General features: G+C 41.8%; 2 protein-coding genes across 3 annotated transcripts; both read right to left on the reverse strand.

Annotated features, from left to right (window-relative positions):
* Positions 1-2,266: 2,266 nt before the first annotated feature.
* LOC120053301 (carbohydrate sulfotransferase 8-like) lies at positions 2,267-66,344 on the reverse strand. Its single transcript, XM_039000433.1, has 4 exons — positions 66,224-66,344; positions 3,992-3,999; positions 3,232-3,641; positions 2,267-2,975 (listed from the first exon to the last, which is right to left on the reverse strand). Exons 1-4 carry the CDS (start codon positions 66,342-66,344, stop codon positions 2,267-2,269), a joined length of 1,248 nt encoding a protein of 415 aa, XP_038856361.1.
* Positions 66,345-121,258: 54,914 nt separating this feature from the next.
* On the reverse strand, positions 121,259-137,077 carry LOC120054148 (TBC1 domain family member 15-like). 2 transcript variants are annotated; one of them, XM_039001570.1, is made up of 17 exons: positions 136,983-137,077; positions 136,261-136,356; positions 136,094-136,168; positions 135,543-135,699; positions 135,033-135,240; positions 132,062-132,164; positions 131,698-131,907; positions 130,233-130,361; positions 129,858-129,961; positions 129,537-129,631; positions 126,206-126,322; positions 125,930-126,030; positions 125,725-125,824; positions 122,677-122,774; positions 122,363-122,479; positions 122,147-122,233; positions 121,259-122,005 (listed from the first exon to the last, which is right to left on the reverse strand). In XM_039001570.1, exons 1-17 carry the CDS (start codon positions 137,004-137,006, stop codon positions 121,805-121,807), a joined length of 2,022 nt encoding a protein of 673 aa, XP_038857498.1. In that variant the 5' UTR covers positions 137,007-137,077; the 3' UTR covers positions 121,259-121,804. The 2 variants fall into 2 exon arrangements, with proteins under 2 accessions (XP_038857498.1, XP_038857499.1); XM_039001571.1 differs by lacking the exon at positions 130,233-130,361.
* Positions 137,078-144,179: the final 7,102 nt, after the last annotated feature.

Consider the following 144,179-nt stretch of genomic DNA (forward strand, 5'->3'; position numbering starts at 1 on the left):
CTAATTCATTTATTTCAATTCATTGATTTTCTTTATATGAACTGTAACAAAATCTTTGAAATTGTTGCTTGTTGCGTTCATATTTTTGTTCAGTATAAATATCTAATCTAATTTCCTATGCTCCGACCTAAGGCAGATTCGCAACATACCACCAACAGTTTTAGTGATAATTAAGTGAAATTATAACCCTGAACCTTATCTTAGTTGATAAACTTACACTGACTCAGACAAGGAATATTGAAAAACCTTCGATATGGTACATACTGTAGATCTATTACTGTTCAGAAGAGTGAAACCAATTCATTTGCATCCATGTGCCTATGTCGTAATGTTTGTCTCAATTGGCCAAACTGTGTCGATCTATGGTTCTGATGAGTCCTCTGAGCACCATGTATTTCCTGACCCTGCGCCTGGGGGCCCTGGCCTGATGAGAACAAAGAGAAAGGGGGAGGGTTGCTAAGAGTGGCCCACAGGACAGGCCAGGGGAATGAGACACGACACTTTAACTCAGATTAGATAAATAAAGTGTCAAATGTGTCATTTGAAGTGGGGGAAATGTTAACATTTGTCACTTTTCCTAAAACCAGAAGTGGAAAAACAATAGATACGTGTTTATGTTTAATTACTTAACATTTATTCATAGTAACGGCGCTTGAAAACCCAAACAAATGAAAATTGGCAGTGTTAAGGCTAGGGGATTGAAATCACGTTTGTAGATGGAATACTTCTGCACAGACATGTAGAACAATTGTACATTCACTTTTACAGTGTAATCATTTGTATTGTAACATTAGGCCCATATACAGTACCAGTCAAAAATTTGGACACACCTACTCATTCAAGGGTTTTTCTTAATTTTTTACTATTTTCTACATTGTAGAATAATAGTGAAGACATCAAAACAATGAAATAACACATATGGAATCATGTAGTAACCAAAAAGGTGTTAAACAAATCAAAATATATTTTATATTAGAAATTATTCAAAGTAGCCAACCCTTTGCCTTGATGACAGCTAAGCACATGTTTCCAGGTCAGTCAATCCGGATAATTTCAAGAACTTTGAAAGTTTCTTCAAGTGCAGTCGCAAAAACCATCAGTGCTATGATGAAACTGGCTCTCATGAGGACCGCCACAAGAAAGGAGGAATCTGAAATATATTTGAATGAGTAGGTGTGTCCAAACTTTTGAGTGGTACTGTAATTACCCAAAAACAAAATCATATGTTTCAATATAAATTGCCAACAGATTCAAAGATAATTTACCCTCAGATACATCTGGAAGGCTATATGCAATGAACCAACATACTATATAGTAATGCCACTATTTCCTCCTCTATTCACAGATTCTTAAACTTTTTCAGCTCGAGACCCAAATTATAGATTGACTGTCCCCCCGTGACCCAAATTAAGAAGAAATAGTGTGTGATTTATAGATGTATTCTCTCAACTCGTGACCCATATCTCACAGGCCCAAGGCCCACCTTGGGTCCCGATCCATAGTTTAAGACACCTGCGTTGATATATTTTTCCTGTCCCTTATTTCATGTGTTTCTGTATTTGAGTAATGTACTGTAACAAGTCTATTTCATGTACTGTATGTAAAATACAAAACAAATACCCCAAGACCTCTGGAGTGGCGCAGCGGTCTAAGGCATTGCAGTGCTAGAGGCGTCACTACAGACCCTGGTTCGTTCCCAGGCTGTGTCACAACCGGCCGTGATAGGGAGTCCCATAGGGCAGTGTACAATTGGCCCAGCATCGTCCGGGTTAGGGGAGGGTTTGGACGCCGTCATTGTAAATAAGAATTTGTTCTCAACTGACTTGCCTAGTTAAATACAAAATTAGTATATCTAGCCTCTCTCTTTCCCTTCTTTTCATGAACTTAGGCTGCAGCATAAGAATACACATTATTGAAGAGGACCAAAAAGTATACCTTCACATAACAAGGCTGAAAAACAATAACAATAACAGATCACTAATTCTTTACCCAAAGTACAGGTCACTTCACAGAAGTCACTGGTCTGCCAATCAATGCAAATGCATTTGACACACTATACAAAGCTTTATGACAAAAAGCTGTAGGCCTACAACCTATGTCCAAAGTAATTACATTAAATCATTATTTTAGCCATTTGTAAATAAGACCTGTAAAAAATAATATTTTACATGAATGTGCCTGTAGTGCTTGTTCAAGTCCCACAGGATAATAATCTCTTCCGTAGTGTTCATATTAATAACCTCAACCTGGCAATCCAGCCAGTACCTCAGTACAGGTCTTTAAAGGGCTTGGGGTAGTTAAACATCAGATAATCCATGTAATAAAAGTCATAGGCCCTCTGTCTTTCTGTGGAGTTCAATTGTTCAAAGTATCTCTGGGTGATGGAGGAGGAAGTCCTTTCTGCCTTTGGGTTCCTGTCTTTAAAGTCAGGGAAAGTTAGGTTTCTAGGTGCCCCGATGCTCCGTAGCAGGAAGTTGGCCTCCTCCTTCAGGTTCTCGAACTTCCCGATGAAGTCGTAGCGCAGCAGGCAGGGGCTGCAAAGCTGGCTGACCGGCTCCCAGTGGATGTCCATGCCCACGGGCCGCCTCACATCCAACAGGTACTGGACAAACTCTCTGAAGGTGACCCCGGCGCCGGTCCTCAGGGCGGAGCGTGAGGCGTTGGCCCGGTACCGGGAGATGATGGGCCGGCCGAACACCGGGTGGTAGTACGAGTTGGGGCTCTCAAACTTGTCACGGAAGGCCGACACAAGCCTCTCGAAGGGCTCCCGTACGAAGAGGACCTTGGTGTAGGAGCGGAGATGCTTGGCCACGCCCGCCTGGTCGAAGGCGTCCAGTCGGCGGAGCTGGTTGGCGTAGTGGGCGTCGTCGTGGGCGATGATGTGCGTGGAGGTGGCGCTGCCGCCCAGGACCATCAGCACCCGCTTCCAGTTGGAGCAGCCGGCTTTGGGCACCTCACAGTACAGCAGGCCTGACCTATTATTTATTCAACAGTATAACAGAAATATATTCATAGTTATCTGGGGCTGTGTCCTGTATGTATCTAGGAATCCTGATTTCGGATCAGTTCTGCCTTTTTAGATCACAATGACTTAAATTATATGGACGGGGGGACCTCAAGATCAGCCGGGAACATGAATTGCAATGAAATACAATTATACATATAAGTTATGTACTGTAAATAATATCTGTAGATAATTCTCAATGAAATTAACCACTAAAGTTACAACACCTGTCCTCCACGTAGACGCGGGACACCTGCCGGCGGGACACGGGGCGCTCGGTGACACCCGGCTGGTATTTGGCGCAGACCTCCCTGAGCAGGCGGCGGCGGGACGCCTGGGTTTGCGCCAGGCCCTGTAGCCGACTGTCCTCTTCACCAGAGCGGGCACCACCAAGGGTTACAGACCCGCTCTTTAACAGCAGCTTCCTGTGGCGTTTGGTGAGGGGTCGCCTGGTGCTCTCGGCCTGCTGGTCCCCAGAGGTTGGGGTGGCTAGGTGGGGCAGCCACTGGAAGGCTGGAGGTTGTCTGGGGCTAGGAGTAGGGAGGCTGGGGTAAGAGGACATCTCTACCCCTGGTGCTCCATGGAAACCTCCACCCAGGTTGATGCCTATAACGACTGCACTGTCAAAGGATTGCTCCTGTGGCACATGGAACAATTGTTAACAGAAGCTCAACTTTACGGATATAGTGTTTGTTTCTCAAGAATCCACAAGATGGTGCCATTACATTATTTTGAGTGAACTGAGCTAACAGTGATCTGATCTGATCCAATAATCGTACCTTTGGAATTGGCCACCTTGGAGCAACCATCAACTTTGCACCTAGAGAGAGAGAGAGAGAGAGGGAGGGGGGGGGGGGGGGAGTTTGAGAGAGATTGATAGAATCCTACATTAGTTATTACAAAAAGTCCTTTGCTGGTAACAAGTTTCTCCAGCTGAGCTGAAATAGTTATCAAGAGAGAGCCTGGAGGAGAGATGGTGTCTATTACCGATGGTACTATAGGAGGAGGGTCCATTTCATCACAAGATTAGGTTTTTGATAGAGAGGCAAGACGTGTGTGTCTGTGTTTGTGTGTGTGTGTGTGTGTGTGTGTGTGTGTGTGTGCCTTGCCAAGTGATATTCTTTAGACTGGGAAAAGTGACTATGCATAATAGGACAGGAATTGTTACAGGACTGGTGAGTAGGGATGCCAAAAACTGCTTTGTCATCAAAATATACAGTGCCTTTCCCGAAAGTATTCAGACCCCTTTTTCCACATTTTGTTACGTTACAGCCTTATTCGAAAATGGATTAAATAAAACAAATCTGAAATCTACACACAATACCCCATAGTGACAAAGTGAAGAGGTTTTTAGACATTTTTGAAAATGTATTAAAAATAAAAAGATGGCTTATTTACATAAGTATTCAGACCCTTTGCTATGAGACTAGAAATTTACCTCGGGTGCATCCTGTTTCCATTGATCATCCATGAGATGTTTCTACACAAAAAAGCTCAAAAACCAAGCCATGAGGTCGAAGGAATTGTCCGTAGAGCTCCGAGACAGGATTGTGTCAAAGCACAGATCTGGGGAACTCCAACATTCTTAAATGGAAGAAGTTTGGAACCACCAAGAATCTTCCTAGAGCTGGCCGCCCGGCCAAACTGAGCAATCATGGGAGAAGGGCCTTGGTCAGGGAGGTAACCAAGAACCCGATGGTCACTCTGACAGAGCTCTAGAGTTCCTCTGTGGGGATGGGAGAACCTTACAGAAGGACAACCATTTCTGCAGCACTCCACAAATCAGGCCTTGGTGGTAGAGTGGCCAGACAGAAGCCACTCCTTAGTACACACATGACAGCCTGCTTGGAGTTTGCCAAAAGGCACCTAAAGACTCTCAGACAATAAGAAACAAGATTCTCTGGTCTGATGAAACCAATATTGAACTCTTTTGCCTGAATGCCAAGTGTCACGTCTGGAGGAAACCTGGCACCATGAAGCATGGGGATGGCAGCATCATGCCGTTGGGGTGTTTTTCAGAGTCAGGGACTGGGAGACTTGGCAGGATCAAGGTAAAGATGAATGGAGCAAAGTACAGAGAGATCCTTGATGAAAACCTGCTCCAGAGTGCTCAGAAACTCAGACTGGGGCGAAGGTTCGCGTTCCAACAGGACAACGACCCTAAGCACATAGCCAAGACAATGCAGGAGTTGCTTCGGGACAAGTCTCAATGTCCTTCAGTGGCCCAGCCAGAGCCCGGACTTGAACCCTATCGAACATCCCTGGAGAGACCTGAAATTAACTGTACAGCAGCGCTCCCCATCCAACCTGACAGAGCTTGAGAGGATCTGCAGAGAAGAATGGGAGAAACTCCCCAAATACAGGTGTCCCAAGCTTGTAGTGTCACACCCAAGAAGACTCGAGTCTGTAATCGCTGCCAAAGGTGCTTAAACAAAGTACTGAGTAAAGGGTCTGAATACTTATGTGATCAGTTTTTTTTAAACAGTTTTTGCTTTGTCATTATGGGGTATTGTGTGTAGATTGATAAGGAAAAACAACTATTTAATCAATTTTAGAATAAGGCTGTAATGTAACAAAATGTGGAAAAAGTCAAGGGGTCTGAATACTTTCTGAAGGCACTGTATGTCTTTGTTACCCTCATTCATTTGCAATACGTTATTTTATAATGCTCAAAATACAGTATATCCCTTCATACAGTTGCTTGTTTTTTTGCTTTTCCTATATCGTGCCAAACTCAGTCAAATGTTGTCTCTTAGAAGTCAGGGTAAGAAGTGGTTGACCTCTTGAGAGGAGGAGAGATTCTTCATGGCTCTTCTGACACTGCAGCCGTCAGAAAGCAGTAACCTTCAGTATTAAGATGATCCCAGGTCAACTGCTATGAAGCCATCTGGATCCCCCATTACCCTTGGTACAAACACATTAGCAGGTGCTCTGTGTTTGTGTGTGTGCGTGTGTGCTCTAGTAAAGAGTGGCAAGGTTGTCATTGTTATGTAAAGTATCAGTCACCCCCTTGTGGAGCAGCCCAATAGCCCTGAATTTAATTTATTTAGTTTTCTTGTAGCTGCCTAGTGCTATAGAGAAGTAACACAATATTGAGTACTTGTTTTTGAAATGGTTCATGACAAATTTAGCACGGTGTCATTATACATTCTAGATGCAACATTACATGTATCATTACATGACTGTATTTAAAAGGTAGCCTGCACTGTAGTTACTGTAGTTACTGTAGTTACAATTGTTCTCAACAGCAACATCTCTAATGTCCACGTGATGTCTTGAACATCTGCCATGGTGACTAATGATGTTTTCTGTTGTATTCCTCCATCTCTTGGGTGTCTACTTCCCTCACGAAAAAAATATTATTTTATGATGGATTATCAACACAATGTGAAAGACATTGTCTAGTGACTCAGTCCCCAGTATTGAATCATGCTTTCTGTTTGGCTGGTTTTCTGTTCTGCGACATACTTTGCCTTCGGGAAGTATTCAGACCCCTTGACTTGTTCCGTATTTTGTTAGGTTACAGCCTTATCCTAAAATTTATTGACAATTCCCCCCCCCCCCCTCATCAATCTACACACAATACCCCATATTGACAAGCCAAAAACTGAAGAAAAAACCCAAGAAATATAACATAAGTATTCAGACCCTTTACTCAGTACTTTGTTTAAGCACATTTGGCAGCAATTACAGCCTCGAGTCTTCTTGGGTGTGACACTACAAGCATGGCACACCTGTATTTGGGGAGTTTCTCCCATTCTTCTCTGCAGATCCTCTCAATCTCTGTCAGGTTGGATGGGGAGCGTTGCTGCACAGCTATTTTCAGGTCTCTCCAGGGATGTTCGATAGGGTTCAAGTCCGGGCTCTGGCTGGACCACTGAAGGACATTCAGAGACTTGTCCCGAAGCCACTCCTGCATTGTCTTGGCTATGTGATTAGGGTCGTTGTCCTGTTAGACTGGGGCGAAGGTTCACCTTCCGAGGTCCTGAGAGCTCTGGAGCAGGTTTTCATCAAGGATCTCTCTGTACTTTGCTCCGTTCATCTTTGCCTCGATCCTGACTAGTCTCCTAGTCTCTGCCGCTGAAAAACACCCCCACAGCATGATGCTGCCACCACCATGCTTCACCGTAGGGATGGTGCCAGGTTTCCTCCAGTAGTGACGCTTGGCATTCAGTCCAAATAGTTCAATCTAGGTTTCATCAGATCAGAGAATCTTGTGGTCTGAGAGTCTTTAGGTGCCTTTTGGCAAACTCTAAGCAGGCTGTCATGTGCCTTTTACTGAGGAGTGGCTTCCGTCTGGCCACTCTAGCATAAAGGCCTGATTGGTGGAGTGCTGTGGAGATGGTTGTCCTTCTGGAAGGTTCTCCCATCTCCACAGAGGACCTATAGAGCTCTGTCAGAGTGACCATCGGGCTCTTGGCCACCTCCCTGACCAAGGCCTTTCTCCCCTGATTGCTCAGTTTGGCTAACCGGCCAGCTCTAGAAAGAGTCTTAGTGGTTCTACACTTCATCCATTTAATAATTATGAAGGCCACTACGTTCTTGGGACCTTCAATGCTGCAGACATTTTTTGGTAGCCTTCCCGAGATCTGTGCCTCTACACAATCCTGTCTCGGAGCTCTACGGACAATTCCTTCGTCCTCATGGCTTGGTTTTTGCTCTGACATGCACTGTCAACTGTGGGACCTTATATAGACAGGTGTGTGCCTTTCCAAATCATGTCCAATCAATTGAATTTTCCACAGGTGGACTCCAATCAGATTGTACAAACATCTCAAGGATGATCAATGGAAACAGGATGCACCTGAGCTCAATTTCGAGTCTCATGGCAAAAGGTCTGAATACTTATGTAAATAAGGTATTTCTGTTTTTATTTTTAATAAATGTTTAAACTGTGTTATTATAGGGTATTTGTGTCGACTGCTGTAGATATTTATTTATTTAATCAATTTTAGAATAAGGCTGTAACTCAACAAAATATGGATAAAGTCAAGGAGTGTGAATACTTTCCAAAGGCACTGTATATAAATGCTAATTACTGGTTATGTCAATTGCACTTGTGTTGGTTGTCGAAGTGATAGCCCTCAACGGCATGTGTTCAGTTTTCCTCTTCACATATCTGGAACACCTACTGGTCGTTAGGGCTATTACTGTAGTGTTTACATACTGTATTTATTTAGGGAAGATTGTAAAGCATGCACCTGCTGCCTGCCTAAAAACCACCCCCTACCCACACATACCACCACACACACCCATCAGTCCCCTTCCTTAATTTCAGGCTTGACTCTCATGGCTCTCTAGCAATCATAGACTCACAGCCGCAACTGTAAACCTAAACTTCACTTTTTCGTCTGGAATTAGCGCCACGTACGTACGCACACACTCTCAGACAGACAGACAGACAGTGGCCTAACGACCCTGGCCTGCCTACGATGGAGATTATGAGAGGGGCGCGACCTGACTAGGGTTGAGTATTTTACCAATGTTCCACCTGGAGAATAAATCACTTTTCTCCAGGTAACCCGGTATTTCTCACCAAAACCGGAAGTGTCATTCAAAAACATTATAAAGCATATAAATAGGCCTATGTCTGGATTTGATTAGAGCTTTGATCGAAAATTCAAGCCTGATGCTACCTGAGCCTGATGAGTCATACATTTTATGAGCCCTACATTAACAACATTTAAATGAGCCCAAGCCCAAAAAATACCAAATGATTGTGCTATTATCTAATACATATATGATACTGGCTACTGCACATTACGCACAACAGATAAACATAAAAGCCCAAAGATGTAGCTAGCTATATGCTCTCTTGGGTAAATAAAGGGAACTAGCTCCAGTAGGCTAATCTTTTTGAGTGTGAACTTTATTACTATACTTTATTATTATATGGACTGGAATTACGCACATCGTTCAAACCATGATTAAGCAGGGAGAGAACACGCGATACTGGTGCAGCACATGCAGCCTACAAAGTTACAAGTAGAGGCTAGAACATTAGATTTTCATTTTGAAATATAATAGGGCCTATTTTAGAATTAGTAGGCTGACGCATTTATACCTTTCATAATATTTCCCCTAATGTTATTAGCCGACCTTCTATTTCTATTTGTTGTTGCTTCATTCCTTCCTTGCTTTCAACAGTTAAATTAAATGCGTTTTGTTTACCTTCCCTTCATCATTCTAATGACATTCTTGAATAAGATAGGACTAGAATTCAATGACGAAGACTTTCACTTCTCTTGAGGAACTTTGAATGGTTATGGGTCTGAATAAATAACTGCTTTAGCCTATCGCCATTGTGCGTTCGCTCTTCTTTCAAACGACCCGATCTATTGGCTGCTGTATTTAACATTCAGAAAACAATTAATTTAAATAGTTTTTCCCTCATCAATCTACACACAATACCCCATAATTACAAATCAAAAACATGTTTTTAGAAATGTTTGCTAATTTATTAAAATGAAAAAACGCAATGATCACATTTACATAACTATTCAGACCCTTTAACTGGGTACTTTGTTGAAGCACCTTTGGCAGCGATTACAGCCTCGACTCTTCTTGGGTTTGACACTACAAGCTTGGCACACCTGTATTTGTGGAGTTTCTCCCATTCTTCTCTGCAGATCCTCTCAAGCTTTGTCAGGTTGGATGGGGAGCGTTGCTGCACAGCTATTTTCACGTCTCTCCAGAGATGCTCGATCAGGTTCAAGTCCGAGCTCTGGCTGAGCCACTCAAGGACATTCCGAGACTTGTCCCGAAGCCACTCCTGCATTGTCTTTGCTGTGTGCTTAAAGTCGTTGTCATGTTGGAAGGTGAACCTTCGCCCCAGTCCTGAGGTCCTGAGAGCTCTGGAACAGGTTTTCATTAAGGATCTCCCTGTACTTTGCTCCGTTCATTTTTGCCTTGATCCTGACTAGTCTCACAGCCGCTGCCGCTGAAAAACACCCCCACAGCATGATGCTACCACCACCATGCTTCACCGTAGGGATGATGCCAGGTTTCCTCCAGACGTGACACTTGGCATTCAGGCCAAAGAGTTCAATTGTGGTTTCATCAGACCAGAAAATCTTGTTTCTCATGGTCTGAGAGTCCATTATGTGTCACGTTCCTGACCTGTTTTCTGTTGTTTGGTATGTGTTTATTGGTCAGGGCGTGAGTTTTGGGTGGGCAGTCTATGTTTTCTCTTTCTATGTTGGTTTTGGGTTGCCTGGTATGGCTCTCAATTAGAGGCAGGTGTTTGACGTTTCCTCTGATTGAGAGTCATATTAAGGTAGGTTGTTCTCACTGTTTGTTTGTGGGTGATTGTTCCTGTGTCTGTGTAATCCACATGGGACTGTTTCGTTTGTTCGTTCGTTTTAGGTAGTCTGTTCCTGTTCTTGCGTCCTTCGTCTATATGTAAGTTCGTTTGTTTCAGGTCTGTTGCCTTCGTTTATTGTTTTGTAGTTTGTTCTAGTGTTTTGTCAGTGTTTCGTCTGTTTGTAATAAATAGTTATGTATTCATCACCCGCTGCGCCTTGGTCCATTCATACACCACCAGACGAACGTTACATTATGTGCCTTTCGGCAAACTCTAAGCAGGCTGTCATGTGCCTTTTACTGAGGAGTGGCTTCCGTCTGGTTACTCTACCATAAAGGCCAGATTAGTGGAGTGCTGCAGAGATGGTTGTCCTTCTGGAAGGTTCTCCCATCTTCACAGAGGAACTCTAGAGCTCTGTCAGATTGACCATCGGGTTCTCGGTCACCTCCCTGACCAAGACCCTTCTCCCCCGATTTCTCAGTTTGGCCGGGCGGCCAGCTCTAGGAAGAGTCTTGGTTGTTCCAAACTTCTTCCTTTTAAGAATGATGGAGGCCACTGTATTCTTGGGGACCTTCAATGCAGCAGACATTTTTTGGTACCCTTCCCCAGATCTGTGCCTCAACACAATCCTGTCTCGGAGCTGTACGGACAAGTCCTGTGACCTCATGGCTTGGTTTTTGCTCTGACATGCACTGTCAACTGTGGGACCTTTATATAGACAGGTGTGTGCCTTTCCAAATCATTCCAATCAATTGAATTTTCCACAGGTGGACTCCAATCAAATTGTAGAAACATCTCAAGGATGATCAATGTAAACAGGATGCACCTGAACTCAATTTCAAGTCTCATAGCAAAGGGTCTGAAGACATCTGTTTTTATGTTTAATAAGTTTTTAAAAATGTCTAAGAACTTCTTTTCACTTTGTCATTATGGGGTATTGTGTGTAGATTGCTGAGGATTTTAATTTATTTAATCCATTTTTAGAAAAAGTCAAGGGGGTCTGAATACTTTTCGAAGGCACTGTATAGGGCTATATATCAATCTAGAACAGGATGATCTATTTTGGATGCAATTTTAATGGAGTTGATGGAGAGATCGAAAGACTGCGAAAGAGTGCTCGCGCGCGCACTGATTTAAAGCGATGATATTCCAGTGATAGGCTGTTTTAAAACTTTGCAGCTGGAATAAATAAGTACAAATGTTTACATTAGAAAAATAAGGTGACCCCCAAAAGCCAGATGTAGATGGGTAAATTAGATGCGCATTCAGACTTTATATTACTGTAGCAGAGACTATGCTTCAGAAAATGCAGGCTTACCTGTCACAAGAAAAAAAGTGACTGTGATGAGATGAAGTATTTGTGAACTGCGTACCATACTGAGATGGGCTGTCTGTCCCCACCATGAGTGTTGATGATTCATCATGCAGAGGCCGTAGAGAAGACAGATTTAGACATTGCATATAATTTAACAGTTCCATTTCACGCCATGCTGTTCATATAAATAATTTACCGGTTTCTTGCAGTTAGTTATCCCGGGAAAAGGGAGTGGTTTTGGGCTGTAAATCCCAGTAAATCTTGGTAACCAGGCCATTCAATTCTAGACCTGACTGACAGCACGTGTCAACAGGGAGGACAGGAAGGTTGTGTCAATGCCATCACACTGACCTACACAGGGTCAGCACAGGATCGTTATATGCCAGACCTGTGGAGGCCTGCTACTGGTGACAGACTGAAAGAGAGGGGTGTGTGTGTGTGTGTGTGTGTGTGTACTGAGTGTGTGTACTGTGTGTGTGTGTGTTTTTGTACTCTGGCTCAGTTTGTAGAACATGGAGCTTGCAACGCCAGGATTGTGGGTTAGATTGGGGCGGCTAGCGTTGGGCCAGTAACCACGAAAGATTGCTAGATCGAATCCCCGAGCTGACAAGGTAAAAATCTTTCGTTCTGCCCCTGAACAAGGCAGTTAACCCACTGTTCCTAGGCTGTCATTGTAAATAAGAATTTGTTCTTAACTGACTTGCCTAGTTAAATAAAAAAGAAATATTCCCGAGGCCACCCATATGTAAAAATGTATACACGCATGTCTGTAAGTTGCTTTGGATAAAGGCATCTGCTAAATGTCATATGTTATATTATATTTACTTTGTGTGTGTGTGTGTGTGTGTGTCGTGGGGGGCTGAGCTGAAGGGCCAATTACTTACTTCCTAGGCAAGAAGCAGATTTAGACCACCTGTCTAAGGTCTCTCCACTGTCAGTCTACAGACAGACTCTATGAGTAACATCCATAACTCTGCACTCTGCTCTTTCGAATCCTCACCATGCTAACTACACTCTCGATTAAAATCTACTGTCAAACAGTGTAATTGTTTCAACTTGAAAAAGGTTGGTTACCCAGTTTCCTAACTAAATGTAATTCCATCAACTCATTAGTTGACTTGACTAACTGCATTCACGCTTCATCTTCTCTCTCAGCACTGAGCAAGAAAGGACAGCGCAACTCCATAGACTCAAACTTTGAGTGTATGGGAGGGATGTCTGTACAAGAGTAGTCACTTGTATAAACACACAAAGACACTCGTGCAGATCAGTGGCGGTCGGTGCTGTTTAAGATGAGGGAGGAGGATTTTTTTACATGAGCAAGGCCTTATTTCTATTACAGCATATTGGATGACTCTCATTCATAGTCCATTCACCCAGTTCAATGTAACAGCGATAGGTTTAGGCTACTGATACTCAAATGTCCCCTATACCCATCATGACGTTGCTACAACCTAGCCTATGAATGAAAGTTTACAACATAGGTGCACACAGGCCGGGAGACAAATTTGAGGTGACGGACGGTGACACATGGACAGACAGTGACACATTCGATACCGCCTTGCACACTCTTGCCTGCATCTAGCTGATCTAGGGTGTACTCATTAGTCCAACAGTTGAAAACAAGAGTTTTTATTGGACAAATTCAGGTATGTTTGTCCCCGTTTTGTTCTGTTTGCTTCTGTTTAAGAAATGTTTTTCAACAGAATCGGCGGAATGAATGAATACACCCTTGAACATGGGCAAACAGTTAACTTTCATAGCCATATACAAACAGCCTGTTGTATTCCTTTTCACATCTACACGTGACATTTTGAATATATTTTGTATAATTTGATCTAAAAAGGATGACGTTTATTTTGATATTTCTTTTAAAAAAAAAAAATGAAATTCACTGAGGAGGATGGTCCTCCTCTTCTTCCTCTGAGGAGCCTCCACTGGTGTACACACACACACACACACACACACATGTATACAAACAGATTCTCACAAACATGTATAAAAACACATGCAATATGCATAAAGGAAAGTACACACACATGCTCAGAAATGCATACAGTACACTGTAAATGTATCTGTATATCCTATCAATACACATTACACAGGCCTGTCCACTCTTTACATCACAATCACACATGTCATCTTCTAGAGGGATTACCAGTAGTTTATCACACCACTTCTTTACTGGTGTGTGATGTATGACTAGGGCTGGTGTGGTGCCAATATTACCACCACACCTGCAGCCATGAGTCAGGAACGCAGTAAAATTCTACGTGACCGTTGAGTCATGGTAATCTCCTTTTATGCACTCCGGACATGTATTCGTAGTACCCAACTTACTAACGATCATCAGGTGTCTAATGGCCTGGTACTCGGGGCTCTATTGTCCCTCTAACCACTCTGATATCAATGCAAATGCTATGGAAAATCACATCAAAACTCATCATCAAAACAGTATGTACTTTTAAAACTCACCTCACTGTGATTGATCAATTTGAAGAAAGAAGTTAAACAATAGGATGAAACTGAGTGAAAAATTTGGGCATTGTGGATGTTGTTTCAATGCCTAACACAAAGAAATGGACAGCACTTTATAGGCCTAAATATGAGCACCCCCCCCAATTTTTTTTTTTACAAATTTAAATAATGATTGTGCCGTTATACAATAAATAGCCTTCTGCATATTACACATGGCAGAAAAGCATTTTAAATAATACTGATTTAAGATCTCTTTGGTGTATGATTGGTCTAGCCTAAATTAAACAAATTCAGATTTAGCCTACAATTATAGTGAATTTGTTTTTGATTTTGAATAGCCTAGTAATAGGGCTTTTAAAAAAATAATGAATAGACTGACACATTACCTTTAACTACAGAATATCTCCCCACTGAGTTTAAATCTGCTCCTCTCTCTCCTTCATTCCTTTCTCCACCGCGCAGAGAGAGCTGTCAACAGTTTAATAAATATATTTCATTGTGAAAACATGTTACCATTTATGTTCCCGAACAGATTTCACTTGGTTTCCCAAATGAAGCACTGGGTAGCTACAGGAACAGGGTTGGAGAGCCTGTGGCATACAGAATAGCGCAGGGAAATTACCGGAGTAGCCTACCCAACATGAGTGAAAAACATTCAGGTGGGAAAATAGCCTCCATTCTCTATTCCAGTCCTTATGGATTACATGCATTTTTTTTGTCTTGTCCCTGTTCTTGCCTATTTGATAATGGGCCATTGTAAATCGAAAATAATTTTACATATTAGTAAAGACAAGATTCAATTGAGAATAGTCTGATGGGTGAAAATATGATAACTTGATGAGGGAACAGCGGCAAGAAACAGAGTGCAAGCTTTTTTTTTGCAACTTTTCAAATCCTCAATAGCCAATAGTCACATCATGCAGCCCATATATCTTTTGTTTTCTAAGGCATTCTAAGGTTTGTATCATTTACAACTAAAGTTTCCAAATAACTATAAATCTATCATATAGGACCTGTTTCACAATGTAGACGTTCCTTGTTGCGGCTTATGTGTGGAGCCTGGAGATGCTAAATGTGTTTCTGTTATTTAATGGTCAATTACCGTGAGACTGACAGTTTTTTTTTGCGTGGCAATAACCCGCTGACAAAATTCCATGACTGCCACAGCCCTATGTATGACTCACGGATGCAAAAACAAAAGATCTATAGACAAAATGAAAGCCAACAAAACATAAAAAGATGACAAAGCACAAAGGCAGATACAGAGATGTTTAATCTCGATGTGACAAGCACACCAACTCACTGCTGTACGAAATATGCATTCGGTGGATATTGTTTCTTGTGCTAAGGATGTACAGTGCCTTCGGGAACTATTCAGACCCCTTGACTTTTTCTAATTTTATTAGGTCACAGCCTTACTCTAAAATAGCTAAAATAGTCACCCCCCCCTCTTCAATGTACACACAATACCCCATAATGACAAAGCAAAAACAGGTTTTTAGAAAATGTTGCAATTTTATAAAAAAGTCAAAACAGAAATATTACATTTACATAAGTATTCAGACCCTTTACTCAGTACTACTCAGTACTGCAGAGATGGTTGTCCTTCTGGATGGTTCTCCCATCTCCACAGAGGAACTATAGAGCTCTGTCAGAGTGACCATCGGGTTCTTGATCACCTCCCTGACCAAGGCCTTTCTCCCCCGATTGCTCAGTTTGGCAGGGCGGCCAGCTCTAGGAAGAGTCTTGGTGGTTCCAAACTTCTTCCATTTAAGAATGTTGGAGTTCCCCAGATCTGTGTCTTGACACAATCCTGTCTCGGGGGTCTACGGACAATTCCTTCGAACTCATGGCTTGGTTTTTGCTCTGACATGCGCTGTCAACTGTGGGACCTTATATAGACAAGTGTGTGCCTTTCCAAATCATGTCCAATCAATTTAATTTACCAGAGGTGGACTCCAATCAAGTTGTAGAAACAGCTCAAGGATGATCATTGGAAAAGGGATGCACCTGAGCTCATTTTCGAGTCTCATAGCAAAGGGTCTGAATACTTATGTAAATGTGATATTTTAAGTTTTTTATTTTTAATCAGTAGCAAAAATGTCTGAAAAATGTGTTTTTTCTTTGTTATTAATGGGGTATTGATAGTAGATTTGAGGACTTTTTAAATTGTATTTAATCCATTTTAGAATAAGGCTGTAATGTAACAAAATGTGGAAAAAGTTGAGCGGTCTGAATACTTTCTGAATGCACTGTTTATAGCTACTTTCTGCATGAAAGCATGGAGTAATCAAAGAGAATCGACAATATATTAATGCATAATCTTCTATTTTATTAATGCGTCAGCCAGAGCAGAGCAGTGGTCGATTGAACTTAGTACTTTGCATAGTTGCTGTCATCCCACATTGGCCCACATAACCTATGACTTAAAGTAGAGCTGCAGCTCCAGCTCACCTGGTCTCAGTCAACTGTTGTGTGCACAGAAGAACAGTCATGTTAATGTCAGTCATGTGTCCATTCATCAGTTAAGAGAACAATGTATGAACATGGAGACTGGAGAATTTAGGCTACTATACGCTAATGGTGGTTTTTTGCTAGTGTGACATAGTGTTCCCATTTTTCCTCTACAATGGCAAATAACTTGAATGTGTATGTATGCATACTGTATCCACTGCATGCATACTGTATGTCAATGTGTTTAAGTGCACTTATGCAATGAAACCATTTCCATTTGGTTTCAAAATTCTACCCAGCCAGTCACACCATGTCAGGAAGATATTCTGATCTTCAGAGTAAGCATGTTAGCTTATGGTAACGCATCGATGTCAAATTACCAGGAAAGCCTTGCAGAGCTGCTGACTCTAATTTCACAGGGATTTATTTACCTGACTCCCTAACGACCTAAACTGAGATCTTTAATGATCCCAGTATTAATCCCACCAAACATCAATTCTGTACATGCTTGCCAGATCTTTTTAAGATATGAGTTCTCCCTGTCTCCATTAGACACTGTTACCCTTGCTAATAAGAACTGAGACTGAAATCTACACCAACAAACATTGACTCACTTTTTAATGTGCTCAACTTTGGTCCATTGGGTGCAATATTCCTGAAGTAGGCCTTATTGCTCAGATGCCTTTGCTTCAAGAACAACAAATAGTAAAGAAAACCTAAGGGCATGAGTTGGTCTTTTATTCAGATTTCTCACACAGCACTGCTTGTATCACAGTATCTTCTGACCAGTAGACACTCCTCAGAAGAGGAAGGGGAGGACCATCCTCCTCAGTGAATTTCATAAAAATGTAAAATGTAAAACATTAAAAAAGTTATCCTTTTTAGATAAAACTATACTAAATATGGGCCTATCGAGTGGCGCAGCGGTCTACGGCACTGCATCGCAGTGCTTGAGGCGTCACTACAGACCCGTGATCAGGAGTCCCATAGGGCGGCGCACAATTGGCCCAGCATCGTCCTGGTTAGGGGAGGGTTTGGCCGGGGGGGCTTTACTTGGCTCATCGCGCTCTAGCGACTCCTTGTGGTGGGCCCGGGCGCTTGCAGACTGACTACGGTTGTCAGTTGAGCAGTGTTTCCGCCGACACTGGTGCAGCTGGCTTCCAGGTTCAGCGGGCGGGTGTTAAGAGGCGCGGTTTGACGGGTCATGTTTCGGAGGACGCATGACTCGACCTTCGCCTCTCCCAAGCCCGTTGAGGAGTTGCAGTGCTAAGAAAAGATCGTAATTGGATCGCAATTGAATATCACGAAATTGGGGAGAAAAAGGGGGTAAAATACAAAAAAATACGATAAAAATAAAACTATACTAAATATAATCAAACGTCACCAAATAACTGATTAAAACACAATGAACATTAGACCGGTGGAAATCTGTCCTTTGGTCTGATGAGTCCAAATTTGAGATTTTTGGTTCCAACCGCCGTGTCTTTGTGAGACGCAGAGTAGGTGAACGGATTATCTCCGCATGTGTGGTTCCCACCGTATAGCATGGAGGAGAAGGTGTGATGGCGTGGGGGTGTTTTGCTGGTGAGACTGTCAGTGATTTATTTAGAATTCAAGGAACACTTAACCAGCATGGCTACCACAGCATTCTGCAGCGATACACCATCCCATCTGGTTTGCGCTTAGTGGGACTATCATTTGTTTTTCAACAGGACAATGACCCAACACACCAGGCTGTGTAAGGGCTATTTGACCAAGAAGGAGAGTGATGGAGTGCTGCATCAGATGACCTAGCCTCCACAATCACCCGCAACAACCCAATTGAGATGGTTTGGGATGAGTTGGACCACAGAGTGAAGGAAAAGCAGCCAACAAATGCTCAGAATATGTTGGAACTCCTTCAAGACTGTTGGAAAAGCATTCCAGGTGAAGCTGGTTGAGAGAATGCCAAGAGTGTGCAAAGCTGTCATCAAGGCAAAGGGTGGCTACTTTGAAGAATCAAAAGTATAATATCATATATTTTGATTTGTTTAAATGTGATTCCATAAGAGTGATATTTCATAGTGTTGATGTCGTCACTATTATTCTACAATGTAGAACATTTGTAAAAATAAAGAAAAACCCTTGAATGAGTAGGTGTGTCCGAGCTTTTGATTGGTACTGTATACAGTTGGTTTCTGTCCCTAACAGTGCACATGCCCATATGACTGGTCAGAACCCGTTATCCTCTCTCTGGACATTGAAGCTTCCATAGATTTCTAGTAATTCTACTTTATGAAAGCTCCTCAGGTGCTCTATTCCAACTCAGTGCCTCGACTCATTACCTCTGCACTGAGCAGGAGATACTGTGACAGAGATGGCTCTTTCAACAAACAGCACACAGTGCTGTGGTCCGGAAGCCTTTCAAGTCACGCTGAAATGCGCTCAAATATTTATAACCTTTCCATCAATAAAAGATACCCCTACAGCAGAGAGAGAGAGACCTGAGGAGCTGGAGGCTCTAGGAAAAGTCTTGGTGGTTTCAGACTTCATCCATTTAGGAATGATGGAGGCCACTGTGTTCTTGGGGACCTTCAATGCTGCAGATTTTTTTTTGTACCCTTCCCCAGATCTGTGCTTTGGCGCAATCTTGTCCCTGAGCTTTTTGGACAATTCCCTTGACCTCATGGCTTGGTTTTTGCTCTGACATGCATTGTCAACTGTGGGACCTTATATAGACAAGTGTGTGCCTTTCCAAATCATGTCCAATCATTTTAATTTAATGGACTCCAATCAAGTTGTAGAAACATCTCAAGGATGATCAATGGAAACAGGATGCACCTGTGCTCAATTTCGAGTCTCATAGCAAAGGGTCTGAACACTTAAATAAGGTATTTGTTTTTTATGTTTAATAAATGTGCAAACATTTCTAAAAACCTGTTTTCGCTTTGTCATTATGGGATATTGAGTGTAGATTGATGAGGAATTATTTTTATTTGATCCATTTTAGAATAAGGCTGTAACGTAACAAAATGTGGAAAAAGTCAATGGGTCTGAATACTTTCTGAATGCACTGTATAGTCTAGACTGTCCTTCCAGTGCAGCCATCTGTTCAGACAGAGTGTCTGTGTCATGACACTGTGTGGACAGGTCACAGTGCTGGAGGGTGTCCAGTCTACTGTGTCTCTGCCAGGTCTTTATAGAATTAATCAACACTTTGGACTCTCTTCCACATCGTAACACCCTGCCAAACGTACCCCCTCCATTTCTCCTTCCCTCCCTCGCCCTGTCTATCCTCCCCTCTTTCCCTCCCTCCCATCCTATAAAATGGGACTGGAGTGAGTTTGTGATCGCACAGAGCTGTTGGTGTGTTTAGGACTCAGATGTGTTTTGTGTTTGTCTCACTATCGTAGCTGAACCCCCCGCAGCCCTCGCAAGGAGGGGGGGGCAGACGAGCTCTGGAGGCCCATGCGCCCACCATCATCTCACACTTATGTCTACATTTTATTAATTTCTTTAATAAATCATTTTGATGGTGGACTGATTGGATTATTTGGCATTAAAGGGGAACTTCCTTCTAGAACCAACTGCACGGGTTATAAAAGGCCTATGTGGCATCGATATGAGTCAGAAACATGAATTCTAGTGTCAAAATTGACTACAAAGTGTAAATAGGATAATCCAATTGCCCAGAGACAACAAGATGTGGTCCGCCCCCTGCTGCCATGTGTTGTGGACATGTTGTCAAGTCTGAAATGCACACACACTTGCCCAGTATAGGAGTGAAAATGTGCTTCCATAAAGTTGGTGCAAACTTCTAATGGCAAGGAATGGATTATATACAACAAACATACGACATACGATGGCTGTGACTGGTGTGTCGTGAGTATAGTTAGCTAACGCAATTTTTTACATCACGCTGTAACGTACAATTGACCTTATTTTAGTGCCCAAAAAATTTAATTCTTCCAGGTCAACTGTAATATGAATACCATTGTAAAGCACAATTTCTCCCCTTTCTAGTAAAATCAATAACGAGACCTTCATGCTGCCCATCTTTGGGGTGGCAGGTAGCCTAGTAGTTAGAGTGTTGGGCCAGTAACCGAAAGGTTGCTGGATCGAATCCCGGAGCTGACAAGGTAAACATCTGTTGTTCTTCCCCCAAACAAGGCATCACCCACTGTTCCCTGGTAGGCCGTCATTGTAAATAAGAATTGCCTGGTTAAAAAAATGTAATAAAAATCTCTGCATGATTGAAGAAGCTCTGTTCAGTCTTTTTAAAAATGTTGGGTGGGGAAGCGAAACCTACTGCGTGATGGGGAACTGCTTTTTTCACCGATCTGTCCAACTTATCACCTCTAAAATGTAAATAAAATAGTTTATATAATGCTTATTTGAAGATTTGTGTCAAATTTGAATCGGGTTTTAGGGCGGCTGTTACGTTCCCCAGTTTCTGTGTTGTGGGTTTGTGTGTGTATTTCAGGAAATGGCTTCCTGGATTCTAAGCAGCTGATTGGTCGGCCCCATCGATGATTGGAGCTCTGAACCCTCCCTCTCGTCAGGGGAAACAGCTGTTTAATTACCACCTCCTTCTCCAGCTGGATAAAAGCCAGTGTTCCTTTGTCAGGAAGAGAGAGAGTGTCTTTGATGTTCTGTGTTGGTTGTTGAACAGTAACAGTTTTGTTGAAAGTATTTTCTAGCCGCTACTTCTGAGGTATGTGTATGCCAAAAGGATTGTGTTTGTGATTATTGAAATTGTTAACTTTATGTTAGTAATTATTCTGTTTTTGTTCCCAGGGGGGAAAGGGAAGGCACCTTGGGAGTGCTTAGGCAAGAGGCCTGCCGGCATACATAACCCATAGTATTTACTGTCTGCACACTAGGTAATACCTGGGCGGACCACCCCGTGTATATTGGTTAGCGCGCAGGAGATGCTAAAAGGTTAGGTGGGTAGGCAGGGAAGGTAGGAGAGGGGACTCTCTAACTTTTACTTTCTTTGGCTTGGTTCCGTCCAGCCCCTTTTCCCCACATTAACGTGTTAGGGAAATAAATTCCCTGAAAACGGTAATATTCTCTTTCATCCTTACCCACACCTACAATCACATACCTCTTTCACTCCATGGGGAGTTGAGTTGTAGCAGGGTGTTGCGTTCCCTCCAAGAGGCGTGTGTAACAGCTGTGCTAAAGTTGTCTTCAGAAGTAAACGGCAGCTGTCGCGGCTTTTGAGAGGCATGATGGCTTGCAGTGATGACGCAAAAAATGAATGCAGTCAGTTGTACAATTGACTAGGTATCCCCCCTTACCCTGTCCCTTTCTTGTTTCTAATCTGCAAGAGGAGTGCTACACCTGGTGGAGAGAGGCTGTACAATACAGAATGAGTTCCGTCATGCGTGCTGTACGTTACGTCATGACACGTCACAATTTAGCGTACAGCGTCAGAGTTAAACAATTTAAAGGCAATGCTACCAAATACTAATTGTTTTATTTTAAGAATGTGAAATGTCAGAATAATAGAGAATATTATTTATTTTCAGCTTTTTATTTCTTTCATCACATTCCCAGTGGGTCAGAAGTTTACATACACTCAATTAGTATTTGGTAGCATTGCCTTAATTGTATAACTTGGGTCAAACGTTTAGGGTAGCCTTCCACAAGCTTCCCACAATAAGTTGGTTGAATTTTGGCCCATTCCTCCTGACCGAGCTGGTGTAACTGAGTCAGGTTTGTAGGCCTCCTTGCTCGCACATGCTTTTTCAGTTCTGCCCACAAATTTTCTATAGGCTTGAGGTCAGTGCTTTGTGATGGCCACTCCAATACCTTGACTTTGTTGTCCTTAAGCCATTTTGCCACAACTTTGGAAGTATGCTTGGGGTCATTGTCTATTTGGAATACCCATTTGCGACCAAGCTTTAACTTCTTGACTGATGTCTTGATGTTGCTTCAATATATCCACAATTTTCCTGCCTCATGATGCCATCTATTTTGTGAAGAGCACCAGTTCCTCCTGCAGCAAAGCACCCCCACAACATGATGCTGCCACTCCCGTGCTTCACGGTTGGGATGGTGCAGCTAAGTTACTCACTACTTCCCTTGTTTGTTGTGATTAAATGGCAAAAACACACCCAAGAAACACCCACATTAATTAAACCAAGACCCAAAGACAACTCTCTGGCTTCGATAATGGCCGCTGCATTTGAGTGCAGTTCACCTTTTAATAAGACCGGTTTTACACAGCACAAACGTTCTATACTAGCTGCGAGAGCGTGCGATGATGGCTATCGGCCTACAGGACAGTTGTATATTCTAAAATAAGTTATTGGTTACTGATTTTTTTTTTACAATCTGAAATGTTAGAATTTTCCACTTTAATTACCGATTTTTGCAGGGGTCCAGAGAAACTGTGCTACGCCAGTGGTTTGTATGTTTACGTTTTTAAAGGGGTTGGGTGGGTTAACTGTCTGGGTTGTGTTTTAACCTATATAAAAAGGGGTGTGAACCTTTTTTAAAGCAAGCTCATGGTGTGTGTGGCTCTTTTCCACCCAGCCACACCCACACACAGTTATCTATACTGTATTATTCAGTGGGCTGTGCTTGAGCGCATGTCTTTTCAAGGCAACAACAAGCGATATGATTGGACGTGCTCTGAGACAAAACACCTTCTGAATAAAACAGCAGGGAGGAGGTCAAATGTTTAGGTAAATGACCGGATGATTGCTGCGAGAAATGCATTACACCGTATTTAAAGCTGGACACTTTACAAGCCTGCAGCTTGTACCTGAAATGCATCGGCAATAAATACGATTGAAAGGAATAAAGCTGCCATGCTGAACCTTTATGATTTTAGTAAAGTGACAAAGCATTGAGTTAGTTTCTAAAAACTACATCAAACATTTGATCATGATCCACAAAGTGAGGAAGAGAGTCAGTATTTTCGTACAGGCAGACGAGTTGCTAACTTGTTGACAATGCAGTGCGGATTACTTTCAAGAGGATTCTCTATGGACTATTTGAGAACAAAGGTATTATTTATGGCAGAGGACCCAAACAGGCACTCTGTACAATATAAATCCAAAAGCTTGCATAGTGTAGCACATTGATATACAGTAGAGAAGTACTACAATCAACTTGCCTGCTGCATAGATACACTACATCAAAGAAAGTATGTGGACACCTGCTCGTTGAACATCTCATTCTAAAATCATGGGCATTAATATGGAGTTGGTCCCACCCTTTGCTTCTATAACAGCCTCAATTCTTCTGGGAAGGCTTTCCACTAGATGTTGGAAGATTGCTGCAGGGACTTGCTTCCATTCAGCCACAAGAGCATTAGTGAGGTCGGGCACTGATGTTGGGTGATTAGGCCTGGCTCGCAGTCGGCGTTCCAATTCATCTCAAAGGTGTTTGATGGGATTGAGGTCAGGGCTCTGTGCAGTCCAGTTAAGCTCTTCCACACCAATCTCGACAAACCATTTCTGTATGGACCTCGCTTTGTGCACAGGGGCATTGTCATGCTGAAACAGGGAAAGGCCTTCCCCAAACAGTTGCCACAGAGTTGGAAGCACAGAATCATCAAGAATGTCATCGTATGCTGTAGCGTTAATATTTCCCTTCACTGGAACTATAGGGCCTTGCCCGAACCATGAAAAACAGCCCCAGATCATTATTCCTCCCCCACCAAACGTTACAGTTGGAACTATGCATTTGGGCTGGTAGTGTTCTCCTGGCCTCCGCCAAACCCAGATTCGTCTGTCGGACTGCCAGATGGTGAAGCGTGATTCATCACTCCATAGAGCGTGTTTTTACTGCTCCAGAGTCCAATGGCGGTGAGCCAGCTGACGCTTGGAATTGTGCATGGTGATCTTAGGTTTGTGTGCGGCTGCTCGGCCATGGAAACCCATTTCATGATGCTCCCGTCGAACAGTTTTTGTGCTAACTTTGCTTCCAGAGGCAGTTTGGAACTCGGTAGTGAGTGTTGCAACCGAGGACAGAGGATTTTTACAGGCTACGTGCTTCAGCACTCGGCGGTCCCGTTCGTTGAGCTTGTGTGGCCCACCACTTTGCGGGTGAGCCGTTGTTGCTCTTAGATGTTTCCACTTCACAATAACAGCACTTACAGTTGACCGGGGCAGTTCTAGCAGGGCTGAAATTTGACCAACTGATTTGTTGGAAAGGTGGCATCCTATGACGGTGCCACGTTGAAAGTCACTGAGCTTTTCAGTCAGGCCATTCTACTGCAAATGTTTGTCTATGGAGATTTGCGTGGCTGTCAGCAACAGGTGTGGCTGAATCCACTAATTTGAAGGGTGTCCACATACTTTTGTATATATTGTGTAGCACTTCATATCAACCCTGTCAGTCACATCTTCTATTCTAATCATCAGGGCCTCACAACAATGGAGTCTATTTTGATTTAGAGAAATTACAGTAAAGACGATTAATATAGCTTGAGTAAGCTTCACAGTAAAATATTTCAAAAGAACTGTGGAGATCTACTGTATGTTGGGTTAATGTTCTAAAAATACAGCTAGATATTAAATGAGAAATACATGTCATCATTAGCAGTCATCTATCTACACTCTTAGAAGAAGAAAAAAGGTAATTCTCCCCATAGGGGAACCCTTTTTGGCGCTAGGTAGAACCCTTGCAGTGTGTAATTCCTATTATACCGTAGCATTGTTGAATACTCCTTTCTGATTTCCTTGAAGGGCATTCTGGAGCGTGCATTACTTCCCTATAACGCACAGTATTTGCAGGGTAGAAGTCAATGGCTCTAGTTAATTTTTTACATGTTTTGTTTGAGCTGCTTTTGAAAGGAAAAGTTGAAAACAGTATTGGTATTGTTGAATTCGATTTTCATAATAGCAAACTAGGACAGATGGTTTGGTTAGCCAAGTCTGTTTGATTACCACGGCAACTACTGTAGCTATCTAGTAAACTTGCTAGCTGCTTCAGTGGATGTTGAGCACATTTCTAGTGGCAAATGTGTTAAATTATAGCCTTGGTATAAAAGGGATAATTAACTCGGACGCAATGCACTCGGACGCAACTACGTGGAAGGTCAGTTCCACTCTGCTAGCGCTTCCTGGAACACACCTTCCATGTCGTTTTTTCCAAAGAACGCATTCCTTTATTATTCCTTAATTGGAATCCAAACAGAGTGAAAATATCCAATAATTGGAACTTTTAATCAACCGCATTCAAAGTGACTGCCAGGGTAGGGAAGATTCAGTAATGAGACTACCTAAATCATCTAAACTGGAACAACCATCTCAGTAATGCATGCAATAAGTCCAACTACAAACACTTTGGATTAGTTTAGAAAAATGTATGTTATTTATCTTTGCGTAGCACAAGATTTAATCGACCAATCTATGTACATGCAAAAATACAGATATTGAAACAAACAATTCTGAAAATCAACCTGCAATATAACATGCTGGGAAATATGATAATCATGGCTGTGGTTTTCAATGTTTTACAGAGTCAAAATGACACAATCACACTCAACTCTGGTTATGAGTCCCACTGTATCACTGGCACATTCTGGACTTCTAACCCCTTTTAAACATTGTGTGCTTGAGATACAGACTGATACCAACCATTAGTCTGTGTGATAAACGGGGGCTGAGCTAGAGGGGTTTTTGTGAGACAAGGGTTGATCACGACAGGTTCCAGGGCCGGGTCTTCTCACAAAAACATCTGTAGAATCCGAATACAAAAATATACTTGCAACAATTACAAAGATTTTACTGTTACAGTTCATATAAGGAAATGAGTCAATAGAAATAAATAAATTGGGCCCTAATCTATAGATTTCACATGACTGGGCAGAGGTGCAGCCATGGGTTGGCCTGGGAGGGCATAGGCCTACCCACAGGGCCCAGCCAATAAGAATAATAAGAGTTTTTCCTCACAAAAGGAAAAACAGATGTATACAGACAGATGTAGTCCCATCTAGGAAAAGCTGAGACTCACTCAAACACGTACATTTGTAATCTATTTTGCTCTACGACGGTTATTTGTCGTATATTAATTTCCGACTTAGAAAACAATTTCTGTACTTACAGCATTTTGGGGGGGGGGAGGCTTGTCGGGACTTTTTTTTAATTGATATTTGTCAATAAAACTCATGAATGCAACTGTTTGTCAAATTTTTTTTGTGTTATACTTGTGGCCTTGGTTGTCCTAAAAATAAAATGTTAAAACACTTAATTGTGATGCTTAATATAAGGGTTGGACATTAAGATTTTAACCTTTTTATTTAACTAGGCAAGTCAGTTAAGAACAAATTCTCATTTACAATGACGGCCTACACCGGCCAAACCCGGACGACGCTGGGCCAATTGTGCGCCGCTCTATGGGACTCCCAATCCTGTCCGGTTGTAATACAGCCTGGATTCGAACCAGGGTGTCTGTAGTGATGCCTCTAGCACTGAGATGCAGAGCACCACTCAGGAGCCCTAAATGAAAAAAGTGAGAAAAAACACTGATTTTTGCTGTGGTCCTTGGGCCTGTTGAGGTTAAAACCAACAGTGGGGTTCTTGTACACACCTGAGTGTTAAGTTAATTTAAATCCTGAATCAACACTAGAAATGTTACACTGAAAAAGCAACACTAGGTAAAACTGGCCAATTTGCTGCGTACCATTCAATAAACTGTGGGTTCACTCATACTCACTTCTATTCTTCTACTCTCTGCTCAATAAAATCACTGAAAATACTAATTTGAAAGACAGAAATCATGGCAAAGATATCAACTATGTCAGTACTGTATATGTAAAATGATTAAGGGAATACCAGATATACAGTTGCTTCAGAAAGTATTCATACCTCTTGACTGATTCCATATTTTGTTGTTAGCCTGAATTCAACATTTATTAACTTCACTTTTTTTCTCACCCATCTACACACAATACCCCATATTGAAAACATGTTTTTAGAAATGTTTGCAAATGTATTGAAATATCTACTTTACATAAGTATTCACATCCCTGGGTCAATACAATCAACTTTGGCAGCGGTTACAGCTGAGTCTTTCTGGGGAAGTCTGTAAGAGCTTTGCACACCTGGATTGTAACTTTTTTAATTTATTATTCAAGCTCTGTCAAGTAGGCAGTTTTCAAGTCTTACCATAGATTGTCAAGGCGATTTAACTAGGCCATTCAATGTCATCTTGGTAAGCAACTCCAGTGTATATTTGAAAAATTAATGTCTCCCAGTGTCTGTTGGAAAGCAGTCTGAACCAGGTTTCCCTATAGGATTTTGCTTAGCTTTATTTTGTTTATTTTTATTCTAACAAACTCCCTAGTCCTTGCAGATGACAAGCATACCCATAACATGATGCAGCCACCACAATGCTTGAAAATATAAAAAGTGGTACAGTGATGGGTTGTGTTGGATTTCCCCAAACATAATGCTTTGTGTTCAGGACACAAAGTTAATTTATTTTCATATTTTTTTGCTGTTTTGCTTTAGTGTCTTATTGCAAACAGGACGCATGTTTTGGAATATTTTTATTCTGTATAGGCTTCCTTTTTTCACTTTGTCATTTAGGTTAGTATTGTGGAGTAACTACAATATTGTTGATCCATCCTCAGTTTTCTCCTATCATAGCCATTACTCTGTAACTGTTTTTAAAGTCACCATTGGCCTCATGGTGAAATCCCTGAGTGGTTTCCTTCCTCTCCAACAACTGAGGTAGGAAGGACACCTATATTGTTGTAGTGGCTGGGTGTATTGATATACCATCCAAAGTGTAATTAATAACATCACCATGCTCAAATATATATGCAATGTCTGTTTAAAAAATAAAATACCCATCTAGCACTATGTGCACCTCTTTGCGAGGCATTTGAAAACCTCCCTAGTCTTTGTGGTTGAATCTGTTTTGAAATTCACTGCTTGACTGAAGGACCTTACAGATAATTGTATGTGTGGGGTACAGAGATGAGGTAGTTATTTTAAAAATCATGTTAAACACTGTGATGGAAAATGTTATGTTTGTGCTTTTCTATGAACCAATTTCTGTGTTCATGCAAGACTGATTTGAACGAATCCTCACTATCAGTATCTGCAATTTGGCAGTACGCCCAGACCCTTGTTTTGAGAACAAAATATATTTCAAGCTCTCTGCTTAGAGAGAAGAAGGCATTTATAAATCTGTTCCCCTAGATTATGCACCAAATTGCACACAAGGACCAATTCAAATAGGCCAGGTCAAGAGGGGATGTTAATAATTTGATAATAATAATTCAGTGTGTTTTTTAAAATTTAATTACAGCTCTGTTATTTTTTGGTGTACAAACATTTTTTCATATCTATATTGAACATACACGTGATTGTAAAAGTTTTGTATATTTTGGTTTGGCCCATCGCGGGTTATCTGTATTTCCGTCCCCCCTTATTGTTCTCTTTTGCCTGACCTTCGGCTAGCGAGGTATGTTGTCCTTGGCTTCGCAATTGTTCAATATAAAACCGTGGTAATGTTACAATGTGATGTTATGCAACCATAAGTTTTGTTACAATGTGGACAATATAAAGATTTATGTTAACAGGTTTCACCGAGCTCGCTAACTAGGGTACCTATTGTAACTTGTGAGTACTTGGGACAGTGTTTGAGTGAGTTTCCATGTGCCCGCGCAGGTGCCTGAGAGCTGTGACTGCGCCAAGGGCTAAAGTATTTTGTGTTGCCTCTTCGTGTGTCGTATGTCTTTTTATTTTGTCCGAATTATGTTGTATGTCATTTTACTTGTATTGTATGGTGTGCTGTTGTGCACTGAATGTGTGCACGCAGGACCTGCTATTTCTTTTTGGAACTCTCTTTTGCCTGACCTTCGGCTAGCGAGGTGGCTGAGAGCTGTGACTGTGCCAAGGGCTAAAATATTGTGTGTTGCCTCTGTGTGCAGGGAAAATAAAAATAATCCAACCAGCAGACCTCCAGTTGTGGCAGTGTCCTAATTAAAAGTACACAACGCAGAATGAACCACGCTACATGTACAGTGGGGCAAAAAAGTATTTAGTCAGCCACCAATTGTGCAAGTTCTCCCACTTAAAAAGATGAGAGAGGCCTGTATAGGTACACTTCAACTATGACAGACAAAATGAGAAAGAAAAATCCAGAAAATCACATTGTAGGATTTTTAATGAATTTATTTGCAAATTATGGTGGAAAATAAGTATTTGGTCAATTACAAAAGTTTATCTCAATACTTTGTTATATACCCTTTGTTGGCAATGACAGAGGTCAAACGTTTTCTGTCAGTCTTCACAAGGTTTTCACACACTGTTGCTGGTATTTTGGCCCATTCCTCCATGCAGATCTCCTCTAGAGCAGTGATGTTTTGGGGATGTTGCTGGGCAACAAGGACTTTCAACTCCCTCCAAAGATTTTCTATGGGGTTGAGATCTGGAGACTGGCTAGGCCACTCCAGGACCTTGAAATGCTTCTTACGAAGCCACTCCTTCGTTGCCCGGGCAGTGTGTTTGGGATCATTGTCATGCTGAAAGACCCAGCCACGTTTCATCTTCAATGCCCTTGCTGATGGAAGGAGGTTTTCACTCAAAATCTCACGATAAATGGCCCCATTCATTCTTTCCTTTACACGGATCAGTCGTCCTGGTCCCTTTGCAGAAGAACAGCCCCAAAGCATGATGTTTCCACCCCCATGCTTCACAGTAGGTATGGTGTTCTTTGGATGCAACTCAGCATTCTTCTTTGAGTTTTTACCAAAAAGTTCTATTTTGGTTTCATCTGACCATATGACATTCTCCCAATCTTCTTCTGGATCATCCAAATGCTCTCTAGTTCAGACGGGACACGTCTGGCACTGCAGGATTTGAGTCCCTGGCGGCGTAGTGTGTTACTGATGGTAGGCTTTGTTACTTTGGTCCCAGCTCTCTGCAGGTCATTCACTAGGTCCCCCCGTGTGGTTCTGTGATTTTTGCTCACCGTTCTTGTGATCATTTTGACCCCACGGGGTGAGATCTTGCGTGGAGCCCCAGATCGAGGGAGATTATCAGTGGTCTTGTATGTCTTCCATTTCCTAATAATTGCTCCCACAGTTGATTTCTTCAAACCAAGCTGCTTACCTATTGCAGATTCAGTCTTCCCAGCCTGGTGCAGGTCTACAATTTTGTTTCTGGTGTCCTCTGACAGCTCTTTGGTCTTGGCCATAGTGGAGTTTGGAGTGTGACTGTTTGAGGTTGTGGACAGGTGTATTTTATACTGATAACAAGTTCAAAAAGGTGCCATTAATACAGGTAACGAGTGGAGGACAGAGGAGCCTCTTAAAGGAGAAGTTACAGGTCTGTGAGAGCCAGAAATCTTGCTTGTTTGTAGGTGACCAAATACTTATTTTCCACCATAATTTGCAAATAAATTCATTAAAAATCCTACAATGTGATTTTCTGGGAAAAAAAATCTCATTTTGTCTGTCATAGTTGAAGTGTACCTATGATGAAAATTACAGGCCTCTCTCATCTTTTTAAGTGGGAGAACTTGCACAATTGGTGGCTGACTAAATACTTTTTTGCCCCACTGTACTTGGTGCATTGAGATGGTTGGAACCTCTCCAGCGCGCTTATAATAAACAATGATTCATTTAAGATTGACTCTGTGTAGAATTATTTCCACAACATTTTGTCATCAATGAGCAGGATGATTGATTCTGCTTGCAGAGCTTTCCAGTGGGGGTCTGAGAGGAAAACCTCAGGCGCATTTTATGAAGCGGGAGGGAAATTCCCATCTGACCAAAAGACCACGAGACCCGCACAGACCAGGCCCTTACGGTGACCTGCCCAGGAGGAGACACATCATCCACAAACAACTGAAGGACACGGCAACTGAATTTCATTAAGTCAATTTAAATGAATTTGTATAAAAATAGAAATAATAATAAAACCAATATTACTAAACATAAAAATGGAGGAGGGTACCACTAGTCCTAAGTCAAGTAATAGCACAATGTGGATGGGAGTTGTGTGAGTGTAGTGAATATGGATGTGAGTTGTGTGAGTGTGGAAAGTATTAAGCTGAAATAGAGATGATAACAGGATTGAAATTAGGCTATTAAGCTGATTGAAATTTGGTTAATACAAAATGTGACATTTGGATATTAAGAAATGTTAATTAAGTGATTGAAATTTGGATAATAAGTACTGAGTGAAAGTGTGTGTATTAATCTATATGTATGCGACAAGACTATAGAATCTATAGGGACCATAGCATTTATGACTACATAAACTTCTGAGACTAGACACTGAGAGACTATAGATACGCAAGACTATCGATACTATAAAGAGTATAGATACTGTAGAGACTATGGCGACTGTAGAGACTATAGAGGAACCACGGCAGTGATACATATGACAGAAGAAGGCTATAGCGAGGGCAAGTAACGGAACCATGCCCCGCTGACAGCTCTCTGTATGCATTTATAAGAGAAGTGTCTACATGGTCTGCAACTACTGATAATAGCACAAGGTGCTATTCTATATGTATAGAAATATACATATAGTGTATAGGAATTAAAGACAGGAGAATCGTTGACGATGCACATGGGGTAATAAGAGAGATTACCGAGTGTGTTTGGGAATAGTACTAAGTGAATGTGGATATGAGTGTGTGAAAGAGGTGTGTGTCTGAATGGATACCCCAACCAGTTCTGTGAGCTGAGTTTTTTAATTTATAGAGTTATTAAATATGTATAGGAAGTAGCGGAAAGCTAGTCTTAGAGACTGCTAGAGTACGGCCAGGGAGGCACCACTGACAAATGTCTGTAGGCATTTATAAGAGAAGTGTTTACATATGAATCTTAAAAATATATACATTTAATAAGCAGAAAGTGAATATCCAACAGAGACTGGTAATAAAAAAATATAGTGTAACATTGGGTAGACAAAAATGAAAACAATGCCTTCCAATATGGAGAAAGTTATTTGTTTTGCTTTAAACCTTGCAATAGGGGGAAAAACAGAAAGTTGTTTGAAAGTGATCCGTGTGTATTAGTAGTAGATTGAGAAGGTCTTCCTATTGGGAAGAAGGGAGGCCTAGTTGAAGGATACAGATATGGAGACTAGTGAAAGTAACAAAGTGAATGGTAATTGGCTTTGAGATAGCACTCTAATAATGGAATATTTTTGTAATTTGAAGAAGTAAATGTTTCAATACAAAGTCACATGACGAACAGAGAAATTATGATGTTAAGATGTTAAAATGGCGCCGGAAGAAATGGCAGCAGTTTTACGGGCGCCCAACCAATTGTGTTATTATGTGGGGGGTTTTCGCGTTATTTGTAACTTATTTTGTACATAATGTTTCTGCAACAGTATCTTACGGCAAAAAAGAGCTTCTGGATATCAGGACATCGATCACTCACCTCGGATTAGACAAAGATTTTTTCTTCAACAAGCAAGATGCACAGGACATTCTCCAAACACCCGACAGGGCCAACATCCCCGTTATTTGCAAAAGGAAGTGATGCAGGTACAGAGGACAAAGAGCCGGATGCTTGGTCAGGACCCGGAAAAGGCGAGTGGGAAAGCTGCCTTTACCGTCAATTCTACTTGCCAATCATTGGACAATCATTGGACAATAAACGATCACGAATATCCTACCAACGGGACATCAAAAACTGTAATATCCTATGTTTCACGGAATCGTGGCTGAATGACGACATGGATATTCAGCTAGCGGGATATACGCTGCACCGGCAAGATAGAACAGCACAAGACGAGGGGGGGTGGTCTGTGCATATTTGTAAACAACAGCTGGTGCACGAAATCTAAGGAAGTCTCTAGATTTTGCTCGCCTGAAGTAGACTATATTGTGATAAATTGCAGGCCACTACTTGCCTAGAGAGTTTTCAGCTATACTTTTCGTGGCTGTTTATTTACCAGCACAGACAGATGCTGGCACTAAGACCGCACTCAGTTAGCTGTATAAGGAAATAAGCAATCAGGAAACCACTGCAGGGAAACTTAACTTCTTATGGCTGCAGGGGCAGTATTGAGTAGCTTGGATGAAAGGTGCACAGAGGTGCCCAGAGTAAACGGCCTGCTCCTCAGTCATAGTTGCTAATATATGCCTATTATTATTAGTATTGGATAGAAAACACTCTGAAGTTTCTAAAACTGTTTGAATTATGTCTGAGTATAACAGAACTCATGTGGCAGGCAAAAACCTGAGAACAAATCCAAACAGGAAGTGGAAATTCTGAGGCTGGTGGATTTTCAACCAAGATCCCATTGAAATCACAGCGAGATATGAATGAATATTCACTTCCTACGGCTTCCACTAGATGTCAACAGTCTGTAGAACTTTGTCTGATGACTCTACTGTGAAGGGGGGCCGAATGAGAGAAGAATTAGTCACCACTGCCATGAGGTGACCATTCTTTGACCATGCGCGTTCACATGAGTGAGCTCCGTTCCATCGCTCATCTGAAGCCAATGTAATTCTCCAGTTGGAACGTTATTCAAGATTTATGTTAACAACATTCTAAAGATTGATTCAATACATCGTTTGACATGTTTCTACTGACTGTTACGGAACTTTTGGACATTTCGTCACGTTTTAGTGAATGCGCTTCGTGACTTTGGAATTGTTTACCAAACGCGCTAACCAAAGTAGCTAATTGGACATAAATAACGGACATTATCGAACAAATCAAGCATTTATTGTGGACCTGGGATTCCTGGGAGTGCATTCTGATGATCATCAAAGGTAAGGGAATATTTATGTAATTTCTGTTTTTTGTTGACTCCAACATGGCGGCTAATTTGACTTGTTCTGAGCGCCGTCTCAGATTATTGCATGGTTTGCTTTTTCCGTAAAGTTTTTTTGAAATCTGACACAGCGGTTGCATTAAGGAGAGGTATATCTATAATTCCATGTGTATAACTTGTATTATCATCTACATTTATGATGAGTATTTCTGTTGAATAGATGTGGCTATGCAAAATCACTGGATGTTTTTGGAACTAGTGAACGTAGCACGCCAATGTAAACTCAGATGTTTTTATATAAATATGAACTTTATCAAACAAAGCATACATGTATTGTGTAACATGAAGTCCTATGAGTGTCATCTGATGAAGATCATCAAAGGTTAGTGATTCATTTTATCTCTATTTGTGCTTCTTGTGACTGCTAACTTTGGCTGGAAAAATGGCTGTGCTTATTCTGTGGGTTGGTGGTGACCTAACATAATCGTTTGTGGTGGTTTCGCTGAAAAGCATATTTGAAATCGGACACTTTGGTGGGATTAACAACAAGATTACCTTTTAAAATGGTATAAGACACATGTCTGAGGAATTTTAATTATGAGATTTCTGTTTTGAATTTGGCGCCCTGCACTTTCACTGGCTGTTGTCATATCCGTTAACGGGATTGCAGCCATAAGAAGTTAAATCACCTCTTGAGCCTATGGGGGGTGCTATTTCGATCTTGGAAAAATTGGTCCCCAAATTAAACTGCCTCGTACTCAATTCTTGCTCGTACAATATGCATATTATTATTACTATTGGATAGAAAACACTCTCTAGTTTCTAAAACCGTTTGAATTATGTCTCTGAGTGAAACAGAACTCATTCTGCAGCACATTTCCTGCCAGGGAGTGAGATTTCTGAAATCGAGGTCCCTGTTCCCAGGTCAGTTTATAAGTCCCTGTGAACGCTGTGGGGCTACAAACACTGCATACGCCTTCCTCTAGATGTCAGTAAGTGGTGACAATTTGAATGGAGTCGATTGCGCAATCTGGGACCTTATATAAGACCCTGGAGCGGAAGTACCTTTCTTTTCAACCGTGCGCCTGACGCAGAATGGACGTCGGACTGGCCTCCTTCCAAGCTTTGGTTTAGCCAGTTCTATATCTCCGGTCATGTTTTTATTCGTTATAGTTGTTAAAGACATCATAAGGTAGTTAATTTAAACCGACTTATAGCAATTTATATCAGTTTATTGCGATTTTCTGGCATTTCTTTGTGACGCACTTTCAAGAGTTGGACACTTTTCCGGTACATGCCGAACGTTAGTGGCCATTTCGACAGGACAAGAGGACATCTTTCGACCAAAAGACGATTGTTCTGGACAAAGGACACCTTTCCCAAGATTCTGATGGGAGTTCATCTAAAAGTAAGAACTATTTATGCTGATAAATCGTTGTTCTGTTGAAAAATGTTAAATGCATAAGCCGCCATTAATTTTTGGGTAGCTTCGCTTTAGCGCACCCTGTATTGCGCAGTAAGGTTAATTTTAAAAATGTAATTCAGCGATTGCATTAAGAACTAACTTGTCTTTCAATTGCTGTCCAACCTGTATTTTTTTAGTCAAGTTTATGAATAGTTTTCGATAAAAATAGGTGTCTTTCCAAGATGGCGCCGGACAGATTGCTTGAGTAGTTGGACACTATTTTCATTGTATAAGCACGATTTGTGCCGCTAAATATGCACATTTTCGAACAAACTCTATATGCATTGTGTAATATGATGTTACAGGACTGTCATCTGAAGAATTCTGAGAAGGTTAGTGAAAAAATTAATATATTTTGGTGGTGATAACGTTATCGCTCTTTTTGCCTTGAATCAATGCTGGGGTGATGTTTGCACATGTGGTATGCTAATATAACGATATATTGTGTTTTCGCTGTAAAACACTTAGAAAATCTGAAATATTGTCTGGATTCACAAGATCTGTGTCTTTCAATTGCTGTATGCTGTGTATTTTTAAGAAATGTTTTATGATGAGTAATTAGGTAATACACGTTGCTCTCTGTAGTTATTCTAGTCGAGTTGTGATGGTGGCTGCAATGGTAAACTATGATTTATACCTGAAATATGCACATTTTTCTAACAAAACATATGCTATACAATAAATATGTTATCAGACTGTCATCTGATGAAGTTTTTTCTTGGTTAGTGGCTATTTATATCTTTATTTGGTCGAATTGGTGATAGCTACTGATGGAGTGAAAAAATGGTGGAGTAAGAAAAACGGTGTCTTTTGCTAACGTGGTTAGCTAATAGATTTACATATTGTGTCTTCCCTGTAAAACATTTTAAAAATCAGAAATGGTGGCTGGATTCACAAGAAGTGTATCTTTCATCTGGTGTCTTGGACTTGTGATTTAATGATATTTAGATGCTAGTATTTACTTGTGACGCTATGCTAGGCTATGCTAGTCAGCTTTTTTACTGGTGGGGGTGCTCCCGGATCCGGGTTTGGGAGGAACTAGAAGTTAAATCAGTTCTACCTAATTTCTATCAACATGTTAAATGTGCAACCAGAGGAAAAACAATTATAGATCACCTGTACTCCACACACAGAGACGCATACAAAGCTCTCCCTCGCCCTCCATTTGGTAAATCCGACCACAACTCTATCCTCCTGATTCCTGCTTACAAGCAAAAATGAAAGCAGGAAGCACCAGTGACTCGGTCTATAAAAAAGTGGTCAGATGAAGCAGATGCTAAACTACAGTACTTTTTCTATCACAGACTGGAACATGTTCCGGGATTCTTCCGATGGCATTGATGAGTACACCACATCAGTCACTGGCTTTATCAATAAGTGCATCGAGGACGTCGTTCCCACAGTGACTGTACATACCCCAACCAGAAGCCTAGGATTACAGGCAACATTCACACTGAGCTAAAGGGTAGAGCTGCCACTTTCAAGGTGCGGGACTCTAACCCGGAAGCTTACAAGAAATCCTGCTATGCCCTGCGACGAACCATCAAACAGGCAAAGCGTCAATACAGGGCTATGATTGAATCATACTACACCGGCTCCAACGCTCGTCTTATGTGGCAGGGCTTGCAAACTATTACAGACTACAAAGGGAAGCACAGCCGCGAGCTGCCCAGTGACACGAGCCTACCAGACGAGCTAAATCAGTTCTATGCTCACTTCGAGGCAAGCCACACTGAGGCATGCATGAGAGCATCAGTTGTTCCCGGAAGACTGTGTGATCACGCTCGCCGTAGCCGATGTGAGTACGACCTTTAAACAGTTTAACATACACAAGGCTGCGGGGCCAGAAGGATCACCAGGACGTGTGCTCCAGGCATGTGCTGACCAACTGGCAGGTGTCTTCACTGACATTTTCAACATGTCCCTGATTGAGTCTGTAATACCAACATGTTTCAAGCAGACCACCATAGTCCCTGTGCCCAAGAACACAAAGGCAACCTGCCTAAATGACTACAGACCTGAAGCACTCATGTTCGTAGCCATTAAGTGCTTTGAAAGGTTGGTCATGGCTCACATCAACACCATTATCCCAGAAACTCTCCAGCCACTCCAATTTGCATACTGCCCAAACAGATCCACAGATGATGCAATCTCTATTGCACTCCACACTGCTCTTTCCCACCTGGACAAAAATAACACTTGTGAGAATGCTATTCATTGACTACAGCTCAGCGTAAAACACCATAGTACCCTCAAAGCTCATCACTAAGCTAAGGATCCTGGGACTAAACACCTCCCTCTGCAACTGGATCCTGGACTTCCTGACGGGCCGCCCCCAGGTGGTGAGGGTAGGTAGCAACACATCTGCCAGGCTGATCTTCAACACTGGAGCTCCCCAGGGGTGCGTGCTCAGTCCCCTCCTGTACTCCCTGTTCACCCATGACTGCATGGCCAGGCACGACTCCAACATCATTAAGTTTGCAGACGACACAGTGGTAGGCCTGATCACCGACAACGACGAGACAGCCTATAGGGAGGAGGTCAGAGACCTGGCCGGGTGGTGCCAGAATAAAAACCTATCCCTCAACGTAACCAAGACTAAGGAGATGATTGTGAACTACAGGAAAAGGAGGACCGAGCACGCCCCCATTCTCATCGATGGGGCTGTGTGGAGCAGGTTGAGAGTTCCTTGGTGTCCACATCAACAACAAACTAGAATGGTCCAAACACACCAAGACAGTCGTGAAGAGGACATGACAAAGCCTATTCCCCCTCAGGAAACTAAAAAGATTTGGCATGGGTCCTGAGATCCTCAAAAAGTTCTACAGCTGCAACATCGAGAGCATCCTGACTGGTTGCATCACTGCCTGGTACGGCAATTGCTCGGCCTCTGACCGCAAGGCACTACAGAGGGTAGTGCGTACGGCCCAGTACATCACTGGGGCTAAGCTGCCTGCCATTCAGGACCTCTACACCAGGTGGTGTCAGAGGAAGGCCCTAAAAATTGTCAAAGACCCCAGCCACCCCAGTCATAGACTGTTCTCTCTACTACTGCATGGCAAGCGGTACCGGAGTGCCAAGTCTAGGACAAAAGGCTTCTCAACAGTTTTTACCCCCAAGCCATAAGACTCCTGAACAGGTAATCAAATGGCTACCTGGACTATTTGCATTGTGTGTCCCCCCAACCCTCTTTTTACGCTGTTGCTACTCTCTTTTTATCATATGCATAGTCACTTTAACTACACATTCATGTACATACTACCTCAATTGGGCCGACCAACCAGTGTTCCTGGCACATTGGCTAGCCGGACTGTCTGCATTGTGTCCCACCACCCGCCAACTCCTCTTTTACGCTACTGCTACTCTCTGTTCATCATATGTGCATAGTCACTTTAACCATATCTACATGTACATACTACCTCAATCAGCCTGACTAACCGGTGTCTGTATGTAGCCTCGCTACTTTTGTAGCCTCGCGACTGTATATAGCCTGTCTTTTTACTGTTTTATTTTTTTACCTGCCTATTGTTCACCTAATACCCTTTTTGCACTATTGGTTAGAGCCTGTAAGTAAGCATTTCACTGTAAGGTCTACACCTGTTGTATTCTTTGACAAACTTTGATTTGATTTATGAGGCTGCCATCTGGTGTATGGGTTAGAGATAAACTTCCTGTTGAACAATTGATAGCCACCAGTACACACTGAACTCAAACAGGCTGTGGAGGGACACAGTGGGGAAATTTGGGACAGAGGTATGAATAAATGAATATGACTTTTTTTTTAAACTATTTCTCAATTCTATAGTTTGGGTAGCACTAAAACAATCATCTGTTTCAATTACGTGGAACTGTGTCCAGAATGAAGTAGATCCATGTAAATGTTTTTAGTCCCGAAATATTGAGCTGATAAGCCAGCACCAACGTTATGAAGGTCCTAGCTGATTTGTTAAACCACATGTTTCATATTTTGAATACTTTATGTCCCAGGGACAGTTTGTACAGAACTGTATGTCAATGCAACAGGTCAAAATAACAATGATAACAAGAGAGGGGCTCTGGGATTGTTTACTTTAGAAGGTGCCTATTCAGCTTGACGGGACACTATCATCTGATGTGTCTGAGGTATAATTCTGTATATGCATGGGTTTATCAAGACTTCCTGCCCAATTTTCTTAGGACTGATCCAGATGTTCATTTTCTTTCTTACAGGACTGATGGAATGTCTGCTACAAAGTTTTTTTGTTAAAAAAAAAATATGTTTGCCAATGGTTATTTGTCTTTCCCTTTGAGGGGCTTCCTGGGGCAGGTGCCATAGGAGAGCAGTTATTGAGACTGTGCAGTGTAAAGGTGCCTGGATCCAGCTGTTGAGGGAGCTCCCAAATGAAGTAAGGCCTGGCCATTTTGTTTGTTTTTACCACACACACGCCAGCACCCACACACAATCCACCTTGATAAGAAATGTACTGAAACACCCAATGTAAACCTGATACAATTTTTTTTGGAAATATCTTTTAAATAATGTCTGAGGTACAGGGAAACAAACAGACTTAATGGGGTTGAATGACCTCTGACCTCCGTTCTGACTTCCTGGTGAGGCCTGATCACCCTCATTAGAAAGACTAGAAACATTGGGTGAGATTTAAATGGGCTATGTTAAAAACTAGATAATTAGGAAGACGTTTATAATTTATCAACAGTCCTATGTGTGATTCAGAACAAGAGAAGGAGAGAGAGAGAGTGCGCTGCCCCTGAATGTTGTTCTTTTTTTGGGACGCATGACTCACGACGTGAGTCATGTGTCCAAAGGGGGAATTACTGGTCCAATGGGGCCCTTTGGTAAATATGCAAATAGTTTTTCTTCACATTCCTGCCAGTAAAAGGAAAAAAGATAAGTTGGTAATGTTTGACAGTTACTCCAAATGGATTGAAGTTTTCCCCACCTCTAGTTTATTATAAAGAAGTGTATTGCTGTTGTGGTGTTTTTGTCTTTATATATTTTTTTAATGTTTTACCTTTTTATTTATTTTTAGGGGATAGATCAGCATTAATATTGCACATAGATTGTAGCTTCCATCAATGTAATTGTCTGCATCACTTCCAATCCCCCATATATGTTTTTGCAAATATATATACATATACAGTTGAAGTCGGAGGTTTACATACACTTAGGTTGGAGTCATTAAAACTTGTTTATCAACCACTCCACAAATTTCTTGTTAACAAACTAAAGTTTTGGCAAGTCGGTTAGGACATCTACTTTGCATGACACAAGTCATTTTTCCAACAATTGTTTACAGACAGATTATTTCTGAGTTGTGGAGGTCTGCACACTGTGAATTTTATAGTAATTTAGATCAGAAATGCATTGAGATACCGATCTGTCATTAACATGCCACTCGCGACAAAAGCTCCAGCTGAAATGTCATTCCCAGAAACCATTACTGTGGATATATATAGTTTGTACCTGTTTCCTCCAGCATCTTCACAAGGTCCTTTGCTGTTGTTCTGGGATTGATTTGCACTTTTTGCACCAAAGTACGTTCATCTCTAGGGGACAGAACAACGTCTCCTTCCTGAGCGGTATGACGGCTGCGTGGTCCCATGGTGTTTATACTTGCTTACTATTGTTTGTACAGATGAACGTGGTACCTTCAGGCGTTTGGAAATTGCTCCCAACGATGAACCAGACTTGTGGAGGTCTACAATGTTTTTTCTGAGGTCTTGGTTGATTTCTTTTGATTTTTCCATGATGTCAAGCAAAGAGGCACTGAGTTTGAAGGTATGCCTTGAAATACATCCACAGATACACCTCCAATTGACTCAAATTATGTAAATTAGTCTATCAGAAGCTTCTAAAGCCATCACATCATTTTCTGGAATTTTCCAAGCTGTTTAAAGGCACAGTCAACTTAGTGTATGTAAACTTCTGACCCACTGGAATTGTGATACAGTGAATTATAAGTGAAATATTCTGTCTATAAACAATTGTTGGAAAAATGACTTCTGTCATGCACAAAGTAGATGTCCTAACCGACTCCCCAAAACTATAGTTTGTTAACAAGAAATGTGTGGAGTGGTTGAAAAACGAGTTTTAATGACTCCAACCTAACATGCTGACCAGACCGGACACATGGCGTGCACGAGCATCGCAAAATAAATGTAGAAATCCATGTTATTCAATTATTGCACCCACACTGCTCGCGCGCGCCAACCAGCGTCTGCGACGCCAAGGGCTAAAATAGAACTCATTCCTATTTCTGACGCAGATCGAGCTGCAAGTCCTGCCTCTCCCATCTCCTCATTGGTTTATAGAAGCAGGTACCCACGTGCCATCTCCTCCTTGGTTATACCCACGTGGGGGATTGAAAGACGAACTTTGTTGCCGGTTGTCGTGGTAATACAATGAAAGTTTAGATGCGATCACCATATAAGTTCAAAGATGAAAAAGCCTGGAAGGAGGAGAGATGACTAGAAACGATTCGGTTGGCCGTTTTGTGTGGATTAATTGTCGGAGCAGAGGTCCTTGTGCATTTCAGGTAAAATAAAAACTCAATGTTTATATCCCAGGACAAATTAGCTATCAACAGCAAGCTAGCTAAATAGGTACAAATTAACGTCCGCTAGCAAGTGCAAGCTAACTAGCTAAATTGCCATACATGTTTAATGCTTTTCGACCTGTCCCCAAATGAATGTCATTGGTTCAGTTTTGATATTTTAACCTGCGTGTCGTGATCGCGTTTGGTGTGGGGGGGAAAAATACATTTATGCACGATAGCACACTTTGGCGCACGCTCGCTGCCGGTTTGGGTTCATTGTTAGTGTATGTAAACTTCCGACTTCAACTGTATATCCCTCATCTGCACAAAATTGAAAGCGCTCTCTCTCATTCCCTGCTCACAGACACACATTGGGTAGGGTAGTGAGGTCTGCACAACGCATCACCGGGGGCAAACTACCTGCCCTCCAGGACACCTACACCACCCGATGTCACAGGAAGGCCATAAAGATCATCAAGGACAACAACCACCCGAGCCACTGCCTGTTCACCCGCTATCATCCAGAAGGCGAGGTGAGTACAGGTGCATCAAAGCAGGGACCGAGAGACTGAAAAACAGCTTCTATCTCAAGGCCATCAGACTGCTAAACAGCCACCACTAACATTGAGTGGCTGCTGCCAACATACTGACTCAACTCCAGCCACTTTAATAATGGAAAAATTGATGTTAAAAATGTATCACTAGCCACTTTAAACAATGCCACTTAACATAATGTTTACATACCCTACATTACTCATCTCATATGTATATACTGTACTCTATACCATCTACTGCATCTTGCCATCTTTATGTAATACATGTATCACTAGCCACTTTAAACAATGCCACTTTTATATGTTTACATACCCTACATTACTCATCTCATATGTATATACTGTACTCTATACCATCTATTGCATCTTGCCTATGCCGTTCTGTACCATCACTCATTCATATATTTTTATGTACATATTCTTCATCCCTTTACACTTGTGTGTATAAGGTAGTTGTTGTGAAATTGTTAGGTTAGATTACTCGTTGGTTATTACTGCATTGTCGGAACTAGAAGCACAAGCATTTCGCTACACTCGCATTAACATCTGCTAACCATGTGTATGTGACAAATAAAATTTGATTTGTTCTGGGATATGCAACCATTTCCTTTCTCACTCATTTAACGCCACAGTTTTCCAAACACCAAAAACACACACCACACTTTCCATCACAATACATCCACACATACCCACATACTGTGCCTTCTATGTCTTCTGTCTGCTGTGTTTTTATCTCTACCATGTTGAGTTAGTACTTTTGTGTTCCAATTAGTTATATTTGAAGATCATTTTTCTAGTTATCCTTTCTTCTAATGCCATCTTATCAATTTGTGAAATACTATAAAAGGACAATTGAATACTAATTATTCTACAACATTCCCTATCTTGAAAGGTACAGTGTAGTTGTACTTTATTTATTTAACAATTATTTTTATTGCTTTTCTATCTAATTTTTTTGTATTATTACAATCCCTACCATGGCTAGTATTGGGTGTTCCATTATTCGACTCCTTTATGAGAACGATGTAATTTTTAGAATACCCATGGTCTTTGTGTCTCGGAACATTTGGTTGTCAATATAAAATGAATCGACTACGAGAGCTACACGCTTCCCTTTTTAATCTATTCTCCTTGAAGATCGGATACAGAACTTTGTGCCGTTCTGCAATCTCCCTCAGGAACTGATCATTCATGCCTATTTTTGTGCCAGCGCGTCTTTTACTCAGGCTTTTAATCATTACTTTATCTTTAAAGAAAGCAAATTTGGCAATGATTGGACGCTCATATCTCTGTCCTCTTTGTCCGAAACAGTGTACACGTTTGAGTTGGATTTTATCGACAGCATCGAGTGGGATTTGAAGCGCTGTAAGAAATAATTCCTTTTACTACGTTTTCGGGAACTTCTCCTTGGATACCCGTAAATACTAGATTTTCTCTCATAGATCTAGTCCGAAAGGTGCCCAGTTTGTCATTTGTTGACTTTAACAGATCGCTTTCCACACTTACCAGCCCAGTGGTGAAAAGCATAAATAATTTGTATCCGTAGAGGAGTCACATTTTCGATATTGATTCTCCACGTCATGTTTGAGTGTTGCTTGTTTTCGGAATATTTGTCAATACATTTCTCTAGCCTTATGATTTGTTTTGTGTTATTATCCAGATTGAATGTACGTATCCCTGAGTATATGAAGTGCTAATATTTAGTCTAACTTACTAATATTGAATATTACAAATTTATCACCATCTTGCTGGTCTGTCTGCCTGTCTCCAATATGTCATTTTTTTTCAATACAAATCTCACCAGATTGGGTCTGCTGGATGGTTGGGATATCTCTCTAACGATTAGCCCTCTACCTCCCCGACCCTGTAACTCTGCAGTGAGATCGCCAAGATGATAGGAGAGTATAAGCCAAAATTCTACTGTTTAAAAAAAAAAAAAGTATTTTATTTCACCTTTATTTAACTAGGTAGGCTAGTTGAGAACAAGTTCTCATTTGCAACTGCAACCTGGCCAAGATAAAACAAAGCAGTTTGACACATACAACAACACAGAGTTACACATGGAATAAACAAACATACAGTCAATAATACAGTAGGAAAAAGTCTATATACAGTATGTGCAAATGAGGTAGGATAAGGGGAGGTAAGGCAATAAATAGGCCATGGTGGCAAAGTAATTACAATATAGCAATTGAACACTGGAATGGTAGATGTGCAGAAGATGAATGTGCAAGTAGAGATACTGGGGTGCAAAGGAGCAAGATAAATAAATACAGTATGGGAATGAGGTAGTTGGATAGGCTATTTACAGATGGGCTGTGTACAGGTGCAGTGATCTGTGAGCTGCTCTGACAGCTGGTGCCTAAAGCTAGAGAGGGAGATATGAGTCTCCAGCTTCAGTGATTTTTGCAGTTCATTCCAGTCATTGGCAGCAGAGAACTGGAAGGAAAGGCGGCCAAAGGAAGAATTGGCTTTGGGGGTGACCAGTGAGATATACCTGCTGGAGTGCGTGCTACGGGTGGGTGCTGCTGTGGTGACCTGTGTGTTATAATCTTTGACATTTGTCTTAGAAATCTGTATTAAGAATATTGGTACTAGTAATAATTTGTCATACAGTGAATAATTTGTAATTTGTTATAAAGTAAATAATTTGTCTGGATTTCCTGAATCAGAAATGCCCTAAACTAAACTGTTGTACTGATCTGTCCTCTCTCGAGGTTATGGCAAATGTGATCACAGATGGTATTTAGATGCATGGAAGAGATAATTCAGCCAAGAACAGAGTGAATCCTCACCCCCTTTAACCGGCTGAAGTAATGGCAACAATGGCTTCACTCTGGTCCTTCCCCACTTCTACCGTGAGACCTGAGTCCAAGCCAGCAACCTGTACACAGCATCCAGTCGAAGCTATCAACTGCCTTTTCTCTCAGGAGTGAGACATGTCCACGTGGAGTGAGCATGGAGAGAGATCCAGTTCAAACTTCTCTCATGCTGCTGGTGTACTGGTAGGAAATTGGACAAGACATACTGGACTGTAAAGGACAGTGGCAGCTCAGGTGAGGGACATTATCAAGGGCCATCCACTTTGAACATGTGCCATTGGGAGGACGAACTGAAATGCCAGAAGAATGAGTGCCAAGAGGGAGGGGGTGGTCAACCGAGCCCGTAATTAATTTAGGCTTAACCAAAATTGTTTATTTGGGGTACCAGGTTAATTGTGGGGGTCTGCACACTGTGAATTTTATAGTAATTTAGATCAGAAATGCATTGAGATACCGATCTGTCATTAACATGCCACTCGCAACAAAAGCTCCAGCTGAAATGTCATTCCCAGAAACCATAAATGAAATTGTGTAATGAAGCATATGTCTTAAGCCATGGTTTTACAATAAGGATTGTACAACCCAGAATGAAGGGTTTGAAATGCTGAAGTGTCTGGTTTTATGTGTTGATTTACCTTACTTTTAATAGAGGTATAGAACCTTTTGATAGAAGTATATAAGTATATAAGATAACTAATGGGACTGCCTCTCTGAGTCCATGCAACTTATTATGTGACTTAAGCCATTTTTTGCCGTAACTAAGCGGTGAAATACTTATTGACTCAAGACATTTAAGCTTTTAATTTTTAATTAATTTGTAAACATTTCTAAAAACATAATTCTACTTTGACATTATGAGGTATCGTGTGTTAGGCTATTGACACAATCTAAATTTAATATATTTTAAATTCAGGCTATAACACAACAAAATGTGGAAAAAGTCAAGGGGTGTAAATACTTTCTGAATGCACTGCAGGTATAGTTTAAAACATTCTCACACCTATCTTTTTAAACTTATCAGATTACTCCTGATGTTAAAGTTTAAACACTAATGCTCAGAGGGGGTTGATGCTGGCGAGTATTTTTCTCCACTCATACAGGAGTAATAAAGGCATAGTTCACAAATTTCGTGGATTTCTTATTTTTTTAAATAACATTTTGTATTATTACATTTTTAAAAAGTCGATTTATCAGGTGGTGCTGCAGCACCTCAGTATCCCTACTTCCTGAGGCTATGGCTAGCAGTCACATGAGTGAGTGCTAGCTAGGTACCGACCGGGAACATTAAGCTAGCCAAGACCAACAACACAATCAAACAGACTATACAGCAACAATTATTGAATGGAGTTACAAACTAACTATTCTAAAGAAGTTAAATGTCTCACCTGTGATGAAATGTTTTCCACACATAGCTACCTGTAGCGCACTTGGACACCGTGTACCCACATTTCCCACTCTCCCACAACAAATAGCCTGAAGCCATAGGGCTCTTCTCACAGGCTCTATTTCCCTACGTGGGAGCATTGAGAAATGTAGGTCAGGATTTTTGACCTGGTTACATGTAAATTGAACAACGCAGTAGCTTTCCAGCATGTTTTGTTTTCCCCAATGTGTGGGCGTGGTCGAGGGGAATTCCTTCGTATGAGGTGAATATCTACTCGGAGTATGTTAAAGGGTCTAGAACCCTTTCCCTTAGAAAGAACCCTTTAGAACAGTTTTTTGTAAGTGTAGTCTTTTTAAGGAATGCGGCCAGAGGAGGTGTGGTATATGGCCAATATACCACGGCTAAGGGCTGTTCTTAAGCACGACGCAACGCGGAATGCCTGGACACAGACCTTAGCCGTGGTATATTGGCCATATGCCACAAACCCCAGAGGTGCCTTATTGCTATTATAATCTGTCTACCAACGTAATTAGGAGCAGAAAAATAAAGGTTTTGTCATACCCGTGGTATACAGTCTACTATACCACGGCTGTCAGCCAATCAGCATTCAGGGCTCGAACCACCCAATTTATAATAGTCATTATAGTAGGCCTACAGTCAGCACTCTGATTTCGATGCACAAATGTCTCAGAAATAATGACTAAATCAAATTGTACACCACTACCAAAATGCAGACGTCTTCACTTCTTCGCTCATAAGGAAATGGACATAAATTGAATTGGAGTCCAGTGTCAGAAAAGTGAGAAAGACAATTAAGACAGCATGGCAGGAAGTCGTTTTATTGAGATTCACTAACAGCATGATATAATGTGTTGTGGTCCAGACTCTAGCTAAAAGCCAGACTAATGCATTTCACCCAATCAATCACTGTGTGACTGTATGATTCTATGAAGACTTCAGACCGCGCTCATCAATTTGATTACTGCCTATGCATTCCAAATGGCACCCTATTCCCAAGTTAGTGCAATACTTTTAACTAGGGTCCATATGGCTCTGGTCAACAGTTGTACACAATATAGGGAATAGGGTGCCATTTGGGACGAAACCAAGGATGTGTCTAGACACTAGATTGAATACGAAAATTCCATTCACACTCTTTGTTCATGTCCGTCATTTTGTCCTCTGTTCAAAACCATCTTAGTGAATCGACTGCAGGTACGTGAAAAAATCATGTTAATTTGTATTTCGAGGAAACTAAGGAAACCCATAGATGACTTTAGTGATGACTAACCGAAAGATGACTACAGAGCTCTAGTTGTTCAGTGCAGAGCATCACAGGTACATCTTTATGAGCTGGTGCAATGTGGTCGATTTGGAGAGGAGACATCATAAATGAAGAAGCACTTAGGGAGGCCCCTCTCATAAAAGTGGGTCCATCCTGCTCCAGAGGTGAACTAGATGATGGAGGAAAGGCCCGGTCACACTGGAGATGTGTCCGCTTACATAGGACCTTTAGTGGGTTAATGCAGCTTATCCACAATAGTGTGTCATGACAAACTTATTTTAGGGGAGTTGTCAAGTCTACACAATCTTATCGAGGAGTCCAGATGACAACAATCTTGGAAGAATGAGGGCAGGGGAGGGGCTTAGCAAGGAGGGAAGAGTCGGTAACTAGCTCTCTCTTACTCTCTCTCTCTTCCTCACACAAGACCACAAGTACAGAAGCACGCACACACCAGACACATTTCCCATACAACCCAAGATTCTTACGACACAACTCTTGAGAGGTTTACAGTATGTCTTGAACCGAAAAAGAGAACTACTTCATTGAGGGGAAATGTACTTGCTACGGCTGTGATATGTGGTTGTCTCGCCCAGCTATCGTTAAAACACTAATTGTAAGTTGCTCTGGATAAGAGTGTCTACTAAATTACTCAAATGTAACGTAAATGTAGAAGACAATCCGGTGCTAATGAGCTATTACAATGCAACACACGCTTCTTGGGACGCAGACTGTCTGTATGACTGCAGTTTCTCTCTCTATATGGTGCCTTATCTCATATTTTGCAGAAGTGGCACAAAAATAAACAAGGCAACAGTTAACATGTCGTTGCCCACAAATGATGCATTGGCTTTTGAGGAACTCAACCACCAATGTTCAACCTTAACATGTGATGACAATACAGAACAGGTGAACAGGAATGACATTTACTGTAATGGGTGGCCCAAAAAAATATGTATCTTAAAGCCACCACCATACTAAGCCACACCTCCACTCCAGGATTCCCTCAGGAACCAGTTGCTATATTGATCAATAAAAGCATGGGTAAGCAACCCTGGTCCTGGAGTGCCTGCAGGCAATTCATGTTTTTAATGTAACCGACCTGGAAGACCAGGTGTGTTGAATTTAATCAATCACTGAACTGATCAATTAGTTCAGTTGGCCAGGTGTGGTGCCTAGTTGGAACTAGGCACCACCTTTGCGGCACACCAGGAACATGGTTGCCTACCCCTGCATTGAAGGTTCCTCCAAGAACCCCTCAACTAACCAAATGTGCAAATATGAACCATTGACTAGCAATGGTTCCTTGAGGAACTCGAGGGGTTCCTCGAGGTTCCTCGAGGATCTCCAAGGTTCCTCGAGTCACCACTAATTGTGTAGACTGGCTGTAATTAAGAGTCCTGCTCAGTAAACCCTGTTCCTGTGTCTGTAAGATAATGTCGGTAGTCTTCCAAATGTAGATGGGTGTTTTCCTTCTTTATAAGCAAAGTGCTGTAGTTAGCTACATGTAACATGTATCTGTAAAATAGTATAAGGTAGTCTCTCACACCCATAAGGCTTTATGTGAAATCCGGCCAGATTTTCAACCACACACTCAGTGCCTGCAAACACTCTACTCACATCAAATGCACATTTTGATTTACGGTACTGTGAAGCGCTACGCATATATAAAAAAAAATCCGTTATGACAATGAGGGAGAGAAATAGATGCTTTAGTTGACACTAATCGTTTCCTCTCTGACTGTAGTATGGAGTGAAGAACGCCCTGCCTGGACGGGGAAGCAATTCCTTCGATAGCACTGCTGCCGTGGCTCATCAGTCCGACTATAAGGAACAACTCTTTATTTGAAGTTCAGTAGCGGGGCACGCTTCGGGGAGATGAGCGCCCTGACCGTCCTCACCTCCTGAATTGTGGATGAACTTGTCATTTGGAGCTGAGGAAGGCTTGAGAAATTCTCTCTGGAGGAGATGGAAATGAGGAGCCTGGCTCTGGCTGGCTTTCCTCCATGACCCTGAACCGATCTAAGCCGATCCTCACAGGTTACCACAGTCCAATACCCCTCCATTCACACTCTATTCAGTCAGCTTGGTCTGTACTCTATTAACTTCCACTTTAGTCCAAATTTACTTTAGTCTCCCATTGGTTATTAGGCCTGTAATTTCCCTTCAGTTGGTATAGCCTACATTATCACTTCATTTAATTACATTGTTTTGTTTATCTTCATTTGCTTCCTCTGTAAATGCAGCCAGGGCCGTACGGTTGTTGCTGAGGATCATCAGTAACAGTTGATAATATTTTTTTTAAAATGACATGCAGGCAAATTAAATCGTTATGGAGCGGAGTGCAGACCAAGCCATAACAGTTTGTGGCAGATGCTTAATGCAGGCAAGTGCGGGCAATACTACTGTACACTGATTCATCCTGAAAGTTGCCGTATTCAGTTCTTCAACCCATGGTAATGTTGGAAGATTAGCATATAAAATTATAATAGGGAGAATAAACATGTGTAAAGGCTCTCCAAACCTGTTGTTTCCTAAGCCTAAATCATTTACAAGATCAGAGTATTTTTAAATCTACCAATTGGTGCTGAAACGGCGACGAATACGCATGTATTTATATGGCCCACTGGGCACACACTGGTTGAATCAACATTGTTTCCACGTCATTTCAATTAAATTACACTGAACCAACATGGAATAGACGTTGAATTGATGTCTGTGTCTAGTGGGGGCTTCTTTCATTGATCCCTAATATTCTGAACCTGTCAACAAAATTCTTGAGCCTGAGTCTGTCAACAAAATTCTAACTAAAAGGTACATGTACTGAAAACCCTATTGAATGAAAACGGCACAAGAAAATCTGTTGGCCAGCAAGTGGGAGGGTTTTCAGTGGTTTACATAAATGTATTTCGAGCGAGCAAGGTAGCCACATCTGCAGCGCGCAAGGTAGACGAGCAGTGTAGTATTACAATCTCACACACACCTATACAAACTGAGCTAATAATTCTGTACATGCAGCATAACAGTTATCGTAGGTTGGTTGAATGGACATTTTGACTAGGAGGCTGGCATATATCCAACTGATTTGTTTGCGCTCAGTGTAGTGGAGGTGGTAAGGGCTGCCTGCTGTCAGAGCTACCTTCCAGAACTCAGCCAGTGAACTGGAGTGGGCAGGAGGGGCGAGGAGAGTGGAGATGAGAGGAGAGAGAAGGGGAGAGGAGAGGAGAGGGGAGGGGAGGGGAGGGGAGGGGAGGGGAGGGGGGGGGGGAGGGGAGAGGAGACTCTTGTGCTCAGACTGTGTTTGCATGCTGGCATCCTGATGTTCTATTCTCTCTCTGTGGGTGGCTTGTCCCAGACATCGCTGGTAACACTATGTGGCTAATAATAAGTCAGATCAGATGTCATGATCAAACTTGTCTCAAGGAGAGGCAGCATAAAGCATGTAGCCGGTGCATCTTTCTGTAAGCTACATTAAAAATGATACATTCCTAGTGACAGGGTGAAAGACGACATATTTAGCAATTCCTGCACAGCACTTTAGAAAAAATAATTATACTAGACAGGACACTTTTCTACTCGAGCATGTCAACAGAGCCATCAAACTGGCATCTTGACGTAACCATGCCAACTATTCCTGTGTAGCCTGGAGATTTTCTGAATGTCTAAATTATGAAATTAATAACTGAGATATGAAAAATGTTGAAGGACTTTTATAATCTCCCGGAGTGAGTTGGCAACACAACCCTGACCTTGTAATTATTTGAAACTAGTGATTTAAACATCTCAAGTTCATGATTACCCATGAGCTATTTTGATAGGACATGCATATGCGACGTAAGGGAATCACTCTTGTCTCTTGAGGACCAATACCTTGAAGCTTTGACCTTCCTAGAAGTATGCGCTGACTCACTCAATGCCCAGGGGTAGGAATATGTGTATGTCTCCTCTATCTGTCTCCTGTCAGCGTATTCAACACAAGTCTAGGTGTATGAAGTCGTATACCAGTGTATATGTGTACGTGACCTGGGATCTAAAAAATGTGAGATCCATCCTATGGCCTTAAAAGCCCAGCGCAGTCAAAAATGTGATTTCCCTGTGTTTTATATACATTTCCACATTATGAGGTTGGAATAATACTGTGAAATTGTGAAAATGAGGACAATGCCATTTTAGTGTGAGAGCTGTTGAAACAGACCGCCTGAAATTACAGTTTGTTTTAGTGGGATGGAGTTTTGGCCTGCCTGTTGACATCACCAGGCAGCAAATTTAACATTTTAGATAAGCACTAAACCTTCCGTAGTTTGCGTTGTTTTAATAGTACGTGCCCACAGGAAAGAATGATGGTGCCTTTAAGTGTATTTAGACATAGCCTATTTAAAACTTAGAATTATTCCTTCTCTTTTTAGGCCTTTTCAATAAGTTATTTAATCTAGCTTATTGACAACATTTGGTATGTCCATGCTCAGCCATAATGCAATTTACAGTAGGCCCCTATATCAGTGTGAATGTTATGTATAAATTTCAACATTGAAGCCATGCAATTACATAGAATAATGTGGACCGCAAACAGGTTCAAGTTAACATATTTAGCAAAGATAGGATAGGTCTATATTTTTGTTATTTTGTTTCTGTAAGCAATTTAACTAACTATAACGGACTAACCTTGGAATTGGAGTTGATTCCAAGGCAGTACAGAAAAGCAACCACATATTTAGAAATGGATTACGTTCTGATTGGCCAGTGAGGGGCCAAACCTCGACACACCCACAACTTGTTTATTCATCAAAACCCAGCTCTTTGTTGCCAACCCCAGCAACTGCGCCATTAATTGTGCCTGTGAAAATAGCTAAAATATCTTTGACACACCCCCCGAACCTATAGTGCTACCGCCCAGCCCTTAAATTGACCGTTGCGTTAGGTTTGTTAAAATTGAGCCTTAGGTGAAATGATTGGTGTTGCATGGTTACTGCCAAGCAACCGATAGCCTCAGTCTTGAACTGTGTGGATTGAAAAGACTCCCGCCTTTGTGTGGGCTCACAAATCCCTAGATTGAAGTGGGCTGCAGTTCTAAACAACACTGAGTTTATTCTCAATGTATTGTTACAGAAACGTTTTCTATCATACTCACTAACACAAGTATTCCCAAACTGGGGTACGCGCAATGCCGTCGGGGGAACGCCAAATAAAAATGTGATTCACATTTTTATTTTTTTATATATTTTTTTAACGTTTTTTTTTTCCTTCACATTTTCAAACAGTCCATTTATATTTTCCAACGAGGCTATACATTTGGGTGAGGTTTTTTCTCGCCTAAGTAGCCTTGTTTCACTGCCAAAAATAAAATTAAACCTTCTAGTGTTCAGCAAAATAACAACACAATGTCAAGTACAGGTAGCCTAGTCCAATAGTTAACATCCAATCACATTACTCTCTCACGCGAATTCCACTAACGGTTCGTATGTAGCCAAACGTAGGTGCTGCTCATGTTGGTATCTGTACTGATGGCGCAAAAGCCAAGACAGGGAGACATAGTGGAGTGGTAACGCGCATGCAAGCAGTTGCTCCCGACGCCATTTCGGTACACTCCAGCATCCACCAAGAGGCTCTTGCTGCCAAGGGAATGCTGGATAGCTTGAAAGACGTTTTGGATACAAGAGTGAAAATGGTTAACTTTGTTAAAGCAAAGCCCCTAAACATTTGTGTATTTTCTGCACTATGCAATGATATGGGCAACGACCATGTAACGCTTTTACAACATACAGAAGTGCGCTGGTTATCAAGGTGGCAAAGTATTGACACGTTTTTTTAAATTGAGAGGCGAGCTTAAAGTTTTCTTTACTGACCATAATTTTCACTTGTCTGACCTCTTGCATGATGACGAGTTTCTCACATGACTGGCCTGATGTGATGTTTTTTTCTTGCCTGAATGATCTAAATCTAGAATTACAGGAACTCTCCGCAACTATATTCAATGTGCGGGACAAAATTGAGGCTATGATTAAGAAATTGGAGCTCTTTTCTGTCTGCATTAACAAGGACAACACACAGGTCTTTCCATCATTGTAAGATTTTTTGTGTGCAAATGAACTCAAGCTTACAGACAATGTCAAATGTGATATAGCAAAGCACCTGAGTGAGTTGGGTGCGCAATCACGCAGGTACTTTCCCGAAACGGATGACACAAACAACTGGGTATGGGTATGGTTCTCAATCAGGGACAGCTGTCTATCGTTGTCTCTGATTGGGAACCATACTTAGGTAGCCCTTTACCTTCCTTTCAATGTGGGAAGTTAACTTTGTTTGTGGCACATTGCCCTTAAGCTTCACGGTTGTTTTGTATTGTTTATTGTTTTTGTCGGCGTCATTTCTAATAAAAAGGAATACGTACGCTCACCACGCTGCGCTTTGGTCCAGTTCTTACGACGGCCGTGACAGAACTTCCCACCATAAAGGACTAAGCAGCATGGCCAGGAGTAAGAGACAACCTGGGAGGAGGTAGAGAGGTGGTCGGTCGACCCAGGGAGAGTGCCAGAGCCCATCTGAGATTCAATTGAGCAGTGCGAAGAGGGATACCGGAGAATGGAGTCGGCGAGACGTACACGGTTAGCGAGGAAGCCCGAGAGGCAGACCCCCCCAAAAATTGGGGGGAGGGCACACGGGGAGTTTGGCTGAGTCAGGTTGGAGACCTGAGCCAACTCCCCGTGCTTACCGTGGCGAGCGTCGTACTGGTCAGGCACCGCGTTATGCGGTGGAGCGCACGGTGTCTCCAGTGTGCGTTCACAGCCCGGTGCGCTACATCTCAACTCCCCGCATCTGCCGGGCTAGGGTGAGCATCCAGCCAGAACAGGTTGTGCCAGCTCTAAGCTCGAGACCTCCAGTGCGCCTCCACGGGCCAGTGTATCCGGTGCTTCTGCCAAGGACAAAGCCTACTGTATGTCTCTCCAGCCTGGTGAGTCCTGTGCCTGCGCCCAGAACTAAGCCTCCTGTATGTCTCCCCAGCCTGGTGAGTCCTGTGCCTGCTGCCAGAACCAGGCCTCCTGTATGTCTCCCCAGCCTGGTGAGCCCTGTGGCAGCTCCACGTACCAGACTGCCCATACGTCTCCTCACTCCAGTGATGATCCATGGAAAGAAGCCTCCAGTGATGATCCATGGCAAGAAGCCTCCAGTGATGATCCATGGCACGAAGCCTCCAGTGATGATCCATGGCAAGAAGCCTCCAGTGATGATCCATGGCACGAAGCCTCCAGTGATGATCCATGGCAAGAAGCCTCCAGTGATGATCCATGGCACAAAGCCTCCAATGATGATCCATGGCAAGAAGCCTCCAGTGAAGATCCATGGCACGGAGCCTCCAGCGACGGTCTCCAGTCCGGAGCCCCCAGCGACGTTCTCCAGTCCGAAGCCTCCAGCGTCGGTCTCCAGTCCGGAGCCTCCAGCGACGGTCCCCAGTCCGGGTCCAGCGACGGTCCCCAGTCTGGGGCCCGCAACGAGGGTGCCCAGTAAGGAGTGCTTTTCCCTCCTTTCAGTTTGGGAAGTTAACTTTTTGAACATTTGAACATCTTGGCCATGTTCTTTTATAATCTCCACCCGGCACAGCCAGAAGAGGACTGGCCACCCCTCATAACCTGGTTCCTCTCTAGGTTTCTTCCTAGGTTTTGGCCTTTCTAGGGAGTTTTTCCTAGCCACCGTGCTTCTACACCTACATTGCTTGCTGTTTGGGGTTTTAGGCTGGGTTTCTGTACAGCACTTTGAGATATCAGCTGATGTAAGAAGGGCTATATAAATAAATTTGATTTGAACTTTGTTTATGGCACATTGCCCTTAAGCTTCAGGGTTGTTTTGTATTGTTTATTGTTTTTGTCGGCGTCATTTCTAATAAAAAGGAATATGTACGCTCACCACGCTGCGCTTTGGTCCAGTTCTTACGACGGCCGTGACACTTTATCCCTTTCATGCCCTGCCTCCAGTCCACTTACCGATATCTGAACAAGAGAGCCTCATCGAAATTGCAACAAGCGGTTCTGTGAAAATTGAATTTAATAAGAAGCCACTGACAGATTTCTGTATTGGGCTGCGCTCAGAGTATCCTGCCTTGGCAAATCACGCTGTTACAATTTTTGACAATTGCTTCCACATGATTTCTGAAACTATGGCTCCTTTTCTCTAGACTCTACACACAAAACACCAAAACACACACACAACATGCAAAACGTCACACATCTCTTGCAAAACGTCACACATCTCTTGCAAATTCAAACACTTCATTCAAAACTATTTTAACTCTTCTCGAAATGGTGTTTCTGCATCAAAACTCTACACACAAACCATCAAATGATTAGCTCTTATACACACCAACTACACACGGATGTGACAAATGTAAAACACTACTATCGTGTGTCTTTTGCATGTTCAGTGTGCAGTGGAGTCCACGGCAGTTTGTCATAGCACTCACACATACATGTATCTGCACAAATATATACAGCATGTATGTATATTTAGTATATATTTACACTATAAACAGAAATGCAAAACATTGTATTTTCATCCAGATTTCGGGATGAACAGTAACAGACAAAACAAATACAGTAGAAGATAAACAAATAGGCTTGTCCTCATCCTCCTCCATTGTCCTCTTCCTCCTCCTCCTTGTCCTGTCCGATTCCGCCTCTTACTCTCACACCTCTTCCTCTAACTCTCTCTCCAAAATTGGCATCCAAGAAAGCCAACCTGAAGCCTATTTATAGTGTAGAAGTGTAGAAATTAGCTATAAGTGTTTTCACACGTGAGCACTTGGTGTAGGTAATCGGTAAATGAGTGTGGCATATGGAATGGCAGTGTTTTCCAAACGAAACACAAGACCTGTTAGGTTTGAATGATGTGTCTAATGTAGAGAACTGTGTTAAGTGTTTTGCAAAAAGTGTGTTTTACAATTGCACACTGAGTGTAAAGCAGATAATGGGCTTGCAGTGTTGCAGACTTGGTCTGGAGATCAGGTACATGAGTTAATGGTTTCACTGAGTGTGCCTCAAGTACCACCTTTAGTATGTAAGAGATTGTATAAAACTGTAAGACACTGTTTGTCCTTTGCAACCACATACCTATGTGAGAGTGGATTCTCGGCCCTCACTAGCATGAAAACTAAATACAGGCACAGACTGTGTGTGGAAAATGATTTAAGACTGAGACTCTCTCCAATACAACCCAACATTGCAGAGTTATGTGCATCCTTTCAAGCACACCCTTCTCATTAACCTTTGGTGAGTTATTCACCATTTTCGATGAACAAATAAGGTTTTATATGTAAAATGGTTAAATAAAGAGCAAAATGATTGATTATTATTGTATTATTATTTGTGCCCTGGTCCTATAAGAGCTCGTTGTCACTTCCCACGAGCCGGGTTGTGACAAAAACAGGCTTACAATGATGGAGAAAAAAAAACATTTGAGAGTGCGTTGACCCTGGTGCTAGAGGGGGTACGCAGCTGGAGGTTGAATGTTTGAAGGGGTACGGGACTATAAAAAGTTTGGGAACCACTGCACTAACAGATAGACAGGCATTGAAGCGTTAACATGTCTTGTCAACGTGAGAGAACGGCATAACAATGACAAAAGATTATAATGGGAATGTCACTAGAGAAATTTAAACAGGCTAGAATAAATACGCATTTCAATGTAGTTATTGCGTAGAAGCAGGGTGGCTGCAAAGAAATGGCTCAGACAACCCCTGGGTAGGGGGGGAGGCTGCTGTTAGACCACCCCCGGTGAACAGTAATTAAATATTGCTGTTCAAATTAGGTTTTTAGCTTGCTGTGACATGTTTTTGTTTAGACTCAAATTGGACACACTTCACGTCTCACACACCCATAGTCAAACTTAAGGGAGAGAATTCAGAGAGGGTAGAGGGATAGAGAGGGAAGAAGGAAGGGAGGGAGTGAGAGAGATGGAGAGAGAGAGAAGGAGGGGGACAAAGAGAGATGGGGAGGGAGAGAGAGACGGAGAGGGAGAGATTGGGAAAGAGAGAGGGTGAGGGAGAGAGTGAAGGAAAACAAGAAGCTGGGAAAGCTTTGATGTGATTGAATGTGCTTTACTTTCTCAGGCTCACCTCAACTGAGTGCAGCCATGCCCCATTGTTTAGAGTCTCTGTTTGAAAAGCGCCAAGTTCTGAACAAAAGTCTGCCACGGTTTTTGGAGGGTCGTTGTTAGTTACCCGAGGTAGTCTTTCATAAAGCAGGCAGACAATGAAATATGACAAAAATAAATGAATCTACCTTGAATAATTGCAATGTGTTTCTGAGATGCATAGTACAATACATACAATTAATTCATAGTATATGCTCTGGATGAGGGCTGTTGATTAAAGTGCTGTAAAATGAAGTGATCATTTGGAGGATATTCACTTCAGTAGCGTAGTAGATTCCTTTTCAGAAGGAATGTTCTGTGAGTTGCAAAAAATGTGAAATACAGTACTGAGAGAGTAGGCCTCAATTGGGGGAAATAGAGGGAAAGAAAGTGTGAAAGTGAGAAAAGATAACAGGGTGGCACTTCAATGCCAGTTAGATTATAAATACTGCACAGTGAAAAGTAGGATCTGTTTTCACAAGAAGCTCTGAAATTACGATTTGCATTGATTCAATTAAAGAGGACAGGGCCGTTTCTTGCTTCTTGGGGTGCCGAAGCGTGATTTAGTTGGGGGTCCCCCCACCTCGCAGGCAAAACATTTTAGTGGCCCTCTTGGCATTGTAGAGATAATGTTGCAGATTCAATGCACATTTTCTGCAATTCTACACATTTTTCATGGGGCAGAGATACATTTGTGCAGGTTTTAAACTAATTTCATGTAATTTTACTCATTTTGCAATGGGGCAGAGAGAAATCGATGTATGTTGAAAACTAATTTCCTGAAATTCTAAACATTTTGCCATGGAGTTGAGAGAAATATTTGCAGTTTTAAAGCTCATTTCCTGCAGTGATACACATTTTGCCATGACTTCTGCCATGTTCATATGATATCTGAGTAAGAGTGTCTTACAAAATCAATAGGGGCCCCCTAGAGGTCAGGGTCCCCGGGCACATACCTTGCATGCCAGATCAGTAATTCGGTCATGATTACTACAAGGCTTAGATAGCTGGCTAGACTAATTTAACTAGTAATCTATCAAATGTTAGCTGACATGGGCTAATTGAGTGACTGTCAGTGACTGACAATCACTCAAACAGGAAACTGATGATGCGCTACAACATTTTTAAATTGCACGTTGCGTATTCTACTATCCTGACGAACAGTTATTTGAGACAACGACTGACTTCCTAAAATATTGGTTGGGAGCCCCCTAGCGGCACTTACTTCGCTTATGCCTACAAACGGCACTGGAAGAGGAACAATCATTTGAAATGGCATGTGAGTTATTATTACTCTCTGTCATATCATAGTGAACTTTCTTCCCTCCCTGAGAGCAGTGGAATCAATGATCTGCTAATCAATTAGAGTTTTGGGCTCGAGGATATCCAAGCTGGTCCAAGAACCCATCCAAGTAGCCTAAGCCTATGGTAGGTATATTGGATAATTCAACGTGTAATGACACAGTAACACCGTAACAATCATTGAGAGTAGAATGCAACTTTTAGCTCCAAACCATGAAGTTGACATAGATTGAAAAAGGTTAGTGGTAGTTAGACAATTAACAGAATTATTATTGGATTGACTATGCATTTATAGAGTGATGTTGCCCGCATGCCTGTGTAGAACCACCACACTAGCTGCGCTATTTTTAGAGGGTCAGTGTCTGAGGAAGGCTGAGGGAGGGTGGCCGGCTCAGGCTTGAGTCAACCTGCTGAATATTATATTGATCCCTCTCTGGACCTTCTCATCACTGTCCCCTCCCCTTACCTCCCCTCAGCCCCCCTCCTCTCTCTCCCTCCCTCCCCTCACCTCCCCTCTGCCCTCACCATATGGGCACGGAAGCCAAACAGATGCTCATAAATTTAGATGAGATGTTTTGGGGATGATATTTTGGATGGCCCACACTGAGACAGTTGACTCAGCTATGAGAGAGAGGCCATACTGTACTGCCACTGAACTGGTTACGCTGTCTGATTAATGAGTAGTAGAGTATTCACTGGCCTCCTTACCTAGTGCATGAGTCAGACAGCATAGGACTATAGTGGTGAAGGTCTGGGAAGGTCATTGAGGAGTGTTCTAATAAACTCTCTGAAGACAAGTAGCATCGAATAGCAACGAATAGCCCCCACGAGCAACTTAACAGGGAAGTTAGGGACCAATATACACAGTCAGTTAGGAAAGCAAAGGCTAGCTTCTTCAAAAAGAAATTAGCATCCTGTAGCACAAATTCCAAAAAGTTTTGGGACAATGTAAAGTCCATGGGTAATAAGAGCACCTCCTCCCAGCTGCCCACTGCTGGGAGGAGGCTAGGAAACACTGTCACCACCGATAAATCCACGATAATCCAGAATTTCAATAACCATTTTTCTACAGCTGGCCATGCTTTCCACCTGGCTACCCCTACCTCTGCCAACAGCTCTGCACCCCCCGCAGCAACTTGTCCAAGCCCCCCCCCTGCTTCTCCTTCACCCAAATCCAGATAGCTGATGTTCTGAAAGAGCTGCAAAATCTGGACCCTTACAAATCAGCTGGGCTAGACAATCTGGACCCTCTCTATCTAAAATTATCCACCGCAATTGTTGCAACCCCTATTACTAGCCTGTTCAACCTCTCTTTCGTCTGAGATCCCTAAAGATTGGAAAGCTGCCGCGGTCATCCCCCTCTTCAAAGGGGGAGACACTCTAGACCCAAACTGTTATAGACCTATATCCATCCTGCCCTGCCTTTCTAAAGTCTTCGGAAGCCAAGTTAACAAACAGATCACCGACCATTTCGAATCCCACCGTACCTTCTCCGCTATGCAATCTGGTTTCCGAGCTGGTCATGGGTGCACCTCAGCCACGCTCAAGGTCCTAAACAAATATCATAACTGCCATCGATAAAAGACAGTACTGAGCAGCCGTCTTCATCGACCTGGCCAAGGCTTTCGACTCTGTCAATCACCGGCAGACTCAACAGCCTTGGTTTCTCAAATGACTGCCTCGCCTGGTTCACCAACTACTTCTCAGATAGAGTTCAGCGTGTCAAATCGGGGGGCCTGTTGTCCGGTCCTCTGGCAGTCTCTATGGGGGTGCCACAGAGCTCAATTCTCGGGCCGACTCTTTTCTCAGTATATATCAATGGTGTCGCTCTTGCTGCTGGTGATTCTCTGATCCACCTCTACGCAGACGACACCATTCTGTATACTTCTGGCCCTTCTTTGGACACTGTGTTAACAAACCTCCAGACGAGCTTCAATGCCATACAACATTCCTTCCATGGCCTCCAACTGCTCTTAAATGCTAGTAAAACTAAATGCATGCTTTTCAACCGATCGCTGCCCGCACCCACCCGCTCGACTAGCATCACTACTCTGGACGGTTCTGACTTAGAATATGTGGACAACTACAAATACCTAGGTGTCTGGTTAGACTGTAAACTCTCCTTCCAGACTCACATTAAGCATCTCCAATCCAAAATTAAATCTAGAATCGGCTTCCTATTTCGCAAAAAAGCCTCCTTCACTCCTGCTGCTAAACATACCCTCATAAAACTGACTATTATGGTGGAAAATTGCAAGATTATGTTATAATAATTTTATTGCATCAAATGGTTGTTTTTATGCAACAGAATATAATTTTCTTATAACTATTGTGTGTGTGTTCTACTGAGGATGGGCCTCTGGGAGATAACACTGACAGGAGATTTACCATGTCTTTTGGGTGATAAAACCTAAAGAGCATTCTAGAGCATGAGTTAATGTTTCTGTTCTATATGGGGCCAGACACTGGTCTCTACACAATGAAAACTGTTGACACAGCAGATACTGTTTGCTATGTATTATAGGTATCTTTCATACAATTCTTAACCTTGTGACCCATTCTATATATCTGTTGTTCGTCATGTAGGTTGAAAGGGGTGTATCTTGGCTATAAAATACCTTTGTAGTTTTGTCTCGGGGCTCTCAACGAATCATCTGAGCGTGAATCGTCGACCAGCCATGACCAGCCATCATTATCGTAGAGCACTCAATCGATTCACTTTATATGTGTGCGTTGTATTGACCTGCTCCCTTATTAATAAGTGATTAAATATTTAGTTTAAGTTTAACTCTGACTTGTGTGATAAATGTGTCTCTCCTCATTTGATAGTAAATAAATTAACCACCACACTATCCTACCGATCCTTGACTTCGGCAATGTTATTTACAAAATAGCCTCCAACACTCTACTCAGCAAATTTGGTGTAGTCTATCACAGTGCCATCCGTTTTGTCACCAAAGCCCCATATACTACCCACCACTGCGACCTGTATGCTCTCGTTGGCTGGCCCTTGCTTCATATTTGTCGCCAAACCCACTGGCTCCAGGTCATCTATAAGTCTTTGCTAGGTAAAGCCCCGCCTTATCTCAGCTCACTGGTCACCATAACAACGCCCACCCGTAGCTCGCGCTCCAGCAAGTATATTTCACTGGTCATCCTCAAAGTCAACTCCTCTTTTGGCCACCTTTCCGTCCAGTTCTCTGCTGCCAATGACTGGAACGAATTGCAAAAATCACTGAAGCTGCAGACTTATATCTCCCTCACTAACTTTAAGCATCAGCTGTCAGAGCAGCTTACCGATCACTGCAACTGTACACAGCCCATCTGTAAATAGCCCACCCAACTACCTCATCCCCATATTATTTTTTATTTTTGCTCTATTGCACCCCAGTATCTCTACTTGCACATCATCATCTGCACATCTATCACTCCAGTGTTAATGATATTGTAATTATTTCGCCACTATGGCCTATTTATTTCCTTACCTCCCTAATCTTACTACATTTGCACACACTGTATATAGATTTTTCTATTGTGTTATTGACTGTACGTTTGTTTATCCCATGTGTAACTCTGTGTTGTTGTTTTTGTCGCACTGCTTTGCTTTATCTTGGCCAGGTCGCAGTTGTAAATGAGAACTTGTTCTCAACTGGCTTACCTGGTTAAATAAAGGTGAAATAAAATAAGAAATAAAAGTAGTTATTTATTGTTTAGCTAAATCAACTAGCGGCATGCTAATCATGTAGTCGCAAACAAGTATATTTAGTCTGTCTTCAATTTTGTTTACATCTGGGTAATTTGATTTGTTTCTTTAGTATTTCATGAGGCAACAACAGAAGCATAACAACAATGGTATTGGAATCGCACTGTACTCTCACTTTGACAATTACACCCTCCCTCTATGTCAATTTCCTTACATGAGTTATAGAATTATTGAACATCAGCATTTGTTTAATCTATTGTGTCCGTGAAGGATTCAAAAGGGAAAACCATAGCAAATTTCAATAAAGACATCACAAACCAATTTCAGGGTGTTCTGAATTTCCTACTGGTTCTCTGAGAGAGGCAATTTAAACATGGATTCTGATGTGTTTCTTCTTTTATGCCATTATATTGATCTGTGATATGTAATTGACTAACTCGGCCATTTTCCAATTTATTTTTCTTTCACTGACCTGCTATTCAGCTTTTTCTTGTCAACGAACACAGACATTATTATTCTATTCCACAAACGAGGTGTGCCATCTTAACAACTGCAATAATAACAAGCTGTGTTCAATAAAAAACGTCTGGAATGGGTTTAGCCTAAAAAGAACATGCATTTCGAACATATTCTTGTCACGACTTCCGCCGAAGTCGGCTCCTCTCCTTGTTCGGGCGGCGTTTGGCGGTCGATGTCACCGGCTTTCTAGCCATCGCCGCTCCATTTTTCATTGTTCCATTTGTTTTGTCTTGTTCCCTGCACACCTGGTTTACATTCCCTAATCACACTGCATGTATTTATTCCTCTGTCCCCCCCCCATGTCTTTGTGTGAAATTGTTTTGTTACGTGTTTTGTGTGATGCGCCAGACTGGTTTTTCCCCCGGGTATCGTATTTTGACTCGTTGTATGTATTTGTCATACATTTGTATATTTGTGAGTGTTTTCACGCTTATGTTCTTTTACCTGTGGCTGGAGGATTTTGGACGCAGTTGCGTCTGTCTTTTGTGCTTCTGCCAAATAAAGTGCGCTTGATCACAACTCACAACTCAGCAACCTTGACAATTCTCTTCATTACTGCACCAAATCCCAACAAATGAGAGGATAACTGCAAAGTCACGTAACTTAAAAAGATACCAAAAGCACAACAACACTGAGCCAGATTCAATACCAAAGAGAGTTACAGTTGAAGTCGGAAGTTTACATACACCTTAGCCAAATACATTTAAACTCAGTTTCACAATTCCTGACATTTAATCCTAGTAAAAATTCCCTGTCTTAGGTCAGTTAGGATCACCACTTTATTTTAAGAATGTGAAATGTCAGAATAATAGTTGAGAGAATGATTTATTTCAGCTTTAATCTCTTTCATCACATTCCCAGTGGGTTAGAAGTTTACATACACTCAATTAGTATTTGGTAGCATTGCCTTTAAATTGTTTAACTTGGGTCAAACGTTTAGCCTTCCACAAGCTTCCCACAATAAGTTGGTTGAATTTTGGCCCCTTCCTCCTGACAGAGCTGGTGTTACTGAGTCAGGTTTGTAAGGCCTCCTTGCTCACACACACCTTTTCAGTTCTGCCCACAAATATTCTATAGGATTGAGGTCAGGGCTTTGTGATGGCCACTCCAATACCTTGACTTTGTTGTCCTTAAAGCCATTTTGCCACAACTTTGGAAGTATGCTTGGGGTCATTGTCCATTTGGAAGACCCATTTGCGACCAATTATAAGTGAAATAATCTGTCTGTAAACAATTGTTGGAAAAATTACTTGTGTCATGCACAAAGTAGATGTCCTAACCGACTTCCCAAAACTTTAGTTTGTTAACAAGAAATTTGTGGAGTGGTTGAAAAACGAGTTTTAATGACTCCAACCTAAATGTATGTAAACTAGTCTCCCGGGTGGCGCAGTGGTCTAGGGCACTGCATCGCAGTGCTAGCTGCGCCACCAGAGTCTCTGGGTTCGCGCCCAGGCTGGGCTGGGTTCGCGCCCAGGCTCTGTCGCAGCCGGCCGCAACCGGGAGGTCCGTGGGGCGACGCACAATTGGCATAGCGTCGTCCGGGTTAGGGAGGGTTTGGCCGGTAGGGATATCCTTGTCTCAGTTTGTAAAAATGTAATAAAATGTATGCACTCTACTGTAAGTCGCTCTGGATAAGAGCGTCTGCTAAATGACTAAAATGTAAAATGTAAACTTCCGACTTCAACTGTATATCCACTCGGACTCTGTCTGGGTTCTACGTCACCCATCTGTATCAAACAGTAGAACAAATCAGCCCCAGAAACCTCAGCTGGCTCCCAGTAAGTGGCTGTTATTACTAGAGACGCTTGCCACAGAGATCATAGCATCCACTTGTGATTACACAGCAGGGAATAGACATAGTACAGCACAGCAATATAGTAGAGCACAAAACTGATGAAATTTGAAATAGCTTGTCTATCATGATCGTTCCGACAACGGTATTCCTATTGGCCAGAAGCTATCATTTACTGGACATTTATGATACCAAACATGCTTCACAACGTATTTTCTGTTTCAGTTTGTATGCACACCCATCTTTTTTTTTCCTGTGTTGATTGTTTGTGACACAAAAAGCAACTAAACTCTAATGGCATGATCTAATCTGAGATCAGTAAAGCTATGTGGAGACACACCAACACCCACATCACGCATCCTATACCTGTCTATGTCTACTTGTATCTGTCTCTACCATGCTCTCTTTCATTACTGCCTATACCAATAAACAAACTAACAAACACACGGACACACACATACACACCTTCACCTACATCCCCACACTTACCTGGGGTCTGCTGTTGGAGCATGTCTGAGAGGTCCTGGAGGTGTACGAGGAGGAGTAAAGACCCGGCTCCCAAGAGCAGGAGGAACCAGAGGGAGCAGTAGAAGGAGCAGGGAAGCTTCATGATCGACACCATCACCCTCCTCCTGCCACACAGAGCCTCCAGTAGCCTACTGGTACAATTACACTCCCCCAAGAGCATACCTGCTCAGCCTCGGTCCTGCCACGGGAACCTGTGGCGGGGAGAGAGTAATAGTTACATTATTTGCGGCACATAGTTTTTAAAAAGACATGGCAACAGCAGAAAAGCAAATAGGCTAGTCACAATGAATACGTAATAGGTAACAGCAAATGAATAAGGCTGTGTATTCAGATTGCAAACGAGTGCAGGGAATTACACCAGATATGACCAGAGGCAACAGACTGTAAAAAGACCATTGGTTTGTGAAAATAGATCAGGAGAGTCATTTGTAAAAACAAAGCGTACAGTAAGGTTGTGGTCAAATAGACTAGAGATGCCCAATTAAAACACAATCTAGAGAGGCAATTATTTATTTGCGACAAGCAAATTGGCAGTGTGAATACTGTGAGTACTTTCACAGATTGGTGTTGGATGCAGTGAGAGTTGAGTCTGCAGAGAAAAGAGGTGGTTAGAGCCAAGAGTGAATATTGTTAGTAATACATAATGTGTCCGTGTGGGTGGGTGTGTGTGTTTACTATCCAGGAACCTTGAAGAACGTCCTGCTGACTGTGGGCTTCTTGTTCCCAAGAGGCCAGGTAGAGCACATCTGTCTCTCTGGCACACACTCAAAGAATACTCAGCAGGTGTGACTAGCTTTACAAATCAGGTGTCCACAAACACACACACACAGGCATGCATAGGCACACACACACATGGACGTTCAACTAGGTGTGATTAGGATGTCTCCTGAAACGAGACAATTCTGGGTAAAAAAAAAACACATCCCTACACCTATCACATGCTTCATCAGGTTTTTTTGTATTGGGTGTTGATTGCTTTTCCCTGGAATCCAACCACCCTCTTCCTCTAGTGGTGATTGCTTTTCCCTCTTGTGTAGCCCATAGATTAAAATGGATCAAATGGGCATTCCCATTCAAGTCAATGTTCCCTCCCGGGTGGATGGACAAGGAGCCATTTGGTGTTGGATTTGGCAATTATACTAATTACCTTCATGTGCTTTGTTGATTTAAGCTCTATGGTTTAAGTCACGAGGAACGTTTACATTTATACTTAGATAGAATTAGTATTTTGAATATTCGTTCACAAGGTTATGGTGTGGCCCACATATTTTATCATTTTATTTCATAATTTCCTTACAATACATCCAAGCTCTGTATCAGTTATTTTGTTCATGCAAATGAAATGTGCAGTGTGCACCCACCCTTCACAGTCATCGAGCAGAAGGCTTTGACAATGGAAATCAATCTCATCCTGTTAATTAAGTAGCACCTCTGAACCTACTATTTTATTCTTCTCAGCACAAGATTGAGTTCATTTTCAATAAGCAGACAGCGCACTGAGCTCATAAAGAGTATTTAATAAAATAATATAAATTGTAATTATACTGTCACGTGACTAAGTTGACAATATAATACATGTTATTTTGATTGCATTATTTAATAATTATGATGATGATAATGAACTGTGATTAGAAACATTTGGAGGGGGCAGGGGGGGGGGGATCAGGGGATGCATGTCTGACAGGTAAGCATAACAAGAAGGAATAGACAGTCTAACAATGTTAGAGGAATAACGTTATCCTGAAGGAGAACTCCTGACAGACAGAGAAACACAATCCAGCCTGCATCCACACACACACAAACACACACAAACACACACACACACTCACACTCACACTCACACTCACACAGAGTATGCTTTAGCCTGCCTGGAATACCAGATGGGCAGGGTTGGTACATTGTTTTATTGGACTGTTATATTGGTTCCCGTGCGCCAGACAAGCTCAATTAAGCACCGATAAAGTTTTTGAAATGATTTCGAATAGTATTCGCACCAAGGTCTGGGGTTATCTGATGACATGACCTACAGACAACCACAGATCAAGGATTTCATCCATCCATCCATCACACAGCGGATCCCCACACCATATATCCCAGAGATGGATCATCAGCACTCTGAAATAGGAAACGATTGGTCATATTGAACCACTCAGAACACGTTTGCTGTATCAATATTGTGACCCTCACTGTTATGATTTGAAGAACAAATGGGTGGGTCCGATGAGCGCAGCTTGGGCTGTCTGCTGCTGCAATACTACCAATGAGTTATTGGTTTGGATCCGTGTACAAAGCTCTATTGGAGAACAACAAGAGAAAATAAAAAAGACAACCCTGTGTGATTCGCCATTGTCAATTCATGACAAACTGCTCAACAGTAGTAGTTTGAAGCCTGTTTCTCTGCAAGAAGGCCTAGCCTATATCTCCCAGTGTAGTTTGTGGTTGGAGTTCCCCTTTAAGAGTTAACCGGTCATGAAGGGCAAAAATAAAAGTGATACAATTGCAGTTTAGATGCTTATTCACAGTTCTACGTTCTGCTGTTCTTGGCCATAATGTAAACTTTACCTCACCTCAGCTAATTTAGAGGTCAACAAACATATTGCGAGATAAACATACACATAGAGGATACAGAGCACAATGTACTGTACTGTACTATCGTTTGCAGCTGGGCTCCACATCATGAAATATAATATTATATGTTTAATCAGAGAATGAAGATGGATTAATCATTTCCTTAGCTGACATTAGTGATCTGCAGTTGGCAAACAATTTGTTCTTTTTGAACAGCTCTTTTTACTGACTTGATAGTCATGTTTCTTTTTTCCGAGTGATTTGTTCATTTTAGTAGTTTGTTTGAACTTTGCTGGCCGCAATGAAAACAGCAGGATAAATATGCGTTCCGACCACCAACTGTCTATAATACAGTATGTACCAACTGTCTATCATACAGTATGCACCAACTGTCTATAATACAGTATGCACCAACTGTCTATCATACAGTATGCACCAACTGTCTATCATACAGTATGCACCAACTGTCTATAATACAGTATGCACCAACTGTCTATAATACAGTATGCACCAACTGTCTATCATACAGTATGCACCAACTGTCTATCATACAGTATGCACCAACTGTCTATAATACAGTATGCACCAACTGTCTATAATACAGTATGCACCAACTGTCTATAATACAGTATGCACCAACTGTCTATAATACAGTATGCACCAACTGTCTATCATACAGTATGCACCAACTGTCTATCATACAGTATGCACCAACTGTCTATCATACAGTATGCACCAACTGTCTATAATACAGTATGCACCAACTGTCTATAATACAGTATGCACCAACTGTCTATAATACAGTATGCACCAACTGTCTATAATACAGTATGCACCAACTGTCTATAATACAGTATGCACCAACTGTCTATAATACAGTATGCACCAACTGTCTATAATACAGTATGCACCAACTGTCTATCATACAGTATGCACCAACTATCTATCATACAGTATGCACCAACTGTCTATAATACAGTATGCACCAAATATCTATCATACAGTATGCACCAACTGTCTATAATACAGTATGCACCAACTGTCTATAATACAGTATGCACCAACTGTCTATAATACAGTATGCACCAACTGTCTATCATACAGTATGCACCAACTATCTATCATACAGTATGCACCAACTGTCTATCATACAGTATGCACCAACTGTCTATCATACAGTATGCACCAACTGTCTATCATACAGTATGCACCAACTGTCTATCATACAGTATGCACCAACTGTCTATCATACAGTATGCACCAACTGTCTATCATACAGTATGCACCAAATGTCTATCATAGAGTATGCACCAACTGTCTAACATACAGTATGCACCAACTGTCTATCATACAGTATGCACCAACTGTCTATCATACAGTATGCACCAACTGTCTATCATAGAGTATGCACCAACTGTCTATCATACAGTCTGCGCCAACTGTCTATCATACAGTCTGCGCCAACTGTCTATCATACAGTATGTACCAACTGTCTAACATACAGTGTGCACCAACTGTCTATCATACAGTATGCACCAACTGTCTATCATATAGTGTGCACCAACTGTCTATCATATAGTGTGCACCAACTGTCTATCATACAGTATGCACCAACTGTCTATCATACAGTATGCACCAACTGTCTATCATACAGTATGCACCAACTGTCTATCATAGAGTATGCACCAACTGTATATCATACAGTATGCACCAAATGTCTATAATACAGTATGCACCAACTGTCTATCATACAGTCTGCGCCAACTGTCTATCATAGAGTATGTACCAACTGTCTAACATACAGTGTGCACCAACTGTCTATCATACAGTATGCCCCAACTGTCTATCATACAGTATTCACCAACTGTCTATCATACAATATGCACCAATTGTCTATCATAGAGTATGCACCAAATGTCTATCATACAGTATGCACCAACTGTGTATCATAGAGTATGCACCAACTGTCTATTATACAGTCTGCGCCAACTGTCTATCATACAATATGCACCAATTGTCTATCATAGAGTATGCACCAACTGTCTATCATACAGTATGCACCAACTGTCTATCATACAGTCTGCACCAACTGTCTATCATACAGTATGCACCAACTGTCTATCATACAGTCTGCGCCAACTGTCTATCATACAGTATGTACCAACTGTCTAACATGCAGTATGCACCAACTGTCTATCATAGAGTATGCACCAACTGTCTATCATACAGTCTGCGCCAACTGTCTATCATACAGTATGTACCAACTGTCTAACATGCAGTATGCACCAACTGTCTATCATAGAGTATGCACCAACTGTCTATAATACAGTATGCACCAACTGTCTATCATACAGTCTGCGCCAACTGTCTATCATACAGTATGTACCAACTGTCTAACATGCAGTATGCACCAACTGTCTATCATAGAGTATGCACCAACTGTCTATAATACAGTATGCACCAACTGTCTATCATACAGTATGCACCAACTGTCTATCATACAGTATGCACCAACTGTCTAACATACAGTATGCACCAACTGTCTATCATACAGTATGCACTATCATGGAGTATATCATGGAGTATGCACCAACTGTCTATCATACAGTATGCACCAACTGTCTATCATACAGTCTGTGCCAACTGTCTATCATACAGTATGCACCAACTGTCTATCATACAGTATGCACCAACTGTCTATCATACAGTATGCACCAACTGTCTATCATAGAGTATGCACCAACTGTCTATCATACAGTATGCACCAACTGTCTATCATACAGTCTGCACCAACTGTCTATCATACAGTATGCACCAACTGTCTATCATACAGTGTACCAACTGTCTATCATACAGTATGCACCAGCTGTCTATTATACAGTATTCACCAACTGTCTATCATACAGTCTGCGCCAACTGTCTATAATACAGTATGCACCAACTGTCTATCATACAGTATGCACCAACTGTCTATCATACAGTATGCATCAACTGTCTATCATACAGTCTGCGCCAACTGTCTATCATACAGTGTACCAACTGTCTATCATACAGTATGCACCAGCTGTCTATCATACAGTATGTACCAACTGTCTATCATAGAGTATGTGCGTGCAGGAAAATAGATCATGCTGCATGCAACATAGAAAAGAAAATCGATATGTTGGGAACTGATAATTGATCACATGGTGTCAGAATGAATGCAATTAATTGATTATTGAATGTTATCGATGGACATTCAGCCTGCCTCTGCTCAACAAGCTTGAATTCTAGAACTAATCGTTTGGGGGCCTTCTGCAGCTTGCAAACGGCATTGTGCTAATCTCCCTCGCGGCAGTCAAGCCTTCCGCCAGGAGTCGTTCACAGCACCCGCAGCCCCCTGACGGCCAACGATAAACAAAAAACTTGAAAGAATCAGGATTATACAAGCCTCTCGTTCACCATAGATCTATAAAAGTGTGCTTAAAACATTGTACATTTGTGATTGCTAGGCATAGAAATAAGATTAATTCTTGATACCTTAAAACAAGGTCTAGTTACAGCCGCAAAAGGACTAGATCTAGATCAATAATTAACTTTATTTCTATGCCTTGCAATCACAAATGTACATTGTTTGAAGCACACTTTTATAAATCACAGTCACAAATGACAGCTCTATTAAACCCTCTATGGTGAACAAGAAGCTTATCGAATAATTCTTATTTTGAGTTTTTGTTTATTGTTCGTCGGTAGGCAGGGTTGGGGAGTAACGGATATAATCCGTTACATGTAAGGGATCACAAAAAAACTGTAACTGTAATCCGTTACGTTACGAGCAAAAAATATTGTAATCAGATTGGATACTTTTGAAAAACTAGTTCAAGGATTACTTTTACATTCAGAAAGGATGTTTGCGGAAAAAAATCTTTGACACACTGTTTTCTCATAAGACATTAAAATCAGCATTGAAAAAATTTGCAAGTTTAAATTTGTTCCACCTGAGCGAGTCTGACCACAAGTCATAGACCACTATCATGACACACCAAATGTGTTTGATCGATCGTGGGAAAGCGCAGGAATAGGCTTTTGTAGGCTATGTCTTCCAATGGTGCAACTGCTGTCGGCGTCCAAAGATTATCCAACTTGAATAAACGCTTGGAGGTAAGGATGACAGCAGTGGTGTAGCCTATGGCGATATGGATATCACTTATTATTGATATCTACATAGCGCATTGATGTGAATCACATGCGGATTGTGGTTGTTGTGGGTGGCTGTTCACAAATCTAAACGTGTATTTGAAACCAATAATGGTTTAATTTAAGAAGATGAAGCTGCCAATCAATCATTGTTTTTGAAACCAGTGGACAGCAAGTGAAAATGGGCTATTCCAATAGCTGCATTGTGCAGATCCCAGCCAATGGATTAAAAGTGGGGCTTTTATTGCTCAATCTAATTCATGCTAATAAATAAAAAATCCATAGGCCTAATGGACACATGCTCAAACTCACACCCTTTTCATAGACTTAAAGGGGCAATCTGTAGTTGCTACATCCATTTTTTTACTTGTAAATTATATATATATATATATATACTACCGTTCAAAAGTTTGGGTTTTGTTGTCATGGAGGACTAATTGGGCTCATTGATTTGAGTTGAAAAATAAATGGAATGGCATGCTTTGATCGCTACTGAAAAGTGCTGGAGAAATGTAACCACTCTCAGGTTAATAGACAGAGCAATGGATGCAAGGACTGTCCATCCATGATATCAAAAGTATTGTTTTAACCATGTTATGAGGCTATACAGTGTTTGTTTACATTTACAATGTTTACAAACATTGGAGAAAAAACAAGCTTATATTTTGGGTTCTCAAGGAGTGTGACAGTTGAACTAAGCTCATGAGGCATTTATAAAATATATTCTTCAAGAATCAATGGATTAGAAACATATTTTGCAATTATGTTAGAACAGCTGAAAACTGTTGTTCTGATTAAGAAGCAATAAAACTGGCTTTCTTTAGACTAGTTGAGTATCTGGAGCATTGTCACGATCGTCTTGAGGATAATGAGTGGACCAAGGCGCAGCGTGTGAAAAATACATCTCTTTTATTTGAGACGAGTGAAACACGAAACGAACACTTATAACAAAACGAAACAAAACAACAAACGACCGTGAAGCTACAAACGTAAGTGCAATACAAAAGCTACAAACGTTCTACATAGACAATTACCCACAAAACCCAATGCCTATGGCTGCCTTAAATATGGCTCTCAATCAGAGACAATGAACCACAGCTGCCTCTAATTGAGAACCAATCTAGGCAGCCATAGACATACAAACACCTAGACAAGACACTGACCCATTTAACATACAAACCCCTAGACAATCCAAAAACACATACATTCCCCATGTCACACCCTGACCTAACTAAAATAATAAAGAAAACAAAGAATACTAAGGCCAGGGCGTGACAAGCATCAGCATGTGTGGGTTCGATTACAGGCTGAAAATGGCCAGAAACAAAGCACTTTCTTCCGAAACTCCTCAATCTATTCTTGTTCTAAGAAAGTAAGGCTATTCCATGTGAGAATTTGCCAAGAAACTGAAGATCTGGTACAACGATGTGTACTAATTTCTTCACAGAACAGCACAAACTGGCTCTAACCAGAATAGAAAGAGGAGTGGGAGGCCCTGGTGCACAACTGAGCAAGAGGACAAGTACATTAAAGTGTCTAGTTTGAGAAACAGATGTCCTCTTGCTCAGTCCCACTCCTATTTTTATTCTGGTTAGAGCCAGTTTTCACTGTTCTGTGAAGGGTGTAGTACACCGCGTTGTACGAGATCTTCAGTTTCTTGGAAATTTCTCACATGGAATAGCCTTCATTTCTCAGAACAAGAATAGACTGATGAGTTTCAGAAGAAAGTTTTTTGTTTCATGCCATTTTGAGCCTGTAATCGAACCCACAAATGCTGATGCTCCAGATACTCAACCAGTCTAAAGAAGGCCAGTTTTAGTGCCTCTTAATCAGCACAACAGTTTTCAGCTGTGCTAACATAATTGCAAAAGGGTTTCAAATGATCAATTAGCTTTTTAAAATGATAAACTTAGATTAGCTAACACAACGTGCCATTGGAACACAGGAGTGATGGTTGCTGATAATGGGCCTCTGTACGCCTACTGTATGTAGACATTCCATTAAAAATCTGGCGTTTCCAGCTACAAAAGTCATTTACAACATTAACAATGTCTACACTGTATTGTTATTTTAATGTTATTTTAATAGACAAAAAAAATAACATCTTTCAAAAACAAGGACATTTCTAAGTGATCCCAAACTTTTGAACGGTAGCGTATATATCCATTGATTCTTGAAGAATATAATTTATAAATGCCTCATGAGCTTAGTTCAACTGTCACACTCCTTGAGAACCCAAAATATAAGCTTGTTTTTTCTCCAATGTTTGTAAACATTGTAAATGTAAACAAACACTGTATAGCCTCATAACATGGTTAAAACAATACTTTTGATATCATGGATGGAAAGTCCTTGCATCCATAGCTCTGTCTATTAATCTGAGAGTGGTTACATTTCTCCAGCACTTTTCAGCAGCGCTCAAAGCATGCCATTCCATGAGCGCATCATTTAATTTTCAACTCGAATCAATGAGCCCAATTAGTCCTCCATGACAACAAAATCATAAACAACAGAGTAGGGCTGGCTAATAAGTCCTTCGTTTTGGGGTTATGCTCAGGTAAAACAATTTGGCTAGTATATACTTCCATATTTCCAAGTCCTTTTCTTGAAAATCAAGGGGTATAACATTTATTGGAATGACTGGAATTCTGATAGACTTTGGTTTTTAATGTAAATATATAATTTCATTGTATTATTATATATTGTAGAAAGCGATGGGTTAGAAGAAGCCTACATAACCACCCCATAAAGTAAAATGTAACATCCATTTATGGCCAGCAATGTAAACTTTAACACTGATTTATCCTGCAATAGATGTCGTTCAATTGGTAACATACATTTTTGTATTCTTCTAATACCTCTTAAGCGGAAAGTCATCTAAAAGTAACTGAATGTAATCAGATTACATTACTGAGTTTGGGTAATCCCACAGTTACATTACTGATTACAATTTTGGACAGGTAACTAATAACTGTAACGGATTACATTTAGAAAGTAACCTACCCAACCCTGCCGGTAGGGGGTCGTGGGTGCTCTGGGCATTACTGAACCAAATGAGTTAAAATACTTATTCTTTTGACTGAACGAGTTGAAAAGTTCAGTGAATAGAAAAGCTGAACTCATCACTAGCTGACATTGAAGGGGCGAAGGCGTTTTTATGTTGTGGAGGAGGAGGAGGAGGAGGAGGAGGAGGAGGAGGAGGAGGACATTTGATATCTCCACCCATAACATTAACAGATTATACTGCTGAGATCATAATCTGCATTTCCTAGTATCTGTGTATTGATTGATCTGCACTGACATTCAAATTACTTCAATATTTAAGCAAACCTATTGTTTTGGATGGAATACTTCTCTCTTATAATTCTTCCGCACTTGTCGCAATATCTCAATGTCCGATTGATAAACATTTTTATATCTTGGCAATATCGAAGTACCCTAAATGACCAAAAGTATGTGGACACTTGCTCGTCGAACATCTCATTCCAAAATCATGGGCATTAATATGGAGATTGTCCCCTCTTTGCTGCTATAAAAGCCTCCACTCTTCTGGGAAGGCTTTCCACAAGATGTTGGAACATTGCTGCGGGGACTTGCTTCCATTCAGCCACAAGAGCATTAGTGAGGTCGGGCACTGATGTTGGGCAATTAGGCCTGGCTCGCAGTCGGCGTTCCAATTCATCCCAAAGGTGTTCGATGGGGTTGAGGTCAGGGCTCTGTGCAGGCCAGTCAATTTCTTCCACACCAATCTCGACAAACCATTTCTGTATGGATGTCACTTTGTGCACGGGGGCATTGTCATGCTGAAGCAGGGAAAGGCCTTCCCCAAACTGTTGCCACAAATTTGGAAGCATAGAATCGTTTAGAATGTCATTTTATGCTGTAGCGTTAAGATTTCCCTTCACTGGAACTAAGGGGCCTAGCCCGAACCATGAAAAACAGCCCCAGACCATTATTCCTCCTTTACCTAACTTTACAGTTGGCACTATGCATTGGGGCAGATTCGTCCGTTGGACTGCCAGATGGTGAAGTGTGATTCATCACTCCAGAGAACACATTTCCACTGCTCAAGAGTCCAATGGCGGCGAGCTTTACACCACTCCAGCCGACGCTTCGCATTGCGCATGGTGATCTTAGGCTTGTGTGCGGCTGCTCGGCCATGGAAACACATTTCATGAAGCTCCCGGACGAACAGTTCTTGTGCTGACGTTGCTTCCAGAGGCAGTTTGGAACTAGGGTAGTGAGTGTTGCAACTAAGGACAGACTACGGACAGACGTGTTACGCGCTTCAGTACCGTTCTGTGAGCTTGTGTGACTTACCACTTCACGGCTGAGCTGTTATTGCTTCTAGACGTTTCCACTTCACAATAAGAGTACTTACAGTTGACCTGTGCATGGCTGTGTGCTCGATTTTATACACCTGTCAGGAACGGGTGTAGCTGAAATAGTCTAATCCACTCATTTGAAGAGGTATCCACATACTTTTGTATATATATTGTATATTAACACCACTACTCAGACACCAAAACCGGCACAGATTGTTCCATTCGAGGCACTGAAATAAGCATTAAAAGTAAGGCTCAGCCCTGTCGTCATGTTTGACATACAACCATGAAACTTGGCATATCAGTGTTTCTCATCATAAGGGACAAATTTGCATGGAATCTTTGTTAAAAAAAAATATATATATATATATGCGTCCTCAATTAAACCCTAATAACTCCAATGATATTTGCTCTAACATCTTGAAACTTGCACATTAGTGTTTTCAATTGTTAGATTTATACGGAGGATGTTTAATGCTTCCATGCAACTGTCTCTTTCAGCTTCCCCATCAGCCAGCACCCCGTTTCAATGCTGCTTGCAGCTATAATATTATTCTTTCTTTTATAGCTCTCATATCATTTTTGCCATTACATGTGATTTTGGATAACCTTTAGCCATGCTAAATAAGGTTGGGGAATGAAAAAGGGGAATAAATTGGTGTGAATTAGCCTTAGCGGAGTTGCCAACAACTGTAAGTTCCGGTTTTCAGGGTAAATGGAAGAGTGCCTGTTCCGAAGGCTACATTCCCTCTTAACTCCTCCTTCACATTTAATGGATTGGCTGAACAGTTCAGAAGAGAACCTCCCCTGACAGTTTTTTTTCTCTCTTCTCGTCAAGACCAGAATGTCGGGGATCTAGTTGTAGCCGTTTCTTTAGGTTAGTGTGAATTAACGTTGTGTCATGCTCCCATGGGAGCGCGGAAATTGAAAGCGGCACAGTTATCAAATTGCTTAGAAAAATACTATTACAACATCACTTTTTCTTGCACTAAAGTTCCATACATGGTATAGCGTCCTGATCTGAAAGAAATTGTACTTGAACCCTTGTACCCAGCTTGTACCCTTTCGTGAACTCTGAAGAATTAATCATTTCAACCAAGCTATTTTCCTTTATAAGATATATAGTGTATTCCAGTATGAGTCAATATGATACATTTTCCGTAGTTTGGGCTTTATTGCTTTGTTGCCACCATATGAAAGCCCTTTATGGAGGAGAGGAGAAGAGAAAGACTGGATGCTGTTTCTTTTATCACAAAGCGCCACAGCTCTTCCTAATCATGGGGATATTGCTATAAATGTGTCAGGGTCAGACAAAGGTCCATGATTAGAAAACTGCTCATGTCATTCCACAGATTCATCCTCACGTCAAACTATGAGCTACTGAATACAGTCAAATGATTCGAGCAACGAGGCAATCTTCCATTAACAATAGAGTTGAACGACAGAGTTAGGATTCAGCCTTGAGAAAATGTAATAATGGTCTTGTATCAACAGGGAAATGTCAGCTCATACTCAGTGGTATTTGTCAGATGGATTCTCAGATGAAACGCAATTGACGCTTTCAATCAATAAAGTGTGTCCATGCCTGAAATGGAACCCAAGTGATTACACAACACAGCCTCACGATGATATCCCCACCTATGCATATTTACTATCAGTCACATGTATACTGTTCTAACTGAAATTACACAAAGCATGGAACTACACATGCAGAGCCTACAGAAAGTATTCACACCCCTTGACTTTTTCCACATTTGGTTGTGCCACTGGCCTACACACAATATTCCATGATGTCAAGGTGGAATTATGTTTTAAGAAATGTTTACAAATTAATAAAAAAAGGTAAAGCTGAAATGTCTTGAATCAATAAGTATTTGACCCCTTTCTTATGGCAAGCCTAAATAAGTCCAGGAGTAAAAATGTGCTTAACAAGTCACATAATAAGTTGCATGATTTTTTTAATGACTACCTAATTTCTGTACCCCACACATACAATTACACTACATGACCAAAAGTATGTGGACATCTGCTTGTCTCATTCCAAAAACATGGGCATTAATATAAAGTTGGTCCTCCCTTTGCTGCTATAACAACCTCCACTGTTCTGGGAAGGATTTCTACTATATGTTGGAACATTGCTGCAGGGACTTGCTTCCATTCAGCCACAAGAGCATTAGTGAGGTCGGGCACTGATGTTGAGCGATAAGGCATGGCTCGCAGTCAGTGTTCCAATTCATCCCAAAGGTGTCTGATGGGGTTGAGGTCAGGGATCTGTGCAGGCCAGTCAGGCCAGTCAAACCAGTCAAACAGGCCAGTCAACCACACGGATCTTAACAAACCATTTCTGTATGGACCTCGCTTTGTGCATGGGGGCATTGTCATGCTCAAACACGAAAGGGCCCTCCCCAAACTGTTGCCATAAAGTTGGAAGCACAGAATCATCTTGAATGTCATTGTATGCTGTAGCGTTAAGATGTCCCTTCACTGTAACTAAGGAGCCCTAACTATCAAAAACAGCCGCAGACCATTATTCCTCCTTCACCAAACCTTACAGTTGGTACTATGCAGTTGGGCAGGAAGCGTTCTCCTGGCATCTGCCAAACTATGACAGTGCCACGTTGAAAAGTCACTGAGATTTTCAGTAAGGCCATTCTACCTCTAATGTTTGTCTATGGAGATTGCATGACAGTGTGCTTGATTTTATACACCTGCCAGCAACAGGTGTGGCAAAAATAGCCAAATCCACTCATTTGAAGGGGTGTCCATATACTTTTGTATAAATAAATATCGTATCTGTAAGGTCCCTCAGTCGAACAGTGAATTTGAAACACAGATTCAATCACAAAGACCAGCGAGGTTTTCCAAAGCCTCGTAAAGATGGGCACCTGTTGGTAGATGGGTAAAAAAAAAAGCAGACATTGAATATCCCTTTGAGCATGGTGAAGTTATTAAATACACTTTGGATGGTGTATCAATACACCCGGTCACTACAAAGATACAAGTGTCCTTCCTAACTTAGTTGCTGGCGAGGAAGAAACCTACTCAAGGATTCCATGAGGCCAATGATGACTTTAAAACAGTCAGAGTTTAATGGCTGTGATAGGAGAAAACTGAGAATGGATAAACAACATTTGAGTTACTCCACAATACTAAACTAACTGACAGAGTGAAAAGAAGAAAGACTGAACAGAATAAAAATATTCCAAAACATGCTTCCTGTTTGAAACAAGGAACTAAAGTAATAGTGCAAAAAATATGGCAAAGCAATTAACTTTTTATCTTGAATACAAAGTGTTATGTTTGGGGCAAATCCAATACAACACATTACTGAGTACCACTGTGTAACGTGGGCGCTGGGAGTCGGGAAGCAAGTTCAGGGAGTGCATAATTTAATAAACAAAACAAGAAACATGAACAATGCACAGACATGAAACGGAAACAGAAACAATGACGCCTGGGGAAGGAACCAAAGGGAGTGACAGATATAGGGCAGGTAATCAAGGAGGTGATGGAGTACAAGTGAGTCTGATGACGCGCAGGTGCGCGTAACGATGGTGACAGGTGTGCGCCATAACGAGCAGCCTGGTAACCTAGAGGCCGGGGAGGGAGCACACGTGACACACTGTTCATATTTTCAAGCGTAGTGGTGGCTGCATCATGTTATGGGTATGCTTGTAATCATTAAGGACTTAATAAACGGAATGGAGCTAAGCACAAGCAAAATCCTAGAGGAAAACCTGGTTCAGTCTGCTTTCCACCAGACACTGGGAGATGAATTCACCTTTCAGCAGGACAACAACCTAAACCACAAGGCCAAATATACACTGGAGTTGCTTACCAAGATGAAATTAAATGAGTGGCCTAGTTACAGTTTTTACTTAAATCTGCTTCAAAATCTATGGCAAGACCTGAAAATGGCTGTCTAGCAATGATCAACAACCAACATGACAGAGCTAGAATAATTTTTTTAACAATAATGTGCAAATATTGTACAATCCAGGTGTGTAAAAGCTCTTAGAGACTTACCCAGAAATACTCACAGCTGTAATCACTGCCAAAGGTGATTCTAACATGTATTGACTCAGGGTTGTGAATACTTATGTATATTCCTTTTCAAAAATGTGCAAAAAATTCTAAAACCATGTTTTCACTTTGTCATTATGTGTGTAGATGGGTGAGAATATATATATTTGTTAATCCATTTTGAATTCAGGCTGTAAGACAACAAAATGTGGAATAAGTCAATGGGTATGAATACTTTCTGAAGGCACTGTAAATCAGCTTCTTCCTTAGTCTCTAAAATATAATTCCTTTTGGTTTCCAGAGAGCTTGGAACCCTTCAAAGGAATTCATAGGAACATAGTCAACGAAAAACAAACACAGACAACTTGAGAGGAGCTAAAGTAACTCTACTCCACATTAAAGCACTAAAACTGACTTGTTCTAAAACATCACAGCTCTCTGAGGACACTTAGCATCTATTAGGACAGTGCTAAAATATGCATCAGGGATCCCTGGAGAGCCTTGATTCCTCCAAATGGAAGGAAGCCATTGAACACCTCACATTCCTAACCAACATGCTGCGTCCCAAATGGCACCCTATTCCCTATAAAGGTCTTTGTGGGTTGACGCTGCTGCTACTCTCTGGGCCAGGTTATGTTGACTTGGAGAGACAACAAAACAAGCAGAGGTGCGTCACCTTTCTTTCTGAGTCCGACATAAGGGGATCTTTTACAATGTATCATTAATGGATCTCAGTTCTTTGGCGGGATAATTTCACAATCCCAGGTGAATAATCAAGTCGTGTAGCTTTCCTCATTAGAGGAAGATGGAAGTATACATTTTCCTCTGTGAGAGGGGGCGTAATACGCTAACCTTTTAAAGGTCTTTATGATAACTGAATCCTAATACAGATTTAGTGAACAGCACACTTCAAAGAAAATGGGTTTGAAATTAAGCTTGGTATTTCCAGCTCATGTTCTGGTGCTATAGTGAATTTAATGCCATTTAGGAAGCTATATGCTATCAGTAGTCTCTAAAATACTTGCCAGTAGATGTTATTAGGATGTTAAGGTACCATAACATATATCAGCTCATGGCGAATTGGCTAATACTGTCATGATATATAACGTTTTCTGGTTAATTGTTAAGATTGGTCATCACTGTACAGACCGGCATAGCTCACTGCTCTTACAGTGTACCAACTGCAGTGTGTGTTTGTGTGTGTGCGTGTGCGTGTGTGTGTGCACGTGCGTGTGTGTGTGTGCAGATTCCACAGATGCACAGCCCTGCCCGGAGTCCACAGATTCCCAGGCCAGGGGCCATGAGGTGCCCACAGCACAGAGAGGATGAGACTATTTATAGCCAGGAGGAGAGAAATAATTCAGTGTGATCAGAGCGCAGGTCATTCAAGTCTTCTTTTGACAGAGGAGACAGGAAGAAGTGAAAGGATGTATATCCCCTCTCCTCTCGTTCCCTATCTACCGCTACTCTCCATTCATGACAGGGATGATATCTGTTTGAATCCCCTCGGTCTCCTTTTTCTACCACTACTCTCCATTCAGGACAGGTTATTCAAGTGTACTTTTCACAGAGGAGACGGGTGAAAGACGAATATCCACTTTCCTCTCTCTCCACCACTCTCTATCAGTCTTTATTCATGACAGTGGGGATAGGTCCTCTCTCTTTCTCTTTCTCTTTCTCTTTCTCTTTCTCTCCACCACTACTCTTCATTCATGACAGAGAGGATATGTAATTTGTTAGATTCTTTATGGCTCAATCCCCAGTCCCTTCTGTGAGCTGTCAAAGAGAGACACTTTGGAGATATTGATGTCTTCTTCCTCTGAATAGTGCCGCACAGCCAAAGCCTGGCAAACAATCATGATATGATTTCTTCATCTAAACCTATGGCAATGAATGAAACTTGACATGACTGTATATCCTTTAGCGTGCTAGGTTCATCTATCAACTGGGTGTTTGCATAACATGGGGACTGACTGACTATCAGGAAGTCTTTCAAATGAATTTCAATGAATGTATTTATTTAACATATCTCCCATATCTCCAGAGAACTTATGCACAATGCCATTCCACAGTGAAATGTAAGATGACTAATCAGGAAAATATGAATAAATAAAGCAGCCTACAAGTAGTTTTATCCTATAGAAGCCGTTACACAACGCAGTGTTTGGTATGCATGCAAAACATATAATTTCCTCTTTTGTTGAAATTATTTCGAAATCCAAACAACACTAAATAAAAGCTCATTATTTTCTCATTCAGATAGCCTGGTATCACATACAGTAGTTACCGAAAATATAACCGGACGATTTCAGCATACATAGGTGATGGCCTATAACATTGTATATAACATAGTAATAACGTGGTAATAAGGTGTTATTTGCCAACTCACCTCCGTTGCAATCACCATCGGGCTTGGACGCTGAGAAGAGCTCGCGCGTGTCTGTGGAGTCAATTTCCTCCCGCTCGAGGTTGTTGATTTAGCATCACGACTGAAAACTCAGATTTCGCATATGTTTGCAAATACCATTTTCATCAAATGTACCTCATTGCTTCTCGCCATACGTTCCATTAACTCAGTCACCTTTTTGGTTGTGTGTGCTGAATTCACTTATTAGTGCCAGTGAGGGCTGTAGAGTAGCTCGAGGGTGAGAGAAGTAGACTACAAGGGCATTTTGCCAAATGTGTGAGTGGCGCGCAGCGCTCGCCGCCCGCATCTCCTTGATGCTATTTTTTGCTCTCTACGTCCCTGGCAGTCCCATGGGAAAGCTATGCCGCTGATACTGCCGACACTGCCAAGCAACCGCTACAATAATAGCCCGCACACGCGGCGAATCCACATGATTCGATTTTTTTTCATCTGATATTTACCTGCTGTCTAATATAGCAGGCGGTCCATGACTAATGCATCAAGTGTACATTTTACAGGCGCATAATCCTTTCAAATAGGCTATATTTTTTGGAGTCTATCATTTAAAATGTATTGTGGAAAGTACAGTAAAATAAGACACTAGAACATTTAAATGTTGATTTTTTACCTTCACTTTTCTTTGGAATGGTCAAACAATAAGACTGTCTTGTGCGAATGAGTGCTGTGTCCTTTGCTTGAGATAAAGCTTTTTTTAAACCTGAAAACCACTGTCTGTCATCCTTTTTATTTACAATATGAAGAGGGAGATGAACACCTTGCTTAGATAAAATACAGCATTTTGTGTCGAAACAGACCACGCGGACAACACCTAGTAAATGTCATAGAGCTACTGTATGCGAAGAGGGCACAACAAAAACCTATTCTGCCTCAGGAGACTGAAAAGATTTGGCATGGGTCCTCAGATCCTCAAAAGGTTCTACAGCTGCACCATCGAGAGCATCCTGACTGGTTGCATCACTGCCTGGTATGGCAACTGCTCGGCCTCCGACCGCAAGGCACTACAGAGGGTAGTGCGAACGACCCAGTACATCACTGGGGCCAAGCTTACTGCCATCCAGGACCTCTATACCAGGCGATGTCAGAGGAAGGCCCAACAAATTGTCAAAGACTCCAGCCACCCTAGTCATAGACTGGTCTCACTGCTACCGCACAGCAAGCGGTACCGGAGCGCCACATCTAGGTCCAAAAGGCTTCTAAACAGCTTCTACCCCCCAAGCCATACCCCCCCCCCCCCCCCCCCCCCCCCCCTTTACACCGCTTCTACATTGACTCTGTACCGGTACCCCCCTATATATAGTCTCGCTATTGTTACTTTACTGCTGCGCTTTAATTACTTGCTACCTTTATTTCTTATTCTTATCCCGTTTTTTTAACTGCATTGTTGGTTAGGGTTAAGTAAGCATTAAGTAAGCATTTCACTGTAAGGTGAAACACCTGTTGTATTCGGCGCATGTGATTAATAATATTTGATTTTATTTTATTAGTGACAAACACACAGTTACAGATTGACACAGACGACATACTGTATTTGATCACCCTCTACTGGTTTAGTTGGGTACATTTTGAGCCTGCAGTACACAAGCCTACACTCACTGACAGTTTGTCAATAGCCTTTGTTCGTGGAGGTAGAGGTCTGCGCGGGACTGATTTCTTCATCCCGCTCCCGCCCGCATCCGCTGCCTTTCTGTCCGACTCCCACCCGCTACAGGAGAACTGGTCCGGTCCCGAACCCAATTACAGTCCAGTAATGTTATTTTAGGCGTATGTGACGCAGCACACTTGCCAGCCATGGTCCCAACACTTTTGCGCCCTATAGGCAATATCAAAATGCAAAACAAAACCTAAGAAATGTGTTAAATTACCAGGGTGGCCCATTATATTAGGCTATCAGTATTACTAGTCTTAGTTTAAAGAGAGCAGAGTTAGAGATACTTGCATTTTCTCGATTTTCGGGAACAGTTACACATATGGGTGATCAATATGTATTTATAGGCAACGTAGTAAACTAGCAAACCATATTTTGGGAGTAAATTTCCTTGGACAGATAAAGTGCCCGTTTCTCTGCCCATGCAAAGGCTAGGGTAACATGAGGTAAGACGCCTCTATTAGGGTGCTTAGGTTAAGGAACTACAAAGGAAAATAAATGGCTACAGTTGACAGATTCTTTGTTATTTAATCAAATTTATTTTTTATGAAAGGGGCTTTTTGCCCAGCTACCAGGGTAAAGGTTCAATAGTTTATTATTTGGCCTTACTGCTAGTAGCCGATACAAACGCATTGAATAACAATTTACTACATGGAAAAACAGATAGTCCTTCAAAAAATCAAAAGGAGGTTTGTTCTGAAGTGTCTGTCCTAGATCTGAGGGATACTGTATAAGAAAGATCAGGAAACATTATATGTCATTTTTAACATATATTTAACCCCTTATTTTTTGCACTTAACAGTCTTAACAGTTACCTCGTACCCCTGCACATCATCTCAGTACTGGAACCCTGTGCATATAGCCAAGTTATCGTTACTCATTGTGTATTTATTCCTTGTGTTATAATTATTTCAATTTTTTTTCTCTCTGCATTGTTGGGAAGGGGCCCGTAAGTAAGCATTTCACTGTTAGTCTACACCTGTTGTTTACAAAGCATGTGACAAATACAATTGGATTTGATAGATAGTGTGCAGCTCTGTGGTGGCACATATTGATTGAGCTGTAGGGTCATTTGGCTGTTTTCGCTTTTCATAGTCTAATCTGTTTGAGTGTGTTTGAGGAAAATACACACAAGTTCTGTCTGTCTGTCTGAATTATGCACTACAGTTTTATAGCCTGCTTATTCCTCATTCTTATGTGATTTTAGGATGAGACATTTTGTTGACATGATGCTGTTGCTGTGCTACTGCATTGCACAACACTAGAATTCTTCTATGTCACCCCATACATTCTAGAACATGCAAGCATTTGAATGTGTTTTTGTTTGTTAATTGAGAAAAAAAAACAAGTGACTGAAAATGACACTGTCAAACAGTTGAAGCACTTTTCACCGAAATATATTTAAATGGACGAGGTAGGAAAACAAAATGTTCTATTTTGATCGGTGTTTTGAAAGCAATTAGTCTCGAATAAGTATCGTTTGCTGCTCTGCATTTGAAACAGTTTTGATTGGTATGGTTTATATTGATATACTGTATTTAAGAAAGAAATGGGGGGGAAATGCTGCAATAAAAGCCTATTATTAGCGTGTTATTGTTGTTAAATGCATTTCTCATTCCAAGTCAAACGCAAGTGATCAGATGATTTACCTTAACATCTATTGGTATAGGACAGATTTAAATCATGCTTAATTGGCCTAAAAATCCTAATGGTTTATAAAGCCCTATGGATATCATAATCATACTGTATGTCTTATCACGATCTCTTTAACAGAAGCAGTCACTGAGGTTGATCCTGGGTTCAAACGACACCCAGGTCAAAAAGGGCACTGCCACCAAGGCCAGGGGTGAGCAGTCAGGGCTGGGGGCCAGTGTTGGTGCCCAGTCAAGCCTGGCTCTGAAGCCAAGCACCAGGAGACCAGAGGAGGCTGGAGACCAGGCTGCCACCCATCCCCAGAAACAGGTAAGCTACACTGCACTGCTATAGCTTGGTCTCAGATATTTCTGAGCTGTCTTGTGAACTCCTATGGCCATTGTCATGCCAAAGTTGGCAAGAGAGCACAAAGAGATCTGAGACTAGGCTAGCACTGCTATGAACCCAATCAAAATAAAGGCATTTCATGATGCAAACTACTGTACTAGCCTGGTTCCAACTTTGCAACTGATGGAAATGCTTAGTAAATCACTTCTAGAGGGATTGCAGTCTGCCTTCTTCCGTACTGACTGACCAACGGAATAGTAATCGGCTCTATTCCACCATCATCTGTTCATATTCTGTCTGCTTTTCTTTTTGTACAGAAGTGTAAGAAGGAAAGATGCAAACCACGAAAGATGAAAAGAGGGGTATATTTAATGCCATTAAAGCAGTATAAAGCATATACCCTTGGATCCCAAAGGACATGCAGACCTCTTCTGCTATTCGAAGTGCGTAAAAAGCACAACACTAAGCCAACCAAGACAACCACCCGGCCTCTGCTCATCCATGGCCTGAGTGTCAATGAGTACCGGGCCATCTACAACACAGTGGTGGAGCCATTCGCAAGTACTGCTAGTGCATTGTCATCATATAGTCACCCCCAAGGCATAAACTTAAAGGAGAGACTGTGGCTCACACTGGACAGACCAAAGCTTGAGGAGGTGGTCCACAAAGACGGTCGTGTGGAAGTTCTAGAAACGTTTATCTCCGTTTTTTAGCCATAGACATCAAGTCTGAGACAGCAGAGAGCTCAGGTGGGGCCCATACCCAAATTGATTGTGTGTGTGGCTGTCCTCCCATCCCATATCCACAATACGTGTGTTAAACAAAAACTCTATTTTGAAATATTAAACTGAATTCCCCTCTGATGTGTCGGCTTTGTAATCATTACAATTAAATCAGATCAGGTAATAACACTGACGCACTGGGAAGATTTGAAGAGCCAGCAACTTGTTCCTACAATAAGCAATTGATTTCCTATGGGTAAACATCTAATGATGATTCATACAGATAGGCCTATTGTGGAAGATAAAGTTATCTTGGTACAAAATTATACATGTGGTGTTAACTCTATGGAGGTACTCTACAGAGAAAATACATACTGCTACGGTAGTAGTTATACAGCAGGCAAATTAGTTTTTTTTTTTTTTCACGAGTTGAAAGTGAAATGGCAGACCCAAATATTTATCTTTCCAAGGATATTTGCATGGTTCAGTTCACACTGAATGGAAAACGATAAGAATGAGAGCTCCTTGGTGCGTCACAAGAAAAGACTATGCAAACATTTCCATGCTCTGTTACCTCTGTTGACTCTGTGGGGTGAGAGCCAATAGGAAGTGGAGAGGGAGGTTGTGAGAGGCAACAAAACCAAAAGAAAATAAGAAAAAAGAGAGGCAACAAAACCACAATATCTGTTTTCATCATCTCTTTTTAATGAATTGGATGACATCTCTAAATAGAACATTCCATACCATACGATATCAAACTTCATATCATTAAACGGACAAATATATTAGCCTGCTCCCAGATCTGTTTCAGCTATCATGTCAACTCCTCGTCATGCCAACATGACGAGGAGTGGCATGGTAGCACAAACATACTGCCCAATGAGCATACCACGCCATTTCAATGTGGATAAATCAGTAATATTTGGTTGGGACGTTGATCAATGAGATTACAACCTATATTCACCCACTCAAAACATTTTGAAATGTGTTATCACTATGCTTTCAACCATCTAAAAGCACAACCAAATTCCAATGGAAAAGCAACGTCTGATTTTTGGTTTAGTTATCAACCAAATGTCTATCACTGCGTTTTAAAACATTTAAAATCACAGCAAAGTTTTATATGGAAATACCAAATTACCTGGATTGCAGAACCAAATTACCTGGATTGCAGAACCAAATTACCTGGATTGCAGTTGAGATTCCATTAAAAGAACATGATGTACAAAGTACAATGATCAATGACGTTTGAGATTCTGCGCATATTATTACAGCAATTGTGAAGATCTCCACAGACCTGCGAAGACGTACTGTATGTATGCTATCTTGAACAGTATATGATTACATAAGAATACATTTATACTTACAGTATCCTCAAAATGTGGCCATGGATGTGTTATTAATTTTAAGGTTAAACGTTACATTAGTTTGTAAGATAGCCTTACATTTCGGCTATTTACTGTATTACAAAAGTAATATTAAATTGTGTTTGATTGACAAAGTAACCAAATATCAACATTTAAAGGAGCTGTATCTACTGCTTGGATAGTTCCATCTGAGCCACTGGCTTAATCCCATTCTTTAACTTTGATTTTTGGTTGAGATGGAGACGTGAATCCAGCATACTGTATAATTTGTTAACAAGTTACAAGGCTATTTATTGTATTTTAAAAGTGATATTGAATTGTGTTTGGTTGTCAATGCATGCAAATATCAACATTTGAATGAGATGTATCTTCTGCTTGGATAGTTCCATCTGTGCCACTGACTTAGTCTGGATTTTAATTCCAGTTTGTCTACAAATTAATAATTGATATGTTGGATTCACGTCTCCATCTCAACCAAAAAGGTAAAGAATAGGACTAAATCAAAACAAACTTTAAATGTACTTTAAATAATGTTTGATTTGATTTTGTCCTATTCTTTCATTTAGATTTCTGGTTGAGATGGAGATGTGAATCCAACATAAATGTAAATGTTATATAGGCCTGCCTAAATGCTGTAGCATCAATGATGATATATGACTTATAAAGTATGGTCACATTTCATTTACTCTGTTAAACCTACACTTTGGAAGGACTTCGATAGCAACAGTGAATCTATTTAGTAAGATCTCGCAACTATCATTCTCACAATATTACATTGGTAATAATCAGTGACAAATATCATAGCTGGGCTTGGTTAATACCCTGGATGGGAGACCAAAGGGTAGCTGTAGATATATACATTCTCCTGTAGGAGTTTTTTTTTCTGATAGTGGATATAACATTGAAGATACAAATTCAACATATTTTATACATGATTTTTCTTTGTTGAATTTTGGTTACCATGATGACATAACCACGTGGATAACATTCAACCCTCAAAACAACAGTTTACGTTGATTACTTTTTTCAAATCCAATGTATTTTCCACGTAGATTCCACATCACAATATATTAACGAATTACGTTGAAAGAATGTTGATTCAACCAGTTTGTGCCTAGTTGGTGTTGCCCAGGCTAGAAAAATATAAATACGATTCAAACATATTTAACTTGGTAACTGTCATAAATATACATTTCATACTGGATCACAGGAAGATTGAACTATTTCCTGTATATCTAAATACACCTGAGAGATAGCCTATTCTGCCTGTGTCTTGGAGTCTGCTAGCACTATATTATCCCCCTTCCTGCAGCAGGGGAGCAGCTGTCTGAAGCGGGACATGTAGAACAAGGGTCCAATGTACAGGCCGAAGTTGGGGAAGGCCAGGAGCAACTGGAGGATGCAGCAGTGTATGCGGTTAGCCACTTGGTCCTCCTTCTCTGGGTGCCACACGGACATGAAGGGCACCAGGGCCACTAGAGGAGTGTAGGCCACCACCGAGGGCACCAGGATGAGCAAGATGTTCTTCCGAGCTCTCCTCAAAAGGTTCATGCTGCCCCCCGACCCCTCCCCAGAGCCCTCCCCAGTCCCACTCTGGCACAACACCCACATGATGCCCACCAGACACAGCAGCATGATCAGGAACAGGACTGAAATGGTGATGGCCAAATACAGAGCCATGGAGAACACCCCCTGGAAGTAGGCCAGCAGCATCACCACCAGGGTGAGGAGCCAGGCCAGGGCACACAACCCAGCATGGTACTTCCACTTCTCCAGTCGCATGTAGGCCACGGGCCGCGCTGCCACTACATAGTGCTCCACACACATGCAGGCCAGAAGGAGAGGACAGCCGAAGATGTTGAGGGCCGAGAGGGCTCTGGCCGCTGAGAGCATCTGTTTGGACGTGTCGTGGTGCATGGCAGTGTAGATGTCCACGGGCAGGCAGAGGCAGTATAGGATGTCCAGGATGGACAAGTTGAGGACCAGGACCTCGGAGGCTGATAGGGCCTTCTTGCTGCTCATCAACATCCACAGCAGGCCCAGGTTGGCTGGGAGACCCGTAAGCAGAACAAAGATCTTGATGCTCAACCAGACAGTGGAATTGCCAAGTATGCGACACTGGTGCATCACTTCGTCCATGCTCATGCTGAGGAATGACCAGAAAAACTCGCCAACTGGTAACATGCCCCAACTATTGGTGCCATTGGTGTTTTGGCCCCAGCAAAAGGAAGAGTTGTTGCATGCTGTACCCCCACCGGAGGAAGTGCTATTGTTGACCATGGTGTTTCTTCTGAGGAGAATGATCAGAATACCCTGTAGGGGACAAAGCAAATCCCTATTTACATATGCTGAATATGTATCAGGCAAAGTATCACCAACCATTCAAAGTGAATGGGGGAAACGCCTGTACAATGGGTTATCATTAAACTAGCTTCAAAATCCCTGAATCTGAAGATATGAATCTGTAATGTTTACTCATCAATCATTTTGACATTAAAGTCTCTAACATTAAAGTCTCGACCCAACTCAAAAAAAGAGTGATATTCAACAAATAAGGCTTATCCTTCTGACATTGACACATGAGATTATATCTCATCATGTGAAATAAATACAACCACATATCACAGACAAATATAGAGGATACAAATATTCCATTGCAGCTAAACAATAAATATACAGTATAGCGTCTTGCAACAAACCCATTTTAATACACATCTGAAATCTATGAATAAAAAAATCTTAGAACAGTAATATTTTACACACACATGAAGGTACCGTAAGCAATAATTTATTATGAAAAACACAAATGTGAAAGCTTTGTGGAAATAGCATTTTGGAACTAAACTCTTAACATCTATCTAATTTCAAGTGCAATCTTCAAGCCATTTACCAATATAATTCCAAGGTTCTTGTCTTCTTGATGTCAAAGTAGTAATCTCTCAATGCATCACAATTACAAAATAAGGTCATAGAAATTAGTACTTTATGCATCCCATTTGTTTGCACCAGCTAATACATACAACTTCCTTCCCCCTTAGGGGATTAATAAAGTACTATCTTATCTTGTAATTGAAATTAACAGTATAAAATCAGTATAACTCAGTATAAAATCAGCGGTAGACAAATGAAAGTTGAAAGTGAACCAACCTGATCAGACAGACAGAGGAAGGTGTGGAGGACGATGATGACTCTGAGATGTAGCTACAGTGTTAGTCTGTTTCTACCCCTCCTCGCCTTATACATTTGTCAGAGGGAGGGGGGGGGGGGGGGGGGGGGGGGTAGAGAGAGAAAGAGTGAGAGAGAGAGAGATGGCTGGATAATGATAACAAGAGAGAGAGAGATTAATGAGTTTGCATGTACCTGTGATGGTCCAGTGGGAAAAGGGAAGGTGCTATAGACCCAGGATGGTCCAGGGCAGGTATAGGGCTTTCCTTCCCTTCTGTTTTGTGTTCTGAGGCTGACTAAAACTACAACATGCAAATATTCCCGAAAAGCTACACAAACATGATGTTTGTTGGAAATTTCATACCAAGAAGAGCATTTCTGAACAACTCTCGTTGCTCTTCCTTCGCCTTACTTTATCTGCCTTGTGGCTTCTATCATAATATTCTGTTGTAGCTGCAAGGGGACCAGCATAATACCACAGAATACAAAGGGATCCTGGATATTGTATTGATCAACATCCCTTGTGTTTGTCTATGGAAGTGTAGACCATAGACAAACACAAGAGATGGTTTGTTAGCTGATGATGGCCCATTATTACCCATCGTACTGTTGGCCTTGTCACGGCCGTCATAGGGAGGAGACCAAGGCGCAGTGTGGTAAGTGTACATTCTACTTTATTTAAAGAATGAACACTGAACAAAACAAACAAAATAACAAAACAAACCGTGAAGCTAATATGGCTAGTGCAGACAGGCAACTAAACATAGAATAAGAACCCACAAAACCAAAAGGGAAAATAGCAACCTAAATATGATCCCCAATCAGAGACAACGATAAACAGCTGCCTCTGATTGGGAACCAATTCAGGCCACCATAGACCTACATATACCTAGACATATCAAAACCCCTAGACATACAAAAAAACCTAGACAATACAGAAACAAGCATACCCACCCTTGTCACACCCTGACCTAACCAAAATAATAAAGAAAACATAGATAACTAAGGTCAGGGCGTGACAGTACCCCCCCCCCCCCCCCCCCCCCAAAGGTCCCGACCGCGAACCTGAACTTATAGGGGAGGGTCCGGGTGGGCATCTACCCTCGGTGGCGGCTCTGGTTCTGGACGCCGCCCCCCATCTTTACACTGATCCCTCCGCCTTTGTAGATCCAGACCGTGGATCATCGCCGGAGGCTCCGGACTGCGGATCATCGCCAGAGGCCCCGAACTGGGGACCCTCGCTGGAGACCCCGGGCTGGAGACCGTCGCTGGAGACCCCGGGCTGGGGACTGTCGCTGGATACCCCGGGCTGGGGACTGTCGCTGGAGACTCCGGGCTGGGGACTGTCGCTGAAGACCCCGGGCTGGGGACTGTCGCTGGAGACCCCGGGCTGGGGACCGTCGCTGGAGACCTTCGCTGGAGACCTTCGCTGGAGGCTCCGGACTGGGGATCGTCGTTGGAGGCTTCGTGCCATGGATCATCACTGGAGGTTTCTTGCCATGGATCATCACTGGAGGCATCGTGCCATGGATCATCACTGGAGGCTTCGTGCCATGGATCATCACTGGATGCTTCTTGACATGGATCATCACTGGAGGCATCGTGCCATGGATCATCACTGGAGGCTTCTTGCCATGGATCATCACTGGAGGCTTCGTGCCATGGATCATCACTGGAGGCTTCTTGCCATGGATCATCACTGGAGGCTTCGTGCCATGGTTCATCACTGGAGGCTTCTTGCCATGGATCATCACTGGAGTGAGGAGACGAATGGGCAGTCTGGTACGTGGAGCTGCCACAGGGCTCACCAGGCTGGGGAGACATACAGGAGGCCTGGTTCTGGCAGCAGGCACAGGACTCACCAGGCTGGGGAAACATACTGGAGGCTTGGTTCTTGGCGCTGGCACCGGATACACTGGGCAGTGGAGGCGCACTGGAGGTCTCGAGCGCAGAGCTGGCACAACCCGTTCTGGCTGGATGCCCACTACCACCCGGCAAATGTGGGACGCTGGCACAGAGCACACCGGCCTGTGAATGACACCGTGCGCATCACCCCATAACACGATGCCTGACCAGTCACATGCTCCCCACGGTAAGCACGGGGAGTTGGCTCAGGTCTAAACTCCGACTCCGCCAATCTCCCCGTGTGCCCCCTCCAATTTTTTGGGGGGGAGCTGCCTCTCGGGCTTCCGTGACCGGGTCTTGTCCCCTGCCATTCTCTCCTCCCCGGTCCAGCTCGTCCTCCAGGTTGGCGCACGCTGCTTGGTCCCTTGGTGGTGGGTAGTTCTATCACGGCCGTCGTTGGAAGAAGCGGACCAAGGTGCAGCGTGGTTAGCGTACATTACTTTTATTTTAGAATGACGCCAACAAAAACAATAAACCATACAAAAACCGACCGTGAAGCTGAAGGGCTATAGTGCCACAAACAAAGACAACTACCCACAACAAAACCAGGGAAAAAGGGATACCTAAGTATGGTTCCCAATCAGAGACAACGATAGACAGCTGTCCCTGATTGAGAACCATACCCCGCCAAAACATAGAAACACAAAATCATAGAAAACAAAACATAGAATGCCCACCCCAAATCACACCCTGACCAAACCAAATAGAGACATAAAAAGGCTCTCTAAGGTCAGGGCGTGACACTTGCTGTCATTAGGTGGTGGTCTGACCCAGGGTCCACTCCCCTCTTCACTCTGACGTCCAGCAGTGAGCGCCTAAACTTTTGGTTAATGCAGATGTTGTGTGGTTGGGTGACACCCATGTTGCATTGTGCATGTATTTGTGTGAGAAAACCAATCCTCCTATGATCAAGTTGTAGTCTGTACAGACCACTGCAATAATGAGAATCATGACGTCTTTTTCTTTTTTGGACTGGAGTATACAGTATGTTGTAGTTGGTTGTAAAACTTGTCCATGGTTTCTTCATCCCTTGGTGGGGTATAGCATTGTACTACTTTAAGGTTTATTTCTTGATGAGTGGTATGGAACGTCACTGTTATGATTATAGAGTTGATGGATTCCCAGCTGATGAGGGCCCTCTGTACTTCTTTGGATAACATGAAACCTACTCCCTCTGTATGTGATGATGTGTCTTCTGGGTGTCCGGAGTACAATATGGACTCTCCGCTGGCCAGTTTAGTTTCCCCTGCCTTGAGCCATCTTGTTGCACACAGCCCTGGATCACTGCTGTCTTTCCTCCTGCAAACATGGCTCTGACATTGAATGTTCCTATGTCGGTAGATCGCCTAGGGGTAAGAAGATTTGAATGCATAGTCTCCTTGTGCTTTTCCATGTTCATCGTCATTTTCTGTTACAATGATTTTTTTGCTTTTTATCAATGTTTTTATGGGATGGGGTTGCTGGCCTTCTGCCATTTCTAGTTTTTTTTTGGAGGGGGGGTTGATTTGTTAGTCCCCTCCCCTAGCCTTTTGTACTCCTGGAAATGGATTACAGTCTCATACCACGTGAGATCAGACAGGCCAATCCCTTGTAATTTACAGTAAAATACTGTGAAATACAAACCCCTCCCCTTAACGAATATCACTAATTCATCCATTAATTCATAACTTTTTCACAGAATAGTATAGTTCATTTTACAATATTGTACCTTGTGTCATTACACAGTACTTGCTTTGATACCATATTTATATAACAATAGGTGTACTGTAATATGAAATATATAATTTTACTTGCCACGGAGCTGCCTGTAAGTTACTCACAAGCAACCCTTTATACAGCGTAGGCTAACCTGTCAGTTTTGAAATGAAACAGTGGAGGGAATTGCCTTTATGATGTCATTTTTGGCTATCATGGACTGAATTGTTATTTGGAACTTTGGAAACATACTACTTGTCCTCTAGGGACACCTGACCGCTGACCAAGTCCCCATCCCCATACACTCTATTCATTTTGATTGGGTATTTACGTGCAAAGGGCGTAAAGGTCGTAGGGCATGGTCTTCAGCCACACTTACTGTAAAATTGATTCTTCAATGCCCTGCACAGATAGGTGTTTGATGACATTAAGCTACACAACAATGCTTGATTCAAAGGATGGTTCTGCAGATTTGATGCAAGAGCATGTGGGGGTCTTGTTGCAGGCTGAGCTATGAGCTTGTTAAAACACACTTTAGAACTAGTTCTTATCACATACAGTAATAGCAACCCCTTCTCTTCTCGCCAGACAAAGATATCTGCCTGCAAGTCCCGCTGACACCGCTTTCCTTCAACATCCCACACAAAACTCAACAGAACACTCGAAAATGTAGGCCTGTTTCACTATGGCCATTTACTGGTGTACAACCTGCTGACAAACCAGACGAAGACAGCGGGGTGTCCCTCACGCCTCCAATGGGCTGCTTTTATTTGGGAGAGGTGCAAGGCTCAGCAGGACACACCTGCAGGGATTGTCTCCGACTCCCTCTTACCGGAGGGTGACCGTTTGTCTTCAGCAGGACAACCTGAAGATTCTCTGTACACTCATGATATCACACCCTGATCTGTTTCACCTGTCTTTGTGCTTGTCTCCACCCCCCTCCAGGTGTCGCCCATCTTCCCCATTATCCGCAGTGTAGTTATATCTGTGTTCTCTGTTTTTCTGTTGCCAGTTCGTCTTGTCAAGCCTACAAGCGGGTTTTTCCGTGCTCCTGTTTTTCCTAGTCTCTGTTTTCTAGCTATCCCGGTTCCGACCTGTTCTGCCTGCCCTGACACTGAGCCCGCCTGCCTGACCATTCAGCCTGCCCTGACCTCGAGCCTGCCTGCCCCCCTGTACCTTTCGGACTTTGACCTGGTTAATGAACTTCTGCCTGTCCTCGACCTGCCTATTGCCTGCCCCTTGTATTTTAATAAATATCAGAGACTCAAACCATCTGCCTCCTGTGTCTGCATCTGGGTCTCGCCCTGTGTCGTTATACATGATTTGAGAGGCAGTGATGAGCACTGTCTGTGCAGCGGTTCAGAGGATTTTTAGACTTGTCCATCTGAATCTCTGGACTCCTTGGAGTCCCCTTGGAGTCCGAGTTGGGCGTCAGCCGTCATGTCCTTGATTCATGGGTCAGCGTCATCACCAAACCTCCCGAGCTCCACACCTACCAGCAATCATAGTGATGGTAACGAGCAGATATCTGTGGAGTTCAAAGGGAAGCGCTACGTGTGGGTTATGTCCCGGGTCAAGCCTGAGAGGGATGAAGACGTGGAGGCCAGTTGGAGGGTGACCGACTTCCCGAAGCATAGGGAGCCGGTGTTCTCTCTGCGACTTGACTTCATGCACCTGCCACCTGTACCCCGGTGGATGGAGGGCATATCAGAAGAGTACTGTTGATGATGATGGGCTTGACAAGAACTGGGCACTACATGTCAATTTTTTTCTGATCTGCCTCCAATGTTGAGGAACATCTGACCTAAGGCCTACTGTCAAGTAAACAAACTCCAATTAAACCTACCAATGGTTTTGTTATTTATCAAAGCACTTAATGCAAGTGTCAGCATATAAAATAATAGAATTTAACTTTATTATCCATCATTAGGCCTAAGGCTGCAATCATTGAATGTCAAGTTGAATTGACAGCCTTTACCTGACTCTTTCCTGTAGGCTACTCTTTCCACTTTCTCAGAAAAAAAACTAAAACCAAAGTTTTAAAATGGCAGTCGCTATACTCTAGTTCAGTAAAAACTATCACCAACATTTTAAAACGGCACTCGCCATACCCTAGCTCAAGACCAAAAATATAAAAGTAGGCTCCAATAATTTTTTCAACATTCGTTTTTTCACATAGTGATTTTTACAAACAATTTTAGAAATACTCAAATAAGTATGTGTTTGGTGTAGGCTTACCTTCGCATGACGTTTTGATAACCATGTAATTCTCTCTCGGACAAGGTGAGTTTTATCAATATATTAGCCTCAATTTACTCAAAAATTGAAGTGCTAATTAGCAATAGAGAAGACCTCCGCAAGACCACAAATTCCTGCCGAAAGCTCCTGCACATCAATCCATGATGAATCCATGGGCTGTATTGAAATTAATTTAATTTGTGTTGAACTTCTTCCAACCGCTTTCTCTGTCTTAGCTAGCCACTAACTACACTTTAGTTAGCTAGTTAGCAGAGCAGTAGATCAAAAAAATTATTTTGTATTAAAAATCACTTTGCCTAGATAATTGTTTGTACATTGTGTCGACGTTGGTGTCTATTTCAGACCTTATGGCATTTTTCAAGGATGAGCATAAGAGCATTTAAAGGGGAGAAGACCACTATAAGTCTGGCCATGTGGAGAAGTGCAGCTATAGTGAAGGGCAACTTACCGGTTTGGTCAAGGCCAGCATGAGGGATAAAGTTTATCCTGTGTCGGCGAGTGTAGCTATTAAATTAAGTTTCACCATCTTAGCAATACAATGTGTTCTATACAGCTGTCAACATTCTACAAGAGACACTTAATCAATTGTACAATCATTAACCAGATGACCCCAAATACCTGACCTAGATGAGCGATAACTCCATTCTAGAATGTTGTTATTGATGAGAATGAATCAAAAAATCCATTGACATTCAGGGTTGCCTTTGTTTATACATCCAGTCTGTATTTTCATGACCAGAGACAAATATTCAAAGGAACAGTATTTGGCAAAAAGCCAATCTTACTAAAGCATATATCTTGGCCTATCACTGTACTGATACAGATCTACTACTTACACAGATCCTCTCAGGATCCCTCCCCCTTGACCCATCTTCCTCAACTTTCTTCACTGCCTCGGCATACAACCACTCTAATCCTGGTAAGCTCAACCTGCCTCTCCCGCACCAGACACTTCTGATCCCCAGCCCTACAGGCACCTCTACAATAAACACATACCATTTCATTCCCCAATGCTACACATTCCTTTGTCTAATGCCCTTCTGCTCACTTCTCACACCTAGGAAAACTCCCTTCTACACACTGCTGCCACATGCCCATAAGCGTGACACATTTAACAACGTAATGTATTTGGCATACAAGCTCGTACGGGATAACTGAAATATCCTAACACCACTTTGTTCGGGCAGAGACTCAACATCAAAACTCAAAAGAACAGACAAAGACTCCTCTGTTTCCACCCTGTCTGCGTCGCACCAAAAGACAAGCATCACAAACACCGGGAATCTTTCCCTTCAGTTGGTCCACTTTCACATTTACCGCTACCCCAGTAATCACTCCTTTCAACGGTGCCCTATTCTTGAGAGCAAAACTAGTCACATCTCTTCTTCCAATTCGTTTGGCGCGAAGTGCCTGCTCCCTCTGACCAGCAGAAACACAAACCATTATCACAAGACCACTTCGGGTTACCTTCACCGATTCCACAGCACCCAACTCCGTTTTCACCCACCCTGAAACAAATGGATCGGCCGAAAGGCAGGGGTCCACCTTCTCCAAACATTTCACACCCACCATCACATCTTTATCCTGACCATCGGTGCAAGCCTCATGCTCCAAGGATTTCCCCAAACCTGCCACCTCTGATAATTCACCCTCACTCACTTCCATTTCTCCTCCAAACCTTTATACAGCATGTGATTCGCTATGCTTACACTTTCTACCATTCTTCTTTGACAAACCATCTTCCTTTTTTCCACCATTTTTTATTTAACCAGGTAAGTTGACTGAGAACACATTCTCATTTACAGCAACAACTTGGGGAATAGTTATAGGGGGGAGGAGATGAATGAACACATTGTAAGCTGGGGATGATTAGGTGACTGTGATGGTATGAGGGACAGATTGGGAAATTAGCCAGGACTGGGGTTAACACCCCTACTCTTACAATAAGTGCCATGGGATCTATAGTGACCACAGAGAGTCAGGACACCCGTTTAACCTCCCATCCGAAAGACGGCACCATACACAGGGCAATGTCCCCAATCACTACCCTGGGGCATTGGGATATTTGTTTTAAACCAGAGGAAAGGGTGCCTCCTACTAGCCCTCCAACACCACTTCCAGCAGCATCTGGTCTCCCATCCAGGACCAACCCTGCTTAGCTTCAGTGGTAAGTCAGCAGTGGGATGTAGGGTGGTATGCTGCTTTACACCACTCAAGCTCACCCTCTTCCTCCCTCTCTCTCATTGACCTCCTCTGCCTCTTTTTCCCTCCACCCCTCCTCCGTATTCCAAGTATATGTTGTGACAGCCCCTCCCTGCTCTGTCTACTTGGTTTTGCTTTGCTTACTTCCTGCAGGAGATTGGTGGGCGGAGCTGGGAGGGTCGTCACTGCTGATGGGGCACACCTGTGAAGGCTCAGCTGTGGCCTAAAGCCACTGTTTCCCCATTCAGCAAGATATTCCTCTCTCCATGCATACCTTTGGTTGTTTTGTTGTGGCTTTGGCAATTGACACCTAATTTACTGACCTTCATGCCTCATCTGATTATTGTTGTGAGTGTTTAATTTATTTATGGAATAAATTCATTTTGTTATGCCTTTCCTCAGTGTGGTTTGCCATTGTTTGTTACAATCTTGAGCCAGGTTGTAACAAGTGGGGGCTTGTTCGGGATCTCTGTGGAGTTACTCCCTGGAACTGCATTTGTTTGGTAGCATTTGCTAACTGGTTTTAAGGTGGTATTTCAAAGAAAAGTACTTTGTGATTATTGTTTGGCTAACCCTTCTGTCTATGGGGTTATGTTGTGGGCACTACTTTGATTGGGAGTTACATACTGAGGTACACAAACAGTATTTGTGATATTTGGATACTGCCTGTTGCTACTTCTTTGGTTACACGCCAGTGGTTGGAAGTAGGGTTGGTTTGTTCAGCAGTGGCGAGAGGACCACAGTTTATCTCCATCCCCTGTTCCGGTTGAAGTTCCTGCTTTGCTCATTGTTGGGACGTTAGTGTTTGTGCGGTGTTAGCAGTGAGAGATGTTTGGGGCTAGCGTGGATTGGCTACCTTCTCCACTGGTATATTTAGCGACGTGTGTCCCTTACGACACACGTTGGTCAGTGTTAGCTCTGTTATTTTTGTGTGGTGACTGTCTCGGGAGCACATCCGTGACTCAGAGGTGTAACCAGCTTGCTGGGAGCTTTTTCTGTGACAGCGGGCTAAAGTGCATAAATACCCACCACCAGTAACTGCATGAAGACCAGGGTTGAGCAAGTAATAGGTCTTGGGGAAGCGCCAGTTTTTATTTTTTTCTCCTGTGTGTGTGGTTGACACTGCTTCTGTTTTGTCTGGTTTGGTGTACTCAATTGGAGTGAGAGCAGATTGTTCGTCCATAGTTGGTTGACTATTTGACTATGGCTAACATTGAGGAATTCTTTCAAGTCCCAAGGGAGGAGCTTCTGGATCGCTATACTAAAGACCAATTGTTACGAATTGCGACATAACATTGAGATTGACGATAAGCGTCTGAAAGAGACGGTTAAGTACATACTAAAGGCCAACTTGATCGAATCCGGCACTCTAATAGTCATTTTCTCCTGGTTTGGCTACATTTCGGTCCACTACAAACGCCCCTAATCCTGTCTTATCTTTTGAACAGCAAAATAAACGGTTGTTGCTACAACTAGAGCATGATGGGCTGAAACGGCAACAATCCTTGGAAAAGGAGTTGGAGGTAGAAAGGCTTAAACAAGAAACGGAGCGTGCCAAACTGATACTGCAACAAGTCCGTTTAAATTTGGTCTAAGATGGTAAGCTCTCTGACATGTCTCTTAATGACAGTTATGGTGATTAGTGTGGAGGTCGTGCTCAGCTTTCCTTCGACGTAGCTGGAAACTAGAGGCTCCTGCCGAAATTCAGTTTAAAGGAACCTGAGATTTATTTTCACTGTTTGAAAGGGTAGCAGATTCCAGGAATTGGCCTGACACCGATTGTACGTTGATGTTGCAATGTGTGCTAACTGGGAAAGCACAAGAGATCTACTCGGCTCTTAACGTTGCTGACAGCCAAAACTATGGCAAAGTTAAAGCTGCCGCGTTGCACGCCTATGAGTTAGTTCCTGAAGCGTATCGCCAGTGGTTTAGAACCTGGAAAAAAGCTGACAGTCTTATGTTGAGTTTTGCACACCTAGTTTAACCGATGGTGCACTTCGTTGGATGTCCAGGGAGTGCAAGTATATATGTATTGTTTATTGCTTGTGTTTATTAAAACATTTTGGATTTGTTTCTGGGACATGGGAGGTCCCTGTATTTTATGGGTTGGGGTGTGATGGCCCCTCCCTGCTCTGTCTACTGGGTATTGCTGTGCTTAATTCCTGCAGGAGATTGGTGGGCGGAGTAGGAAGGTGAGCGGCGCTGGGAGGGCCGTCACTGCTGATGTGGCATACCTGTGAAAGCTCAGCTGTGGCCTAAAGCCACTGTTTCCCCATTCAGCAAGAGATTCCTCTCCATGCATACCTTTGGCTGTTTCATTGTGGCTCTGGCAGTTGACACCTAATTTACTGACCTTCATGCCTCATCTGATTATTGTTTACTTTATTTATGGTATCAATTCATTTTATTATTCCTTTACTCAGTGTGGTTTCCCATTGTTACAATCTTGAGCCAGGTTATGATAATATTCTCCGATCATATATCTCGTTCTTGCTCTCTCAAGGGATGCCGTTGTACTCCGTCTTCCAAAATCTTGCCTCTGGGAGCCAAAGGACCATTCAAACTGTTTTTGCAATACAAAAATCTCTAGACCTTCGAGGCATAACAATGATGTGGTTTGAGTTATGGCAATGTGAGAGTACTTTCATGTTGTCGGGATAGGCAGCACATCCAATAGGCATGGGGATCTTCACAACTGGCTACATGATTATTGCAGCTGAATGGGTGTAACTTTTGTTGACAATTTCATTACCTTTTTGGAAATACAACAAGTTTTATGAGGATGGGATCCACCCAAATCATTTGGGATCCTTTCACAGCATTATAAGGCTGCATTGAAACAATGCCATAAGCCCAACTCAGTTAATCCCTACCGTTGCATCGCTCAGTCATAATGCTTTAGCAAATGTACATTATACCAAGGGCATTGGTAGACACAATGTAAGTAACCTAATGCATGTCCCTCTAACTGCCCTGAATGCCTCTGCTGATCCTACAGCTATTTTATGCAGTAATCGTGCCTATGAACCAGATTTATGCTGTTAGCACTGAGGTGGTGTGTCCTAGTAGGAAGTCCACTGTGTGCAGGTCACCCTGCACTAACATAAATAACATGAGAATATCTACTTCGGATAAGCTTCCCAGTAAAGCAATGAAAACAAGCAGGCATCTCAGAAAAGTGCTCAAAATAGCCCACATTAACATATGTAGCTTAAGAAACAAAGTTCAGGAAATGAATTTGCTAGTAAGAGATTACATTCATATTCTATCTCTGAAACTCACTTAGACAATACCTTTGATACAGTGGTAGCAATACAAGGTTATAACATTTACAGAAAATACAGAAATGCAAGTGGTTTATATTCAGAAACACATTCCTGTAAAAATTAGAGGATCTCATGTTAAATAGTGTTGAAGTAATATCGCTACAGGTTCATCTGCCTCACCAAAAGCCCATTCTTGTGGGGAGCTGCTATATTGTATTTTTATTTAACCTTTAACTAGGCAAGTCAGTTAAGATCAAATTCTTATTTACAATGACGGCCTACCAAAAGGCCTCCTGTGGGGATGGGGGCTGAGATATAAAATATAGGACAGACTATAGACCAACAAGTGCTAACAGTCGGTATCTGGGTAACGTGTGAAATGCTTGATAATGTACAGTACCAGTCAAAAGTTTGGACACACCTACTAAATGTAAAAATTCAAATAAAATCGATCAAAGTTCATTTGAGTTGCCTCTTCGTTAATTCTCCTGCCCCAACAAATAAATGTCATGTGAAAAAGTAGATTTTCAGCCCTAATATTCTCAGAGCTGATTGGGCTGGCCCTGGTTTATGGTTTGCGCAACGTTGTAACCTATGTTTGAGTCCAATGCGTGTGTAACGGATGTGAAATGGCTAGCTAGTTAGCGGGTACGCGCTAGTAGCGTTTCAATCAGTTACGTCACTTGCTCTGAAACCTAGATGTAGTGTTGCCCCTTGCTCTGCAAGGGCCGCGGCTTTTGTGGAGCGATGGGTAACGACGCTTCGTGGGCAACCGTCGTTGATGTGTGCAGAGGGTCCCTGGGTCGCGCCCGTGTTGGGGCGAGGGGACGGTTTAAAGTTATACTGTTACATTGATGCTGTTGACCCGGATCACTGGTTGCTGCGGAAAAGGAGGAGGTTGAAAGGGGGGTGAGTGTAACGGATGTGAAATGGCTAGCTAGTTAGCGGGTACGCGCTAGTAGCGTTTCAATCAGTTACGTCACTTGCTCTGAAACCTAGATGTAGTGTTGCCCCTTGCTCTGCAAGGGCCGTGGCTTTTGTGGAGCGATGGGTAACGACGCTTCGTGGGTGTCAGTTGTTGATGTGTGCAGAGGGTCCCTGGTTCGCGCCCGTGTCGGGGCGAGGGGACGGTTTAAAGTTATACTGTTACACGTGGCTGTGTGCGAACCATGCCAGTATCTCTCACATAACTAGAATGAGATTCACTTTCTATGATTCTCTCGCTCTCTCTGCTCTGATAGACATGAGCCTGCAACTCTCATCTCTCCAGCATTGCACTTCATTTCTTTATAGAATCATAGCTGCGCAAAGGGTTCTGGAAGAACTGCAGCACCCCTGATAAATTGACATACATTTGCCAAAGTCATAGAATTACTGCTGTCTGTTCAGAAATAAATGAAATCATTCAGAATAGCCTACTACACTAATTTAGCCACAGAGCATAAATAGCTTATTTTTAAAAATAGCCTAGCTTTGGATTGTACCCCAATAACAAGGAATAGCCTACAGTCAGGAACATGTGGTAAATCTGTCAGTGAAAAAACAGCACGCAGACAAAACGGGTCTTTCAAAATATTTCAAATACAATGGAGAGAAAACACAGGTTGGAAAACAATGGCTCCTGCTATAAAGAGAAGGCTATGCTGTAGGCAACCAAAACATTTGATCAACTTCCAAATATTGTTTTACAAAAGAGAGAGAGATGCTTTTGGCAAGAGCGCATCGACAATCACCAGCGAGTGAGCTGTGAATCATTGAGTGAGCCAGTGAAACTGGAAAGCTTTTTTAGGACTATCATTTCCTCCTCATATTGTAGCCTACAATATGTCTCCCCACACACCTAGGCCTAGGATGTTGATGGATTCAAGACAACGTTGTTTTTAGCGATTCTCAGTGTCAAAGCAGCCTGCCATTTAAATCATTGGTGCTGTATTAAAAAAAGATTCTGCCTAAGTCTCCAGTCATCTAAAATGATGTAGAATTACATGAAATGCGTTTATAAAAGGCCAAAATTCCCAGATCCTAGGCTATTAAAAATGTTACCCATGTGTGCAACTTCTGTATGTGCCTCTACTCTACTGCTCTATGCTACTACACAAATGCGATGATATGCATGCAATTTTCTATTTTTTTCTCACACATTCCGGGACCTCGGATATCCCCAGGTCACCTCCCTCTAGCGCTCACTTTTTGTTTCATCACCTCCCGATTTACAAATTATGCACTGGGGGGTTGGGCACAAGCTACGCATTAATGACCAATTAGCTGATATAGCTATTTAATCTGAAACAGGGGAATTACTATCAGAACCCAAATTAATCAAAGATTCTCTCATTTCTATAAACTGTACACCTCTGATTGTAGATCGACACCAAGCCAGATTAAGTCCTTTCTGAAATAATTAAGAACTTCTCTTGTCTCAACAGAGGATGCCACCTTGCTGGGAGCCCAAATCTCTCTCAATGAACTCAAAAGGGCATTGAATAGAATATAGGCAAATCACCTGGATGGGACAGTATTCCTCCTGAGGTCTATTTAAAATGTTGTAATCAATGAGGTCGACTATTGCTCAAAATGATTAAATCAGCCGTTCACAAAATGTTCATTTGGGAGAGGTGAATACAGCACTAATTGTACTTTTATAAAAAAAGGTAAGAATGCCACCCAGTGTTCTCACTATCGCCAACAATTTTTTTTAAACGCATATTAAACTTTTCTAAAAAACAGACCAAAGCAGATTTTTTTAAAAGCGTTTATACTCATAACATCCAACTATAAGATATCTTAGATGCTTCATCAGAAATAACAGGTCCTTGAGCTGTATTATCTCTCGATGCAGAAAAAGCTTTTGATAGACTAGAATAGTCATATCTCTGGTCTGTCTGGGAACATATGGGAATTGGCTCCAATTTCATTAATATGATTAAAATACTATATGCCAATCCCTCAGCCATTGTTATTAACAAGCAATATCTGCTCTTCTCCATTCTGAAGCAGCAGACAAGGTGATCCATTTTCACCTTTGATTTTCTTATCCATGTAACCCCTGGCCAAGACAATTCATCAATTGAACGAAATAACACCAATTTCTCTAAAGTCTGCTGATCACTTCATCTCATTATACACAGACGATATTTTACTATATCTAGACAATGTATCTCAATCACTCCCAAATACATTGAAGATCATAGATAAATTCAGTTTAATCTCAAGCTATAACATTTATCTAAATGTATATGGTCCTGGATAAAATGAACACATTTACAAAGAGGGAAGGATGTAGGAGGACTATCAGTACCAAATTTTTTATTGGATTTCCTGGGGTTATCTTTGTATGGATTTATTTTGTACCTGTAACACCCCCTCAAAGACAAAACGAAATAAAAAGTTGGTCACCCAAAAAATAGTATGATTATGGCAACAGATCTTGATGAGATGTAATTTTAAGTGATTGGAGCGCCCTTCTTGGTGCTGAAAGGACAGTGCCAGGATCACGCAATGATTAAGAAGTTGAACCAACCTGTGGTGCTGAAAGATAGCTCTGCAATTCAGCCAGATCAGGAACAAACCAACAATAAACTGCAGTAGGCCTATAACCTAATAGGCCTACGACTATGTGGAATAGCTATTTGTAGGCTATAGCCTAATGTAAATACAAAAACATATAGCTTAGTATCATTGCACTGTTTGTGAGGAGAGCTTTATTGCGAGTAGGCATTTCATTGTATTGTGTAGCCTACATCAATAAATACACTTTGATTTAATTAGGTTGAACACATGGTTACAATATACCCTATTACAGAATAAAAGAAAACAGAGGTGAACTATCAATTCATATACTTTATTTGCATAGATTACACAGGCTATCAAGTAAATTGACCAAGTAGTGAACATAAATCATTACTACTTAGAATTGCAGGAAATTCACTTTAAAACAGCCATAAAAATCAAGCTTTTGGTATGGTGTATTCATGCATCTCAAGAAACTATAACCTAAATGCATTATTACACCCAACTTGGCACAATTCACATTTCCAATTGCCTACCATAAAATACCAAGCTAGAACGGGCCATGCGTCTCAACCAATAGCCAGTGTAGGCTAAATATACCAAGCAGGTCAACAGCAACTTCCAGAGAGGGTCGGGCTCCTCTGGTTTGGGTTTCCTCGGCAGAACGGTGTCGCCGTAACCAAGTGGTAACATATCATTCTGGGTTCCATTGCGCAAGAGGGGGTCCATGGAGATTTATGAACATTAAGACAGACACATGGTAAATTTAGATTTTTTTTCAACGCTCTGATTGGCCAAAGTGGTCAAGCCTCCGATGGGCCTCTGCAGTGCACACACGTACTGCCTGTAGTTCTTCATAATTCTTGCCAATGCCAGAGAGAAGACAGGGAAGAAACCACCATTTACCTTCCTCTAGGCTGCTATACATATTTATTTGGTTTGTCATTCTATCGTTTTTTTCATGGAATTTTAGTGGTAATTAAATCGAATTTATTTAGAATCTATCACAATACATTTTCCAAAAATAGTTTAAACAGCTCTGTGTTCTCAAATTTAAAAAAGTGAGGGAGCGCCGCTCCTCCGCACTCTAGCAGCACAACACCCCTGCTCCTGTTATTGGTAATGGTGAGAGGTTAGCATGTCTTGAGGGTATGATCATTGTTTAGTGTTTAGAAACATTATATTCTCATTTATAATAAAAGTGACTTCAAAATGACACACTACATTATTTACCATTCATTTCTATAGGGCACAAAATAATCTGAAACACAACCAAAACAAACTGCAAATGCATCCAACAGGTTTGGAAAGTCAGAAGCTTGTTGTAGGCATTGCGTACTAGGAATATGGGACCAAATACTGACATTTTGACTACTTTATATACAGTTGAAGTCGGAAGTTTACATACACTTAGGTTGGAGTCATTAAAACTTGTTTTTCAACCACTCCACAAATTTCTTGTTAACAAACTATAGTTTTGGCAAGTCGGTTAGGACATCTACTTTGTGCATGACACAAGTCATTTTCCCAACAATTGTTTACAGATTATTTCACTTATAATTCACTGTACCACAATTCCAGTGGGTCAGAAGTTTACATACACTAAGTTGACTGTGCCTTTAAACAGCTTGGAAAATGACAGAAAATTATGTCATGGCTTTAGAAGCTCTGATAGGCTAATTGACATAATTTGAGTCAATTGGAGGTGTACCTGTGGATCAATTTCAAGGCCTACCTTCAAACTCAGTGCCTCTTTGCTTGACATCATGGGAAAATCAAAAGAAATCAGCCAAGACCTCAGAAAAAAAGTTTGTAGACCTCCACAAGTCTGGTTCATCCTTGGGAGCAATTTCCAAATGCCTGAAGGTACCACGTTCATCTGTACAAACAATAGTACTCAAGTATAAACACCATGGGACCACGCAGCCATCATACCGCTCAGGAAGGAGACGCGTTCTTTCTCCTAGAGATGAACATACTTCGGTGCGAAAAGTGCAAATCAATCCCAGAACAACAGCAAAGGACCTTGTGAAGATGCTGGAGGAAACCGGTACAAAAGTATCTATATCCAGAGTAAAACAAGTCCTATATCGACATAACCTAAAAGGCCGCTCATCAAGGAAGAAGCCACTGCTCCAAAACCGCCATTAAAAAGCCAGACTACGGTTTGCAACTGCACATGGGGACAAAGATCGTACTTTCTGGAGAAATGTCCTCTGGTCTGATGAAACAAAAATAGAACTGTTTGGCCATTGTTATGTTTGGACGGAAAAAGGGGGATGCTTGCAAGCCGAAGAACACCATCCCAACCGTGAAGCACAGGGGTGGCAGCACCATGTTGTGGGGGTGCTTTGCTGCAGGAGGAATTGGTGCACTTCACAAAATAGATGGCATCATCAGTCAGGAAGTTAAAGCTTGGTCACAAATGGGTCTTCCAAATGGACAATGACCCCAAGCATACTTCCAAAGTTGTGGCAAAATGGCATAAGGACAACAAAGTCAAGGTATTGGAGTGGCCATCACAAAGCACTGACCTCAATCCTATAGAAAATTTGTGGGCAGAACTGAAAAAGCGTGTGCGAGCAAGGAGGAAATATATAATTCTCTACTAGTATTCTGACATTTCACATTCTTCAAATAAAGTGGTGATCCTAACTGATCGAAAACAGGGAATTTTAACTAGGATTAAATATCAGGAATTGTGAAATTGAGTTTAAATGTATTTGGCTAAATGTATGTAAACTTCCGACTTCAACTGTATAATAATCTTTAGGGATGTCAATCATTTTGACCCATACCCTTTTGAGAAAAAAATGTTTTTTAAAATTTATTTTTATCGCTTCCTCTGAGCAATTGTATTAGTATAAAATAATCTAATTTCCCCATTCTTTTGAGCATTCATTATTTCATGATTTATTTTATACAGTCATTATTGCTAATCTTTATGAAGGTTGGCAATAATTTCGGACCCGACTGTATGTCTATGCAGAGGTGAATGTATAACTGAGAACAAAATAGGCTGTGGCTTGTGTTCCGAAAAACTGTAAAACTGAAAGCCTACAACAGAAAGACAGCCTGCTTGGCCGTACCTGTTTCTGCAGACCACTCGTTTTGGGGTATGTTGAAGGAGAGGATGTTGACGTGGTCTTTGAAGTGCTCCAACAGATTGTTGAACTCCTTCTTGCTGCAGCTGCAGTCAACGTAGATCTCATCCTCGAAGAGACGATGCGCTAGGACATTCGCGACTACATCTGAGCGAGGTTTACACGCGTTTCCTGGAAGAACAGAGGAGAGGACATAATAGAGTAGTGGAGAAGAAAAGAGAAGAAGAGAATGCCTAAGGCTTCACAAAACAGAATAGCATTGCAAGGCTGGGGCAGAGCTGGAGTCAGTTACAGTACACGCACAGTCAGATTAATATAATAGTTTGTTTAAAACGTTTACATGCTTGCAAGATAACCGATTTCCCTCATAATCCTCTTTACATGGATAGCCTACATCTGAAAATCACCTATCAAAATAAAAGTTATACCACAGTGACATTGTTATTTTTGTAGGCCTATAAAGTTTGTGTGTGAAAACTATTTTTAAAGGACAGATCGCAATTTACTAGAAGGGGGGGGGGGGGAGTCCAAAATAGGGGAGGGTTGTGTGGTGTTTTATTGGGCACAGGGGAGGGTAGTACGTTTTATCCCTGGTTTACATTTGCTCTTTTGCAGGTTTTACTATATAATTTCTTTCATACTAGCCACATTTCCTCATCTGCTTGAATACATCTCCCCAATATAAAGGTGTTTTGCTATTTCCCTTATGCTCTACACTTTTCCTTGTGCTAACTTTTACTAAACCACAAGTCAGTGTAGTCTACCAGTCTAATGGTCTATCTTGCCCTCTATCCACCATTCATAGGGACAGGTGGGTAGGTGAATAATTTGTCCAGATCAGCAGCAGGCTAACTAGCAATCATAACACACAAAAATTCAAAGCTGCATACATTTTTTTATATGAATCAACAAGAACAAATAGGAATAGCTGATAGGCAGCGTATAGGCCAGGTGCATCATTGCACATGAAAGAACAGTGAAGACATGTGAGACAGCTCAAAAATCTCCCCCATTGATCTTGTTTAGGGACAATAGAATTATCCTACCTTGACTAGCCTACAACACCACAATGGAATGAATAATTTCATTATTGTTTTCAAGTGAGTACAACATTCTATCCTCGGCTGCAGTGAAAAATGTCATTTGAATGATGGCGCAAACGCCCTGTGATTTGAATGTTTCATTTGATTTGGATCAGTCGTGGATCCACTCTCAACAGTTTATAAGGTCCAGAAAGGCACAGTAGCAGGCCAGTCTGGCTGTATTTTTACTTCTGATACTGAATGCGCGGTCTGTTTCAGATCCTCATTCTCCCAAGTCGTCCTATAATAATGTGGCCACATATGCTCCCGGCAGGCCCAGATGTTCGATCGGATTCAGGTCCGGGCTCTGGCTGGGCTACTCAAGGACATTCAGACACTTGTTCCCAAGCCACTTCTGAGTTCTGTGCTTAGGGTCATTGTTCTGTTGGAAGGGAAACCTTCGTCCCAGTCTGAGGTCCTGAGCGCTCTGGAGCAGGTTTTCATTAAGAATGTCTCTGTCCTTTGCTCCGTTCATCTTTCCCTCTATCCTGACTAGTCTCCTAGTCCCTTCATCTGAAAAACCTCCTCACAGCATGATGCTGCCTCACCATGCTTCACCATAGGGATGGTACCAGGTTTCCTCCAGACGTGATGGTTGTCATTCAGGCCAAAGAGTTTGATCTTGGTTTCATCAGACCAGAGAATCTTGTTTCTCATGGTCTGAGAGTCTCTTTATGTGCCTTTTGGCTAACTCCAACTGGCTGTCATGTGCCTTTTACTGATGAGTGGCTTCCATCTGGCCACTCTATAATAAAGGCCTGATTGGTGGAGTGCTGCAGAGATGGTTGTCCTTCTGAAAGGTTCTCCCAGATCTCCAGAGTGACCTCCCTGACCAAGGCCCTTCTCCACTGATTTCTCAGTTTGGCCGGGCGGCCAGCTCTAGGAAGAGTCTTGGTGGTTCCAAACTTCTTCCATTTAAGAATGATGAAGGCCACTGTGTTCTTGGGGACCTTCAATACTGCAGACATTTATTGGTACCCTTCCCCAGATCTGTGCCTCGACACAATCCTGTCTCGGAGCTCTATGGACAATTCCTTCAACCTCATGGCTTGGTTTTTGCTCTGACATGCGCTGTCAACTGTGGGACCTTTATATAGACAGGTGTGTGCCTTTCCAAATCATGTCCAATCAATGTAATTGACCACAGGTGGACTCCAATCAAGTTGTAGAAACACCTCAAGGCTGATCAATGGAAACAGGATGCACCTGAGCTCAATTTCGAGTCTCATAGCAAAGGGTCTGAATACTTATGTGTTTCTGTTTTTTATTTTTCATACATTTGCAAAACCTGTTTTCACTTTGTCATTATGGGGTATTTTGTGTAGATTGATGAACAATATTAAATCCATTTGAGAATAAGGCTGTAACTGGTTGTGGATAAAGTCAAGGGGTCTGAATACTTTCCAAATGCACTGTAATTACAGCATCCTCAAAATGGCTTGGAATTAACCAGGTTTCCATCCAGCCTTTGTATGCGAGTAAAGTAGCCTACATGTCTGATAAGAAATGTCACCAAAGCATGCAGTTTATTAGTCTACATATGAAATAAGTTATGAGGAACTTCACAGGTTGGTGAAAGTGCAAAGTGATGAGGTTGCAGTGGCGACCCGTCAATCAGGGCATTTGTTTTGAGCCCCCCCCAAAAAAATTGGTGGGGGGGGGGCTTGCCTGTTTTGCATGTTATTTTGGCATTAATATGTGTCACATTTGAGTTTGGAAACAATGTAAAAAAATATATATAATTGCGTTAATAAAGCTGCATACTAACATAGTCTCTCTTTTTGTTTTCTTGAGTAAGGCAGTTCCAAAATGCAGGTGTTTGAGCCTAGCTCAGTGCTTTCTGTGGTAGTGGGGCAAGCCAGCAGAAAATATGGAGCGTTGTGCCGTGATTTTCTCAGTGTTCTGTCACTCATGGGGACACTACGTCACCGCCAATTCTAAGGGAAGATCTCAAAAGTTCTAGCCCTTTGGGTGCTGCCATAGAGTTACATTAGAAGTGCCCATCCAAGAAGGCTCAAGATCATTGGCCACACATAAAATGACGTCAAATCAAATGTACAGTAGCTTTGATTGGACTGATCATGTCAACATCATACTTTCAAAATATTAGCTAGCAGTCATCATCATGAATCAAGTCGACAATCTACAGGCAAATCCTTTTAATCCCTGTCATACGAAGAGAAATAATGAAGAGAAGTTATAGATAAAACGTATCGGTGCTCATCGGCCACTGGACGTTACAAAACAAGTTTGAAATTGCAAATTCAACAATGAGTGGTTTGGAATCAGTGACAGTGGGTGTGTGGTCCCAAATCTGGGATTAAGGGGCTCTTTTACAAGTTTAAAATTATAAACATTCACCATTGGCCATGCTGTCAATTAAACTGGATCCTGGATTCCTGACGGGCCGCCCCCAGGATGTAAGGGTAGGTAACAACACATCCGCCACGCTGATCCTCAATACAGGGGCCCCTCAGGGGTGCGTGCTCAGTCCCCTCCTTTACTCCCTGTTCACTCATGACTGCACGACTCCAACACCATCATTAAGTTTGCCGATGATAGGCCTGATCAACGACGAGACAGCCTATAGGGAGGAGGTCAGAGACCTGGCCGTGTGGTGCTAGGACAACAACCTCTCCCTCAACTTGATCAAGACAAAGGAGATGATTGTGGACTACAGGAAAAGGAGGACCGAGCACACCCCATTCTCATCGACGGGGATGTAGTGGAGTAGGTTGAGAGTTTCAAGTTCCTTGGCGTACACATCACCAACAAACTAACATGGTCCAAGCACACCAAGACACAACCTATTCCCCCTCAGGAGACTGAGAAGATTTGGTATGGGTCCCCAGATCCTCAAAAGGTTCTACAGCTGCACCATCAAGAGCACCCTGACTGATTGCATCACTGCCTGGTATGGCAACTGCTCGGCCTCCGACCGCATGGCACTACAGAGGGTAGTGCGTACGGCCCAGTACATCACTGGGGCCAAGCTTCCTGCCATCCAGGATCTCTATACCAGGCGGTGTCAGAGGAAGGCCCTAAAAATTGTCAAAGACTCCAGCCACCCTAGTCATAGACTGTTCTCTCTGCTACTGCATGGCATGCGGTACCGGAGCGCCAAGTCTAGGTCCAAGAGGCTTCTAAACAGGCTTCTACCCCCAAGCCATAAGACTCCTGAACATCTAGTCAAATGGCTACCCAGACTATTTGCATTGCCCCTCCCTCTTTTACACCGCTGCTACTCTCTGTTATTATCTATGCATAGTCACTTTAATAACTCTACCTACATGTACATATTACCTCGATCACCTCGACTAACCAGTGCCCCCGCACATTGACTCTGTACCGATACCCCCTGTACATAGTCTCACTATTGATATTTTACTGCTGCTCTTTAACTACTTGTTACTTTTATTTCTTATTCTCTTCATATTTTTTAAACTGCATTGTTGGTTAGGGGCTTGTAAGTAAGCATTTCACTGTAAGGTCTACCTGTTGTATTCGGCGCAAGTGACTAATACAATTTGATTTGAACAAGTACATTTGATGGAAACACAACTCTGATGGATAATGCCCCAGGGTTTCCCTTAGCTGGTAATTGCCGGCATTTGTCTGATAAAAAATTTAAAAGCCAATAAATAAAATTGCAGCAGCCCAAACTGTCCAGGAGAGGCTGTCTATCATAGCCTGCACCCCGAATTCACGTTTCAGCACCATTCTCTCACGCCTTCTCTCACGCAACAGCGGAACTTTGGCCTAGGCTACTGTTGATTGCTAAGATAGAGGCATTTTTCATTGAAGTAAAACAAAAGTTAGAAGAAAAAGTGAAAAGCCTACAAGGGGAATTTAATATAAGTTTTAACATTGTTAGTGGACTAAGATGAGAAGAACGATGCAATTTTGGAACTGTGTAATCATTATTATTATTGTACATTATTGTTATTATTGTAAGCCTATTTCTTAATCGAAACCAGTTCTTTAAATATTTAACCTGTTTTGTTTATATTTAGTTTAATATAGGTTATAAGTAGATCTGTTGTAAAATGAATAACATTAGCCTTTTTCTGTAATTTATTGGATATGGTAGGCACTTGCCTTTGTTGATAACTGCTGCGATGTAGCCTGTTCAAAACTTTTTTGAACATTTAAACCAGTTCGCAACTGTTTTGTTTGGTCAAATTAAAACTGTAATCCTATATTTGCCACAATATAATAGCCTGCTTATATTTTCCCTATAAATAATGGATCAACTTTTTATATTACCCTAATAAAGTTTAGAAACTTTTGTGGCTATTATTAAGCTTTAGCTACTGCAAGCCTATGATATGAAGGCAGTATGAACCGGCACTCCAACTGACTCCAACAGTTGAATTTGAAGTGAGGAAGAATGTTTCAGGCCTACCAGAGATTAAGATAAGCATAGTAAGGTGCTTACAAGACTATTTCCATACTCGGCCTACTGCCACAATCAGTTTAATATCCTATTAATTAGTGTGCACGTAAACATACTCAGCTAGACAGAGATTGATACCCACCTGAAAGAGCCGTAGGGCTTTGCCCGGGCAGCCCATCTCGTAATTCAGATCAGAGAGAAAACAGCAGTTGTCCCTGACTCCCTGATCACTTTTTCGGTCAGGTTCTCAACGCAAACAACACACTGTCAGTAGTGTACAGATGTCTTAGAGGTAAGCCAAATTAACTTTGCTCCACAAGTGGTCTAAGACAAGGTTACTCATTTTTCTTGATTTACCAAACCATCTTCAGTATTAACAGTTTCCTTTGTGTATCAAGAATGGTCCACCACCCAAAGGACATCCAGCCAATTTGACACAACTGTGGGAAGCATTGGAGTCAACATGGGCCTGCATCCCTGTGAGAATGCTTTCGACACCTTGTAGTCCATGTCCTGATGAGTTAAGACTGTTCTGAGGGCAATAGGGCAGTTCTGAGGGCAAAAGGGGGTGCAACTCAATATTAGGAAGGTGTTTCTAATGTTTTGTACACTCAGCGTATATGTCACGTAGTATGGCATTTTCAGGGATCATTTTTGGCTTGTGAGTACTACTAGCTAAGAAGTATACAAAATTACCGTAGAATCTCTTTAAAGAGTTTTCTAGGCTTCCATATCTTAGTAGCCATCACTCAAAACAGGTCAGGAAATCCTAATTTTATTATCTGGTGTAATGGCTAGCTATCTCATCTCTCTGGTCATGTGAAAGCAAATAAGGCGAGTTGAAGTAGAACTGATTGTTTGAGGCATTGGATGAGACCTATAAGGATTATTTGTTTTTATGTAGGCTTGGGAAAGAGGTTAAAACTTCTTTGGGATCGGTGTCCCTTCCACAGGACGGTTGAGCTAGCATAGGCTAATGCGATTTGCATGAGGTTGTAAGTAACAAGAACATTTCCCAGGAAATAAACATATCTGATATTGGCAGAAAGCTCAAATTCTTGTTAATCTAACTGCACTGTCCAATTTACAGTAAAATAATACCATGCTATTGTTTGAGGAGAGTGCACAATATTGAACATGAAAAGTTATTAATAAACAAAATTAGGCACATTTGGGCAGTCTTGAACAGAAATACAATGGGTCATTGGATCAGTCTAAAACTTTGCACATACACTGATGCCATCTAGTGGCCAAAATCTAAATTGTACCTGGGCTGGAATAATACATTATGGCCTTTCTGTTGCATTTCAAAGATTGCACAATTTTTTTCTTTTGTTTTTTCTTTATCTTTTACCAGATCTATTGTGTTATATTCTACTACATTCCTTTCACATTTCCATGAACTTCAGTGTTTCCTTTCAAATGGGCAGCTAGATTTGGATATGTCATTTTGGGCGAAAATGTATAAAAAGGGGCTAATCCTTAATTAAGCGTGAAAAACCCAGTAGCATTGCAGTTATTGACGGTGCGCCTGGCACCTACTACCATACCCTGTTCAAAGGCACTTACATCTGTCTTGCCCTTTCACCCTCTGTATAGCACACATACAAAATCAATGTCTCAATCGTCTCAAGGCTTAAAAATCCTTCTTTAACCTGTCTCCTCCCCATCTACACCTCCTCCCCATCTACACTGAAGTGGATTTAACAGGCGACACAAATAAGGGATTATAGCTTTCAACTGGATATACAGTACCAGTAAAAAGTTTGGACACACCTACTCATTCAAGGGTTTTTCTTTATTTTTACATTGTAGAATAATAGTGAAAACATCAAAACTATTAAATAACACATGGAATCGTATAATAACCCCAAAAAAGTGTTAATCTAATCCAAATATATTTTAGACTTTAGATTCTTCAAAGTAGTCATCCTTTGCCTTGACAGCTTTGCACACTTGGCATTCTCTCAACCAGCTTCACCTGGAATGCTTTTCCAACAGTCTTGAAGGACTTCCCACATATGCTGAGCACTTGTTGGCTGCTTTTCCTTCACTCTGCGGTCCAACTCATCCCAAACCATCTCAATTGGGTTGAGGTCGTGTGATTGTGGAGGCCAGGTCATCTGATGCAGTACTCCATGACTCTCCTTCTTGGTCAAATAGCCCTTACACAGCCTGGAGGTGTGTTGGGTCATTGTCCTGTTGAAAAACAAATGATAGTCACACTAAGGTACAAACCAGATGGGATGGCGTATCGCTGCAGAATGCTGTGGTACCATGCTGGTTAAGTGTGCATTGAATTCCAAATAAATCACTGACAGTGTCACCAGCAAAGCACCCCCACAACTTCTCCTCCATGCTTCACGGTGGGAACCACAAATGCGGAGATCATCCATTCACATACTCTGCGTCTCACAAAGACACGGCGATTGGAACCAAAAATCTCAAATTTGGACTCATCAGACCAGGTATTCCTAAACTGGGGTATGCACAATGCCGTCGGGGGGTACGCCAAATAAAAATGTGCTTCATTTAAAAAATATACAATATATATTTTTTCTTCACATTTTCAAACAGTCCATTTATATTTTCCAACGGGGCTATATTTTTGGGTGAGTTTTTTTCTCTCCCCTGAGTAGCCTCGTTTCACTGCCAAATATAAAATCAAACCTTCTAGAGTTCAGCGAAATGACAACACAATGTCAAATACAGGTAGCCTTGTCAAATAATTAACATCCAATCACATTAACCGTTACTCTCTCGCGGGAATTCCCCGAACAGTCCATATGTAGCCAAACGTAGCTGCTGCTCATGTTAGTATCACCACTGATGGTGCAAAAGCCATGACAGGGAGACATAGGAGTGGTAATGCACGTGCAAGCAGATGCTCCCGACGCCACTTGGGTACACTGCAGTATCCACCAAGAGGCTCTTGTTGCCAAGGGAATGCCTGATGACTTGAATAACGTTTTGGACACTAACAAAGTTAACCATTTTCACTGTAAAGCAAGGCCCCTGAACTCTTGTGTATTTCTGCACTATGCAATGATATGGGCAGCGACCATGTAACGCTTTTACAACATAAAGAAGTGCGCTGGTTATCAAGGGGCAAAGTATTGACACTTATTTTATTTATTGAGAGGCGAGCTTAAAGTTTTCTTTACTGACCATAATTTTCACTTGTCTGACCGCTTGCATGATGACGAGTTTCTCACACGACTGGCCTATCTGGGTGATGTTTTTCCTCTCCTGAATGATCTGAATCTATATTCAATGAGCAGGACAAAATTGAAGCTATGATTAAGTTGGAGCTCTTCTCAGTTCTTAGGGATAGCCCCTTTTTCAATTTGCCTAAAATGAAATACCCAAATCTAACTGCATGTAGCTCAGGCCCTGAAACAAGGATATGCATATTCTTGGTACCAATTGAAAGGAAACACTTTCAAGTCTGTGGAAATGTGAATTGAATGTAGGAGAATATAACACAATAGATCTGGTAGAAGACAATACAAAGAAAAACATATCTAGCCATCACTCTGGTTGTAATTCCGATGTGTCCACAAGAGGGCAGCAGGGTGTGCAAAGTTTCAGACAGATAACTTGAAGAATGAGCAAGCTATGACATTTAGTGTGAAGTCACCCAGGTACATTTGGGCAAATCGCGAAGGAGACATTTACATTTTTCTGCAAGAATATCGTCAAATCTGTATACTTGCACTTTGATTAAACTTTTCCAGTATTAGTAGCCATATTGTAAGTTCAACATTTGCAAAACATCTAGTTTTCATAACTTCATATTCTTGTAATAGCCTTTCGAACTAAGGATTTCATGGCTAATTGAGGTAAGAATAATTCTGCTCATAGATTATGCATTTATGAACTACACATCCAGCCCAAAGCTGGAGGTTTAAAAATGTGTAGTCGCCAAAGTTACGGAGCATGTCTAAGTGTGCATCACTCAGAAAAGACCATAGCAATATAAAGTCTAAATGGAACATGCGGGTCATGTGGTTATCAAGAGAGCCTCAAAGCTAAATCAACCAACCAACGGATCAATGAACCCATCCATCAAGTCATCCATGTATCGCAGATGGCTTAAATAAACCAATCAATCAACCACCCAACCCATCTATTGCAGAGGACAGTAGATCCCCATTCCATGCAGCCCTTCACTCACGAATAGCTCCGCATTGTTACAACATTTGGGAGGCGCACGGCGATGCAGTACGGAGCTCGATTTTGCCTCCGCTATTTCTTCAAACCCTCCATACGGAGCTTCAAGATCACACTGCCAGAGCAAGCAAAATTGGCTTTAATACTTCACACAGCAGTGAAATAACAAAATGTGTGACATTTCTGGACAACTTAATGGAGGAAGTCATTTGAAGACCAAAGGGTGTTTACCATGTAAACATTGGAGACAAAGACTAATGCAGGTTGTTGACATTATGGAAGAGTGCTTGAAATCCAATAGGATGAGGTATTCTGGCAACACACCAAGAACACAACAGCTATGTCCCCATGTGAATTAGGACAGGGGACTAATGTCTAAAGTAACATGAAACAGGTCTTGTAAATAGATAGGGTATAGAAGACTTATCAGTGCCTGGACACTACTGTACTTTCATCCAATTAAACTAGTCATTTCCAAGCAACTGCAAAAGGAAAGATGGTGATGTATTCTTAATCCAAGGTTGAGTGCATTTTCAAACAATGAGATGGGAAAGGTGTATCCAAGTGAAAAAAATGTATTTCCACTGTTGTTTTACACCATAATGAAAACAACAGTATAAATACATAGTGTTCTTAGTCATTTGCGAAATGACAACACATGTAACATATACAAGACCGGATGAGTGAAAGAGTTGATTTCCTAAAGTGGCCATTTCACTAAATGGGCCAGAACTCACTCGATAGTTTCCTTCCTGGGCCAGATACAGACAGTGCACAATTCAATATGTTGGAAAGCAAGCTAAATATTGTATTAAATAAACAGTCACCCCAAAAAAAATTGACATTTTGTTTTTGCCAAACCGGTCAAAGGAAGTCTTTCTTACAGGACAGTGTGTGAGTGTGCACACATTTCCTCTAACAGGGTATGAAATATATATATGAAATGGAAAAGAAAGCTTCCCTCAATAGGAAAATCTCAGATCAAAGTAACACATTATACTCCAGTACTGAGTACATAATTAAAGGCTATAATTTTATTTTGATTCAGGGAGATGTTTTGAGTTTTCTTTTTCACATCAATTCTCAATTCAACATCAAATCTCAATTTGAAAAGGGTATTATTGTGACAGAGCATTAAGACAAAACATTTTACAGCACTTTTGTAATTTACTACCAAATTGATATCTGGCTAGATCTTGATAAAGTAAAACGTAAATCAATCAACATTTAATACTTGTGTGTGTGATTCAGGAAAAAGTTAGTTGAAATAATAACAGCATATTATTACTTTACAAAATAAACTCACCTTGCCAGTCTTTACAAAAAAAACCTTAGCAAGGAGGAATGACTTATTTAAATGAAAGACAATATGGTACAAGAAATTACAAAAATAATAATTTTAAATCCTTTTTACATTATTTTCTCTTCATATCTCTTCTTATAGGGCTTTGATAAGCTTGCTTCAGTTAACAAATGATCCAATAACGGAATCCAAAATACTCATTCTGGTATGTGGACATTGCAAAGTCTCTGTGTGAATGATATTGTTCACTATGATATGAAAGTGACTTTGCAGCCGTTTTGAGGGGGTTCTCTGTAATGTCCATTGTGACCATTAGAGAAGACCTCCTGTCTCTGTGTGGGTCTGGGGGACTGAGGAGAATCAAGAGTCCCAAACTCCCGCCCTTCTAATCTGGGAAGTTCGCTTTCTGTGTTGAATCCCAGGATCTCAATTATTGAATGAGGCAAATCCTGAAAGGAAAGAAAATAAGAATATGTAGATTATATACAACCAAGATGTAACCAATATGTAAATCTGGACCTGCATAGTTTATTTTAATTGACTCTTATGGACTTTGAATTGAAAGTACAAAATTACATCCTTGACCATACCTTACAACTTCTGATCTGCATACAAATAGCCTCTGATTTGTGAAGGATTTCTTCAATGTCCAGTTTCATTGAGAGTTCATTGATGTGCTGGATTAACATACAAAACAATGACATTTAAAACTAATTCACTTGGAAAACACTCCCAACAACCGTTCTTGAAAATGTCTGATATTTTTCAACTGACAAACCAGTCAATCTGCAAATGACTGCTGTTACCTTGAGGATCTCATTGAAGCCATAGTTTTCCTCCATGATTTTCCGTTTCTCTGAGTCTAGGATGGCACAGCACACCAGCAAATGGAAGTTTTGGCAGGGCAAGCCAGTCCACATGACCTAAGCAAAACCAGGAAGTCTTATTAACAAGACCTATCAGAATACGAAGATAAATCATGAACTCAAAAAGAAAGTGATAAAATCATCAACTTGAATCATTAATCAAATCTCATAGGCGAGAGACTGACATTGATTTCCCCCTAAATGATGACACTTACGCTAAAGGGTCAAAGGTATATGGACAGAACAGAACTCACCTCCCACATACGAAGAACATCTGGATAACTGAGCTCCCTCTTGAAGCGGATCAGCAACCACCGGAAACAGAAATACAGGTAACCTGAATCCTGCGACTCTGGAGGAACCAAAACACACGAGGAGAAATCAGAGGAAACCAAGGATGAAAGGAATATTGTTGAACTTGAATTTACAGTGCCTTCAGACAGTATTCACACGCCTTGATTCCCCCCCCCACATTTTGTTGTGTTACAGCCTGATTTTAAAAAGGATTACATTTAGATTTTTTTTGACACTGGCCTACACAATGTCAAAGTGGAATTATGTTCATCAATATTTTTACAAATTCATTAAATATGAAAAGCTGAAATGTTTTGAGTCAAGTATTCAACACCTTTCTTATGGCAAGCCTAAATAAGTTAAGGAGTAAAAATGTGCTTAACAAGTCACATAATAAGTTGCATGGACTCACTGTACAATAATAATGTTTAACATAATTCTGAATGACTACCTCATCTCTGTACCCCACATATAAAATTATATGTAAGGTCCCTCAGTTGAGCAGTGGATTTCAAACACAGATGCAACCACAAAGACCAGGGAGGTTTTACAATTCCTCGCAAAGAAGGCCACCTATTGGTAGATGGGTACATTTTAAAAAGAAAATCAGACATTGAATATCCCTTTGAACGTGGTTAAGTTATTAATTACACTTTGGATAGTGTATTAATACACCCAGTCACTACAAAGACACAAGTGTCCTTCCTAACTCAGTTGCTGGTTAGGAAGGAAACCAGTCAGGGATTTCACCATGGGGCCAATGGTGACTTTAAAATAGTTACAGAGTTTAATGGCTGTGATAGGAGAAAACTGAGGATGGATCAACAACATTGTAGTTAATCCACAATACTAACCTAATTGACAGAGTGAAAAGAAGGAAGCCTGTACAGAATACAAATATTCCAAAACATTCATCCTGTTCAGCGCCAAACATTTATTTTTTGATCCATCAGACACTGTGGCAGGTAGATTACAAAAATCTACCATCCAAGTTGAATTTTACCAGCCAAAATATTTTTCTCCCACTAAAATTACACCAGCAAAACACACAAAAAAAAAAAGATCAGCATGCTTTGTATAATGTTTCTAAAACAATACATGTGTTACTAGTAAGAAGTAATATATGTTATATTGTTCAATTACATTTTTTTGTGACCCAAGTCTTTTAACCAAAATATCACAGATGAGACAAATTTTCACCTGCCCCTTTAAGGGTGGGATGTTGCCGTGGTAACATGACTTTCACTCAGCTCTTCACCTGTGCATGGCCCCCAGCCAGGCAGCACGAGATGGGATAGGCTACATAGGAATCGTAGTTCTTTTGACTTTGTGCAAATATTTTATCAGCTATGAAACCAAAACGGCAGAAATACTTTGAAAACATCCAAAGCAGCATTTATTTTACTATAAAATGTGCTCATACTTGACTATTTCTAGTCACAAATGCGAGTGAAATGCTCACACTGTGGAGCCCTGACCACCCGCCAACGTGGCTGGTGAAATAGACATCTTACCCGTCAGTGTCAAAATCTACCCGCATTTGGCAGGTGACAGGTGTTCATTTTAGGCCCTCATCCTGTTTGCAACAAAGCACTAAAGTACTACTGCAAAAAATGTGGCAAAGCAATTCACTTTTGGTCCTGAATACAAAATGTTGTATTGGATTTGCCTCAAACACAACACATTACTAAGTACCACTCTCCACATTTTCAAGCATAGTGGTGGCTACATCATGTTATGGGTATGCTTGTAATTGTTAAGGACTGGGGAGTTAAGATCTAAAAAACATTTTTAAATACTGAAGGGAGCTAAGCACAGACAAAATCTGTCTGCTATCCACTAGACACTGGGAGATGAATTAAACTTCCAGCAGGACAACCTTTCACAAGGCCAAACCTACATTGGCGTTTCTTACCAAGAACACAGTGAATGTTCCTGAGTGGCCGAGTTAGTTGTGACTTAAATCTACTTGAAAATCTATGGTAAGACCTGAAAATGGTTGTCTAACAATGATCAACAACCAATTGGACAGAGCTTGAAGAATTTTTTTAAATAATGGGTAAATGTTGCACAATCCATGTGTGGAAAGCTCTGACAGTTACTCAGAAAGCTGTAATCAAAGCTGTAATCGCTGCCAAAGGTGCTTCTACAAAGTACTGACTCAGAGGTGTGAATACTTACATAAATGAGATCTGTATTTCATATTATATATATATATATATATATATATATATATATATATATATATATATATATTTTATTACCCCCCTTTTTTGTGATTACGACCTTGTCTCATCTCTCCCAACGGGCTTGGGAGAGGCGAAGGTCGAGTCATGCATCCTCTGAAACATGACCCGCAAAACCATGCATCTTATCACCCGCTCGCTTAACCCAGAAGCCAGCCGCACCAATGTGTCAAAGGAAACACCGTTCAACTGATGACCAAAGTCATCCTGCTGGTGCCCGGCCCGCTACAAGGAGCCAAGTAAAGCCCCCCCAGCCAAACCCTCCCCTAACCCGCTGGGACAATTATGTGCCGCACTATGGGACTCCCGGTCACGGCCGGTAATGACACAGCCTGGGATCGAGCCCCAGGCTGTAGTGATTCCGCAACATTGCGATGCAGTGCCTAAGACCGCTGCGCCACTCGGGAGGCCCCCTGTATTTCATTTTCAATACATTTGCAAAAATGTCTAAAAACATGTTTTCACTTTGTCATTATGGGGTATTGTGTGTGTTAACTCATCAATTTAATCCATTTTGAATTCAGGCTGTAACAAATTGTGGAAAAAGGGGTATGAATACTTTCTGAAGGCACTGTATATGCAAGACTGCTGTACTGATTGATAATCTGTTTAACATGACATTTCATTTACTTCTCAGGATTTGCCTCAATCTTTACAGTTTAGTACGCAAATGATAATGATTTTTTTTTTTTTTAAGTATGCTTTTTCGAAGCTGAACATGAAGAGGTGAATGATAGAGGGAAGGCAGGTGGTGTTACGTACCAAGGTAGTTCCAGAAGGCCAGGTCGAGCAGCCTCAACAGAGCACTGAGCTGGATCAGTTGTGTCTTCATGCCCTGCATCTGCTCCTCAAAGTTCTGGTGCTGCATACGGAGACAGACGCACAAGTCGGGTCATAAAAACAGCACACTCAGACATAACAAAGTGAACAAGTCAACAAAAACACAAAACAATGCTACATTTCTTACCATATGATCCATGAAGGAGACAAAACACCAGAAGGCATCCACCTCATTCTCCATCACATAGAGGATCGGGGAGAGGAGGTCACTCATTCCCTGGACATACCCTGGAGACGAGTACAATTCCCATAACATTAATTAAAAGATGAGCATTACAAATCCCACTGATATGTTACAGCAACAATTTATTAATTACCTTCAATAAGAGACTTCAATAGAATCTATGCCAATCAGACATAAATGATATCTCCTGTACGACTTGGCAATAATGCTATCACTTACCCAGATCAAAATCATACATGCAATACGTCATCAAGATGTCGTGGAGTAACACCAGGCCTGGGTTGTCTATGCCCTCATAGAACCTGTTGGTTCGGTCTGTTCTGTTCACATCCTTCTCTGAGAAGACAAGACATTCACAGATGATAAATAAACAACCATATTTAGCCTATTTCAGAAAGGATACACCATACTAACGGAGGCATTTCAGATGCTTCCTCAAAGCTGAATATTCTCAAATCAAACTACAGTAAAAACCAATGCAGTAAGAGTTAAAACAAACAAAAGGCAATACATAAATCACCATTATTGTTAAAACAGGAATAACATGTAAATCAGGGTTATAAATGAACTATTTTCATTGGTAGCACATGTGCCCAGAACTTAACTTCTCTAGGATAGGGGGCAGCATTCAGAATTTTGGATGAAAAGCATGCCCAAATTAAACTGCCTGCTACTCAGGCCCAGAAGCTAAGATATGCATATTAGTAGATTTGGATAGAAAACACTCTGAAGTTTCTAAAACTGTTTGAATCATGTCTGTGAGTATTTCAACAGGACAATGACCCAACACACCTCCGGGCTGTGTAAGGGCTATTTGACCAAGAAGGAGAGTGCTAAATCAGATCTGGCCTCCACAATCATCCGACCCAAACCCAATTGAGATGGTTTGGACAGCAGAGTGAAGGAAAAGGAGCCAACAGGTGCTCAGCAAATGTGGGAACTCCTTCAAGACTGTTGGAAAAGCATTCCAGGTGAAGCTGGTTGAGAGAATGCCAAGAGTGTGCAAAGCTGTCATCAAGGCAAAGGGTGGCTACTTTGAAGAATATATCTTTTTTTTTTTTTATCCTTTATTTAACAGGTAAGTTGACTGAGAACACGTTCTCATTTGCAGCAACGACCTGGGGAATAGTTACAGGGGACAGGAGGGGGATGAATGAGCCAATTGTAAACTGGGGATTATTAGGTGACCGTGATTGTTTGAGGGCCAGATTGGGAATTTAGCCAGGACACCGGGGTTAACACCCCTACTCTTACAATAAGTGCCATGGGATCTTTAATGACCTCAGAGAGTCAGGACACCCGTTTAACGTCCCATCCGAAAGACGGCACCCGACACAGGGCAGTGTCCCCAATCATTGCCCTGGGGCATTGGGATATTTTTTTTTTTAGACCAGAGGAAAGAGTGCCTCCTACTGGCCCTCCAATACCACTTCCATCTTGATTTGTTTAAACACTTTTTTGGTTACTACATGATTCCATATGTGTTATTTCAGTGTTGATGTCTACACTATTATTCTACAATGTAGAAAATATAAAAAATAAATAAAAACCCTTGAATGAGTTGGTGTATTGAAACCTTTGACTGGTACTTGTAAATGTTTGGTGATGGACATGATCGACCAGTGGACAAGTTGGTGACCAATTATGTAAAGTGTTGGTCCAATGTTTCATGAGCTGAAATAAAAGATCAGACATTTTCTATACCTATACCTAAAAGCGCTCTCCACCATTTTGTGCAAATTCTTTTACATCCCTGTTAGTGAGCATTTCTCTTTTTCTAAGACAATCCATCCACCTGACAAGTGTGGCATATGAAAAAGCTGATTAAACAGCATGATCATTACACAAGTTCACCTTGTGCTGAGGACAATAAAAGGCCACAAAATGTGCAGTTGTGTTACAACACAATGCCACAGATGTCACAAGTTGAGGGAGTGTGCAATTGGCATGCTGACTTCAGGAATGTCCACCAGAGCTGTTAACAGAAATTGAATGTTAATTTCTCTACCATAAGCCGCTTTGTGTTATTTCACAGAATTTTGCAGTACGTCCAACCCAGCATCAACTGCAGACCATGTGCAACCACACCAGCACAGGACCTCCACATCCGGCTTCTTCACCTGCGGGATCGACAGACCAGTCACCCGGACAGCTGATGAAACTGTTGGTTTGCACAACCAAAAAAGTTATGCACAAACTGTCAGAAAGCATCTCAGGGAAGCTCATCTGTGTGCTCATCGTCCTCACGAGGGTCTTGACCGGACTGCAGTCTGGCGTCGCAGCTGACTTCAACGGGCAAACGCTCATCTTCGATAGCCACTTGCACACTCTTCACAGATAGCCACTTGTGCTCTTCATGGATTAATCCCGGCTTCAACAGTAGCGGGCAGATGGCAGACAGCGTGTATGGCGTTGTGTGGGCGAGCGGTTTGCTAATGTCAAACAGAGTGCCCAAAGGAGGCAGTGGGGTTTTGGTATGGGCAGGCATAAGCTACGGACAACGAACACAATTGCATTTTATCGATGGCAATTTGAATGCACAGAGATACCGCGACGAGATCCTGAGGCCCATTATCGTGCTATTCATCTGCCGCCATCACCTCATGTTTCTGCATGATAATGCAGAGCCCCATGTCACAAGGATCTGTACACAATTCCTGGATGCTGAAAATGTCCCAGTTCTTCCATTGCCTGCATACTCATATATATCCAGAATTTTAGCACAGCCATTGAAGAGCGCGACAACATTCCACAGGCCACAATCAATATCCTGATCAACTCTATGCTAAGGAGATTTGTCGCACGGCATGAGGCAAATGGTGGTCACACCAGATAGTGACTGGTTCTGATCCACGCCTCTACTTTTTATTTAATAAGTTATCTGTGACCAACAGATTCATATCTGTATTCCCAGTCATGTGAATTCCATAGATTAGGGCCTAATGAATTTCTCAGTTGACTGATTTCCTTACATGAACTGCAACAACTTGAAATTGTTGCATGTTGCATTTAGATTTTTGTTCAGTGTAGATCTTTTTCAGAGGTCGATCGGTAGGAGCATCTCCTATAGCATCATCTTCTTCCGGTTAGTAATTTTCATCATTCATTTTTTGTTAGAGAAAGCTTAAATTCCGCTGCGTTTCATTGTTGTTGTTTAGCTTGCTAGCTAATGCCATTACTTAGCTTACAAAAAGGGGCGGCACAGTTCTGGAGGGAAAGTTTGCGTAAAAGGGATTGGTCGTGCCTGGCTTGGGATTTTTTTAGTTAGCTACATTTAAGAATTTGTAGCATTATGATTGGTTATGATTTGTAAACAATGTATCAGCCTGTCTTGTTTGAGCAGTGAAGAGAAGAGAATTGTGGCGAAATATGGTTATGCATTGAGTTCTTTTATTAGATAATTGTTTTCTTGTACGGTGCTACCAAAATAAAAGTACTGGTCGCGTAGCAAAATGTTTAGTCAAGTGCAAGCAAATTGGTAATGTATGTACTGTTATCTCCGGCTGGAACAGCCTGATAAGACAGCAGGGTGAATGGGATCGACATTTACCTATCAGGCTCCTGAAGTCTCTCAACCTGGAGTTCCTCCTCTCCTGCTCCTCACTCACCGACTTCCACTGGAGCTTCATCCTGAAGTACTCATCCCTTATTCACCAGGGAGAAAACAAAAAGGAAACACCTCACTTGGACACTTTACTCATCTTATGTTTCACTCACATAGCCTACGCTGGTTTAACAAAGGAAAATGTCAACAAAGGCTGATCATCATTGTAAGACCACGTTGGCCACTTTGATTAGTGGTGATAATACATTTGTTATAATAAAAACAACAGCTGTTTCAAATATGTCTGTCTTGGTAAAGCACACATACGTTTTCCTCCTCTGTAGGCCTTTCCTCTCCTCGTAGGTGCTGTCCCAGGGGTAATACCCCAGCAGAAACTTCCAGGCCTCTTTCCTCACCGCATGGCACAAGCCCTGCAGGATCAAGACATAATTTAGAAGAATGACTTTACCCAGAATTGATAGTTACCACAAACGAATATACAGAGGGCCAGTTTCCCAGACACAGATTATATGAAGCCTAGTCCGGGACTAAAAAAAGCATGTCAGTTCAATAGAGATTCTCTGTTGAAAGGTAATTTTAGTCCAGAACTAGGCTTAATCTCTGTCTGGGAAACCAGCCCAGAGTTTCACTGGAGAAGGTGCTTTACCAGGTCCTTTTAATCTCCCCATAAATTCAACATACCCCTTTGAATATTATTTTCTTGAGGTGAGGCACATTTTTCATCCTTCCTCCCTTCTCCTGGTGCTCAGCCCAGTCCTCTGCAGACAGTGGCTGCCTCCTCGTCACCTCTGGCCTTGCTCCCAGGTCGATCTGAGACAAACAAATCACTAACCAATAAGATCATGCACTCCTCCGCACGGTACGCATGTTAAAAGACAAACTCCAGCTGAAGACAGACAGAACCGATACCACTGCCAGAGAATCCATTCATAGGCACTAGACCAGGGTTGGCCAAGCCTCCTCCTGAAGAGTTACTGGGTGTCCAGACTTGATTCAACTCTGCTCTAACTAGGTTGGACAATAGAACGAGTCAAAATTCACCCAAGGCTGAAAAAAGAACATTTGCAGAGCTGGAACACTAGCGTGATGCCATAGCAAATGAATTGAAAGGAACCGTCGCTGAGCCCTTTGACTGGAGTGACACCAAAACATTTCCTCCTTTTTATTTTACCACTACAACCTGTTTTTAGGACGAAACTGAAAAATAACAACTCCTGTAGGAAGTAAACATCCGCTCATCGATGATGTCAAGTGTGCTTATGTCTTTTTCCACATCTTGTTAAAATAAAAATAATGTAATATCCCATTTACATAAGTATTCAGAACCTCTACTCAGTACTTTGATGAAGCACCTTTGGCAGTGATTACAACATCGAGTCTTTTTGGGTATGACGCTATAACCTTGGCACACCTGGTTTTGGAGAGTTTCTCCCATTCTCCTCTGCAGATCCTCTCATGCTCTGTTGCTGCACAGCTATTTTCTGGTCTCTCCAGTGATGTTTGATTGGGTTCAAGTCCAGGCTCTGGCTGGGCCACTCAAGTACATTCAGAGACTTGTGCCAAAGCCAATCCTGCTTTGTCTTGGCTGTGTGCTTAGGGTCGTTGTCCTGTTGGAAGGTAAACCTTCGACCCAGTCGGAGGTCCAGAGCAGGTTTTCATTAAGGGTCTCTGTACTTTGCTCCGTTCAGCTTTCCCTCGATTCTGACAAGTCTTCCAGTCCCTGCCGCTGAAAAATATCCTCACAGCATGATGCTGACACCACCATGCTTCACCGTAGGCGAGTTGGTGCCACCATGCTAAATATAACTAATAGGAGCTGGCAGGGTGAAAAATGCCCTAAAATAAAGGACCGTTTTTTAACGACAACTTAAACTACAGCAAGCAGCTGGGACATATGGTAATATTATGAAACTGGGCTCCATGGCAGATGCAATGAACTAGTTATCAGAAAAAGGGCATTTTGTCCCAGCCTACTCTAACACACCTCACAACAGCCCTACTGTACTACATCTATAACAAAGCCTGCACATTCAGTAGCTGTCCAAGTAGGACGGTTGGCCTGTTTCCCTTTCAGACCCCACAGCATCTTGGGGTGCCAGGGCTCATGGCCAGAGGTGCTGTTATGTCATACTCTCCATCCACTCACCCTGGTGATGACCTCAAAGCCCGGCTCCTCCTGCTGGTTGATCTCCAGGCCAGGGATGACCTCTCCCAGTCCCAGGATGTCCAGGTCAGCCATCTCCTCCAGGGGACGCTGCTGCTGCTCCAGCTCTGGACCACGGAACGCATCGAAGATGTAGTTGGTGACCTTGGAGAAGCCCCCCAGGGTCGTCACGTACGGATCATTCTTGAGCTTCTGTAAGGGAAAACATGTTTTAGGAAGGCAAAAATAAGCTTTTCCCCCCCCTGTAGATATACATGCTAGTTTCACAACCAGTCATTCTGGTTAACCAGGCTAGGTAAGTGACATATGTATGACAACTATTTGCATGACAATAGTAGCCTCTTACAGTAACAAGGCCGTAGTTGTTGTCATCCAGAAGGTTCTCGAAGGACTGAGACAGAGCTCTGTTGGGAGTGCTGACCAGCAGGCAGGTTTCATCATCCGGGGCCCTGAAAACACGAGGAAATAATGTATATCCATTCTCGACATCAACCTAAAGTTAGAGATCCGGAACCTACGAGTGAGCATGCATTTCAGACAAAGGTGTTCACATCAAGGCTGTATGAGGGGAAGAGACGCAACAAGACAATGCATAATCCTCAGAAACATTAAAGTGTGCTCTCTCCTTCATGCAAAGCAGGTAAAGCACCCTGATAGCCTCAATATCCAATTTCATATATTTTTTTAAAGGGTTAACAGTTAGTCACAAAAATACAATATTTATTGGAAGACATGGTACATGGTGAGATATCATTCATTGCCTATTCTCTGTTCTAACCAGACGCCTGGCTGAAAATGGCCGGCCGGCACTTAAAGGTGGGTGCACTATGCAGAAATCGCACCGCCATTTCCTGGTTGCAAAAATTTGAATAATTTGCCTGATTTCAGTTTGTGACAAAACAAAGTACAGTGTAGAGAATCATTTTACCATCTAAATCTCTGTTTAATATATTTTCCATAAGCAGAAATATTGTCTTTTCAGCTGGTGTACAAAACTGAAAGTAAAAGATGCAAAAACAAAACTTAAGAATGGGAAGCGTAGAACTAGCACACACAGAGCAGATCTACCGACTTGCTTTCAATCAGGACAGACCTATAACAATAATTTCTGTGTGAATTTTGTTGGGTCGCCTAAAAAGTTACATAATGCAGCTTTAATTGAAAGTAGTCATTATGAAAGGCCTTGATAAGAATTTCAACAGCTATATGCGCTGACTGAAAGAGGAACAGTGCCTCTATAGAGGGAATTACATGATGTTATATTGGGCTCAAACAGAAAGCCCGGCTCTATCATGGAGGAGAAACTGCCCACTAACCAGTCAGACAGAAGAGGGGATAGGGAGAGGAAAACCAAGTGTTTGCTATAAATCTAATTTTATTTGTCACATGCACTGAATACAACAGTGAAACGCTTACTTACAAGCCCTTAACCAACAAAGCAGTTAAGAAAATACCAACAACAACAAAAAATATATATAAAAGTAACAAATAATTAAAAAGCAGTAACATAACAATAGCGAGGCTATATACAGGGGTTACAGGTACAGAGTCAATGTGCGGGGGCACCGGTTAGTCGAGGATATGTGGGGGCACCGGTTAGTAACCCTTATGCAAATCACTAACATATTAGATAAGAAACCCCATGAAAATGCCAAGTGTTTCAGGTGGTGAAAACCCCCTCTATTGAGCCAAAACATAGAATTCCTTAACTACCCATCTTCTATCTACCAATTAATTCCAGAATGGTATACAACAAAGCATACTAAATCTACTCAGGCTTTTATAAATCTAGTCAGCTTCAGTTAACTTCACATTCCAGGTCAGACGTTATCCGTACTATGACGGTGGATATTGCTCAGACAGTATCCGCCTGCTGCTAACTCTAGCAGGCTTGTAACGGTGGGCTAGTTGAACACCAAATTATTCTGTGAGACAATGCTGAAACATCAAATCAAATTTTATGTCTCACATGCGGTGTATACAAGAGGTGTAAACCTTACTGTGAAATGCTTACTTACAAGCCCTTAACCAACATTGCAGTTCAATAAATAGAGTTAAGAAAAGACTTACTAAATAAAATAACGAGGCTATATACAGGGGGTACGAGTACCGAGGGCTAAAGTTAAACAGCGAGTAGCAGCAGTGTAAACACAAAGTCAATGTAAATAGTCCGGGGGGCCATTTGATTAATTGTTCAGCTGTCTCATGGCTTGGGGTAGAAGCTGTTAAGGAGCCTTTTGGACCTAGACTTGGCACTCGGGTACTGCTTGCTGTGCGGTAGCAGAGAGAAGAGTCTATGACTTGGGTGACTAGAGTATTTGACAATTTTTTGGGCCTTCCTCTGACACCGCCTGGTATAGAGTTCCAGGATGGCAGGAAGCTTGGCTCGACTGATGTACTGGGCCGTACACACTAACGACAACGACCTGTCTTATGCATATTTTTTTTATTATTGTCCCAGAGAGGACGCCTTTAATTTTGAGCTATGGAGGGAAATATTTTATACAGACAAAAAAAGTTTTTGGTTGTAATTGTAACATTTCAATAGATTTTATAGGCTACTAAGGGTGGCCCACCTTCCGCCACGAAAGCCTTAAAGGAGCTGTGTCTTATTTTGAGAATGGCTTCTTTGCCTATTCAAGCCAAAGGACAGAGTGCAGCCTACATTTTTGTCTGATTCTCTATGATAAAAAAAGATAGTAATGCATTTTATTTTGTCAGGTGGTTCCTTGCATCATACAGTGATGTAAAAATGGTGTTAGACTTTATATTTTTGGACAAGTGATTTGAGCTTTCGGACAAAAAAAAGTTAATGTCAAGCTGTGTACACACTCATACAGTGTTTTTAATTTTGAGTCATTGTCCACTGTTGCACCATTCACTGGCCTTTGGAAGAACATACAGTAGTAATCAACAAAATAATCATCCTGTGATTCAAATGGGCTCAGAGGATCCCTCTGCTGGTGATTCACCACACTGCGCTCACTACAGTCACATTACCAGGCCTACATAACATCAGAGGTCGTTTAGCGTCCACGATTGCACTTAGAAACAAAATGTAATCATGCAATAACCATGGTATCGAATGGAATCAGAAAATATTAATGTCTGATCCTGGTTCCTCTAAGTTTTTTTACTAGCCACTTTTTCCTGACCACTTCTGCTGGCTCTTGTTTTCTACTGTAAACCACTTGACCACTGCAGATGTAAAAAGGGCTTCATAAATCAATTGGCTTGATTGATCAATCGTCAAATAACTACTTTTTTTTCAGAACCAGTTGGACTAGTTTAGCAGACCAGAATGCTGAAGCACTCACTCAGTGATCAAGGCATATCTCCTCAAGCAGTCCAGGAAGTCTTCACTACCCCCTTGGTGGAAGTGGAGGACTGGCAGGGAGGTGGGGGGCTCCTTCAGTCTGAACATCAGGCGGGACGAGCCCTCCTCCTTCACTGTGATAGACCTCAGGTCCCACACACTGAAGGTGAAGGCCCACTTGCTTTTCTCATGCGTGTGGTTCAACGCACCTGGAAGAAAGCAAAGAAATTAATCCGGTTTCATTCTGACCTCATCTGGTGATGACCTCAACATACAATTCAAACTATGTTCAGTCCTTAATAAACCATAGTGGAGATTTACAAAAGGAAACATTGGCAAGAGATTCTCATATCAAACCCACTTCACACAATTTAGTAAACTTCTGCTGTAAGTGAACTTCTGTGTTAAGTGAACCCATCTGAACAAATCTCATGTTACATGTAGGAGGCATTCTTTTGGTATCACCCGGCATCGGGTGAGTTACAACGAATGCACCCAATTGTCCACCCACCCTCTCCGTTGGAGCAGGGTTTCCTCTTAGGAAAGGAGACTGCGTTGATCATGTCCCACTCAGTCTCGTAGCTCTGCTGCTGCTCTACCACAGCCTGCTGAGGAGTCGACCTCTCCTCCCCGGGACACTGGGCCCACTCCATCACCGAGCTGGAATCCTGGGGGAATGGAATGGATTCACCTCGTAAATGACATGATGAATCAGGTCTTTACCCATCATCATTCAAATTCTAAAGGCTTAAAACAGATGTGTGAATGGTGTTGCTAAATATTGGAATTCTTGAATTTGCTGAATCATGAAGAATGTTTATGGAATGTTGGTTCCTGGAATACTTATTGGAAGGCGGCTGTTTGAAGAGACTATCCCCATCAGCAATGGTTAACAATTTTGACAAATACACACAAATCTTCAATAAAGTTCTGTCAGATAATATCCTTAGTTAAATGCATTACCGGTTTTCTTTCCAATTTACATAGCGATATAATGCACAAAGTTACTGAACAATTGGTTGGCATTTTGGTGAATTAAACATTCCAAAAGAAATGTCAAACCTTGCCAGCACACAACATGTTGGATGGATCAACACTGTCCTCCAAGGGTTTGTATTCCACGATAGTTTCACCATCCTGGTAATCATTAAAAACACAATAAGCACACATACAAGTTCCAGGAATTCACTAACTGAAACGCAATCAACAACTCAGGAACTGATATCAACCTTATCAATGAGCCGTAGGAACCCAGAAACAAGGAGATCTGGCTCTTCACCGTCTTCGTTTGAGTGTATGAAAACACCTTCATGTTCAAATAACACCTGAAGAAAAATACAATACAGCAGGAAAATCAGCTATGGTAACAATGGGTGAATTTATTTTAAATTCTACATAATAATCTTTCTCAATACACTAGCCAACAACAGTATTTAGCTGTATAGTAACGTTAAATCCAAGAGTACTTGCCAAAAAAAAAAGAGACCCCCAGACAGCTAGCTAGGGAATCCAGAAAATTGAACTAACTGGTCAGCTAGCGGGTGAGCAAGCGAGGTAGCAACTAGACCTGCAACGAGCTAACGTTAGATGCTAACTGAGCAGTCACTTGGCCGATGTATGGTTGTTTTTTCAAACTACAAGAGGAAACTGATAGTATCAGGTAGTTATTTACAACACACACAGGTTCATGAAATTCAACTACCGAGATCTACTTATATGCTTTCGTGGCATTGTTGTGGGCTGTAAAATAGTTAGCTGGCTACCTAGCTAGTTTAGCAAGGAAAAACAGCTGATTGACACCACCAAAGTGGGTCAGCTCAAGCGTTTGTATGAACAGAATCTCCTTCCCCACGGTTATATTCACATTCAGTGATAGATGCATCTAAGTACGAAAAAAAACTGAGAATAAAGGCGCAAAGGCGATATTCCAAAAGTTGTGCATTTTCAGTACCTTGGGAGGAGTATCAGCCGCCATATCGCCTGCTTGCACTCACGACGACGTTGCACAGTGCAGCTCACGTGCCTGACAGCTTCAACAACAGTGACAAGTCATCTTCCGCATTTCCGGGAAGCGCAGGCGCAGTGAGCTCAGGCGTTACCACGCAGACGTGTAACTCCTGATGGTTAATTGCAGCAACTGGAGTATGTTGTCCTGTGAAATTGGCGTTTTTTCACAAGCAGTCTTTTAATGTGCTGGGCTTTGTGGTACAAACACAACTTTTCACCCCATAAATGTTTTATATGGAATAATCGGGCGATACCGAAATTACCATAGTTGGTTCTCAAAAAACATTGTTCTAGTCAGCCAAGTAGTTAGTATTAGTGGGAATCTGTTAACACAGAGAGCATTTATTGAAAGAAACAACAATACCTAGTGGGATAACATATTTACTACAGAATAAAGCATCTTCTGGAAAATCTCCTATTGTAAGCGATAGCCCGGTGAATGGCATAGGTTTACTAAATAAGAAATTCAATAATCGGTTAATAAGGGATATTTTCTACAGGAATTCTATTCCTTCTGCTATATTTTGTTGGCCTTCATCGTTTGATGGTAACATGCTTGGCTCACTCAACATAAATTTGTGGTGACCATAAATGTAAGATTATCCATAGATTTAAATGTAAAGATTATCCATAGAGTCTATCTGTATAATAGCTTGATTTCTAAATACTGTATATACTCGATGTTGCCAGTGAATGCAGTTTTTGTGAACTACAAACTGAATCTGAACACTTATTTTGCAATTGTTTACATAGTGAGGTGTTCTGGACTGATGTGAAACTATATTTTGGTAGCAAAATGCATACAAGTTTGACATATTATTTCACTACACTGATTCCACAATTGAACGCCAGTATGTCATAAATCTCTTTATTTTGTTAGGAAAATTGTTAATTCACAAATAAAAATGTATGAAGAAAAATGCCCTTAAAAAAAACTGATTTGGACAATTATTTAGAATCATTAAAACGTATGCAAAATGTCTCAAAAATGTATTCGCTACACATCTGTATTTAATTTGATATGATGTGGATTTGTTTTTATTTATTTTTCCTCTTTGTTATTTCTTTGTGGAATCCCTTTGGCTGTTCTGTCTTTTTGTTTTGCATGTTATGTGGCGGGTACAGGACCCGGAAGTAGGACAGACGGAAGCAGAAGTGTTGTTTGAAGCTGAAAGCGTGTAAAGTACTGTCAGTGAGAAATATGAGTGGACAACAGTGAAGTCCAAGAATGGAACAAAAAGGTCTAAAATTGTTGTGGGAAATTAGTCTGATGAATCATTGCTTGTTGGAGTACGTGTTTTGGATAAGATGTTTATTTGGGAAACCCTTTTTATGTCACAAGGATGTTGAAGAAGGCTCTGGGAAAAGTGGATGCAGTCTAAGTAACCAGGAGTGGTATGATGTTGATATCGTGTGTATCTAAAGAGCAAAAGGAGCGTGCATTGTGGCTAACAAAATTAATGACGCATGAAGTTGACAACTTTGATTTTTGGAGCAGGGCACCGGTAAAAGGTGCTGGCATCCCATTGGACATTGATAATCAATATCTTCGGCAAACAATTCCAAGAGTAGTTAATACATGTCGCTTGACCGATATGGAGAATGGGATAAAGGAGCAAAGTTGATATGTATTATTGATGTTTGATGAAGAGTATCTAACAACCTACAGTATATAAAGCTGGGATATATAAGATACCCCGTGAGAGCAACCCAATGCAATGCAAGAATTGCAAAAATTTTGGCGATGTGTCAAGTATTTTCAGACAGAAGGAATATGTTATTGAAGAGTCTGTGAATGTAAAATGTTGCAACTGTGGTGGAGATCATATTCCCGAATTCCCTGAGTGCTTTGTTGGGGTGAAAGAGGTTCAAGTGTCAATGATCAGGGCTGTACAGCAAATATCCTTTGTGGAGACAGTGAAGAGAGTTGAAGGGGAAAGAGGCCACAGTGTTGAAGAAGATATGGCGGTAGATGCACCGCAACCAGTTGCAAATTAAATACGCCAATCAAGGGATCTGGACACACATACTGTGAAGGTGGATTTTGTAGCATTTATAGCCTCAGTTATTAATTGTAGTGTCCAAGAAGCTGGACATCATTATATCTGCAGCCAATACATTTGTGGGCCTCCAAGACTTCACGGCAGAAGCACTGCAAGGACTACTGTCGCCAGAAAATGTCCTGCCCTCACAGGATACTTCTAAACCTATGTCGGGACCTGATTAGAATGTTGTTAGAAAAGCAGGGTGATTTAGTACCAGTCAAAACTAATTCAAGGGTTTTTCTTTATTTTTTACTATTTTCTACATTGTAGAATAATAGTGAAGACATCAAAACTATGAAACAACACATATGGATTCATGTAGTAACCAAAAAAGTGTTAAATAAATCAAAAAATATTTTAGATTCTTCAAAGAAGCCACCCGGCAAGTGCGAGGAGCTGGCACAGGACGCACTGGGCTGTGAAAGCGCACTGGAGACCTGGTGCCTATAGCTGGCATCAATGGTACCGGAACTTTTTTTTTTTTTCTTCTTTTTTTTTCTCCCCTTTTCTCCCCAATTTTCGTGGTATCCAATCGCTAGTAATTACTATCTTGTCTGTCACGCCCTGGCCTTAGTTATCTTTGTTTTCTGTATTATTTTAGTTAGGTCAGGGTGTGACAGGGGGGATGTTTGTGTGTATTTGTCTCGTCTTGGGTGGTTGTATTGTATAGGGGGTTTTGTAGAGTTTATGGGGTTGTGTTCAGTGTAGGTGTCTAGGTATGTCTATGGTTGCCTGAGTGGTTCTCAATCAGAGACAGCTGTCTTTCATTGTCTCTGATTGGGAGCCATATTTAAGGCAGCCATAGGCATTAGGCTGTTGCGGGTAATTGTCTATGTCTAAACGTTAGTAGCTTGTGTGTGCACTTTCGGTTTGTAGCTTCACGGTCGTTTGTTGTTTTGTAAAGTGTTTCGTTTCGTTTCGTGTTCATCTTCTTCGTAAATAAAAAGAGGATGTATTTATATCACGCTGCGCCTTGGTCCACTCTTCCTCAGAAAGACGATCGTGACATTGTCTCATCGCTACAACTCCCGTACGGGCTCGGGAGAGACGAAGGTCGAAAGCCATGCGTCCTCCGAAGCACAACCCAACCAAGCCGCACTGCTTCTTTAACACAGCGCGCCTCCAACCCGGAAGCCAGCCGCACCAATGTGTCGGAGGAAACACCGTGTACCTGGCCCCCTTGGTTAGTGCGCACTGCGCCCGGCCCGCCACAGGAGTCGCTGGAGCGCGATGAGACAAGGATATCCCTACCGGCCAAACCCTCCCTAACCCGGACGACGCTAGGCCAATTGTGCGTCGCCCCACGGACCTCCCGGTCGCGGCCGGCTGCGACAGAGCCTGGGCGCGAACCCAGAGACTCTGGTGGCGCAGCTAGCACTGCGATGCAGTGCCCTAGACCACTGCGCCACCCGGGAGGCCCCGGTACCGGAACTTTAACACACTTCGCACGGCAAGTGCGGGGAGCTGGCACAGGACCTACCGGGCTGTGGAGGTGCACTGGAGACACGGTGCGTAGAACCGGCACACATTGTACCGGAACGATGACACTCTCCTCAAAGCGAGTGCGGAGAGCTGGCACAGGTAGCATCGGACGGCTAACACGCTCCTCAGTGCGACTGTCTTGCCTCTCCAGCCAAACCAACAGCTCTCTCTCCTCAACTTTCGCCAACCACTCCTCGCTCAATCTATCCCAATATTCCTCCTAGGTCTCTGACTCACCCCTCAGCGTCGCCGACCATCCCGTGTGCCCCCCCCCAAAAACAAAATGTGGGCTTGCGTCGTGGCCGCGAACCCTGGCATCGTCGCTGTCCTTCCCTCACTGCTTGCGTCTGCTTCCACGGAAGGCTTTCGTCTCCAACCATAATTTCCTCCCAAGTCCAGGATGTCTTCTCCTCCTTTATCTCCTCCCAAGCCTAGGATACCTTCTCTTCCCGGGCAAGCTTCTTGGTCCTGTTGTGATGGGATATTCTGTCACGGCCGTTTGTAGAATTAACGGACCAAGGCGCAGCGTACGTTGAGTTCCACATCATTTTTTTATAAAGTAAAACTTTAGCAAAGACAAAACAATAAACAATAAACTAACAAACAACAAACCGTGACTACAACACTAACTCAAAACATAAACAATATCCCATAACGCACAGGTGGAAAAAATGCTACTGAAGTATGATCCCCAATTAGAGCCAACGATAGCCAGCTGCCTCTAATTGGGAATCATACCAAAACCCCAACATAGAAAAAACAACCTAGAACCCCACATAGAAAATATAAACTAGACTAACCCCCCAGTCACGCCCTGACCTACTCCACCATAGAAAATAAAGGCTCTATATGGTCAGGACGTGACACTATCCTACCAACGGGACATTAAAAACTGCAATATCTTATGTTTCACTGAGACTTGGCTGAACGACGACACGTATAATATAGAGCTGGATGGCTTCTCCGTGCATCGGCATGACAGAACAGCTACGTCTGGTAAGACGAGGGCCGGGGGTGTGTGTCTATTTGCTGGTGTGCGATGTTTAATATTAAAGAAGTCTTGAGGTATTGCTCAACTGAGGTAGAATACCTCATGATAAGCTGTAGACCACACCATCTACCAAGAGAGTTCACATCTATATTATTCGTAGCCGTCTATTTACCACCACAAAATGATGCTGGCACTAAGACCACACTCAACGAGATGTATAAGGCCATAAGCAAACAAGAAAATACCCAAGCTAACTGGCTAAAGTTGGCTAGCTTGCTAGCTACTTCCAGACACAAATGAGTGAACAAGTCAATTGTCATTTTACTCGCCTTAGCAGAGCTGGTTAGGCTTTTTTCAAGTTATCCAGAGGGTTGGTGACTAACTGCGCTGCAGGCAACAATTTAAAAACTAAATAAAATTCTACGGTTACTGACATCGGCCATATTCAACGGGTGTTGAGCGTTCGTAAATTCAGACGAGAGTGTTCTGAAATAGGAGCAGATAGCCAGAGCGAATTTCCGAAGCACTCGATTTAACAATGTACATTGAGTACGCATAAAGACTACGCTAAGAATTACGTTAATAATCAAGTTAATAAACGTTGGGTAGTAAAATGTATTAGTAGCCAACTAATGTTAGGTAGCTAGCTAACATATATTACCGGTACATACTGCTGTAATTATATGCTATGCAGTTCATAAGGATAACGTATAATGTAACTTATTTGAAAAGTCATTATTTGAAAAGTCATTACTTTATAACATTGCTCAACATTTGTCATAATAAGTTAAATCAATGAATTTGTATCTATGGCCAATAAGCATACTAAATAATCAATTTACGTCACGAATAGTACGGTTAGTGCAGTTATGCTGAGTACATCTACTAATTTTGATTTGATCATTTTTGGTTTTCTGTTGATAGAACGCTAACATTGTAATTTTTTTATTTTCTACCCGCAGGGTAGTTCCTCCTATGCAAATGTACGTGTAGGGTTTACATTTATAGCTTGTTTCCCAATCGTAATCAACTGTTTTACCAGTCCACTAATTTAAAACATTTTTTTACAATGTTTTCTAACCTGCAGAAATATTTTCTTACTTTTATCTCAGGATTGTGCCCTGGGATAACATAACTCATAACCATGTCATTGTCACGACTTCCGCCGAAGTCGGTCCCTCTCCTTGTTTGAGCGGCGTTCGGCGGTCGACGTCACCGGCCTTCTAGCCATAACCGGTCCACTTTTCATTTTCCATTTGTTTTGTCTTTGTTTTCTACACACCTGGTTTCAATTTCCTCATTACATGTTCATTATTTAACCCTCTGGTTTCCCCCATGTTTGTGTGCGTGTTTGTTTTATTGTGAAGGCTGTATCTGATGGCTGGTATATTGTTGCCGGGTTTTGTTATTATGCCCGTTTATTTCGTGGTACCGGTATTTTTCCCCGCAGCATAGTATTGTGTTTATACTGGTGTTATCTTGTATTAAATACCTTGTCCACGCATCTCAGCGCTCCTGCGCCTGACTCCTTTCACCAGTTACCCACAGCCTTGACAGTCATGTCATCCCAGGGCCACTTTTCTGCTTCAACAGAGAACCACAACCACAGCCCCTGTCTCTGACCAGGATACTTCTGCTTCAACAAAAGATCCCAATCGGAGATGTCCCTGCTTGTCACGCCCTGACCTTAGAGTGCCTTTTTATTCTCTATTTTGGTTAGGTCAGGGTGCGACTAGGGTGGGCATTCTAATTTTGTTATTTCTATGTTAGCCTGGTATGGTTCCCAATGAGAGGCAGCTGTCTATCGTTATCTCTGATTGGGGATCATATATGGCAGCCTTTTCCCAACTGTTTGTTGTGGTATCTTGTTTTTGTATAGTTGCCTTGAGCACTGCAATACTGCACGTTTGTTATATTCTTTGTTGTTTTGTTGTAAGTTTCACTATTAAATATAATGTGGAACTCTACGCACGCTGCGCCTTGGTCCACTCATTTCAACAAATGTGACACTGCTTCAACAGGGTCACCCTGCTCCAACAGAGTTTTTGCCCTAGAATTTCTCCTTTTATTAAAGATATTCCTGTTTCAACATAGTTCCTAATTAAAGATTCTAGCGCTTCCCCTATTAGAGATAAATCTGCTACAACAAAGATTCTAACTAGGGGTGTCTTTTGCTCCAACAAAATACCTAATGTGCACAACCTGTTCCCAGAACAGGATTTTCTATGATGTTTAAAAGAAAATCAGTCTCACCCTTAATTTATTTTGTCTGTTTGGAATGGCGTATCCACTCACTGAAGCCCCCTGCTGGGTCCGAGGCGGGTCCCTCCCGCTCCGCTTAGTCGGAGTGTGGGCTCCCTGAGCCATGTCTAACGCAGCCCCTGTGCACAGTTAACCTCAGTCTCCCCGGGAACAATCAGTAAGCGGAGTTAGCCATCCCATCCTCATCACCAAATTGTGGTATAAATTCTATTGGAAGAGAGACTGCAGATTCTTTCAAACAACAACTTTATTATAAGATTTGCAAAAATGATGCAGACAACATTCATTCAAATAGTTCAATGTTGAAAGGCCAACGAACAGAGCTGTCTCTCTCCTTTTATAGGAAGTACATCCTCTAATC

This window comes from Salvelinus namaycush, chromosome 9 (genome assembly GCF_016432855.1).
Source record: "Salvelinus namaycush isolate Seneca chromosome 9, SaNama_1.0, whole genome shotgun sequence".
Taxonomy (NCBI): Eukaryota; Metazoa; Chordata; class Actinopteri; order Salmoniformes; family Salmonidae; genus Salvelinus; species Salvelinus namaycush.

Bases quoted from the DNA above. Each gene is read 5' to 3' on its own strand.
- LOC120054148 (XM_039001570.1), bottom strand. From the start codon at position 137,006: ATGGCGGCTGATACTCCTCCCAAG. The intron at 132,165-135,032 runs GTGAGTGCTTCA...TCGTGTTTTCAG, and splicing joins AGATATGCCTTGATCACTGA to GGCCCCGGATGATGAAACCT. The intron at 126,031-126,205 runs GTAAGTGATAGC...ACTCGTCTCCAG, and splicing joins CATGTATGATTTTGATCTGG to GGTATGTCCAGGGAATGAGT.
- LOC120053301 (XM_039000433.1), bottom strand. From the start codon at position 66,344: ATGAAGCTTCCCTGCTCCTTCTACTGCTCCCTCTGGTTCCTCCTGCTC. The intron at 2,976-3,231 runs GTGTTGTAACTT...AATAAATAATAG, and splicing joins CGCGTCTACGTGGAGGACAG to GTCAGGCCTGCTGTACTGTG.